Below are 144,179 nucleotides of genomic sequence, written 5' to 3' on the forward strand. Positions count from 1 at the left end.
ATGTTCAGCACATGCTCAGATCACAGGCCGATGAATTCGGCCTAGCCGCAAAAGTTCAAATATTTCAACACATCCAAACGCTCAAATTGGTTTCAATAATTCCTCATACGCATATTATCAGAACTCCATGTAGCTACTGTTCTTCACTGGAAATGAATGTCTGTCATTTGTCAGAGATAGTGAGAGAAATAATACATTTAAATGATCCAAACAGCCTTTTGATCTCTCATTTGAATCATAGATTACAGCAGATGTTATAAGGTCACATTACTCTATTCATTCTACCAGCTCGATAAAATACCAAAATTAACCAATAAATATCACTTTCAACACATCACATACTGCCAAACTGCAGTCTTCTTGCACTAAGAAAACGCTCTCACATGACTGCCGTGGTTAACAAGACAGGAAGTCAGCATTTTCATGTGGGAGAAGAATATGAAATGATAAAAAAAATGGAGGAGTGTACAACAGCGTCACACTGCTGAAGGAAACAAAAGGAGGAGAACTCAGAGAAGGGAAAGAGAGAATGAGTGAAGTTTGATAGAGAGATAAACAGATGTGAAAAACTTCCGAAGCTCCACGAATCAGCATGTATTACTTTATTCTTAAGACTTTGATAAAGTCAGTCTAAGTTTAGTGTAAAAAAAAAAAAAAAAGAGAGAGAATGCTTGGCATTTCAGTGCTTTTGAAAAAGGTACTTTGACTACAAGTATAGAAGTGCGCATAACCCGGGAGTACAGAGAAAAAAAGTACATTTAAAGGTGAGCGAAGAGTCTGAGCGGAGATTTGTGCTGTAGCGATGGCGAACAGTAAGACATTGATGGTAGTTGTCCTCCTAAGTATCCTTTTGGCAAGAAGTCACACAAGAGGTGAGTTTCAATTTAATTTAATTTTAATATGATACTCTTTAGATCTTTAGGCCTAGACGAGCTGGCCGCCTTAGTCTAGCATCCGTAGTTGGCAGATGCCACTTGACTTGATATTTTATTTCTAATTAAATTCATATTTTTATAAGTGACCCAAAATGCTTGGGTATTTGCTTAATGGTGAACATTTTAGAATTGTTTTAATCAGTCAGACAAAGTATATTGAAAGTATGAAGTGAATCAATATGGCTGAACTTGATCAACTGGAAAAAGTCGACTTTTATTTTCTTGAACTTAAAATGCAAAGACATTTACAGTGAACTTATGCTTCAGTGGAGCTCATAATGGATGTACAACAGAATGAGGAATCTGATCTCACACGTGCATGTGAAGGCTTTGTGTTTGTTTCTGTATGTGTTTGTTGCTATTTTGAGAGGACATGCCATGACGAAGCGCTCTTCCTCTCAGGGGGGATTCTTGGGGGCAGATGAGTTGCTGAGGTTTTTGAGGGTGACAGAAGCAGCTGAAAAGAAACTGTAAATGTAGAACAGTAAATGTAGCTATTTACTTGGAACCAAATGACATTTGTGGTCTGACTGTTTACAATAATGCCATTGAATGCGGTAGATGGGGTGGGATTGCAGTCGTTGCTTTAGGCCAGGTGTTCAAACTATGTATTCTTCAGAATTAGGGCTCGTTCCTCTTGTGCTACAGTAATAATGTTTGTCTAATCTTTGGAGAAAACTGTACACCTCTGACTAACAATAACAAGAAAAATGACAAATTAATGTACTAAGCCTTCAATATCCCCACACTTACTTATGTAATGTAACTAAAATTAACTGGAATACACACTTGAGTGAATGATTCTGTTTCCATGTGCTGAGCGCTCACATTAACCGGTTACTAACATGCTGTGCACTAACTGTCCTAGGACAACAAGAGAATCAAGATGCTGAAAAAAAACTGACAGGTCAGACAATATACACTTTTATCATTTACTTTTTTCATTTATAAACTGGGGCACTTTTCATGAATAGGGTACAACAGAATACTGACATAAAATCGATTTTAGGTGAAACAGGATCTTGACCTTGAATCTTGAATCACTATTTTGCGGGGGAATACATACTAGTTTTTAAACTAGCTGCTTTTTATGCTGAGATAATTACTCAAAAAAAAAAAAAAAAAAACCTCTGCTTCTCATGCTTTAAAAAAGTCTTGAGACGCTAAAGTTAACTCTATTGATGGAAAGTGCCAGCTGTGTTACATCTATTGTTAGATAGAGCTTCTGTATGTGTTGTAACTATTTTTAGGTTTAAAAAAAGGAAATGACACACCAAAGGATAAAACTAGTCTGGCATGGCAGGGAGAGATAAGTTTAGTTTGTAGAGGGAAATAAAAATTTTGTTAACACTTTACAATATGGTTCATTAGTTAACCTTAGAACTATCATGAACTAAGAATAAACAATACTTGTACAGCATTTATTAATCTTAGTTAATATCATTTTCAACATTTACTAATACATTAATAAAATCAAAGGTTGTATTTGTTAACATTAGTTAATGCTCTGTGATTAACAAACAATGAACAGCTGTATTTTTATTAACTAACACTAACAAAGATTAATAAATGCTGTAACAAATGTATTGCTCATTGTTAGTTCATGTTAATTTATAAATTAACTAATGTTAACTAATGAACCTTATTGTAAAGTGTTGCCTTTTTTTTTTTTTTTTTTTTTTTTTTAAATGCATCATACCCACATTTTACTCTCCCGGTCAAAAGTTTGAAATAATTCAGTTTTTTTTCCAATGTTTGTGAAATAAGTCTGTTATGCTCACCAAGGCTGCATTTATTTGATTAAAAATACAGTGAAAACGCTAATGTTAAAATAACAATATATTTTAAATTGTTATTTACTCCTGTAAAACCATACTAATTTGCTGATTCATCATTTATTGATGAATACAAAATTATTAATCATGGTCCTTATTATTATTATTAATAATAATAATAATGTTGAAAACATTATATTTTTTTCCAGGATTCTTTGGTGAACAGAAAATGTAAAAGCAGCATTTATTTGAAATATAAATCTTTTGTAACATTATAAATGTCTTTACTGTCCGTTTTGATTAATTGAATGCCTCCTTAAAATAACAAAAGTATTTATTATTATTATTATTATTTTTAATTCTTACTTTTGAATTGTAGTATATCACAGTTTACCCAAAAATACAGTATTAAGCAGCACTGTTTTAAACATTGATAATAATAAGAAATGTTTCTTATTAATATTGGCATATTAGAAGGATTTCTGAAGAATCGTGTGACATTGAATACTGGAGTAATGATGCAGAAAAATTATGCTTTGTCACAACAGGAATACATTTCACTTATATATGAAAACAGAAATTAAAATTATTATATTAAAATTAATACCAATAAAATACCAATTAATACCAATTTGTAATACCATTTCACAATATTACTATTGTTTATACTGTTCTCTTTTTAATTTTTTATTTTTTTTAATCAAAATAACAGACTTGGTGAACATAAGATACTTTTTTTAACAACATTAAATAATATTATTTCAAACTTTTGACCAGTCGTGTATGTTTATATATTTGAATTATATTTGAATTTTGAATATGTCAAATGTGCAGATCACAGTTTTATTGGTCTATTTAGTAAACAGATATTTTACTCTAATCCAATTTTTAATCTGATTTTTATACAATTAAAACAAATTTCTTTCAGATTTCAAAGAGCAGATCTTTGTGGAGGGCAGCGATGCGACTTTATGGTGCACCAATAATGTCACTGATGTCAAATGGAATGAATTAATTTATATTGTGTGGAACATCAGCATGCAGGGCAGAAAATGTTATCTTGGTTTGTCACCCAAACTGGACATTGTGGACAACACTTGTAATGATGGAAAGAGGCTGTACAACACTTCAAATGGAGTTTCATTATTCATTCCCAAGATTTCAATGGAAGATGAAGGATATTACTCTTGTGATTTATCAACAAAAGGAGGAAGCAGAGCTATAAATGTCTCTGTAAGCGGTGAGTTCAATTTCAAATTATTGTAACACTATTGTAAAAACGTTGAAGCTTTTAAAACACAGGTTAGGTGTAATTCCACAAACTGATCACTAACAACTGATGTTATTAACTATCATTCAGTGATAGACTACATCTCTCTGTTTCATTGTAGTCATCATGAACCAGTGAACAATTCAATTTGTTGTACAAAATTTTTTATTTAGAGTTAGCAATGAAGACAACAATATATAATGATGATATTGATATTCAAATGAAATTTAAGTTCTTTGTTTTAAAGTGACCCGCCTGGAGACTTATCTGGTCAGAGAAAATGGTCAGAGGATTGCTGTCTGTAAGGCCACATATAAAAAGACGGCACCCACTCTTCACTGGGAACCTGCCTTGAACTTTTCCCTAAAAAACGCTTCTGTCAAGAAGGCTGACACATTTATTGAGACTCGAGTAAATCTTCCTGATGATGTGACCATCAGTAACCTCAACTGTGTGGCCTCGTACCCCTCTGTGTCCGGCTCTCTGCAACAGAAGAGCACACTGCATATACTGAATATTACAACAACAGGTGAATTTTTTTTTTTTTTTTTGTGTTTTTTTTTTTTTTGTGGATCAGTAGTAAATTCTGTTTTGAATTCTCATTTAATGCATGTATATACATTGTTGGACATGTTATTGGACAAATAAACCAGTGAGAGTGTGAAAAGTGTTTAGGAAAGGTTGCTACTTTCTTTTTTTTTCTTTTTTGCTAAAAGTCAACTTTGCTAATATTTTGCAATGAAATATGAAGCAAATTTGACCACATTTAGTACAGTGGCTTGTATTAAAAAGGAATCGGTTTTGACAGTATTACAGATTTATGAAATCACTTTACAATAAAGTTTAATTTGTTAACATTGGTTTATGAATTATTTAACATGAACTAACAATGATCAATACTTCTACAGCATTTATTAAATTTAGTTCATGCTAATGTATAATACTTTTTTAAAGTTGTATTAGTTAATGCACTGTGACTTAACATGGACAATTATATTTCATAAACTAACATTAATAATATTTCACTCATAGTTTGTTACTCACTCATAACTAATGTTAACAAATTAGACCTTAGTGTAAAGTGTTACTGACTTTATTGATTATTTTAACAAATGTAACTTGCTTTTCTGCTATATTACGTAAAACGTTACCACTTTATTTTACAGTGTTCTTGTTACATGTTACATGTCTTGCTATAGTAATAATAGTAAATTATGCCTAATTACATGCAACTAACCCTAAATCTGTAGTAAATACATGTTGTTACTTAATATTACTTAGTAAATGTATAATTACACTGTAACAAGGACACCTTCAAATAAAATGTAACCTGTGTAACATTAATTATTATTACAATGGAAATAATCTCTCTTCTCTCTCTTCAGTAAATAACCCAAATGGGGAAAAAATTCCATGGGAAATTATTGCCATATCATCTGGTTCTGTTTTTTTTATTCTTGTGTCTCTGGCCGTGGTTTACATACTACGCAGAAAACTCAAGCACATAAGGTGGGTTATTTTACTGCCTTGATTCACTGCTGTTGAATCGCTTTGAATGGTATGATGACTAATTAATACAGAAATGTCTTATCAATATCTAATTGTCTTTGTGTTCTCTTTAGTTCATTGAAGATGCTTTGCTGCAAATCCAAAATCTCACCACCAGCTGAAGACAAACCACCCCAGGTGAGACGTCTCTGTCAAACCCGTTTGTATCGTACTCTAAACTCAGTTATTCACTATGTAAGGTCCATTGTAAAAGTGCTTTGTATTGCTCACTAAAGCATATGTCTGTGTGTTTAGCCTACTTATGTGGAAGAGGTGGAGCCTTATGCAAGTTATGTACAGCGAGTCAATTCCATCTACAACTCCTCAGCTGAACTCTTCAATGCCTGATCGACACAACACACACTCACTTTTCATGATGAAACAGGATACCAGAAGAGCACTGAGACTTAAGAGGGCAAAGACATGCCTGTGGTTAAAATTGCATATGAAAAACAATACTAGTGGAAAAACAGTCATCTCATGAGAGCATCCCCAAAGCAAACAGCGCCTGACTGAGGAACAAAAGTCACACTGAGTCAAATCATGAAACATAATGACAGAGGAACATTTGTCTTGGTATATGATGAAGAATGACTGGGACAACTTCAGAATCAGTGATATCACTAATATGTAGATTTGTTGACACAGTGCCTGGTTAGATATTAATCATTTGTACAAATCGTTCTTTTCACATTTGTACATATCTTTCCTTTCAGAGAGTAAAATGTAAAAATCTACCCATTGTCCGCTAATAATACTAAAGTTTTTACATATTGCACAGAATTCAAATTATATAAATACATTTTATCGCTTCACATTTCAGTATTGCTTATGTTCGTATTTGGTCTTCGAGTTTAATACATCAACCTTTAAAAAATAAGTGTTTTTTTTGTAGCAATGTCATAGAAGGACCATTTTTGTGCCATTAAAAGAATGTTCCAGCGAACAATTCTTAAAAGATCCAAGTGTGAAGAACTTTTTAATAATCTAAATAACAGTTCTCCACTGACTCACTCTTAAAAATAAAGGTTCTTTACTGGCATTGATGATTCCGTAAAGAACCTTTAACATCCATTGTGCCTTTTCATTGCGCAAAAGGTTCTTAACAGCAGAAAAACATCCTTTTTATTTTATAGTTTTATTGATTGATAAAATGTTCTTCACATTAAGAAAAACATGCTTAGTTTAAGAACTGAAAGGTTCTTTGAGGAACCAAAAATGGTTCTTATGGCATCCCTTTTTGTCCATGGATGTTTAAGGTTCTTCGTGGAACCATCTATGACAGTAAGAGGCATTATTTTTAAGAGTGTAGAGTTTTTTTGTTTGTTTTTGTTTTAAACCAATGATGTTGATTGTATTTGTAAAAATAGGCCTTTCTAATAGGCCACAAATTATCAATGTTAAATACTGAGTATGTGACTTGTTACCTGCTTTTAACATAACCCACTGAGGGGGTTACATATGAATGTAACACTGTGAGATTTGTGGTCATGTGATGGCGAGTCAGACACACTCAGTCGCACTGTCCCCTTGATTCAGGGTGATTCAGTGGAACGATGTGGAAACTTAGGGGTAATTGTATACCTACACTATCTGAATGCTTGTAACTGGAAACAGAAGATCAGGTACGCCCTCAGTTATCACACAGATACTCCTCCAGAAACTGAAACTGGTGGGATGCCGAACAAAATCTTCTTTGATGTTGTCGTGGGATTCCCCAAGAACTATGACAGAGTAAATTTTCATTAGATTCAAGTTTAGATTTTAAAGCTTTGTACCTTTGTCTCACAATCTCCTTCTACTATCACGGCACACAACACGAAAAGCAGATTGCTCCCTCAAGTGGTTGTTTATTGGTAGTATAATTTTATTTAAACCCCTATAGACCTTATTCACAGCATCTCCATCTTTGATTTTTAATGGGAATGAAAGCGAGGCTGTGAGGGATAGACATATATCTCTTCCGTGGGTTGTACTGTTATTTAATGTGTTTTTGGATTGTTCTGCTGACAAAACACTGCAAAAATACCTTTCCAAGAAATGTCAGTAGACAAAAAAACTCCAGACAACATAAGTGATCTTGGAGTTATACAGCTTTTTAGCGGATGCCATTGAAAACACTGTATAAGTCTTTCCCTCACAGCCTCGTGTTCATACCTGTCGACGGAACAGGGCTATATAAATAAAACTTCTTCTTCTTCTTCTTCTGTCATGGCGCTGCTCTGAATAATGTTTATTAAAGCTATACATTAACAGGGGTGTAAAACATAGCAAAAAGTAAATATTCGGTCATCATGATTAAATCTTAACTCTATATTTGTATATTGAGTAAATTTCTTGAGGCTACTTCTCACAATTTTAACTTCAGTGAATATTTCTCATGGTATATTTATTTTTGAGAATTGATTCATGTACAGGTACATTTCTTGGCTTTGATACAAAAAAAGCTATTTGGACATTTCTATCATTATTAACTAAAAAAAGATACAATTTACTGAATGCATGTCACATATGGGGAAAGTTGTCACAACATACTCTGCCAATAGACAGTCCATTTTAGGCCTTTTAAATTGTTGATGAAACTAAACTAAAATTACATTACTATTATAAAATTACAACATACGAAATGCATATGATGAATACTTGCCCTATTATTGCCCCTGACATCTATTAAAAGTATGTTCCTTTATTACATGTAATTAACTTTTATCTGATTATGTCAGTGTGGTTTTATTGTGTTCACTTGTTTACCCAACATATGATGATACTAGAATTTTAGTTTGGATGGCAGAATTCACAAAACAATAACTTAAGAGTTTTGAAATGCATGTTTGAAATCATCATACAAAACATAGAAAACACACATTTGTGTAATTGCACCTATAGCACACGAAACATGTGACAACTAGCCCTGCTGTTATTTCACTCAAGTTTTTAACTTTCTTACAACTTAAAATGTTGCGTTATAATGATTTTCCTGGATTTAACTTTTTGTGATAACCAAATATACAAGTTGACACTTAATACAGCTTTATTTCAATAATACAGCTTTTTATTTCGAGTTGACTAAACTAACATTTTAAACACTTATTATTCTAAGTCAAACAAAAGAAAATGTTTACAGTGTATGTAAATGAATCATTTATTCATCATACCAAACACATTTGATTCTTATTTGATGATTGAGAACTTCAGGAGTCATTAGAAAAGTATAAATCTCTCTTGAGTTTCATTATTCAAATTTATATAAAACATACACATACAGGAAGATAAACATAATATGCAATTTTATTCACTGTGCACATAGATAAAGGCAGTTATTACTTACAATGCATCAAAATATTAAAAAAATATTTAATATGTTATACTTCATGTTGTAAATATGCAGTGGGGGAATAAAAAAGAAAAAAACAGACCTGAAATGAAAACCTCCATAAATAATTTAAAAGAATAATAAAAATCCTGAATATCATTCCAACCTATAAAAAGTCAACAAGTGCTCAAAGTTGTGTTTGTGTATCTCAGGTGTCCATTCCGGCTGAATGTGCTGATTTCAGCCACATAAGCATTTCAGTGCTCAGCCCATGAGCACATAATCATCTGAACAGTCCTCACTGCTTTTTTGTTTGGCCATGTCTGTTGTCTTTTGAGGGAGCTTTACAACGGCATAATCACAGTCGGTGTCCTCCAAGTCTCGATTAGGCCTTTCTGGATTGATAGTAGTGTGGTCAATAGAGGCATAGAGGACATCTTCTGTCTGTGCAGAGAGAAAACACAAGCCTGCGAATTATGATGAGGAAGTTTTTAACTGGCATAAAAAAAAAGAAGAAGAAAAAAAAAAGCAGTATTCATTGTGTTAGTGTGAGACGAAGGTCACAGCCCTAATGTTTACTCTACGTATAACAATGGGGTATTGCCAGAGAAACTGTGAACTTTGAGCTAGAATCAAACTGTTCAACATTTTCTAATTAAAACTTTATTTATTTATTATTTATTGTTTGTTTACTACAGCTTCCCTGAAAAAAAAAGAAAGAAAGAGTTGTATATGGATTTTTTTTGTTTTTTGTTGTTGTTTTTTTTTGTTAAAGAAGCAGAATAAATCAGGGTGGTGTCACCCTGTGGTTAAATGTCTTTACAATAAGGTTTCATTAGTTAATAGTTAATGCCTTGACTAAAATGTTAACTAAAATACAATGAGTTACTCATTTGTTACAGTATTTATTAATCTTTGTTAAAGTTAGTTAATACAAATACAACTGTTCATTGTTAGTTCATGTAACCTCAGGTTGATTAAATAATGTTAAAATTAATGTATCAGTCCATTAACAAAGATTAATAAATGCATTAGAATAATTTTTCCTTGTTAGTTCCCCTAGTGAAAAGTAAATATACTAAAATGTATTTTATGCTAACTACTGTATACTACAAATACATTTACATATTTATGTACTTAATATAAATACCCTGCAATTGTAATTTTAGTATACTAAATAGGTATACTTAAAGAGTCTGCTAAATTGAAACAACTTTAACTTCCCTTTAAGAGCAGGCATGCTTGTTCCATGGCGGGTTGCTATTATAACGGCAGATTTGCCAGGCGCGCGCCAGGAGCGGTTCACAGCCGAGTAGACCGACGTTCTCGTCTCATTGTATGGGGATAGGAGAAACCCACCCAAATCAGCTTCGTATAAAAATTCGGGTAAATATGTAAGCTAGATTTATGCCTATTTTTTCACATCTTCATGGACACAACAATGATTTCTCTCGTGTAATATTTTTCCTTTTAATAATGTATGGTTTTCTAAAAATGAGAACTGCTGCATCTGTGTGAAGATGAGATAAGCAAAGTGCACACGCTACACTGATTATGGCCAAGCATGCGACCTTAAATAGCATATGAATAACATGCGCAACGCGCCACTGACTTTTGACTAGGTTTTTCCGGTTAGTGGCGAAATAGTTTTCTAAACCTGCAAAATAGCAACAGGGAACGTTTGCGCCGGAACACACCTCATCTTTGCGCTGAACCGCCCCCGGGAGCGCAAATGCATTTCTTAGTTTACCGACGTGCGTCTGTGGAGGGAAAAGTCCGCTGTGCGCGGATGCAAAATAGGAATGATACATGCGGTACAAACTCAATTGCGCTGGGTGCAAGATAGGGCCCCATATATCTTGCATTTAAATTATACAGTGATCATACTATAATAGCGATATTAAACACAGGCTTAATATTAAGAAATATGCATTGTGCAATAAAGAAGAACTCCAAATAATGTTTAATTATAATATTTATATCAGAAAGTCTCAAGCAATATGTCAGTAAATATATGAATGGGTTTGTATTATAGTTAGTATGAAATAAATGTAGGCCTATTTTAAATACATTTTGGCATAGGTTTTTTTCTACGGTGGCCGAGAGAGCTGAATGCGCTGCAACTGAAGAAAACACATGCAAATAGAAAAACACCTGCAAATTAAGAAAACATCTTCATTAGTTTCAGAACACATGTGTGCTCCAAAAACTCACAACACAACCAAATACAGTTATGCGCTGCAAATAGCACAGACCACAACGGAAATGTTTCCAGGGGACCCCCAATAAGTGACGAACCCGTCTGGGACATGCTTATTGCTCGTGAGCGTGCATATGACCTACTACTCCCTTAAGTGAACACTGGAGTGAGCAGGGCACTTGTGTGCCATTATGTAGCCGTTTGGAACTTACTTGGTGAAGGGAGCAACGAAAGACAACGTAATTTCCTCATTTATTTTCACTGATGTTCCCATGACAATGCAGCACGGTGTCAATCAGCCAAATAGCTGTTCTTACAACAGACATTTCTTATTATTGCTGTTAACATAACTGTTGCACATAAAAATTTATTTTAAGTTTTTAAAATACGCGTTATATATCTGTGTGTGAGTGTCTCAACTTTAAAACTTGCCGTCTCATCTTTGGAATTTGTTTGATTCATTTTGATTTATAGGTTAATATCTTACCCTCATGTTCTTTATTTTTAGTTTTCAGCTCATTGTTAACTCTTCTTTTCTCATTTGTATTCTGAACATAGAATACATTGAACATAGGCTACAGTTTGTATATTGTATACAAAGTTGTCATGAACATGTCATCTCTGTATGTTTTGCAAAAAATTCGCATGCACTGAAACACAAGCAGTTCTGCACGTTCACATTCATTCACCAATAAACGGAACTGTCTGTGTTTCAGTGCGTGCGCAAGAATAAAACAAATGTTATCTCGATTTATGCAATCACTTCCTGCTGCGTTAATGAAAGATCGTGTCAGGTGAAAGGGAAGCAAAACATTCTGCAGATGATATTTAATGTTTTGTTTGCTGGCTTTATTTCTTACACAGCTTCAAGTTTAACGCACTTTCGTGTTATACAGGCCGTTTCGTGTTTATTTTCATGCACTGTGCCTATATGGGGGGGGGGGGGGGGTAAAATGTCAGTAAAAGGTAAAAATTCTTAAACTGTGCCATTATTTATAAAGATTACTTTATTGTAGCCTATTTGAAGCACACGATAATGATGCCAGTAGCACACTTCAAGTTTACTTAAAATGCGATTGCAGTGTGTTTTAAAATCACTAAAAGTTTATTATAAGTATAATATTAATTTATGTTCAACACTCTTACAGTGTAATTGAATTGCAATTGTAATGTCATCAAAATACTTTCTAAGTTTATGCTGAGTGAATTCTGCATTTCAAAACTTAAATACAATAGTATATTTAAAGTGTACTTAAGTATACTTGGAATAGTCAAGTCAAGTCACCTTTATTTAAATAGCGCTTTTTACAATACAGATTGCATCAAAGCAGCTTCACAGTGATAACAAGTTTGTATAATAGTGGAATAGTTCAGCGTTGTGGCAGGAGGGACATTATGTCTCAATCTCTCCATTAGGGAATGGAGGTTAAAATAGTAACCAGTCACTTCAACGTGGTATCAATGACTGACACTAGGGGTCCCCCATGGAAAACGCCACAGCAGCTGAACTGTGTTATGAGGTCTTGGCTGTGCAAATGTCGGCAAGCCCCTATGTTAAAGGACAAGTTCGGTATTTTACACTTAAAGCCCTGTTTTCAGATAGTTTCTGATGAAATACAATGGTTAAGATTGAAATTTGGACAAATGCTGCTGTCCCGAGAATTTAAGGTTTTTGTGGTAGCACCCCCCACCTATACAACGGTTGCATAGGTGCACTGGAAAAATCGTTCGTTTACAAAGACGTGAAACTCACCGAGTGGTCAGGGGTGTTCACTGATATGCTCACACAAAAATCGCTGCAAAAGATGCTTTCAAACAGGTGTTTTACCATTCGTTGTAAAACTGTGGACCTATTTTTCCAAACGCCTCACACCCGTACATTCTTCCGTTGAGAGCTTGAATAATAGACACTCCAGCCCAGTTGGTGGTGATAATGCACCTTTGCCAATTGCAAGCAAACCACTGGCATTTCATTGAATACACAGAAGAAGCAGAAGAAGAAGCGGCAGAGTAATACCGTAAAGGTGCTGCGGTCTCACAGCACGTCCTATACAAGTCAATGGAGTTGGACAAAAACTACGATAAAACCTGTTGGAAAGCATCTTTTGCAGCGATTTTTGTGTGAGCATATCAGTGAACACCCCTGACCACTCTGTGAGTTTCACGTCTTTGTAAACGAAAGTTTAATGCGTTTTAGGAAGGATTATTCCAGTGCACCTATGCAGCCATTGTTAAGGTGGGGGGGTGCTAACACAAAAACCTAAAATTCTCGGGACAGCAGCATTTGTCCAAAGTTCAATCTTAACCATTGTATTTCATCAGAAACGATCTGAAAACAGGGCTTTAAGTGTAAAATACCGAACTTGTCCTTTAACAAACACTCTCAACATCGTAACCTACCCAATGCCCCATGTAAACCATGTAGTCCTTCGTTCCACATGGAGACAGAGAGGACAGTACTAATGGGAATAGGTCACTTCAGCCAGTCTTTTGACCTTGTTTTGAGTTGTGTATTTTGATCTTAACATCTTTAAACGTATTATTTTTTATTCTCAGGTTAGGTAAAGTAAGTCAAGTCTGACCTAAATTTTTATCATTTTAAATGATCTAATTCAAAACTAAAACAAATATTCTCAGTTTAAGTAATTTGTATGTAACCAACAAGATGCATGCTCTTGTTGGTCATCATTACGACAGCCAACATCTTCTATTACTACTTTAGTATTATAGGACAGTACACTTTTCAATTAATTTAATTAAACCGAGTAGGTTTATAATGCTGGTTCTCACCTTATTGATGAACAGGAATTTTAGTTTGCGATTAAAGCTACTAATTCCTCCATCAAAGTCAGCTGCCTCCGTAATACTCTTCTGATATGTGCAGCCCAATCAAGTGAAAATCGCTGCACGACATAAATGAAATAAATTTAGTGTGAGGAATTCGTTCCCCACACGGATTTCACCTCAGATTCAAGTTCATGAACTTGAACATTCGAATTTGTTTACGTCATCTGGGTAAGAGCAACATGCTTGTTGCTTAAAGGATAATTCCGGTATTTAACACCTTGAGTCTATGTTGTAGTTTGTTATGGATGAACTAGAGTGGTGGACACAGACATTTTGACGATGGGTCCTGTCTCGACTTTTTGGCTCTTTTAGAATCGCCTTTGACCGCTTCAGAGTGGCTGTCTATGGGCATGCACAAACATGTCCTTAAAACAACCCTTAACGTTCGTTTTCAAAACTGTGCAACTCACCGAGTGGTTAGTGGTGTTCGTTGATGATTAAAAACAAATATATCGGCGCAATGTATGATTTCAATCCGTGTTATTTGCTATAGTGGAACAATTTTTTCAGATACCTCACAACCACGTATAAACTTCTGCTCGATATTTGAGTCTGAAGCATTAGCACACTCCCGACCACTTGATGGCGACAACCACTTTGCCGTACAAGGACACTGTAAGGAACTTGGTGTCTAGCGCATAGAGCACAGTTGCTCTGCTCACGCTAGCCTTCTGAGTTTTGGGTCATCCATATTTTTATCTCAGAAATACAATGTGAGAGAAAAGAAACATCCACATTTTGACCAGGCTTAGAGTGAATATAAATCTTGTTGCCTTAAGCTCATTCAGGTAACTGCATTTAGGGGCATGGTGATCTTCTCAGCTTCTTGTAACAGAACTTCAGAAGAGCACCAATTTGATGATATTTTCTCCTGTAAGGGGCATGCTGCTCTTCTCCGATACTTGTAACAGAAAAGCACCCCTTCACTGCTGCCCCCAGTCTCTACTATTTCAGAGGAACATGCTGCTCCTTTCCGAAATGTCCTATTCTTGTCTGTCTTTTTTTTTCCAATGACAAATTACAGCTCAAAATGAATTAATCAACTCAACAATTACATGGCAGAAGCATTAAGGGAACAGTACATCCTGTATGTCTAGGTATTCCCTAAAGGCTTGAGGTCAGAAGTCTTCTTTAATGAGCCAATATCCCAAGTTAGTAAATGTGCAGTGTGCCTTTTTTTCTAAATTACTGTATTCATTATTTATGAATTTGACATTGACTGAATAACATTGCACTGAAGAATAAGATTTCTATTGGGGTAATCCAGACATCATTTATATGCTTTTATCAATGTTGTAAAATATATAAATTATGAACTTTACATTGATTGCATTCAAGGTTTCTATTTGTTTAATCTAGGCGTACTAGCATCATATACATTTATCATAAGTTACGTAAGTTTCACCTCAAGTCATTCGCTTTGACATACTTTCCCAGCTGGATTCTATTTCTGTCACATTGGTAGCATCATTTGGAGAAACAGGAAAAAAACACTGAGACTAAATGTTTAGCATTTGAATAGTACATTAAAAAGACTCATTCATAGGAGACTTCATGAATCCCCGAAATGCAAAACAAGCCAACACAACAACCGTTTTTTGAGAAGGAACTTTGATGAAACTGACAAAGATCTAAACTAACGCCCTTGTGTTTTAACATGATGTTATCAGATGTGTGAGTTTGAACATCAGTACTGCAGATGTAAAAGGGCTACATACTTTATTCATGTATATAAAATTAAAATATTATTTTAATTGTACAGTTTAAATGTATTATTTTAGTAGAACTCTGACATGAGTTCACGAGAGTGCCACGACGCATGCACGAGAATTGAGAAGATGACGCTCGATGTTGTGTTTAAAATGGTTCTAAAGTGTGCGAGCCAGTCACTTGGACTATTTTAAACATTGTCTTTACTAACTTTCTGGGCCGGCAAGTTTCGATCCCATAGAAGCCTATGAAGCAGTGAGACAGCTCTCAGATTTCATCAAAAATATCTTAATTTGTGTATACTCCGAAGATGAACGAAAGTCTTACGGGGTTGAAACAACATGAGGGAGAGTAATTACTGACAGAATTTTTATTTTTGGGTGAACTATCCCTTTATGAGTCAAATAAGCAGTCTATTAAACTCCTAATATTATGAATTATTGGCATTCTTACCCGTGTGTCTGCTGCTGTTGCTCTCTGTTTGTCATTATCTTCTAGACAAAACATACACATTACATGTCAATAAATAGTCACTTCACAATGTAGCCCTTCATTGTACACAATAAGTATCATAGCTTTCCTTTAATGTACATCCTCACAAATTTGACTGTCAGCGACAGAAGTGCTGAGTTTTGTGTGAACCACATGAACTTTGACATAAAACTGAATGCATGCTTGAATCTCTGCCAAAGGTTTGCCTTCTCAAGTAAAAATACACTTCCTTATTAATGCATTAGCTGCAACATGCTATTTCAGAGTATATTATTATCAGAGTAAATTCTCTTACCAGCGCTTTCAAGTTTCTTCTTCCTGAGGATAAAAACGTGTAAATTATATAAAGTCACATGCACAATGCAATTTTCCATTTCCGAAACATTTAGAAAAAGTAGCAATCAGCCAATTGACTTTACAACATAACTTAGATTACTTACTAATTCCCAATAATAATAATATTAATAATAAAACAGAACCTGAATAGACTTCTAGTACATAATCTCAGTAAATCATCAAACTCTACAGATGCCCTACCTTCGCTTGCAACTTAAATTGCCCATAGTTCCAACAAGCTCAATATGGTTTGTTTGCCGCAGTATAAATACTAAAGCTACAACCACAAAATGCAGACTGCTGAAACTGCCAGTGTGGTCTAAACCCAGAGTTTCCAACCTGCCAATCAGACAAAATAAAATATGAAAGGAAAGATATAGTAAAACAAGAGAGGGATAGAGAGAGTCATTCAGTGTAAAGCAGTCAAACAACAGACAGCTTGTATTTCCTGTGTTCTGTGGTTTTCATTTGCCTCCGAGTGCATGAAATGAAGAAACGTTCGTTTTCATGTGTCCGCTACTGCGTGTTTACACCTCTATTAGTGGTCATTATGCTATCTCATATCTGTCTAATTTGTGTGTGTTATTTGTTATTCCACGACAGCTTTTCTGAGACTGATCTGTTGTTTTTCACCGATCTTCCACATGTCAAATATGCAAATAACTGTCACCAGGAAAAACAGGCAATGCAGTGTCTGATATATTCTTTCATTTAGATGTGTTGGAAAACAAGTTCCTCAAAACTATCTATGAATTGTTGTTAATTCCTCTTTATATGTATGTATGTATGTTCACATACATGCATGTTTAAATGCTAATAACACAATTAATCATCATATTATCTAAGTGTGTTCAAAGTGTGACCTGGGATGTTTGGTTTCTGACAGTTGATGCTTGTTAGCTACAGGAAGTTAAGCATTTCCTTTAAGACCACACCATACATACAAATAATAGCTTACTCTCTTAACATGATCTGCTTTCTGTTGTTGACCATAAGTTGCTTTATAATATTTAAAAATATTATTGCCTTTTTTTGCAATCTGCTTATAAGTGTATGCCTTAAGCTCAATGAAGCACATTATTTTTTTACTTTTTTTTTTATTGCGATCAGATAAGCAGTATGAGACCACCAAGAATGCATCAAAGGCAGGTTATCCAGTAAAACCACCTCCACTTTGTAGCACTTTCTGCCATCAGGATGTTACAAAAGTAGAACACAGAGCAAGACAGCTTCAAGACAGCAAGTCTGCAATTTTAGCCTTGATATCAGACACGTTTCTTTATGGTGGATTTCAGAGGGGATGAAAAATTATCAGAGCATCATCTTGTTTACTCTCTTGCAGCTTACTTTGGGTGAGAGTTATAACCTTATGTATATTATTTTTAAGTTGGGTTATGGTTAAACATTAAATATTGTTTTATGACTGCCTGTCAATCTGTTTTATGAACCAATTGCTGAATTGAGTCAGCCACTAGAGTCAGTGGCGGTTAACTCATAGGGTTTTCTTAACATTAATCTTTATTCAGAACACAAAGTATTATTTTTACTATAATAGGATGCTGTTAAGTAGTACTAAATGTGATTTATTTTCCAAACAATTAAACAATAATCAATCTTTATAGGTGAAAGCAGGAAGGCAGACAAAGAATATATAATATCCAATACAAAGATTTTATTACAATTCAGAAGACAGGCAAACAGGTTGAGCAACACACACATACACATAACTGTGATCAGACAGAGACTGAATGTGAGGGACCAACTTATATAGCAAACACAAATGAGGATGATTAATGGAACACAGCTGACACATGTTAACTAATGATGATGAAGAGCGAGAAAATTGAACAAAGTAACACATGCTGAACATGAAAACAAACTAAAAGTCCATGATAAAGAAACTAGGCTGAACATAATGTGACAGAAACATTCTTATTGTATCATTTTGCAGACATTATAGGAACATTACTTTTTAATGTTCTCTGAACGTTCTGAAACAAGTATTTTTATTTATTTTTTAAATCTGAAAAAATATTCCATGAACTGTTAGCTGGGTTATGACTGCCTTTAAGATACCTTGAAAGGCATATATATATATAATAATAATAATATATTATATATATTTATATAATAATAAATATTTGGGTTTTAACTAGATGTACCGCATCGCGGTACAAAATATGACCGCCGCTCAGGCCTGCACTGGCTTTCCACAAAAATAAATGACGTGGAGTAATTTGGCTGTATTGCGTGTTTATGTATATACCTAAAAAAAGTAATAGTATGTGCATGTCTGTCTGTGTGTGTGTGTGTGTGTGTGTGTGTGTGTGTGTGTGTGTGTGTGTGTGTGTGTATGTGTGTGTATTTGTGTATGTGTGTGTCTGTGTGTGTGTGTGTGTGTGTCTGTGCGTGTATGTATGTGTGCGTACATGTGTGCGCGTGTGTGTTTGTGTGTGTGTGTGTCTGTGCATGTGGATTTGTATGTGTGTGTATGGGTGTGTGTCTGTGCGTGTGGATGTCAGTGTGTGTGCATGCTTGCGTTTGTTTGTATTCCTGCATGTGTGTGTGTGACAGTATCATCCTAAACCAGCAACCCTTCGCTCAACAGCACCATCTACAGGCCGATGAGTGTACAGTCACTAAATGTGCACATAAATGAATTTATTTTATACCCCCCCATGGATGAAATTCTACAAAACTTAGCAGAGGATACCCCCAGAGGTTGTCAAGTTAATCATACACATGAAATATGGTGCAGTTCTGAACATCTCCACTGAAGATAGGGGCGATTAAAGCAGAATAATATTGCATTTTCATTTTTTATGGGAGGGGCACAAATCACAAATGAGTGATTATGGGCTAGGTTGATGTGCCATAAAAATGTCTTCATCCTCGGTGCCACGGTTCAGGTAGTTATTCTGACCAATTTTTCCGTAGAATCGTTGACGAAAAATTTACGGGGGCCCCAGCGCGGGGGGGGGAAGTGGCCCCGGGGACCAAACGAAATTTTTCCGTAAAAGTCTAGGAGACCAACATACCATAAAAATGTCTTCATCCTCGGTGCCACGGTTCAGGTAGTTATTTAGGAAAAACGGCATTTTTTTGGGTTTGGGGGGGCCCAGCGCGGGGGTGGAGTGGCCCCCGGGGACCAAACGAAATTTTTCCGTAGAAGTGTAGTGGGGCTACATGCCCACCAAATTTCATGTTCCCCGGTGTTTCGGTGTCCCTGGTATCGTTGACGAAAAATTTACGGGGGCCCCAGCGCGGGGGGGGAAGTGGCCCCCGCGGACCAAACGAAATTTTTCCGTAAAAGTCTAGTAGACCAACATACCATAAAAATTTCTTCATCCTCGGTGCCACGGTTCAGGTAGTTATTTAGGAAAAACTGCATTTTTTTGGGTTTGGGGGGGCCCAGCGCGGGGGGGGAGTGGCCCCTGGGGACCAAACGAAATTTTTCCTTAGAAGTCTAGTGGGGCTACATGCCCACCAAATTTCATGTTCCCCGGTGTTTCGGTGTCCCTGGTATCGTTGACGAAAAATTTAAGGGGGCCCCAGCGCGGGGGGGGAAGTGGCCCCCGGGGACCAAACGAAATTTTTCCGTAAAAGTCTAGTAGACCAACATACGATAAAAATTTCTTCATCCTCGGTGCCACGGTTCAGGTAGTTATTTAGGAAAAACTGAATTTTTGGGGGTTTGGGGGGGCCCAGCACGGGGGGGGAGTGGCCCCCGGGGACCAAACGAAATTTTTCCTTAGAAGTCTAGTGGGGCTACATGCCCACCAAATTTCATGTTCCCCGGTGTTTCGGTGTCCCTGGTATCGTTGACGAAAAATTTAAGGGGGCCCCAGCGCGGGGGGGGGAAGTGGCCCCCAGGGACCAAATGAAATTTTTCCGTAAAAGTCTAGTAGACCAACATGCCATAAAAATGTCTTCATCCTCGGTGCCACGGTTCAGGTAGTTATTTAGGAAAAACTGCATTTTTGGGGGTTTGGGGGGGCCCAGCGCGGGGGGGGAGTGGCCCCCGGGGACCAAACGAAATTTTTCCTTAGAAGTCTAGTGGGGCTACATGCCCACCAAATTTCATGTTCCCCGGTGCTTCGGTGTCCCTGGTATCGTTGACGAAAAATTCAGTAAGGTGACGAAAAAAAAAAAATAATAATAATTTGACAATCCCTATATGACCGGCTAGCTACGCTAGCGGCGGTCATAATTACTGACTTATCGGAGTGTGACACAGATGTCAAAACCAGGAGCATAACTTTGACAACATAACCTAAACATGACACAAAACCCAAAACCAAACGGGACATATTCCCCCCTCAAAAAAGGCCACTCCAGAATCCTTAGCTAAACACCCACCCAAGGCACAAAACAGGGTGGTGGATTGGACCAGGGGGAGGGATGGAGGGCCAGGCCCATGAAGAGGACGAGAGCCTGGACCATGGAGCAGTGGTGGACCCGGGTCGTGGGGCAGTGGACGAGACTATGGAGGATCAGGTGGCCATGGTAGATCCAGCAGCGATGGGGGCCACCAGGGTGGAGGCTGGCGGAGGCAAAAACCACCACAGGAAAGTAGTAGGTTGCCATGGCGGATTTGGTTGGTCAGGAGGCCATGGCAGACCAGACACATGAACAACCTTCATTACCGTGAATTGGAGCATAGAACTCTCTTGGACGGCCTCCGTGTCCATGGCATGGAGCACAGAGAGTTCATGGACAGCCTCTATCGCCTAAATAGAGCCTTCTTGGCCGTGATGGCAAACAGAGAGTTTAGGAAAGAGGAGTCTTGGAGTAGCTGTAGTGGTCACCTGTGCTTCTGAGGAAGTGTGTGCAGCCCACAAACACAGCATAGCAGTGGCACTACAGGAAGTACTGTGGACAGAGGGATGATCTCAGGAACAACTGGATTTGGACTTGGAACTTGGAACTTTGGACTTTACTTGATTGCCTCTCAAACTGACCTTAACTCTGGATCTATTATACTTGTGATCGGTCTCATTCACCCCAAGACTGGGAGGTTCGTGGTGAACCAAGCTCTACTGCCGTTGTAGTTTGGTATGTATCAAACATTAAGTATGGGACCAAGCCTCAATCAAAAAGCTAGCGCAGACGAAAGCTGACTGTGTTGTTGCCTCTCGTTGGCCGTGTCTCTGCCAAAAGGCTGCGCTTAACCACACCAAAATGGCTAAAGGTGACTGTCATCTAGCATGTGTGTTCTGAGCCTGTGTGCAAGTAAATATCTGTCTATATCAGCAGATTTCAATAGTCTATTTTCGTCATTCAAAAAGGAAAACCGTTACTAGGCCTGCAGATATACAAACCTTAAACAAAGCAGCACTTGCTTAGCAATTTGAATATCAATCAAGCTGATCACTTCCTTCATTCCAGTCGGCTCATGTTATCATGAACATATTTGTGCATTGAATGCTCATGTAAGATGATGTAAAATTATGCCAGCCTTCTGTCTGTACCGTCTTGGCTTTGTTCGCTTTCATCATTTTTGCTTTTATTCTCGTGCACTGACTCATTCGCTAAGCTGAACAGCCAATCAGAGTACTCTCTCTGTCCCCATCGGCCCAACACCGATTCAATATGCTGAATCGCCCCAAAAACCCTGACTGCGTAAAAAAAAACTAAGCCGACCGACACTTAAGAATGATATTGCCCAACTGTTGGCTTGGTGTGTCCCGGCCTTTATGACTGTCTTTGGTTCACTGCAGTTCCCTTTCAAAAACTACTCTCAAAGCGGCGCTGATTTAAGCACAATGGGAAAACATCTTTGTTTGACCGGTTGTGAACATTGGCAAACACGCCAAGAATTTGCTTAAATAACCTCTGATGATGACGATATTCCATCCCCGGCCTGAGCTTTAAACCTTCAGGTTTGGCCCCTGAGGGGGACCAGTTTAGAGATGATGGACTTCCAGCGGATGTAATAGAGACTATTCTAAGTAGGACTCCCTCCACTAGACGAAAGTACACCCTTAAGTATAGCTCGTCTTTGAAAGGTAGTGTATTATACATCATGCAGACCCAGTTCACTGCTAGATTGTTTAAGTGCTGAAGTTTCTGCAGGAAAGGTTGTCAACATGCATATGTCCTGCTACTCTCAGAGTGTTTGTGGCTGCCATTTTGGCTTGCCATGCTTTGAATGATGGGGTTTCACTGGGGAAATACCCTCTGATCGCCTGCTTCATACGTGGAGCTAGGCGACTGAGACCACCCGTCAGAGTGAAAGTTCCCTCATGGGACTTAGCTGTGGTCCTTAAGGGGCTAGTCGACAACACCTTTGAACCACTAGAGTCAGTGGCGGTCAAGCTTCTGTACAACTTCTGACTCTAAAAATGGTTTTATTTATGGCTATCTAATCACTAAAGAGAATTGGGGATTGGCAGGCTCTGTCGGTTTCGCCATCCTGCTTAGACTTTACCTCTGGACTGGTCAAGTGCTGCATTGCCGTACTGGGGTCGTGTTCAGGATGTTCAGACAAAGTGACCTGAAAGCACACCTGACGTCTGATAATGTCATTATCGGAGGTTATTTAAGCCAAATTCTTGCCGTGTTTGCCACACATGTTAAAGTTTCGAGTTTCAAATTGAATTTATTTATAAAGCACATTTAAAACAACCTTGTTGACCAAAGTGCTGTACAAGAAATGTACTAGATCCATCCCCAAAATAAAAATAAACATTCACAAGACATTAAACGCACAACAGTACTAATAGGTTTTAAAAGACTTCTAAACTCAGACACTGTGGACGCTGTTTTGATAGATGACGGCAATCTGTTCCATAACCTGGGGCCAGCTCCTGCAAAGGCTCTGTCACCCCTGCATTGGGGTGTTCACAGCATCTCGTTACTGCTTTTTCAGGGAACAGGGTTACAGTCTAGTAACCTGAGACGTTTTAAGGAGAAAATACTTTTTTCACTGATTCATTTGCACATGGTTTGTCTTAAAGCATAACAACACCACATAGACATAAACTACATTAAAAACTTGATTTTCACCACAGGGGGTCTTTAACAATTTTTCAGTCTTGCAAGCATCCACTGGATTTGTCCCACAGTTTTAAGTTTCCACAGATGTTTCTATCCACGCTCATTAACTAACTGCTACATGTTGTCTCATTGACTCCTAACATGTACCGGTGCAAAAGCTTTTTAAACTCTATACTGAAGCAAACCATCTCCAATCATTGTTAAATGTTTTATTAAAGAAATATTTAGGAATGTTGTTCTAAAATGAATGGCTTGACTGCAATATGTGCCATTAACATGCCTGCTTTAATTGATTAATATCTTGATTATCTCTCTTGTAAAAGGTATACACACATCCATATGGAAGGGACAGACTGCAATATTTCCTCTCCATGAATTTTCATTGGGGACCATTCATTTGATCGAATGGAAATACCACACAATCAACCAAACCATCCTGCTGGCCAGGATCAATCTAAATAAAAAGTGTTCAAAAATGTTCAGCAAGAGGACTGGGATGCAAATAATGGAGAATGGTACACTTCACATTGAAGATATTAAAGATGAAGACTCTGGGAACTACTCTTGCACCATCATTTTCCATGATCAAAGGATGGAGACAGAGCAGATTTTTCTTCAAGTACTTAATGGTAATTTCTCAAGTTAATAAGACAATAGGATGATAGAGTAATAATCTTTGGCAGAAGCTATAGTCAATAACAATATCATCAATGCATTCTGTAAGCATTCTGTAAGTAAAATGTTAAAGTCTCCTCTTTCTGACACACCCATTTCAGGTCCTAGAGTTTCTTCTAATGAGCTGATGAGTTGAATCAGGTGTGTTTGATTAGGGAGACAAAGAAAACCATAGATATCATATAATAAAGGCTAGGTGTCTCGTCTGCGCTGCTGGCCAATGGAGGTTGACGTCCGCACATGGCGGCCATCTTGCCACAGGGAGCTCGCTCACTCGTAACATTGTGTTTTAATGGTACATGTACTTTTAAATAACCATAGGGTTAGGGTTAGGGTTAGGCTAAATTTTCTACCGATTTTCAAACGGTTTGGTTTGTTAAATGTCAGAGATCTAGTTATGACACTGCATACATATGAATAATTATAACATACATGTTCAAGCATTCGGAATTATAGCCACGTTAATAACGTTTGTAAGAAACCAAACCGTTTGTAAGAAACCAAACCGTTTGTAAATCCATCACGATTTCAGCGAGATAAGAGGATTTGTGTTCGTGCTGATCACTCACCTTACTTCAGATACCACAGAGCTCGCCAGAAAGCTTCCCTGTGACAAGATGGCCGCCGGTGATGCCGTTCGAGAATCCGCCTTAAGACATCTAGCCTTATATGGATATCTATGAAGAAAATGTGCAGTGTTGGGGGTCCTTCAGGAGCAGGGTTGGGAAACACTGCCTTACAGAATGTTCACATTAAATTGTAAACAGGGTTGAGAAATTTAGGAGCAGGGTTGGGAAACACTGTAAGGAATGTGTATTCTTTGGTAATGATCATTTGTTTTTTTCTGCTGAAGACTTAAAGACTGAACCACCAAACAGCACACTCTACACCACAACACTGAAACCATCAGGTACCTTTTCATTCACTTAATTTAATGTGAACATTAGATTAAAGTTACTTCTCATATAACAAAGAAAATGTTGATTCAGCCTTTTCACACTTTGCTTGGTCACCTACAAATTCACAAATTCATAAATACTTTTAAAATGATGCTGGGCATTGTGCAAGACACAAAATCCACTTGACTACAATGTACTGGAAAATGCTACATATATACACACATCATACAGATCTTGTTTTCTTTATTTTCCTTTCGCAGTAGAAACCCACGTTCCTGGCACAGCATTGATCGCAATAACTGTGTGCTCAGCACTTGCAATCCTCTTAATTGTAGCCGCTATTTTCATCTTTAAATGCAGAAAAAAGTGTTGCATTTCAGGTTAGTGTTATTGTATTTTATTATTTCTTTCTTATATATTAATCATATGACTACTTCAAATACAAATGTTTTCAATGCATCACTTACTCACCCTCATGTAATACGAACCCTACATATCTTTCTTTCCTCTTTTATAATTAATGTCAATGTGAACTAGTGCTCCAAAATGACAAAACTTCATAAAAGTAATATCCAGAAACTTGGTTAATATGACTCATTCAATAGCTATATTCATTTTATCTAATTAAATATAACACATTTTGTAAGAATTTTGTTATGATCGAAATTGGGTGTCTATAATCTGTCCAGTGACATATGTGACCCTGGACCACAAAACCAGTCACATGTTTTTTTGACAATATTTGACCGAGATACAACTATTTGAAAATCTGAGGGTGCAAACAATCGAAACATTGAGAAAATCGCCTTTAAAATTGTCCATTTATGTTCGCGATTGTGCTGCATTCACTAACAAAAATAAATGTTTTATATAGGCTACAGTATTTATGGTAGGAAATCTATCAAATATCTTCATGGAACATGATCTTTACTTGATATCCTAATGATTTTTGGCATAAAAGAAAAATTAATAATTTTGACCCATACAATGTATTGTTGGCTATTGCCACAAATATACCCGTGCGACTTATGACTGGTTTCATGATCCAGGGTCACATATGAGGTCAGCAAATATATGCAGGATGCTCAGATTCATTGAAAATTGAGTGGGACAACTCGATCAAAACCCACTCAACAACTCTATCAAAACTTCTAAAGAGTTTTTCTCTTCCAATGTTGGTGTAGTTACTGCGTTGCCTTTAGGTGTCACGTGTGGGTGTAATAAAGCACATGAAGAAGGAGTGGAGAAACAAAAACAGTCTTTAATAAATCTAAAACAGAACTCAGGAGATCGCAGGAGAACAACTTTACACAACCACATTGACGATACTGGACAAAGAACTGAACAAAGCACAGGGGTTAAATACATGTGATTAAGGATAAAACGGAACAGGTGTGGGAACTAATTTACAACCAGGGAAACAAAGAGAACTAAAGCAGGCAAAAAAGGAACAGAACACAGTGAAACAAATCCAAAACTGAACATGCAGTACATGTGACAAGACAGTATTTATTTAAAAATGCATAATCAAAGTACATATAAAATGAAAAAATAATTTGAAATGCTACTACCTAATCAGATTTTGCTTTTGCTCTGTTTTGCAGAAGAGCCCATCTACGCAAATAAAACAGCTTATAATTCAAGGAAATAAAAGGTCACAGGTGGGCAGAAGGATGTCAGATTATAAAACCAGATAAAGGCCCCCTAATTTGTAAAGAGGTAAAAACCCATGATGATGCCGCAGTGAATAAGCTAACTCTGTTTTTCCTTAGAAATAAATGTGAGCGCTGCAGTGATGATGCATTTCTGCTGGCCAAAACGGAAGTTAACATCACCCTGGTTCCCTCAACAAAAACCGAACTTTAGTGATTTTTTTTCTTTTTTTTCTGTTGCTGTTCATATGTGTTAAGTGTGTATATGTTGTACATTTTTGATAGTTCACCACTGAAATCTGTGCTTACTACTGACAGTGAAATTGTTGTGTAAAATGTCAGAACACATTTTGCATTTGTATTTGTGGTATCTATTAGCAACATAACAATTTGTATTATTATTTTACTGTTCTGTGGGTCCCACTTTATATTAAGTGCATTTAACTATTATGTACTTACAACTAAATAATAATAAAAAAAAAATCTACAATCCACTTATTGTGTACTTAATTGTTTTTTACATTGTACTTATTTTTGAAAAAAATCTGCATATAAATACATCTGTAATTAATTTCTGTAATTACATCTATAATTACCCTTCCCTTACCCACCCTTAAACATTTACCCATGCCACTAAACCTGTCCCTAACCTTATACCGTATCCCACATCAATAGCAGCACAAGTGTTTTGCAACAGAAAATTCTATCAAACAATTGTTCCTATTTGTCTAAATGTAAGTACATAGTTAAAGACATAATAATATAATGTGTGACTGTTCTGTGTGGTGCTGCAAGCAGTGTGTGTTTGTGTATTTGAATTTTTTTTATTTTTTTTATTCCAGTTGATTCAATGCAAATACTTCAAATGCTGAAAGCTTTCTTTGAAAACCTGCACACTTGATATTAAGGTTTTCTATAATTGTACAACTGTTTGCAAGAGCAAATGGCTTGTTTGTCAAACTGAAAAGTCTTTAAATCTCTAAACAGTGGTTCTGTGGTGATCTAGCAGTGGTTAACTGACCTCTTTATAACTATAGAGAAAATGCTGCAGTTGTGCGCTTTATTAAATGTGCAGATTATGTTGCACCTTTAACCAACAAACGAAACAATGAATACAACTAACAAAGTGACTAATGACTAGTTGAGGACTTTCAAAGAAATTTGAATAGCCTACTGTATGGTCAATGTGATAGATGAGGCCAACAAGTTTGTGACATCTGTGGTGTGTTGTGGTCAAGGCTGCTATGCAGAAATTGGTGCACATGCTTTTTTGTTGTCATCTCAGTTACTGTAAACATTGATTGTTTTTTTGTTTCGTTTTTTTACTGTGGTGTTTTATTATTAAAGAAATCACGCTTAAGTGTGTCAATACGGAAAGCATTTGATGGCTAACAAAAATACCACGACTGTATTTGTTCATTTGTACTTTTCTACTTCTGTTGTATTTTGGTGATTGAGCAGTTTTTATAATAAGAACCTTAACAGTGGTGTGGAATCCTACTTGAGATAGACCAAGGCAAACAGATCATGCAAAATAAAACAGAATTTGTAGATTATTTTCTTTTCAATTCAGGTTTGAGTAAAATTGTCAGTCCCATTTTGAACACTAGAGGTCAGACTGAGAACAGTCCTGTTAGGTCTCTTTACAGTTTCAATTTAAGTTTCAATTTGTATCAAATTATGATTATATCCCCTAGTTTCAAAGACAAGTCTTAAACAGTCCCAGATTAAATGCATTATTGTGCTGTTTTAACAGAAAACAACTTGCACTGTCATATCTTAAAATATGTCAGTGCCATTGTTTAGTCTCAAGATGCACACCCGTAGGCCTTAATGTGTTTTTCTAAGGCCTAATTAAACTAAGGCCTTATCCTGGTTTAATCTAAGCCCTGTCTGTGAAACCGAGCCCTTGTGTATTAAACTAAGGCATACATATTAAGTTAACACCAACCAATGCTAAAGAAACTACAGTTCAGCCAGAGGTTCCATTATGCCTGCCTGTCAGGGTTCAGGTTCACCTTGATTGGTTGCATTCTTGGTTTATTCGTGACAGCAGGTTCCTGACACTCATGTATTGTTTGTCTTATCCTTTGTGTGAATGTATGGCTTTGGGTTGTCCTCTGGGCTGTGTGCTCGGGTGTTCAGGGCATGGTGTCTGGGTTCTGACACTTCAGTTTCAGTGTCGGGTCCAGACATCCATGCACTACTGTCAGTCTTGTTTGTTGTTTTCTGTTTGAGCACTTGGCGGATGAAAGTTTGTTTGTTGCACTCTTATGTGCACTCTACTTGAATTGAATTGAATTGAACAACTGTATTAATCCCGGTAGGGAAACTGGTTTGCCACCAACCATACAGCCATCACAATACATAACTAACAAACAATAAATAATTCTGCATTAGAAGACTTATAAAACCTGATTAGGAGACACAATAAAAAAATAAATAATAATTCAATATCACAGTTCAAAAGTATAAAAATACTAACCCTATAAAAAATAAAAAATAAAAAAAACAAGGATAATATTTAGTAATTAACAATGTTCGTTGAAGTATCTGATCGCTGCGGGAACAAAAGACCTTCTCATGCGCTCACTAGAGCACCGAGGCATAACCAATCGCTTACTGAAAGAGCTTCTGAGTCCCTTAAACAAATTGTGTAATGGATGGCCTTCAAAAAGCAGGACAATTTTTTATTTTGAACTTATCCTCTTCTCCACAATAACCTCCAATACATCTGGGTTAAGACCAATAACTGAACCAGCTCTCTTTATCAGCTTATTTATTCTATTTTTGTCCTCAGCAGATATACTGCCCCCCCAGCAAAGTACAGCATAAAAAAGAACACTAGCTAAAATCCCTTGATAAAAAACATTTAAGAGCTTTGTGCTGATGTTGAATGATCTGAGTTTTCTCAAAAAGAACAGTCTCGACTGAGCTTTCTTCATTACAACATTGGTGTTCTCTTTCCAATTTAATTTTTCATCCAAATGGACACCTAAAAATGTATATGACTGCACAATTTCGATCAACTGACCATTAATTGTAACTGGAAGGACCTTCTCTTTTTTCTTTCTGAAATCAATCACAAGTCTTCCCTACATTCAGTTTCAAAAAGTTTGATTCACACCAGTTAGTAAAAAGACTGAACCTCTCTTCTATAAACAAGATCATCACCCTGATTAAGTAGACCCACTAAAGCAGTGTCGTCAGAGAATTTCTGTACCCAGCAAGATGGCTGACTATGCCTATAATCAGCAGTATAAAGTGAAAAAAAAGGGGATAAAACTGTACCCTGGGGTGCTCCAGTATTAGTTAAAATGGTATCAGAATATTTGTTACCAATCCTAACAAACTGTGGTCGTGCTAGAATGTAGTCTAAAATCCAGGCAATGGTTGTATTATGCAATTTAAACTCAATTAATTTATTAGCTAAAATATGTGGCTGTATAGTATTAAAAGCACTAGAAAAATTGAAAAACATGATCCTAACAGAACTGGCAGTAGTTTCAAGATGACTGTAAATATTGTGAAGCATAAATAGTAGTGCATCATCTACCCCCACACCCTTCCTGTACGCAAATTGCAAAGGATCCTGAAAGGCAGACACATGCCTAGTCAGATGATCCAATACAACCCTCTCGAAACACTTCATAATCTGCGATGTCAGAGCTATAGGCCTCAGGTTAGCAAGATTGTTACACCTTAGCTTTTTTGGGAATAGGGACAAGACAGGATGTTTTCCACATAACTGGGATTTTGGCAGAAGACAAAGATAAAGAAAACAATGAATGAAGGACAGAGCACAGCTACTTGTCTACTCTACTTGTCTTATGTGTTTCTGTGAGCCCATGGCGTCTGTCATGTTTGTTTTCTATGTGCCTTTTGCACATGGCTTGTTTGTTTCTGTGTATCATGTGCCATTCTGTCAGTCTCTAGTCTTGGCCCTGCCACCTTGTTACCCGGTCATTGGTTTATTTGCCCCTCCTGGACTCTGTGGATGTTTTCCCTGTACAGGTTTCTGTTGTGTCCTGCCATGCCCTGTTTTCCTTGCCTGTCCAGCCAGCCGTGGTTTGCTCCAGTCCTGTCACCGCCGACCCTGGACTGTGTTTTCCCCCCACAGGTTTATGTTTGTCTTTTGTTTTGTTTTGAACTTTAAATAGAGCCCATTCATTTCTCAGTCCTCGCTCTCTCCTTCCCCAAGACCTGACACCCATATTACAATGCATTAAATGAAAAAATGGGTCACACTTTATATTAGGTGTTTTTACCTACTATGTACTTACACTAAAAAATACTGTACTTTTTGTATTCATGTTGTATTTCAAAACACTTGTGCTGCTATTGAGGTGGGGTACGGGTAGGGATAGGGACAGCTTTGGGGATATGGGTTTAAGGGTGGGTTAAAAGCGAAGGGAAGGGTCAACAGGGTCCACTATAGACATCCGGCTAACTAATAGTAACTTTGCAACTACATGTCTCTCATTAGTAAATTAGTAGACTGGTGTAGACGGTTAAGTTAGGGTTAGGTGTCATGGTTTGGGTTAGTAGAATAAGTTGACATGCAGTTGCAAAGTTACTTACAGTCAGTGGAATGTCTGTTGGGGGAGCATCAAAATAAAGTGCTGGCAGATATTAAGCAGACCGTCTACTAATACTTTAATGAAATTTAGTTGACATGTAGTTGCAAAGTTACTTATAGTTAGAATGTCTAAGGCCTGGTTCACACCGGACGCAGAAGCGACGCGGAAGCGGCGCGGAACGGAGGCCTCTTCCTTTCGGCGCCCATGTTAACCTATGGTGTCGTTCACACCAGACGTGGAGCGCCGCGGCCGGCCCGCGCCGTGAAGCGCCAGTTTCGGCGTCTGGTCTATTTTTTGCGCGAGCCGCGAGTGATCCGCGTCAATTCCGGCAGGAAGTCACACCAAGAAACACGAGACAATCCGGTCAATTGTCAAAATATAAGCAATTTTCAAATTAAAATACCGCGAGTGACAACTGCGAAGCAATAGATATAGGGCAAGGGCTCTCCTCCTGTCTACTCGCACTGGGAAACAGGAAGAGGAAAATAGATTTAATAAATTTGAAGAGAGGATGTATATTTCAACGGTATATCTACACTACTACTGTCTACCATATTCTCTCTCTGGCTGCGTGTGTGTCTCGACAACGGATTAATAAAAGAAGTGTACAAACTTCTTGGTTACAGAAACATGGTGTATTCATTTTATGAGGTTATACTTACCCATGATGTAAAAAATAGCTCTGAATAAACAACAACTGAGCAGAAGCGCTTGTCGACCTCCGCGAAGAATACGCGTCTGGTGTGAACAGGCAGGCGCCGGACCGCGCGTGATTTTCCGTTCCGCGCCGCTTCCGCGTCCGGTGTGAACCAGGCGTTAAGTGGACTTTCAAAATAAAGTGTCACCACATAAATTAACTACAGATGTAATTACATGCAGGTATACAGTATACGTACAATGTAAAAACATGTAGCCTATACACAATACATGCATTATCAAATTATTAATTTAAATGTAGAAAGCCATCTAATATAAAGTGGAACCAGAAATGAAATGTAATAGCCAGTACATACTCTGTACATCAACAATGATTATTTTAAGACTTGTCTGAAAATGGTTTGTAAAGACATGCATTCTAGCTTTATAGGCTGGGCTAAAATACAGCATAAGCTAAAATATAGTTTTATACATTATGTGGCTGTTCAATTTGAATTTTTAGCTTCGTATTTGGGCACTGGTGCCATTTGAGTATGTGTGTGCGAGCTGAGATGCCTATTATGCCTGACAATGCTTTCTAAGTAGGCAGCTCAATGAGTATTGAGACAGAGCCATCACGTGCTTGACGTTGGTATACAGTTTGTTAGTATGGGTGGAGAAAAGACCGGTTGCAGTCCAGTTGATTCAGTGTGTTGAAGAGTGTGTTGTGCATGTACAGCTGAGAGCAGAAGGAATCTACACCACATAGAGGTATGTTACAGTCTGACCATCTTAGGTCACTTTCATATCAAACTTTAGCCTAATTTTATTATCTAAAAGGCTCTGTCAGATGATTTGATTTGATTTGAGCATTATTAAATGATCAGTTTATTAAAAATCAAGGTCTAATATTTACTATCCTTACATTTTATTTCAATGTTTAAACATTATTTTGATTCAGATATACAGAAAAATAAATAAAAATAAAAATAAAAATCAATCATCTGTTTAACTGGTCTCAGCAAATTCTGTCTACTAAACTAATTCATTTATATTTATATAACCCTTGTGGAATAATTTTGACCTCTTAAAGATGAAGAATTAATATCATGAATGTTGTTGTTATAGTGTAGTTATAGATGACACTGCTCAAACACACTTTAATGTTTTTTTTCTGAAATATTCATTGACATCAAGACTAAAGTCTTTGGTTTGGACACAAATATACATTCTTATTTATGTTTTTTAGAAATTATAAAGTCGGGGAAACTATGAAATAACACATAAACTCATCTTATATATTTGAGCTTGATACTTGACACTATGGTACGTTGTTTTTCCTTCTCTATACAGTCCAGATCATCAAGTTAAAAATAATAATAACAATTTTAGTTTGGTAAAGAAATATGTAAGCAAAGGAAATTGGTCCCTCTTTTATATTAAGTGCCTTTAACTACATGTACTGTAACATTTTAATGCACATATCAAATATATAAATCTATTTTAAATCTTTAAATCTTATTTATAAATTTTTTTTTACATGTAATTACATTGTTGATCCTTCCTTTTTACAAATGTATACTTTCACAAATGTTCTTTTTGTCTGTAATGTGAACACAGATGGCAGCCCTTCAGTAAGATGTTGGAAACGACTCTAATCGACAGAAATCACCACCTTCACTTTCATCCCACAAGACCAACCTGGACTGTTAAATGCTCTCTCAATACAAAAGGTACAAAAGACAAAAAAATCTTTTTCAGTTATAGCTTATAATTTGGTGCTATAGTTACTGAAATACTTCCTTTCCACTAGGCTAAAATGTTTGTGGTCTCCTTGGCAAGATGTCTACAGATCTGTATGTCTTTGGTAATGGTGTCCAGACTACAAGGTGTGTGATTTGCAGTAGTCTCATTGTTCTGTGTGTAAGTGGTTTATTTGGATTAGTCTCAGTATCGGTGTGTCTCAGGCAGGGTCTCAGCTCCAGCACGTCTGGAGGCCCTGGTTGAACAGCCCTTTACTCTGAGCTGTACGCTTGTCAAGGCTAAAGGAGAATCAGTTCATCAGATCCGCTGGCTGGATGTGCAGAACCAGACGTTAATCAATTACCAGCCTGGTCAACAAGACAGCGTGAGCGGTCAGAGACATGTGGAGCTAGCGGCCTCTCCACGGGATGCCAGTGCCATCACCATCAAACGTGTCAGCTATAGGGATGAGGGCTGTTACACTTGCATCTTTGATGTTTATCCAAAAGGCTCAAGGGAAGGACAGACCTGCCTTACTGTTACAGGTGAGTCTTGGTTGAGATATTTTTGGAAAATGCATCTATGCAACTTCTATTTGACGTGAACATCCTTACAGTGCAACAACACTGAGACTTTAATTGACGGTCAGATTTTTCATTGACTCATTTTGCAGATTACATTGTTACACCAGTAGGTGGCGACAAGTTTGAATGAGTAAATCACTGAATCATTCACACAGCTGATTAGTTAAAAATGTGATAAAGCTGATAAAAAATCATGTATTGAGTTAAGCAGACACAGCAAACATGTTACACTGAAAAAAGTATATGATCAATAAGTTATGACAACATGTTTTTACATTGCTTTAACTCATTAAAATAAGTAAGCAATTTTCAACTTTTTTTATACAAGATTTAGCCATTTTTTAAAAGTCAGTTTAATGCAATTAAAGTTGAAATGATTTAAACATCCAAGTTGATTGTACTTTTTATAGGCAGCAATTGCAACTTCTGCTCGTAATAAATACAATACAGGATATACAGGATAATATTACAATATAAGGATAATATTTGATAGTTTTATATGTTGATCCAAAGTTGGCATCATCTTAAGTCTTCGCAATTGGCTTCATGGATCTAAACTGAAGCTGGCACAAAGTTTGCAGAAACAGGAAGTAAAACGAAAACAATTAACATAGCTGCTTTTCACACTATTTCATCAGGTATAATTGTAGGACAAGTTTATGAGAAGCATTATGTGAATGCTTGGCTAAAGAGATGTGTCTTTAGTCTAGATTTAAACAGAGAGAGTGTGTCTGATCTCTGAACATGATCAGGAAGGCTATTCTAGAGTTTCGGAGACAAATAGGAAAAAAAGCTTTAGCTGCTTTAGTAGACTTTGATATCCCCTGTACCATCAAAAGCCAAGAGTTTTGTGACCTTTCAGAGCGCAATGGATTATAGTGTGATAGAACATCAGTTTAAGACAAAGGAGCTATGGCCACAGGGGGATATGCAGAGCAACTGCTTAATGAATGAAAGATATATATATTTGAAACACTGATAATCAACTCATTTATCTTATCAGTTTCTGTTCTTTGGCTCATATAAAATAACTTTGTGGGAACAATAAAACAGTACGGTTGTGTTTTTGGATGTGACGTTGTGGATTCTGGAGGAGAATGTGAATGTAGATGAGAAACATCTGCTGGTTCAGGCAGAGATCCAGCTGGTCTCATCATCTCATGGATGCTCAGCATCTGCCAATCATTTCTAGGAAGGATGTGTTGACTGCTGTCCTTCCCTCACTCCAATACATCATTGATCATGTGGGGGTTGTATTCTGGATGCTCCTTATAGCTATATCTATTGACCTGAATATTTGTCTCATCTGGGTCTCACTAGATCTCTCACTCCCAAAGTCTACCTCAATTGTTTAATGCAGTTTGTCTAGGGACACATTAGTATACATATCTAGAACAGATTACATGTATATTGTCATGCCATTGTTAGTATGCTATAATTTATTTTGATTGCTTCACAGCAACGGTGATCACAGAGGGCAATAAGACTGCAGTGGGTGGTAAACAAGCCTCTCTGGCCTGTCGGTATGCCCTGCCAGAGAAAGTCAAGCAGGTGTTGTGGAAGAAGATTGTGAATAAAGCAGAATCCCATGAAGTTGCATTTTTTGCAAAGCAGAGTGACCCTGTAATTGAAGAAGAGTTTGTGGACCGTGCTAGCTTGAACCCTTCCCTGTCTGACACAGAGCTCACTTTATGGCCGGTCCGAGCTGAAGATGAGGCCTGCTACACCTGTGAGTTCCACACATACCCGGATGGCACAAAGAGTGCCACAAGTTGCCTTACTATTTTTGGTAAGTCCATCAGGGTTTTAATCCACTGTTACAGTGAAATCTTCATTAGTTGGATAATGCCAATATTTGTCATTAAGATGACAATAAGTTTTGAAAGTTTAATTTTAGGTTGGTCTGTCTCAGCGAGCTAACAGTGCTCATCAGTGTCAAGATGGCCATTGCAATCATAGAAGGTAGTGTTTACTGTTCTCAACCAAACAGTTGATGGAACCCATTGACTTCCATAGTAGTTTATTATAGTATTTTTTCCTTATACTATGGAAGTCAATGGAGTCTATCAACTGTTTGGTTACCATATTCTTCAAAGTATCTTCTTTTCTGTTCAGCAGAAGAACGAAATTCATACAGGTTTGGAACAACTTGAGCGTAAATGAGTAAATGATGACAGAATTTTTTTAATTTTTGGGTGAACTATCCCTAACAGCTTTAACCAAATACACACACGCTTAACATAATTATTATATACATTTTATGTGTTATTAATTTTTTAACATTATATAATACAATTATTCTGTTGAGAGTGTATTTTTCAACAGTGATATTTGATTTTTAGACACAAATCCAGCTCAGTGTATAAAGCTGGTTGGGCTGTTGCACAGAGTGGTAGCGAGGGCAGGACAAGGCTAAACACGAAAGCACTGGAGAAAATGATGACAACAGACAGAGAGAGAGAGATATGAAAGAAACTCATTGTAGGAGGGTGAGACTGTGAGATCTATGATTTATTCAGACTGTGTCAGTGAATGACTGTGTCACTGTTCCACTAACACAGTGCTTTTCTCTATGTGCTGCTCTTGTTCTCCTTCCCTGTCTCTCTCTGATTGATGTTCACTTCTTGCTTTTGCTCTGTACTGTTGCATTTGTTCAAACTATAGTATGCAACCACCAATGATTACTTAAAGGGACTGTTTACCCCAAAATTAAAATGATGTCATTTTTAACTTATAACCTCATGTTGTTCCAAAACTCTATGACTTTATATCTTCAGTTCAGTGGAACAGATATTTTGATTAATGTTTTTGTTCATACAATGACAGTCAGTGGGACCAAAACAGCAAGACTTTCAATGTATGAAGAGAAAATATTTTGTGTTTTTCCAAACAATATTTGAAAGAAGGAAGAAAGAAAGAAAGTCATATGAGTTCAGAATTACATGAGGTTGAGTAAATGATGACAGTATATCAACTATTAATTTAATTACATTCACTCATCTCTTATTCATACCAATCTTGTATTGTTCTGGTGTCATGGTTTTGTAAGAATGTGAATTGCTTATCCTCTGTTGAATGACAAGCATATATCTCTTTTTGGGCTATGCTGTGGTTTGAATGGGCATCTTTGTTGCTTTGAAATACTGGTGAAACTATGTGGGCAGTAAACACTCAGAGAAGGCATGTAGATCTGTTTTTGTACAAAGCCAACTCTTGGTTTTCAAGCCAACACAAATTGTTATCATTCAGAGTCAATGTGTGTGTCCTGAGATACCTTCATCTGATAGATTTTTAAAGGCAGCATAGATGTATCCTTCGCTGCTTTTGATATCCCACAAATCCTGTGCTTTCCATTCTTTGACAGATGAGCTAGAAAAATAGAGATGGCATCTGAAAGTTACGGATGGTAGTCATTTTCTGTGTAAATTAAAAAATGTTATCAACGTTTTCCACTTACGATGTCATTTCTAGGGAGAAATTACTATTGTAGTACTATTGTACTATTGTAAATATTCATTTAGTTTTCACCAAAGCTCGCTCTATTTTGTTTTAGATCATTAAACTGTTACGCTGCCTCAGAAGTCTGTCCAAAATAAGTTTTGATACGAACCGCAAACGCTGCCTGCAAAGTCATTGCCTGATAGGGCAGCGAGGCAACAAGTCAGCTGCCTAAGTTTTCGGACGCAGCCTATGTGTCGGGATCAAGGGGTCAAGGTTTAGCTTTTTAGCATGGCTTTGTTGGCCCCTGCTGGTAGATGCTGTCAAGCTAGTAGTCATGTCTTTGACACTGAGGGGACTATTTGTAAAGGTCTTTTTATTTAAAGCAATTAAATAATTAAAGGATTTAAATTGATTTAAGTGAATAAAGAAAAAGTAAGAAGAACAGAAAAAGAACAAGAAGAAGTCAATTTGAACTCTTCGCAAATAATATATTTATTTCAAAATGTGCACAAATACTCTCTTATTCATATGTCTAATATGTTGAAAACACATTTAGTTATAAATTACATAAATCACTTAAATTATTTATCTTGTATTTTTAATTTAAAACAGTTACATTTGAAAAAAGGTTGAGTAGTTTGCACCAATGGATATCACTGTTGGTCATTCACCAGTTCTATTGTAAAACAGTTGTCAAATATTACATGTTTATCTATTTAAATTTTGCACTCTTTCAACATTCAAAACTGAAGCATCTGTAATTCATATTCTGTATCTGTGAACAGTAAATCCTGCCTTCTTTTATTTGATTGACCATCTCAAACATTTTTATATTTACGAGCACAGTTAAATCGCTGAGGCAAACAGCCTAAAATTTAGATTTTAAAACATTTGTCATCCTAACAACAAACAGAGTATCATCAAAATGTCTAATATTGGGTGCACAATTTGGTAATTTCTAATGTTAATGCTGTTTTAGGATGCTGTAACTGTTCATTCTGCAGGTCCAGGTCATCTATCTCCACTGATGGTCATTCACATGTAGCTGTGAATCCTGACTAAATAAAATGTTTGAAATGCTTTACACCCCCAGACTAAACTCTCTGGGAGTAAGACACAAAACCCAATATCTTGTATTATATACATTTACAGTACTACCAAAACCTCAAGTAAGCTACAAGACCGTATCTCCCGGTGTGATTGAGGCTAACTGCACTGCCGTCGCCAGGCCACAGGCTGAGATAGTATGGAACGTGGAGGGAAATGACCGGATCATTGGTCAACCTCTGACCACCGCTATCCAGCAGAGTGACGGGACGACTCTGGTCATCAGTACATTGACCATCCAGGCTGGACTCCTGAAGGATATCTCTGTCAAATGTCTTGTTCATCATAAAGGACTGGAGAATGCCATTGCTGTTTCCATGAACACTAAAAGTGAGTGAGAACTTTTTTATTATGCACTTTGCTTATGATGGTTTATATTGAATAAAATATCATTTTTTTCTTGATCGTTTGAGGTAAATGGGTTCATTGTACTATGAAAACCTACTGTAGCTTTCAGAACTGAAAACATCTCAGGTTACGTATGCAACCCAGTTCCCTGAGAGGGGAACGAGTCGCTGCATCGTAGCATGATACTATGGGAATACTAAATAGACTCGTCGACAGAAATGCACGTTGACAGATTTAATTTGTCTTAAGAAGACGCACAGGCATAACGCGACACAGTGTCCCATTCCCGTCTCGGTGAACTGGGTTACATACGTGTGTGGAGAGGACCAACCAGCCACAGCACATACATCATGAAGTGTATTTGTTAGTAAGACCCTTGGAAGAGGCCATTCTCCTAGTGGAGTGAACCCTGACCTCTAGAGGCAAAGCCATTTCATGTGCCTTATGGAGAGGGTGGCATCATCATCAGCGCTGCTTGGTGACCGCATTCCCTTTATTGCGACCACCGAAACAGACCAAAAGCTGAGAAGATCTACTCCACTGGCCTGAGCAGTGGACATAGATCCTCGAAGCACGGACCATACATACAGTAACAGATTCAGGCTTTCTTGCTCTCATGTCTCATAAGGGGAGGGAAGAAAGCTTTCAAGACATCTTGCTGACCAGCCAGAACTTTGGAATATAGTCTGGTCTTGGGTGTAATGTAGCTCTAATATCACCTGAAACAAAGTCTAAGCAAGAGGAGACTACTTTGAGAGTCAGCATCTTGTCTGGGACTGATTCCAAGGGCTCAAATGGGGCCTCTGTTAAGGCTCCCAGGACCAATATTAGATCCCAGGAGGGAACTTGCACTTTGCAGATTGGTCGCAATTGTATGGCACCTCACAAGAACTGAGGCACTAAGGGGTGCATCCAAACAGAAGAACCCTCTAGAGATTTGCGGCTAGGGGAAATGGCAGCCACGTACACATTTAAGGTAGCCAGAGCCAGCCCTGCTGTGAGATGCTCTTAAAGAAACTCCAGTACTGGACTGACAGGGCAGTTAACTGGATCCACATCAAGCTCAAACTTGCTCACACCAAGATACAAACAGCTGCCATTTCAGGGCATTTAACTTCCTAGTGGAAGGAGTTATAGAGTTTATGATTGTTTCAGTTACCTCAGCATTGTCTCTTGCACTTTAGATAGAAGATTTCTCTGGACTGGAATCCCCCAGGGGAGGATGTTCAGGAGAGACACTATATACGAAAACCAAACTCAGATTGGCCAGAACAGTGCTACTAGAAGGAGGTGAACTGAGTCCTGGCGAAACCTGCTAGAACTCACGGGAGCAGAGCTATCGGGGGGGAAGCGTGTAGGCGCAACCTCTGCCACGCCTGTACCATGCTGCCCAGCCCCAACAAAGCTGGAGGTGTGAGGGAGAATCAGAGGGAACAGTGAGTTGTCTCCTCGGAGGCAAACAGATCCACTTCTGCTCTGTTGTATATCTGCCATATGGACTGCACTACTTTTGGATGGAGTTGCCATTCCCCAGGCCTCGGCCCCTGCCTAGACAGGATGTCTTCTCCCACATTTATATGCCCCGGAATGTAAACTGCTCTCAGACAGGAACTTGTTTTCTGCCCAGAGCAGGATCTGCTGCACCTGCTTGAAAAGAGAGTGCAAATGCAGTCACTACCGAGTTGTTGTCCATGCGGACCAACACATGGTAGCCCCTCAACTGTGGGATGAAGTGTTCTAGAGCTAAAAACACTGCCCTCATCTCGAGGTACTTTATGTGCCACGAGGTATGAGGGCCCTCCCAAAGGCCACAGGCTGGTCATTGAGAACCGCACCGCAGCCTGTGAAAGAGGCGTCCGTTGTGAGAGACTTGTGGCGACAACACGCCCCTAGTGCCAGGCCTCTGTTGTGGAATCAAGCCAAATAACAAGAAGTCTGCGGCACTTGACTTTTTTACGACTCTAGAAGGATGATTTAGAGCAGGGAACGGCAACTGGCGGCCCGCGGGCCAAAACTGGCCCGCCAGCAATATTTTCTTCCACTACTTGAGAACAAGTAGTGGAAGGCACAAAACTCTTCCACTACTTGAGAAAAGCCGTAGTCGCGCGGCGATTTCACCGCCGCATACTGTGTGAAACGCCCATAGGGAATCATGCGGCGCGGGATTACATTTTAAAGTATAACTGTGCGTTCACACCGGACGCGAATAGCGCGTCAAATTCGCGCCTGCCGCGTCTAGTTATACGCTTGACCACTTTGTGTCCATTCGCGCGTCAAAAGACGTTAGCGGTCAGAACTCTGGTGTACTTTGGACGGAGTGGGCGGTCTGACTGACAGCTGTTTGGTACTGAAACCATTGTCAGTCAACAACATTCTTTTTTTGCAAGGATGTTTGAAATAGTTCGGCAGAAAATAGCCTACTTCATTTCGTCAGTAGGGCAATATGATTTTCGTTTATGTTGCTTAGAAATTTGAGTGATAGGCTTTGTCCTATTTAATTTGTTATTTATATATATATATTTTTTTTTTTCTGTGGCATTTTTTTTCTCTGCTGACAGTACAATGTTAAAATAGCCTACTATTTATATTGACACGAACACAATTTTTGTATAGCATTTATAATTATTATAGGCTACTTAATCTCCTTCTTTCCGTTAGAGACATTTGAATGTGAGATTATGGAAACGAGATCTAAATTTTGTGGACCCGTCAGGTCGGGAAATAAAGCGGGTGAACACCGAGTATATTTTAAGCGGTTGCTGAATAGAACCTTGTGGGAGCGAGACGGAAAAAAAAACAGTCCCGCGCAGACCTCCTTAAACCTTAGGTGTGTATGTGTGTGTCCCCGAATAAATAATAATAATAAAAAAGGAATAAAGTTCAAAAGTCGGACTGTACGGAATGAGGCATGATTGCTATTCACACCTTTATTAAAATGGCTGTAATCTGTTACCACAATAGTACTTGATCTGTTTAAAATGATTTCCTTGATATATGCATAAAGTGTTAAATTAAAAATTAAAAATCAAAATTTAAATTTGTCTAATCCAGTAATTAATTTTTTCTATTTTTGATCTGAGCACAATCAGAAAATCAGAAAACCCGTCCTTATTCGTTTTTTTCATTTCAGTTCAGGAAATAAATAATGGAAAAACAAGTAGTTTTTCATCTTTTTATTTTTGGTTTTAATAAAAAAAAAAAAAAAGATTGAATGAATGATCCAAGGACGGTGACGGACACATCATATTCCACAATTATAGGCCTATATAAGAGTATTTAATTTGTATCCATAGGCCTACTCCGTGTAGCTGGCCCGCCATCTACTGGCTAAAAAAAATATTGGCCCGCGGCCAAAGTTACTTGCCGATTCCTGATTTAGAGGATAAAATCCTCTGCTCTTGAGACAAAACTGAGGTCTCAAGTGCAATAGACTCAAAGGAATAATGTTGGCTGCTGCTGCCATGAGACCTAGCAGCCTTTGAATTCGCAGTACTGAAAGCTGCTGGCCTAGCTTGATGTCTCTCATAGTGGTTAGGATAACATCTACATGTGCAGGAGACAGATGTACCTGCATCTTGGTTAAATCCCACACTACCCCTAGAAAAGTGGTTCTCTGTTTTTGAGAAAGCACACTCTTCCTGAGGTTTAACATGAGCCCCAAATGCTTCATATGAGTGAGGATATGCCATTAGCTCTTCTGTGTAACGACTGGACAGATCAAACGCACCATTGTAACACTTAATCTTCACAACCCCTCACCCAGGCAGAGTCTGTGAACTCTGGTTTTCCCACTGAGAATTACCACCCTTTTTCCCAACTCATACACTTCAAAGACACTCCGCTGGGAGATAATGCCTGCACAGAAAAGGACAGGCTACAATAAACAGACATGCAGTCCCATAGAAATGGAATACTTTCCAATAATTAATTTACAGATCTGTCTAATGAATGAACATGCATTTCCCAAGTACACTTTGTGTATTATTACTGTTTGTATATTGTCTTTTAATATTGTATAGTGTTGTGCATGCCTGATGATAGAACTAGTAAATGTAGTCCCATCTAGGTGGTGTCTCCTATCAAAATATTCCTTGTTTAATGACTCATACTTTGGTAGAGTCACATCATAGAATGCAGTGTTTGTTATATTTATCAGAGTATAAATGGACACAAACTGCCAGCTTACTCCAATCATGCAAATGAGTCAGCTTTTCAAACAAAGGAACTTTCCCGCTTAAGAATGGCAACTTTCTCATTGGTCAAGCCAAAACTCAAAGGTGTGACCTCTGTGGAACTTAAAAGCCAACACAAAGTTCACTCAGCACTCGTTGACTTCTGCTCCTGATTGCTGTTCATGTGAGACCCCATCCGGCCTCGCTGCCGCAGTTGTGCTGGCAGGCTTCACACACATCGAGCCATGTGTACCTTCCTCGACCATAACAGAGTCAACTAACTCCACAAGTTCTCCATTGCTTCTTCAACATGGAAGAAATCGATTACAACTTCAGCACCATTGTACCGAACTATCAAGACTTTCTCCTCACGACTGTATATCCGGACGATCTTCAACAGCTAATGCAAATGCAAGTATCGTACAATATACTAAATTGATAACAAAGGAGTCAGTATTCAGTATTAAGGGACTGATTGTTCTTCCTGGAGCTTAAATTACTCTGTTCATAGCTTCATTCTGGTTTTTCAGTCACTTTCACATTGCTCATGTATACGTGATTATGTGTATAATGTGTAGATCTGCTTATAAATCAATGTCAATTTAACGATTATGATCACAGCTATATGCTAAGAAAGAGTTATTTTTCTGTGGCCATGGAAAATATCCTTTCTGAAGAGTTGATAGATGATCAATACTGAGTGTTCGCTGGATGAACAGATTAACTGATGGTAATATTAATTCAGCTACATTAAGTTAATTTGATGAACTCATCCAAATATTTATAAGTAGCAGCAGAGCCATAGCAGCATCCGTGGACTTAGTGAACGTGCGTGGGGACAGAGCTAGGCCAAAAGGAAGTACTCGATATTGGTAAGCTTCACCCCCGAAAGCAAACCTGAGAAACTTCCTGTGTCCTGGCAAAATCTCAAAATGAAAATATACATCCTTTAGATCTATTGTCACAAACCAATCCTAGAATTGAATTTGTGGCACTAAAAGTTTGATGATTTGCATCTTGACGCAACCCCCGCCCTCTTTTGGGTAATATAAAATATTGACGTAGAATCCTGCCTCTCTCTCTGTGAAGGGTACACATTCCGTGGACCCAAAGCAAACTGAATCCTTTTTCTTATAATGTTCAGAACCCACTGAAAGACATTGGGCAGAAGTTGCCATGCTGCCACAAAGTCTGACAGAGGATTTTTATTTTATTTTTTACATAGAATCTGTCTGTTTGGTGCCCTGAAGCTGCTTTCGCCTTCTTGAGCGAAGATGGGGCGAATGGCCCGTCGGACGCCTCCACCTCCCGAATCACCAGTGGTGGCGGGATAAGTAGAGATGCCTACTCCAGTGTTCTCAGCAGCTGGAAATTGTTCATTCAGTGCCCCCTAAACAACTCACCGGCAGGGAATCAACTGAACACAATGACCTGGGGAACTAGTACCGATACCCTCTGTAAGAGGGGGGCGGGCGCCACATTCCGACAGCATTGCTGAGCGGAAATAGGGTGAAAAAAACCTGCTGGAGATTGCTACTTCCCAAAAAACACTGAGGTGGCAGGGTTGGCTAGACAATCTGTTGAGGGCATCAGGAGGGTATGAACACACAACTTGGTGTGATATATTTTATTATATTTTTTTCATATTATTATTTTTTATTATACATTACGCCCTCAATTCCCTGAGCCACTGGCATCAAGGCTCTTCCAAATAACCCTTAGAGGTTTCCTTTGTTTTTGTTTTACACCACAGAAGCCTCTCCACAGCAACCATATCAGCGTTGAGCGATTAAAAACACAGGCCATCTGCTTAGTGGCACAGAAGGCCAGTTCTGTGGCCCAGTGGAAATATTCTAATATAAAATATTCTGAATTCCTCAGGTGAAATAGTAATTGAGAACAAATGCTCTAAAATAGTCTTTGGCTTTCTCTGCTTCTCTCACCAGTTGGCACGGCACTTACTATCCTGATCTCTGTGACTACAGTAGCGTTTCTTCTGGTCCTCTGCCTTTGTTTCTGTTTGTGGAAGTGTGTCCTGCGTAAAGATGGTGAGTATTCATATAGCTATCTTAAAGACCAATGAGAACAATCCAGAACATGCAGCTCAGCAAAATGTTTTTGCAAAGTAATATACCCCCCAAAAAATTCATCATCAGGCCAGCCTATTTAAGTTTAAGATCCCACCATGCAAATGTCAATATCCTGTTGTGCTCTGAGATGTCTGTCCAGTTATCTGACAAATTTACACCAGTTTTGCTCCTGCTCTAAGTTGTGTCATTGAAAATAGTTTATCACAATTAAAAGTGGATGTCCAGTTTTGAAAGTAGAGTAATTAACAACCTTGAGAATAGCTTCATGGAAACAGTATGTGTGCAGCTTCACTTTGTGGCCTTTTGCTCAGGGCAGTGAACATAACTCATTAAAATGATCCATAGCAGCTTGTTTATGTGTGGCCATGATGTTTACTTACCTAAGGCTTACTAGATTGTTTAAGCCAGTACACTCTGTAGTGGCACTATTTTTTTATGCAAATACACCCAACATAGTGATTCTGAAGTCAAACTACTGCTGCTGCTTCTGACAAGAGAGTTCATTACTGTCTGGTTCTTTAAACAAACACGGGTCAATGACAAATTAAGCTGTCCAAAGAGGATGAAAAGGACAAACCTTGTAAAGTAATCTTTGTACTGCTGTTAGTTTGATTTATTTTTGAAAATCCTTTATATTATACAAACAACAACTTAATTTTTTAATGGTTTAAAAAATTGGTGTATTAAAAGAAAAGGTGTATTAAAGTTATTGTATGATATGAGTGCATGTACTACAATATATGACTGTTGTCCTGTGCTATCTAAATTTATATATATATATATATATATATATATATATATATATATATATATATATATATATATATCCAATCATGAGTAGCCTATGGACTTGCTAATGCTAATTGATACACAGAACCAGACTATTTAAATTTTGAGCAAGCAATCTCATTGGCTGCAGAATCAGCAGAGGCCAATAATGTGAATGCTTGCAGATTGCATGTAAAGAATCTGCCTGCGCCCTCAAGAGTTTCATGACTATATAAATATATTTATATATACACTTGAAGTAGCCTAATAGATAACATTTAATTAATGTGAAACCATTGTCCAATTAAGTTATGATTTTTGTCTGTATGTTTGTGATGTTCACATGTTCTACATGAGCAGAGACTGAAGAGCATCAATTACAGAGAAGAGGCCGAGAAGACAGAGCAACAGACAGTTGAATGTAGGTGTCTTCAGGAAGTGCAAAGCCTCTTCCTGTGACCTAGTTCTGCTTCCCTGTGATGGCCTTGTATGCCCTTAACACAAATCTTTCAGACCTGATCTATTGAAATGAGAAAATAATCAAGTTTTTATTTATTGTGTGTGAGTAATTACCCTACCAATTGTTTTACATAGTAGTATTTATTATTTGAAATGTCATATTACAAAAATCATAGTCATATGTCATATTAAGTTCAGATCCACAAATCTTTAATTTTCAGAATTTTCCCATATTCTGGCATTCATTTCATTCTGGAATTTAAAACATAGTCAGGTTACAACTGTAAGAGTACTGGGTTTAACATGCATATTTGAACAACTTTATGATGTTACAGTCACTTCTGTGCTCGGTCATGTTTCCACAGAGTGGACCATTTTGACCGTTGCAGGCGGATATCCTGAGATACCTGTGAAGACGGAAATCTCATGTTATCATGTTCCGTGCTTTTCCAACCAGTGACACATCCCTATATGAGGAAAGATGATATATTCTGAACAATTTGTAAATCCATCACTATTATGAAGGTTGTCGTAGAAGGCGTTTTATCTCGACACAGAAGGAAATTTAATTAAGTTAGTATTTGTCTGTTTTAATACTGTTATTTTACCCACCCAGAATGCATCCCAGACCGCAACATAGTGTCCGGCCCATATCTGGTACACGTGGATTCCAAACGGCCCGGATGTGGGCCGGATCTGGGCCGACACTATGTTACTGTCTGGGATCTGAAGCCCTAAATTTAAAAGTACGATAAAAACTTCTTGTATTCTCTGAAAAAAAAATAGCTATCCACTCAAAAAAGTATAAGAAAACTAGGGTAGAGTAAGGTTAGGGTGTGGCTGGACGCCAAGCTCCACCCATTGGTTCTGCAGTAAGCTGCCTCTTAATTAAAAGCTACCGTGAATTACACTCTCTATTGAAAAAAAGCATAGTTATATCTTTTTTCAGTTTTCTAAACTTGTATCATGATCAAATATATAGTTTCTTATCATCTTGATTTTGCTCTGTCCCTTCATTTTTAAGGTGGACATTCGCACTGCCGATGAAAGGATGTAAAGTCCAGTGAGGTAGATTAAACACTACACAGTTGTTTTTCACTCTAGTCTTTGAATACTATTAAGAAATCGTTAAATATTTTGTATCTCATTCTTTTTTGTTGTTGTTGATGATTAAGTAGACTGAACTAGAGATTTAGAGACTAACTAGAACTTTAAGTTCTTTGGTCTCTGAGCCCAGAGCAATGGTGGGAAAACTAAACCATGCTGGAGATGCACTCAGATAACACTGAGAGGTCGTGACAGCTTCTCCAAGCGTTCACTATACCAGTGGAAATGCATTATCTGCAGTCTGCTGTGGAATTAAATGGCTGATGAATATTGCATTTTTGCTGGCTTCCTTTCTGGGAAATCATGTTGCTTTAAACATGTGCAAATGTGCAAGCCAGTGTAACAAATGATAAAAGGTGAAAGAGTTTTAATTCTGTCCCATGAATGTTAAATAATTTTGCCATATTCTTGAAAATGTGAGAATATAGGCCACACCTTTAATTATAATAAAAAAAATTCACTCAGAATTCTGTCTATTCAACAAATTATGGAATAAAGTACTTTATTTTCCTTTTGTGACATATGGATGTTGTTTATTGTGTAAATGGTATTGACTTGTTTATGTAATGCATTTCTGTAACTTCGCATCAATAAGCAAAGAAAGTCCGGCCTTTGATTTTATTGAATCTGTTATGATATTAAATTACTTTGTGGAGTTGTGGAGTTTCAGTCTATTAGCATTGCTGCTTTGGAAGGGCAACAGAAGATTTTTTATTTTTATTTTTATTTATTTTTATGATCTCTTGAAATGAATATCATCGCTGTATTAAGTTGACATAGTCAACATTTGAAGTGGATCAAAAAAGTTCATCAAAGTTGTCCTAAGACAAGAACGGGTATTGTTCAAAATTCATGTATAACTTTGATGAAAGGTTTTGATCCACTTCAAATGTTGACTACTGTTTTTCAAAGAGTGTCTATTTCATCACATCAGCGCCTATTTAATGGTGGTTTTGGTGGTCAACACATGAAAGAGAAAAATAATGTCCAGTAGATGCAGTTTTTTTATTTTTTATTTATGGAATATTCAGTTTTCCACATTCTTGGTACACGTGGGATGGGAAAACAGTTTTCTTTCCTGTTGTGTAAATCAAATGTTGATTAAAAAAAAATTACACAAAATATGCCTGGAGCTTTTTAAAAAACGTTATAGCTGGTAAAGCATTTAGCTAGCAATGCCAAAAATCATAAAAAGAAAAAAGTTTCTAGTAAATTCATATTAGTAAATGGGATGCCAGTTTAATGAATAGGCATAATTTTGGTTCCTCACAGTGCGTCATACATTTTGACAATATTCCAGGAAAAATGTGTTTCAGTACTTGTGATCTTTCCAAATTAAACTCTTTTCACACTGAAGAGTTCCAGATTAATAGATCTAAACCTGCCCCTTGTGTTCTCACGTCAGGCTGCTGATACCAGCTTTGTTCTGTTGTGAAAACAGACAGGAGTTTGTTTTTTGATATTACAGAGAGAGGATAAGAAGATTGTGGGTTGTTCTGTGTGACTAACAGCCCAGATTCTGCTTCATTTGACACTTATTTGTTTTGGCCTTGTGACTCCGCTGGCCTCCTCTAGTCTGAGACATGTGAGGTTTAAGGCCGGAAGACACTACACAACTTTTAAAATCTGAACAGGAGAAGAGTTAACACTAGTTGGCAAAAAGCAGAACAATGACTACCCAGAATCTGTAGACCTGCTCTGACTTTCGGCAACTATAGTGTTGACTCCTCTAGACTGTAAATAAAGGCAAAAATCTACATTAGGCTCAAGTCAAATCAATTCACCTTTATTTAGATACAATACAGCCTTTATACAAAACAGATTTTTTTCAAAGCTTTTCAAAGTTGTGTATTCCAACCTAGTGGATTCCAACCTTTATGATTATAATTTTGTATTTTGAATGAAGTCTTTGATGGAATGGCAAAGTCAGTGATGGAGTGCCCTCTGGTGGCTCTCAAGGGCACTCCAGCTGGTGATCGTGACAATCTGACTGTTGTTACTGCCATGATGTGACTTTTAGTATTTGTAATATTAATCTTATGAGGATTCTTTTTAACTTAATGTCATCTAATCCCTGAGTAATTTTTGAGCCATGGTATTAAACAACTACAGAAAATATTAGCTATGTATGTATAACCTTGAAATCAAAATGACAGGATGTGGCAATACATCTACACAATAGTACATTCACACAGAATAAGTCACTTCACTATGTTCCCTTATGCTTATTACTCAGAAACATAGGCAAAAACTAAACAAAATTGTATAGAGTACACTTATGTGAATTCCAGTCATGTGTACTGATTATTTTTGGTAGACTAGAGCAATATTTAGAGGTATGGCTCCATCTACTGGTTAATATAAATGGTTCATAATATTTACATTTATGCATTTGGCAGACGTTTTTATCCAAAGTGACTTACATTGCATTTCAAGGTACTCATTTTACATTCTTATCAGTTCTCAGTTCTTGCTTTCCCTGGGAATGGAACCCATGACCTTAGCGTTGCAAGTGCCAACGCTCTACTACTGTTTGAGCTACAGGAAGGCCGACGGTCATTGCCATCATCGAGCCCTTGTAGGTGTCTGTTTAAACCCTGTGGAACTTAAGCTTATAAAACAATAATATGAAATGCTTTTAAATGTGAATTTGTGTACTTATGATGTGTATTTTGACAGTCTCATCACATGTCCAAAGTTACATTTTCGTACTAAAAACTATAAAAAAAAAAATAAAAAAAGAAGAAGTACGTCGCTCTTCTGGCTCAAAACGGACCCTGATGCATTGGCAGGGTATTACATATGAGCCTCTAAAAGAACACAACACTTTTTGAAAAAATAAATGTTTCTAAATGATCACTGGATAATCAACTATACTAAACATATACATTGTACAAAGCTACATAAAGCTTTGTGTCAAGGGGAACATATTTTAAAAATGTTCTTATTGATAACTTTCCTGATGGTGTGCTGATGATTGTGCTGATGTGAAGTGAAGCAGAGATGAACATACAACCTGAACATGCTTCTCAGAGATGCATATAAGTGTAGACAGTTCAGGTGGTAAAGCAGGATGTGTTGTGGTCAGTGTTTCTTCTGTGTACTGCACACAGACAAATTCATCACACTTCAGAAGACCTGAATGCTGTAAACACAACAGAACAATAAGTTAAGAATTTAAAAATGGGCTCATTAACAGTTTATGAGTTAGAGAATTTTAGGAATTTTCGAAATTGTAATAAAAAATAAATAAATAAAAAGACAATAAAAACGGTGCTGGTTGAACGTTCGCATCTTGTAAGCCACTTTTGTTTAATACTATTTTAAAGACTCACACCCCATAGATATGAGATACATTGATAATGTTCATGTGTATGATAACATTTATGAGTAACACTCTTTGCACTAATATAATTATTTTATATATTTATTTTATAATTAGTTTGTGAGCGATATCCTAAGTTCAATTAGAGTGCATATAACTCTATGTTCTGGAAATCAATTGTATTTACATCTACGTAACTGTGGACATTTTAACATCACTGGGAAAAAAAACAAACAATAAGACATTTTTGTCTTTTGCAAGTTTTTGCATGCCAATTTTTAATCAAATTTCACAGATGGAATTAGATAAAATCTACTTAACTAGTAAATTTACAAAGAAAATAAGTTACTTTAACTTGGCCAGATAAAGTTCTTTGAGTACTTTCTACTTAAGTTCACTTTGCAATAATATGTTTCAAGTACATTTTATTCAAACAATATAACTGAATTAAGTCATTCATTTAAAGTGTATGCTTAATTGAATAATACAGTACATCTACAATTTAAAAGTAATGTGGTACTCGAACACAGAGATCTCAATACTTGGTACACAATACACAATAATGGTCACATTCGTTGGATTCTTTTTTAGTATGAATGTGTCATTTTGAGTAGAAAATGAACTCCGGATGTCACAAAAAAAGTTACTAAACCTAATAACAAAAGCAATGATAAAACAGTGTAAATACAGCTGGAAAACAGTGAAAAATGCAACCTAATTAATTATTCATAATCCCTAGTGCATGATGGGAATGGGATTATTCTTAATTTTATAACGATATACGCTTTAATTTCTACAATCTTAAAATGAGTACCAATATAGAATTTACTTTTATTTATTTCTTTTATTGCCCGAACTAATTTATGGAGGTAAAAATGACTTCTTTTTTTTTTCTGTAGTATTTACTACAACACAGAATTATTTTTTATCAGTGATGAATTTCATTCCATTTTAAAACTTTCTTCATTTCTTCATAATTTAGCCTGTTTACTGACTTGAATTTAAAAGGCTTTCAATTTAGTTCTGAGTGACATACCAGCTAGTAGTTTAAGAATTAAAAAGGTATTATGTTCACAACATTAATCAGAGTAATTTATAAAAACGTACTTGAACTTGCGCTTTCTGTGTTTTCTTTCTTCTCAAAGCTGACAGTGATCATAATGGGAGAAAGTCAGGATCATGCCAAAACTTAAATATCTCAAAATTATGAAAATGACAAAATGACTTACTTTTAAATCCAATAACACACAGGATAGAGGTGAGCATTACAATGAGAAGCAGAATCACTACACCACAGATAAAGAGATACGGCATCCACCATAGGTTTGCATTAAAGCTGGTATCAGTGTTGTCTGTGTCACTGTCTCCTTCTCTTGTTACTAAGAAAAGAAAAGGAGAAGTAATGTTTACTCTAAACTGACTGAGCATCCAAATCGCAATCGGTTTGAATCAGAGGTGGTATCTGTGTCTCTTTCTGTTGTCACTAAAAAAATCAAATAAAAAGCATCCACATTCTTTTCTAAAAGGAGAAGCAATGTCCAAGGTTGGAGCATCAACCAAATGTATATAATACAATTATATATAGTATTTTTTTTTTACTGAATCATAGAAAAGCATAGAAAAGTGGAACATTTCGCACATCACTCTGTGATTAGATTGAAACTGCTCTTACTTCCAGTGCAATACTTTTCATCTCCCAGGCTGTCATCTGAGGGAAAAACAAAACTAATTTGTTAGTTTAAAATTAAAATAAATGTGAAGTTTCATATAATTACCACAGCTGGTTTTTATTTGTTAACATAAAAAGGTTGATAGAAAATAGTTACCTGAGACAGAAATATTAATAAAATGGCTAACTGTTGTCGATTCTGGTAACTTTAGGTTACATCTGTAACGGCCGTCATGATTCTTAGTTATATTTGTGAAAGTTAAATATGAAGTCAACAGATCAGGTGCTGAATAGTTCTGTGATGATGATGACATTTGACCTCCAGACACTGGAATCCATCCTTTCGAGTTTTCTTTAGTCCAGGTAATATTGCTTGTCTGATGATCACAAAACTTCAGATTGCAGGAGATCTTGAAAGGCTTGTTTGTACAGACTTTATGAACAGCCCCTCTCTGAACTTTAAAGACAGGACATATGGGGGCATGACCTAAAACATAAAACATTGCAGCAAATGTAGAGAGACAATGACAAAAGAACACAGATATGATTCAGTTTCATCATAAACTTTACAGCCGTGATGCTAGTTGGCTCCACTTTTACTAAAAGTAAATTCAATAGAACGTTCATGAGCCCAAATTAGTCTGCGAAAATCACAGCATCAATAGTGGATTTTTTCTTGGACATATGAATATGAACTCACCTTGTGCATCAGTGTTCACATGGAGGATGAAAACTACAAACACGTCCAGGAACAAAGCTTTCTTCCTCAGGAATAGCCAATCCATCTTAAACACAAGCCAGGTATGACATAAATGGTCTCCAAAATATAAATGAATCCAGTCTAATCCTCACAGTCACACAACTAAACATTTATTTCTGTCACTGGTCTGTTTATTTTTATACTTGTGGTTTCCATTTCCTTTTCGTAACATGCACTCATCCTGTTGTGTGTGCTTTTGCACAGTGAGCTTCACATGACTTTGGACAGGAGAACATTTCTTGGTCTGTGGTGTCCTTTTTTTTTTCTTTTTTACTTCATGCAGTTATTGCACTTAAAGAATACATAAAGCAAATCCAACCATCTATACTTGTCATGTGTGACTCCAGCAGTCTCATATGTGAAAGTTTTTTTTTTTTTTTTTTTTTGAATTCTTTGTATGTAGAATCTAAATTCTTTTTATGTGTCAGTTACTCTGCTGATCCAATCTAAAGCAAAAAGCACGCTTCCCGTCCTGGCTTTTCTTTCTCTATAAATGCTTGGCAATGTGACTCAGGTATAGGCCTTTCCCCCACTGATGTATAAAGAATGGATGGTCTATACAGATTCCAAGGTTTAGCCTCTTTTATGTGTACATGCAATTTATTTGGAGGTTTGTAAAAAAAAAATGATTACCTTTGGCTAAGGAGGTAATCAAGTATAAACAACACTTCAAATTTCTCCCTTTATTTTCCATTTATATACACATATATATTCAGCAGACATGTTACCCCAATACAGAAAATATTGGTCATAGCCTTGTGAGCAATCCAACAGGATGTACAGTAAGTACATTAATGGTAAAGGTGAAGAAGAACGACAGTATAACGTATAAAAAATTTAGTTCAGAACACGACTATAACGATAAAAGCACAGAGAAACGATATCATTGAATCCCTTTAAAACAAATGTTTTCCAGCTGATGATTGATAAACACATTGACAGCCAATCAGAATCCATCCTGATTTAAAGAGCTGCATAATAAACAGAATGTTTAGGTTTGGATGGCACTAAAGTTATTGTTATAGTTATTTTTTATAGTTATTATTCTTGGTGCAAATGGGCCTTAAGTCACTTCAATATGTTTCCTTGTGACTTATCTTATAAAGTATTCAATCAACCAGTCAGCCATGTATGAACATAGTTTTGTTTCAACAATGGAAAAATACTGTAAGCCATCAGTATCAGGTCAATATGTTTCTTCAAACTGCTTAATTTTTGTGACTTTAGAGCAATGGCTCCATCTATGGGGCCAGTTGAATAAACACAGCAACTTTGTTAAGACTGTGTGTTAAGAACTAGTCTGACCAACTGTTTTACTTTTCTGATTTCTTTTAGACCAATCTATATAGTTTTATGTAACTGACTAAGACCAGTCCTAAAGAAGAAAAGTAGATGATTAACTTGTTGTCTAAGAAGTCTGCGCAACCTGATACTGGTTATTAATAATTGCCAAAAGGGTCTAAATCATTTTGTAAGTAGGGCAGTAGCAGACAGAAGGGGGAAAGAAAGGGGACAAAGGGGATTTTTTAGTGGAAAGGGGGACAAAAGTTTTTTTTTTTTTTTTTTTTTTTTTGAGTGCTGAAAGAAACACTATATTTAAATGTAATAAATTATTATTATTATTATTATTAGCATCAGGTAAAGTGGGTCCATTTTTAAAACTGTTCTGATAAATTATAATCATAAACTATCCTAGTATGAAATAAATGACTAATAAAAACAATGTTAATGACATTTAAAAAAAATAAAAAAATAATGTAAAACAACTATTAACTAAGTGTATTTTAAATCACGAGCTGACAGAACAACTGGAAATTACTAAAATACAACATATTTTCAACAACAGAGAATCAATTATGTAACAAACATAGCTGTTACATGTATTAACTTTTTCATTTTAGTGCTTAGAATGTAACAAGTCTTGAAGACAGGATATGGATGTGTTGCATTAGACACCTATGATAAGTGGTGTGAGTTTCACTCAGAAACCACACTGAACTCCAATTTTCCGTGATGTAACGAGGAAAGTAACGTCATGTGATGATTTGTACCGTGTGGTGTGAAAACATGCACACATCTCCTGCTTCCTGTTAGCCAGACAGTACTGTACAGCTTCACAAAACTTGAAAATGCTGCTTAACTTTGTCTGGTTGTATAACCCACAGAGGTGATATCAGGAGACCCGGATTGATGCATACTCTGAAAACTCCTCTCTTGTCTGACGGGGTGCAGTAGATGATGGTGTTGGTGTGAGGTGATTCAGAGATGCATATACAACCTGGCTTGATCTGTTATCTCTCCTGTTGGACAAACAATCATCACCCCCGCAATCTGACAGATGTGATGTAGACTGTACAGGTGGTGATGTTGAACTGCATGTGTTGCTGTCATGAGAGTGCTGATGTCTTTCTTCTGAGTACTGGACACAGACAAATTCATCATGCTTCAGAACTCTGGGGCTCGGCGACGACAAGACAGTTGTTGCTGTATACTGCAAACATAACAGGACAATCATTAACAAAGTGCATATGGTTGTGCAAAAATCATTATTTAAGAATTAAATAGTGGTAACACTTTACAATACGGGTGCACTAAATATGCATTAATTCATGCACAGATATAACTAAACCATTAATTTATGATTACTGAATCAGCACAGCAACTAATAAAGAGTCTATATGATTAATAGATTAAGTAATATGTGAATTGCTATTAATTGAATGACTCATCATGTATTAATTCCAATAAGGTAAGTCGTCACCTTCATTTAGCACTTTTAACAATATAGATTGTTTCAAAGCAGCTTTACAGTGATAATAGGAAATTAAAGTAACAGAGATTGTTTTGGCTTTACAGCAGCTCTAGAATAAAGATATTGTCCAGCTAAAGTTAGTTTTGATTGATTCACTTCCGTTGCAAAGATCATTAGTTATTAACTCAGGGGCCGCTAACACGACACCGTTCTAGCTGAAAACAGAAAACGTTTACTGTGAAATGCTTTTCCAATTTTTTTTTTAAAGGACGAGTTCGGTATTTTACACTTAAAGCCCTGTTTTCAGATCGTTTCTGATGAAATACAATGGTTAAGATTGAAATTTGGACAAATTGGACAGGTTTTATCGTAGTTTTTCATCCAATACAAGTCAATGGAGTTGGACAAAAACTACGATAAAACCTGTTGGAAAGCATCTTTTGCAGCGATTTTTGTGTGAGCATATCACATTGTGGAGGTGGGGGGGTGCTACCACAGAAACCGAAAATTCTCGGGCCAGCAGCATTTGTCCAAATTTCAATCTTAACCATTGTATTTCATCAGAAACGATCTGAAAACAGGGCTTTAAGTGTAAAATACCGAACTTGTCCTTTAAACTTGCACCTTGGAACCTATTTCAAAGTTTGCGTTCTTGAGCCACCAAACACTGTTGTCGTGCAAATGAATGGCCAGAACAATGGAAGTAAAATAATGCCAAATGTTTTTGAAACAAAAAAGCCTGTTGAATTGCACTACTTGAAAAACATATGCATTGCATTAACCATGGTTGCATTTTAATGCATTGTATTTTTAGGGCTTACATTTTTATGGGCTGAAATTCAGCATGGTTGAATATTTAAGCTGTGAATATTTCAATTCAAAACATTTCAAACACATTTTCATTATTAAAAATTCAATAATCCATATTCCCCTTTCATATTTCACTTCCAAAATAGTTAAACTGTTTAAAAAAACAACCTACAATATTCAACAGGCAATTTTTGGTCCATTTTATTTCGCTTTGCAAATTCGCTTCCACAAATTCAGTGGTTCAAATTTGACAGAAAATTCTATGTTGACATCCAGGAACTGCAGGAAAAGCAGTAGATTGTCGAGCATACTCTCCATCTGCTGTTAGTCCACCTCACCAGCAGGGGGTGCAAACGCGTGTGTTGTTGACGAAGACCAACAACAGTTAGAGCAAGCCATTCATTCATAAAACTAATTTACAGCAATGTAAGTGTATTTGTGATTATTTTGACGACTGTTTTATGTTAAATTCAGTGTCTTCACGGTTACTTTTCCTGTGTAGCCTACATGCATCTTTCTCTACCGTGAACAAGATTATAATGTTATTCCCCGATGCGGATGTACAGATCCAATGTTACATTTTGAGGTTGACATATATTTCTCTTGGTTGTTTAGTTGCCTTAACTTTATATTGTGGCAATGTGCTGCATGCAGTAGGATATAGGGTTTCCCTCAATACTTCAGGATTCCCCTTCTGGACATAAAACGCTTAACGTAGCTTAATGTACTAATACAGTGATATTAAAAACCAAACTCGCAGGCAAGCAGATGGACTCAGAATATGAACTTAACGCGCAAAGTTTAATGCTGAGCGTTTCCCTGTGATAGACTGGCATAAAGTTGGCTTGACTTTGGACATTCGCACATTTAGGGACCGTCTCTAAAGTGTATTCGACTTTGGTATTCACGTTTCTAACTTCAATAGCATTTGAATAGAACGACTTACAGTCACAAAACCAACTGTAAAGTGTTCATGTAGTGTCAGGCATTATGTGCACCCTTTAGATTTTTGATATTTATTCAAATAAATTGAAGTTTGCTATTGAAGTTAGATTATAAACGTGTATGCCAATGTTGTATGCAACTTTAGAGACGGTCCCTAAATGTGCGAATGTCCAATGTCAAGCCAATTTACATTTAGACTACATTTAGACATTTAGCAGATGCTTTTATCCAAAGCGACTTACAGTTAAACTAACGGAGGACAACAATATACAAGTGCTATGACTCTTCCCAGTTTAATCTAATGCAGTACACGTAGGCATACTTATATATAGCGTTTTGTCCCGACGGAAGGGGAATCCTTGAGTATGATGAGGTATATGCTGATTTCACGCAGCTGCCATTTTGAAATCGAAAGTGAGGCTCCGGTGGGAAGAACCCCGGAAGTAAAGATAAACAACTACCAACCTGAAGCTGCTGCCGCGATTAACACTATTGGATGTTAATATCCAATATAGGATATGTATATAGTTCTTTTTTTACTTTCTGAATTATATATAAAAAATAATTTTTATTTATAAATGAATTTCACTGTAGCCTATATGGTCTAAAGTATGAAAGAAATGTATGTACAGTTTTAGAATAACTCATTTTATACATTAAACACAACAATACGCCATCACATTCAAGACTCTCCTGTGATTAAAGGCGACACTTCCGGTTCCCTTTCGAAAGGGAACTCTACACTACGTCAGAATGACGCTATGGGGAACGCCTCAGGCGTGACAGGTGTCTGAAATAAATATCAACTCACGTCAATCATGTTGACCGGCGACAGCCCGTGAATCATCAGCTTGATTGATTAACGCGCGACCTGGATGTATAAAGGGGAGCCTTGCACACATGACAACATCTTTTCGTCTTCAGGGACTGTTTGTCTGTTTTGAGAATATCGCTGAAGCGCGCGGGAGGCTCTCTCGAGAGCCTCTTGTGCAAACTGTGAGCGTTTTTCATTTAAAGATGCTCCGCTCTCGTCGGACCCTTTTCTCGAGGGAGGAGGGTTCAGCATCTGAGCCCCTTGGTGCGCGCGATCTGTGAAACAATACTGTTTGGGTACGAGGCGTTCACAGTCAGTTCCTGAGGGTGCTGGCAGTGTTCATTAAGAAATATCTCGGCGCGCGTAAAAAAAAAAAAAAAAAATCCGTGCGCTGTCGGATGTTTCAACCTCGCACCTGTTGACTTTCTTCTCGAGGGATGAAAGCCAAATATATTTTAACGGCTCGTTTCTCGCGCTTGCCGAGGCAGTGTGTAGACTACGAGAACGTATACATGTTAAAACAGTATTGTCTGGTGATTATGGCTGCATTTAATTCTATGAATTAAAATGATGGAATATTATCTGACTTTTAAGAAGTTAGATATTTAGTAATTCAGCCTATCATCCAGATCGCGTTATCCAGTGTTTTTGGCTGCATTTTAATTGAGGAATTAAAATGATGAGCAGTGAACAAAAAGAGCAGGTGTAATTCTGGTCTTTTTGTAAAATATGAAATTAACATATTTCTGTTTCTTTTCAGACCACGTCTCCTTTTTTAGAGTCTGGGGCAAAATGTTGTGGGTAAGAGAGTAAATCTAAAGATTTCTTCGATGGTCAGGTAGTAGGTCTTATCAGGCCTCCTTGACCAGACAGTCCCCATTTTGCAACCGGACAGCGCTTGGGCCTCCCTGAGGTGAGCTCCCAGGAATTGACTGTCAAGGAGTAATGTGGTTATCAGGTTATAGGCCTCACTAGGCCTTCCTGAATATGAGCTTCCACATACTATGGTTGAATGAGCTCCCACATATTATGGTTATCAGGTTATAGGCCTCACTAGGCCTTCCTGAATATGAGCTCCCACATACTGTGGTTATCAAGTTATAGGCCTCTCCAGGCCTTCTTGAATATAGCTCCCATATAATGTGGTTATCAGGTCATAGGCCTCACTAGGCCTTCCTGAGTATGAGCTCCCACATACTGTGGTTGAATGAGCTCCCACATACTGTGGTTATCAAGTTATAGGCCTCACCAGGCCTTCTTGAATATGAGCTCCCACATACTGTGGTTATCAGGTCATAGGCCTCACTAGGCCTTCCTGAGTATGAGCTCCCACATACTGTGGTTGAATGAGCTCCCACATACTGTGGTTATCAAGTTATAGGCCTCACCAGGCCTTCTTGAATATGAGCTCCCACATACTGTGGTTATCAGGTCATAGGCCTCACTAGGCCTTCCTGAGTATGAGCTCCCACATACTGTGGTTATCAGGTCAGAGGCCTCACCAGGCCTTCCTGAATATGAGCTCCCACATACTGTGGTTGAATATGAGCTCCCACATTCTGTGGTTGAATATGAGCTCCCACATACTGTGGTTGAATATGAGCTCCCACATACTGTAGTCGCCAGGGTATAGGCCTCACCAGACCTTCCTGGTTATGAGCTTCCACATGTCAGGTTACAGGCCTCATCTGGCCTTCCTGAATGTGAGTTCCCGCATACTGTGGTCACCAGGTTACAGGCCTCACCGGCCTTCCTGAATATGAGCTCCCACACACAGTGGTCGCCAGGTTACAGGCCTCGCCAGGCCTTCCTGGTTATGAGCTCCCACATACTGTGGTCGCCAGGTTACAGGCCTCACCGGCCTTCCTGGTGATGGGCTTCTACATGTCTGGTTACAGGCCTCACCTGGCCTTCCTGAATGTGAGCTTCCACATACTGTGGCCGCCAGGTTACAGGCCTCACCCGGCCTTCCTGAGTATGAGCTCCCACACACCGTGGTCGCAGGTCTTCCTAGTTATGAGCTTCCTCATGTCAGGTTATAGGCCTCATCCGGCCTTCTTGAATGTGAGTTCCCACTTACTGTGGTCACCAGGTTTCAGGCCTCATAGGCCTTCCTGAGTATGAGCTCCCACATACTGTGGTCACCAGGTTACAGGCCTCACAGGCCTTCCTGAGTATGAGCTCCCACATACTGTGGTCGCCAGGTTTCAGGCCTCACAGGCCTTCCTGAGTGTTAAGCTCCCACATTCAGTGGTCACCAGGCTTCAGGCTTCCTAAAGGCCTTCCTGGTTATGAGTTTTCACATGTCAGGTTACAGGCCTCTCCAGGCCTTCCTGAATGTGAACTCCCACGCACTGTGGTCGCTAGGGTTTAGGCCTCACTGGTTGTGAGCTTCCACATGTCAGGTTGCAGGCCTCATCAGGCCTTCCTGAATGTGAGCTCCCACGCATTGTCCATCAGGTTATAGGCCTCATCTGGCCTTCCTGATCATGGGTTCCCACATGCTGTGGTTGCCAGGTTACAGGCCTCACCGGCCTTCCTGAGTACGAGCTCCCACATGCTGTTGTCGCCAGGTTAGAGGCCTCACCAGGCCTTCCTGGATTCGGACTGGCATAAGTACACGCACTTTCGTTTTGTTTACTTTCTAAAATCCATATTTATGGTAAGGGTAATGCGCTTCCGCTTCATTCCCTTTTTTACGTGGCTCAGACTCCGGTTCTTCACCTCGAGTCCCACTCTAAATGCGTCTTGTTGTCACTGTTTTACGACAGACGCCTCCCTTTTAAGCTATCTCCCACATTCTGTGGTTACAGGCCTTGTTAGGCCTTTCTGAAGGTAGCCCCACATTGTGTGGCTGTCAGGTTACAGGCCTCTCCGGCCTTCCTGTAAACAAGCTCCCACTTACTGTGGTCGCCAGGTTTTAGGCCTCACAGGCCTTCCTGAGTATGAGCTCCCACACACCGTGGTCGCAGGTCTTCCTAGTTATGAGCTTCCTCATGTCAGGTTATAGGCCTCATCCGGCCTTCTTGAATGTGAGTTCCCACTTACTGTGGTCACCAGGTTTCAGGCCTCATAGGCCTTCCTGAGTATGAGCTCCCACATACTGTGGTCGCCAGGCTTCAGGCTTCCTAAAGGCCTTCCTGGTTATGAGTTTTCACATGTCAGGTTACAGGCCTCTCCAGGCCTTCCTGAATGTGAACTCCCACTCATTGTGGTCGCTAGGGTTTAGGCCTCACTGGTTGTGAGCTTCCACATGTCAGGTTGCAGGCCTCGTCAGGCCTTCCTGAATGTGAGCTCCCACGCATTGTCCATCAGGTTATAGGCCTCATCTGGCCTTCCTGATCATGGGTTCCCACATGCTGTGGTTGCCAGGTTACAGGCCTCACCGGCCTTCCTGGATACGAGCTCCCACAGTCTGTGGTCGTCAGGTCACAGGCCTCAGGGGCCTTCCTGAGAATGAGCTCCCACTTACTGTGGTCGTCAGGTTATAGGCCTCACTAGGCCTTCCTGAATATGGAGTGATGAAGTACATGCACCGTTTACTTCATCTATTTTTCTTAGACCCATGCTTATGGTAAGTCACACGACTAACGTCCTGTGTACTTTCTAAAATCCATTTTATGGTAAGGGTCATGCGCTGTACGCTTTGGTCCCTTCCTATGTGGCTCAGACCCTGGTCTTTCACCTCGGGTCCCACTCTAGTTGCGTCCTGTCGTCACGTATATTACGACAGACGCCTTCCGCTAGCTAACTTCCACATTCTGATGAGCTCCCACACACTGTGGTCACCGTGTTACAGGCCTCACCGGCCTTCCCGAGTATGAGCTCCCACATGCTGTGGTCGCCAGGTTACAGGCCTCATCAGGCCTTCTTGGATTCAGAATGGCTAAGTACATGCACTTTCTTTCATGTACTTTCTACAATCCATATTATGGTAAGGGTTGTGCGCTGTACGCTTAATTCCCTTTCTTACGTGGCCCAGACTTCGGTTCTAGGGCCTTTCTGAAAATAAGCTCCCACAGGTTGTGGTCACCAGGTTTCAGGCCTCATCGGCCTTCCTGAGTAATGAGCTCCCACATGCTGTGGTCGCCAGGTTACAGGCCTCATCGGCCTTCCTGAGTATGAGCTCCCACATGCTGTGGTCGCCAGGTTACAGGCCTGACCGGCCTTCCTGATATGAGCTCCCACCTACTGTGGTAGCCAGGTTTTCAGGCCTCACCAGGCCTTCCTGGATTCGGAATGGCTAAGCACACACACTTTCGTGTCGTGTACTTTCTAAAATTCATATTTATGGTAAGGGTTATGCGCTGTCCGCTTCATTCCCTTTTTTACGTGGCTCAGACTCCGGTTCTTCACCTTGGGTCCCACTCTAGATGCGTCTTCTGTCGCAATGTCTTACGACAGGCGCCTCCCTTTCAAGCTATCTCCCACATTATGTGGTTACAGGTAGGCCTTTCTGAAGCAGTGACTGTCAGGTTACAGGCCTCTCCGGCTTTCCTGAATATGAGCTCCCACATGTTGTGGTCGCCAGGTTACAGGCCTCACCGGCCTTCCTGATATGAGCTCCCACATGCTGTGGTCGCCAGGTCAGAGGCCTCACCGGCCTTCCTGAAGGTAAGCTCCCACATATTGTGGTTGAATACAAGCTCCCCCATGTTGTGGTCGCCAGGTTAGAGGTCCTACCAGGCCTTCCTGGAGGTAAGCTCCCTTTAGGCCCTCACAGGCCTCCTCAGTGTTTTGAAACACAAACACTGGGTAGATCCATGGATCGAGTAGAGAAACTCCCCTCGCTGGCAAGGGTTGTAAAGCACTATGCTGAGTCATACTCTCCAGGATGTCCCGTCTCTGAGATCCGGGCTGAGTGGTTCACTGCCTGCTTCGCAGTCCCTTGGGTTGGATGCCTTTCTAAGGCAAGTGTCCAGAGGCTCTGTCTTCGGACAGACAGGAAGTGGCCAGACTGTAGTGTCTTATGTAGTGACACCAGGTCAGGCCTGCCTGGTGGCATTTCAGGTGGCACGTTCCCCTGAATAGTGACTGGCTGGGGTTCCCTCGGGTCCCCTAGCCACATTCCCTAGAAGGGACCCTTTCTAGTTTGAATTGTGGTCCTAGGCCTTTGAGCTGGCCCAGGTAAACCTTCCCTTAAAACTGTGAGATTTTCTGTGGTATCCCTTAGCTTGGGCGATGACCGTAGGGAATGCTGTCACTGACAGCCCAGACCTGAGGGCATGCACTCCCCTTAGCATGGTGGCGTTGGTATATCGTTCCCCATAGCGTCATTCTGACGTAGTGTAGAGTTCCCTTTCGAAAGGGAACGTCTCAGGTTACGACTGTAACCTATGTTCCCTGAGAACAGGGAACGAGACACTACGTCTTCCTGCCATGCCTCGGGGCCTGCCTGCAACAGTCCCTTCAGACGATAGGATGTTGTCATGTGTGCAAGGCTCCCCTTTATACATCCAGGTCGCGCGTTAATCAATCAAGCTGATGATTCACGGGCTGTCGCCGGTCAACATGATTGACGTGAGTTGATATTTATTTCAGACACCTGTCACGCCTGAGGCGTTCCCCATAGCGTCATTCTGACGTAGTGTCTCGTTCCCTGTTCTCAGGGAACATAGGTTACAGTCGTAACCTGAGACGTTTTCTTCCCACCGGAGTTTCGCTTTCGATTTCAAAATAACGGCTGCGTGAAATCAGCGTATTAAGGGGAAACCGATTTAATCCCGTTCAATGTAGAGAAAGCTGATAACATGTAGGCTACACAGGGAAAGTAACAATAAAGTTACTGAATGAAACATAAACACAGCTTTTCCTGCAGTTCCTGGATGTCAATGTTGAATTTACTGTTGAATTTGAACCACTGAATTTGTGGTAGCGAATTTGCAAAGCGAAATAAAATGGACCGAAAATTGCCTGTTGAATATTATAGGTTGTATTTTTAAACAGTTTTACTATTTTGGAAGTGAAATATGAAAGGTGAATATGGATTATTGAATTTTTAATAATGAAAATGTGTTTGAAATGTTTTGAATTGAAATATTCACAGCTTAAATATTGTTGAATTTCAGCCCATAAAAATGCAAGCCCTAAAAATACAATGCATTAAAATGCAAGCATGGTTAAGCAATGCCTATTTTTTTTCCCCAAGTAGTGTAATTCAACAGGCTTTTTTGTTTCAAAAACATTTGGCATTATTTTACTTCCATATAGAACACATTAAAAGTTTTCTGTTTTCAGTCATCTTCAAAACTTGAATCCGTGAAAATGGTGACGGCGTGCACATGCACATCATGTGTTTAGTCTAGGTATGCGCATTTGAATATACTGTATATGTGTGAAGGTGCAATATATATTTATAGTTATAGCGGCTAAGTTACTCAATCCAATAATCAAACCGCTGAGAGACTAAGACAGGGACTTTATGCACTTGTGACGCATAAAATAAACATCGTTGAAGAATAAACTTTTTATTGCACAGACCGATGTCTCTTGATGTTACAAAGTTTAGTGGTCAACAAAGAATACATTGTCCCTGCTCACCCCCTCCACCTATCTCAATCAGTGAACAGGTGACTAATATTCACATTCCTACAAAATCCCGTGACCCCCCCACCATGATCACGTGACAATCAAAAACGTTACCTCTTTCATGTCTACTACAGTAGTCTTTCTTGTAATTTGTAGTCTTTCTTTACAAATTGACCTCACCAAATTACTTGTCTGGCCTGCATAATACAGAATTTTTAGTCGCTTCTGCGTATCCATGCAAACTGGAATCATTTTGATGGTTTATCTGTACATAAGGGAAGGAGAAGGAGGCCTTCACAGGGGAGATTGAAACATTTTTGTTGTTTTTTTTCAGGACAAAAAAATGCTAAACTTTGACAAAAGTAATTTTTATTGTTATAATTGTGATTTCATAATATGTAGAAATGAATACAACTGGGAAAACTTGTGAAAAGATGTCTTTCAGTTAGCCATCTACTGGTTCAAGGGATGGTTCGGAGTAAAATCAACCTAGGGTCCTTTGCACCATGACCTCGAGCCCTCGAGCCCCCCCCCCCCCCCCCCCAGAAGCCTTTTTTCCCTTGGTTGAGCTAGAGCTTATTTAGAGATATCAACCGGATGCAGGCTTAGTGCAGGCGCTAATGGATCCTTGGATGTATCTCGTAAATTACCCCACTAATAATGCCCAGAATGGTACCAAACTTATACAGTAGTACAAATAGGTTCTGTACTCATAAAACAATAGCAATAGCATGAGCCATCAGGCAAGTGTTATTTAAATAAACTCCTGATGTACTTACAAACTTTCTAATGCCTTAGAAAGTTTGTAAGTACATCAGGAGTTTATTTAAATGAGGGGGGTGTTTGGCTCGAGGTCATGGTGCAAAGGACCCTAGGTTGATTTTACTCCGAACCATCCCTTTAAAGTGATAATTTATTACTTTTAAAACTGCATTTTCCATGGGCAAAAATCTTACACTAAACCATGTCAAATTATCCATGTTATCCCCATGAATGAAAGTTAGAAATGTGGGTCTTTATACAGTGAATTTTAGATAAAAAGCTGTTTTTGTTTAAAACCATTTTTTTAAAATGTATTTATATACATTAAAAAAATTATAGTAAATCTATTTCTAATACTACTATACTAAATACATTTGTTTATAAATAAAGATTGATCTGTTGAAAGTAGTTATTTTGAGTTAGATGGCAAATGTTCTCCTCCTATTCAAATTTGACATTGAGGGGGTGCATTCAACATTTGCCGCACATTCAAATATAATTTTCAAGAAAAAAAAAAAAGAAAAAAAAAACCTGGGGAAAATAAATACAAAACATGTTCACATAGGGCACTATTAACACAACTATATGCATGAACCCAATCAGAAAAATTTGGGCACAAATGGGTTAAAAGATATTAAACACAGTTAACATAATATTACAGAAAATTCCCATCTACCTAAATTCCTAAATTCCCATTTAAGGTTCCCATCTTTTAAGCTGCTTTTGTTTGACTTCATTTTGAAGGTTTAATTAGAATATTATTGGGAATTGTGTACTGTTGGACCAATAATAATGAAACGACAGAAAATAATAAGTTAATTTAGTAAATACAATTACATTTTGATTAATTACAAATGTCTAAATGCTGGCATTTCAAACATTGGTTGCTAATGTCATGTGTAAATTAATTTAGTGTGTGATAACATGTAATTTATACAAAACATTATGACTTAACTGTATTAAACTTGACTTAACTTCATATAGCAGTTTATGAATTTCCTTTCATTTAATTCTGTAATTCTACATTCATAAAATCAAAATCAAGGTACAATTCCACATCTTGTGCAATTCCAGTCAAAAACTGAATTGGAATTAAAAATACATGAAAAAAAAATTCTGAATGGCACACTGACTGGTTGTTTAATAATTAAAAAGGTACAGTATTTTCACAACATTAATCAGAGTAATTTATAAAAACGTACCTGAACCTGCGCTTTCTTTGTTTTCCTTCTTCTCAAAGCTGACAGTGATCAGTAAAGGGACAAAGTCAGGATCATGCTAAAACTTAAATATCTCAAAATAATCAAAAGCTCAAAATGACTTACTTTTACATCCATTAATACACAGGATAAAGATGAGCATTAATATGAAAACAGGAATCACTACAGCCATACAGATAAAGAGATAAGGCATCCACCATAGGTTTGCATTAAAGCTGGTATCAGTGTTGTCTGTGTCACTGTCTCCTTCTCTTGTTACTAAGAAAAGAAAAGGAGAAGTAATGTTTACTCTAAACTGACTGAGCATCCAAATCGCATCCATGGTTCATTCAGGATAACTGGGACTTTTCCTGTCATCTCAATAGCAAAAACTGTTGCATATTACACAAATTCATCCATGTACTAATACTTATTTTTTCTTGAATTGAATCATAATGTTTTTTTTGTTTTGTTTTATCAACATTTTTAAGAAGAACATGTACATCACTCTGTGATTAGATTGAAACTGCTCTTACTTCCAGTGCAATATTTTTCATCTCCCAGGCTGTCATCTGTGGAAAAAAACAAAACTAAGTTGTTAGTTTAAAATAAAAATGAATTTGAAGTTTCATATAATTACCACAGCTGGTTTTGACAGCCTTACATAATCTTATTTGTTAACATAAAAAAGTTGATAGAAAATAGTTACCTGAGACAGAAATATTAATAAAATGGCTAACTGTTGTCGATTCTGGTAACTTTAGTTCACATCTGTAGAGGCCGTCATGATTCTTAGTTATATTTGTGAAAGTTAAATATGAAGTCAACAGATCAGGTGCTGAATAGTTCTGTGATGATGATGACATTTGACCTCCAGACACTGGAATCCATCCATTCAAGTTGTCTTTAGTCCAGGTAATATTGCTTGTCTGATGATCACAAAACTTCAGATTGCAGGAGATCTTGAAAGGCTTGTTTGTACAGACTTTATGAACAGCCCCTCTCTGAACTTTAAAGACAGGACATATGGGGGCATGACCTAAAACATAAAACATTGCAGCATTATCCTCATTGTATGAAGACAATAACAACAGTATAAAGTTACAATATAAAACAATTACATGTTTTTAAAAAAAAAAGAGACAATGCTATGGAAATGAACATAAACTTTCCACTTTACTGCTTTGCTGTATGCAGCAGTTCAGCAAACAGACTATAAATGTCCAACAGTAAAACATTTGCTTTTAAGCATTTGTTACACTGAAAAATTACACTGATTTATGTTATCAAGAATTTGATAACATAAATCTTTTTTTGCAATAATGTCTACAAATGAAAAGTGTCTGGAAATCTAAACTAAAACGTGGTTTTAAACATACCATTTTTGCTTGTTATGTCACCTAAAATACTCATTAGGACTGTGAAATATATTTGAATTTATTGAACTTATGTTTTCAACTCCACTTGCAACTTTTATTTGAAAAATTCCTTCTGCACCTCCACATTTGGTTAAACTTTTACTAAAATTCTGATTCAATAGAGTATTCTCACCTTGAACTCACCTTGTGCATCAGTGTTCACATGGAGGATGAAAACAACAAACACGTCCAGGAACAAAGCTTTCTTCCTCAGGTATAGCCAATCCATCTTAAACACAAGCCAGGTATGATAAAAAATGGTTTCAAAATATAACTTAATCCAGTCTAATCCTCACAGTCACCATGTAAATCACACAACTAAACACTTATTTCTGTCACTTGTGCTGTTCATTCTTATACTTGTGGTTTCCATTTCCTTTACCTACGCACTATGCACTCATCCTGCTCCGTGTGCTTTTGCAGATGTAAAGAGTGAGCTACACATGATTTTGGACAGGAGAGCACTTTTGCTCTGTGGTTTTGTTGTTTTGCATACTTGATGTACAGTTATTACACCTTACTGGAGCACAAACACCCATTGCTGTTTATACAATGTACGTGAAAAACAACCTCACACATACAAATGTTGTTAAAATATCAAGTTATATTGAATATTATAAATAGTTATAAAGGTTCTTGTCTGGTTAAACTTAAACTTCGTGTCTGAACTTATTATACAAAGCTCATTCAACCATAAGCATGCAACCCTGAGCATGTGACTGGAAAAACAAACACAACGTGTGTGTGTGTGCACCCAGGTAAACCCTATGTTATGAGCGTTGGCACGCAAAGATGGCAATATGCAAAATCTTTGTCCGTGTGGGGACATTTTTTGGTCCCCATGAATAAAACAGCTTATAAATCAGACTAAAAGATGTTTTTTGAAAATATAAAAATGCAGAAAGTTTTCTGTGATGGGTAGGTTAAGGTTTAGGGGATAGAATATACACTTTGTCCAGTATAAAAATCATTATATGGAAAGTCCCCATAAAACAGGAAAACACAACGTGTGCGCTCGTGTGTGTGTGTGTGTGTGTGTGTGTGTGTGTGTGTGTGTGTTTTGTTACCATGATCTAGACAATGTGTTAAGCATGGTACCCATTTCAAAGCCATACCGAAAAGAGACAAACTTGTTTCGGTAAAACAAAACAGTGAAATATAAACTCAAATGTTTTAAATACTATAGCAGTTGTGACATATAATGTCTTTTTTATGAAAAGGTATGGCACAAATATGATAAATAAACTCATAAGAGTAAGAAACAAAGCAATAATTACAAGAATGTTTCTTGTACACACCTGTGTAGTTGCACAATCAACATGCCAAACATATTTCAACGGTGCAACATGTTCTTGACAGACTTCATTCAATGAAGCTTTAAAACTGTATTAGACAGAAATGCTTCAGACAGAACACTATTCTTTTAACTTTTTTGCTCATCAGCCAAGTTGCTAGTGGTTTTCCAAAGTTACTAGCCACTCAGCATTTTCACTGACCACAATGTTGACATCGATACCATGGCGAAAAACTGCCATATAGATATTTTTAATATCATCTCATAATTTGGCAGCAGGTATATTAGGCTCCCGTCACTTTAAGACCTGCCTCACGGATCCATTATACTGTTACACGCGTTTTCTCGTTTACATTCTCTTTAAACATAACTGACTTAATTCCTAATTGAAGAACTGAATGAAAATAGCATAGCCTGAAAGGACAACTTGTGGATTGATATATGCCATTCTCATAAAATACATATTTTACAGTCACTATTATGCAAAATGAAATCCACTGTATCGTAGTATAGCCCCACTTGGCAACCCTGGATGGTTAAGTGCATTCAAAACTTTAAGTTGTACTGTAGCTTTGAAATTTGTGTTCTTTGAATTCAGCCAAGAAATCAATCTGTGACATTTATCCTCTGTCTATCGGTTACACATCAAAAAAAAAATCAAAAAAAAATAATAATAATCCTGGCAATTGTGCGCAGCAGTGGTGTATCTGAGGATTTTACAATAATAATAACAACACATTGCATGTATATAGCAGTTTTCTCAACACTCAAAAAGTTTACATTATAAGAGGAAAATCTCCTCAACCACCACCAGTGGGAAGCATCCACCGTCCTAGATGATACAACAAAATCCGTAGAGCCAGAACACGCACCACACACCAGCTTATTGGTGGAGTGATGGAGACAATTAGAAGATTCGGGGAGGATTAGGGGACCATGTAATAGGGGACCATGTAAAGTAAAGTTTGAGGAGCTACAACATAAGTGCAGCTAAAAAAAATTAAAATAAAATTAAAAGCATTGCAGTATAGGCTACTGTACTGGGTGCTTCTAATAGGACACAATATTTTTTTACAATAATTATGAAGATGGGGGGCAGGTCGAATGACAGGCGCATATAGCGGTGGCAGGTTGAGTGACAGGAGCCGGTGAACAGCTGCCCCTGCCAAGGAAAGATTTTACCCATACTGTAATTCTAAGAGAGTTTCGATTTCATGCTGAACAGTTGTCTCGGTCTGTGTGTGTGTGTGTGTGTGTGTGTGTGTGTGTGTGTGTGTGTGTGTGTGTTATTTATTTATTATTAGAGTGGCTCGAGAATTTTGACTGCACAATGGTTAAGGTTCACTTCTCAGAATCTCAGTGAGGCTTACCGGAGGTGACAAGATAGGATCATGTAAAGTGAGGCTTTCTTTACTCAGTTAACACGGATGAGGTGCCATACAAGACATGTTTTCCTGTCACCTTTTTACCACTGTTATTGTTTCGTATTTTCTTCTCACCAGTAAGACAGAAGGTAGGCTATTAACCTGTTTAATATGTTTCTAATTTGAAATAATATCGTGGTTAAACTGTTAGAAATGCAGAAACAATTTTTCATGACACGGTCTGGGTAAATATTGGCAAAGTGCACAAAAGTAATCGGATGACAGTTTAGATCGACACAAAATATAATGTAAACTGATGAGGAAGCAAGTGCATACCTTAACAGTATATGGAGACTTTCATATCTGTATATCTGTATAATGTGTATGCATTTGATAATGCTTTGCTCATTATGCGTTTTATTTGCACTGATGTCGTTTAGTTTTCTTTTTGAAAGGTGAAGTTAGCTATACACAACACCATTTATAAAGAGCTTATTCAGGTGCGGTGAACTACTGTCCGCGTTCGAAACTTTCGATCATACTGTCAGACCGCTCTTCTTGTTTCAGAATTAATGTAATGAGAAAGTATAACATTTGAAATAAAATATTTAATGTTACTTAAAAAAATATTGATATAGCCTATATGAAAAGTATTTGTATGATGACAATGTTTGTCTTCTTATCACGATTCAGTATCACTGCAGTAAACCAATATGAATCTATAACGTATAGCCTATAGTGTAAAAATGTTCAGTCATTATAATTGGGACCAGTTAAAGGCTTATTTTCATTGCGAAAACATTATATCTATGTTTATTCTGTCCCAGCTGTGTTTAGTTATGGCATGTCACAAATGGAATATTTATGCTTCTAAAGCAGAGCTAGTAATATTGTGTCATCATCACATCTAGACAAACAGACCATGCGGTTTTTAGTGATTTAATTACATGAATGCTTAACCTCACAATTATATAATGGGGCATAATTTAAGTATAGCCTACACAGCAAACCACAATAACAGCCGCAATAAGTGGTTATTCTTTAGCCTCCTGCATGACAGGGAAATGAAAGTGTTGCTGCATTGCATTTCCCATATATCAATCTAAAAATAGTACTCAAATCAGGACCAGTGCCATATACTATGGTACACAACCATAATGCGTATTACCGCTGCGCCGCGGTAAAAATAAACCAGCCGCATTTCAAAGTCGTTCGCGAAATGACCGCCAGGTGGCGCAAAGGGACATTGTGCAAAACAGCAGCAATTGCCGTATTTTAAAATGTAAGTGGGTTAAATATAAAACCCTAAGCCTAATAGGCATTTTTTTAAATATATAAATACAACAGAATAGAACCAAAGATAGAATAAATTTTAGAACTGAAAAAATAGAATCAAAAGTAAAAAAATAGAGACGATATATTAGGCGCAATGACGCTGAATATTTTTACTATTCTATTGAGGAATTAGATGAATGAAGAGAGCTTCTCTCTCGTGAGCGATATAATTGCATAGTAATTTATAGTGATTTCAAAAGCAGTCCTGTAAAAAATAATAATAATAAAAAAAAAAAACTAAAAAAAAACTAGGCTACATGACCTATCCAGCCCTACCATAGCCTACAGAATTTTTTTTTTGAGAGATTACGTGGAGCACGTTTTAGTTAAGATCCTGGTTTCAATGCTCTTAATGTATATAGGCTATTTTTTTTATTTTTTTTTTGTGTAAATGTCACAACACGTTTAAAATTTAGTGTTTTGGCACACCAGGCCGAGTGGCGTTACGCATTGTTCAAAAATCAGGTTTTATTCTGGCATGTTGAATTGGCGTTAGAAATATTTTAGATTTATTAGATTTAGATTTTATATTTCGTTAATTTATTTTTCTCATAACAGCTCAAATAACTTAATATAGGCCTTGTCTTAATATGACCTACTTAGGCATATAATAGGCTATAGGCTACTATTAATAAATGAGCAAAACTTGGCCACTAAATACTTAATATTCAATTATTTTAATTATCACAATTAAAGTTTTAATTTTATTAAATTGAACAAGCGCAACATTCAGCATTCAATCAAATATTCTAAAATATTAATTATTAATAATGTTATTTCAACATAATATCTCGTTATTTAGACATAATGGCCCTCATTTATCAAAAGTGCGTACACCAAATTTCCAGTGTACACCTGGCGTACACCCAAAACCACGGTGACTTTGAGATTTATCAATATGGACGTTGGCGTACGGCACGCTCAAATCCTACGCCAGCTCAGGAGGTGGTGTACGCACGTTTTGACTGAGTGTGGAAATGCGCAGAAAAACAATTCCTAACACCACAAAACGCACTGACAAACTAAAATATATGATATATTATGACCCACTGTAAAAAAACAAAAAACAAAACAATATAGTAATTATAAACTTCAGTGTTTATTTTTGTGCAACATGGACTTCAATGTTTAATTTGTGTGACTTTACCAAAGCATTTGATTTGTAGGCATATGTATTCCTTCAGTTGCGAGCCTGTGCGGTCGATCTCACGGGAAAACGTACAAATTCTACAAAGTGGCTTATTCGTACGAATTCATACGACCTGACTCGTACGAATTAGTACGATTTTTGCAAAATCGTACATATTTGACGAATTGGCCAATTCGTATGAATTCATACGAATGACCTACCCCTGACCCCGCCCCTAAACCTACCCATCACGTGGGTTTAGACAAATCGTACAAATTCGTACGAGTGAGGTCGTACAAATTAGCCAACTTTTTATCATTCGTACGAATTCGTACGAATTGGTCGTGAGATAGCGTTGGTTTACCTGACGTTTCAAGCCTTGTTTATACTTTGGCCTGGCTCCGCAGCGCGAGTCTCCGCAGACTGCGCGCGCACCTCCCCAAATATGACGCCCTAGGATGAGAATGCGTTGGTAATACTCTATACTCGACGCGCTCGCCGTCGTACTATTCTTTGAAACGATGGTTAGGCCCGGCAGGTGCGCACGGACTGGGTTCTGTAATGAAAGGCTTTCAATGACCAAAAAATAATTCAGACTGACAAAATAATAAAAATGACATTCTTCTTCTTTTAAATAATACTGTAATAATAATAATACAAATAATAATAATAATAATAATAATAATAATAACGACATTCTTCTTCTAAATAACAATAAGCGTCATTAATAATAAAAAACATAATAATAAGAAGAAGAATATTACAAATTGTCATGCAATTATTAATGTGAATGAATGGTACTCCACATCACATCATCATCACTATTGTACACCCCAATACATGTGAGGTGATACGAAATTAAATGCTAATTGTTTCAAAACACGTGCTGTAAAATAATGCATTGTGATAGGTCATTTGCTCATCCAAGTTTCTCTTCTTTGCCGTCTTCCGCGTGTCCATGGCGTAAAATGAGGGCGTGGGGGAAGCGGAGACTTGAATATATAGGGTCGTGTTATTCTAATGACGATCGTTTTCAGCCGCGGCATTTATCAAAGGCAGGTATTGCGTACACCTGGATTTCAAAGGTACGCACAGCTTCATAAATCAGGCGGTGAGAGGAGTGTAAGCATAATCTTACGCCAACATATACGCCCGTTTCTACGCAAGATTGATAAATGAGGGCCACTATGAGTGCGTGCAACAAGCAAGATCTGCATTTGTAAATCCGGTGACGCATACATTGATTTTTATTAATAAACTAGTGTTTTCTGACAGTGTCGGCTGCAAAGATGAAGTTGACGATCGCCCATAGGCGGAGTTTCACTTTTGTGCGTGGGGGGGCAGACCACGAGCTCAGATTTTTTTATATGGGGTACCATATTTCATATATCATACCATCTACATTTAAAATACATTTACAATGAACAAGGACTGCTATACAAAGAATAGCATAAAAACATATCTTACCTAATGCAGAAGAAGCCGCCTCTTTTTCCGAGTTGCATAGATGTCCACTATCTTCTCTTCTGACAAATTTGCAGTCAAGTCGTTCTCTATAGGGAAAGATTTGAGAATCTGTCCTGAGCCATTGCAGATCGGAGACAGTTTCTGATTCTTCTCATAACTGAGAAACTTCTTTCTGACGTAGCAGAGCCAACTGGCAGTGTGAGTGCAAGCTGCAGAAGACGGTAAAAGTTTGGATATCTATCCTTACGTACTTCATCTTTAAGTTTTTTAAGGGTGATCGGCGATGCGATTGCACATTTCACAAGATCCATTTCAGCTGTCACAAGCTGAGGGTGAATCTTAAAGCTCGCATACATGCTTAGAAAAGGACCAATGCCGTTCTTGTCACAATTGAATACAGCATCACATGCCACACTCAGGGCCATTGCTTCAGTTGAAAATCGCCTGTCCAATTGAGCCAGCATAGTGTCTAAAACAGGGAGATACAAATGACATTTAAATGTCTGTGATTCTGATCCCCGTTGCGTCTCATTTTCATCACGCTGTCCAAGTGTAGTTGGTACTATGTACTGCGAAAGTCCGGGAGGTTGTCGCGAACTTCTTTTTCGTTTTCCTGCAGTTTGGGGGGCACTCTCTGCACAAAAACCAGCGACATCCTCACAAAACGTTCTCTTACGAGAGGTACTCTCGTACTGCGTAATATCTTACGCTAGGGGAAATCTCTTTTCCGCGAGATACTGAAGCCAAAAAATTATCCTTAATTTTGAAATAATGTAAAACGCGTTGCGGCAGCATGCAGACATAGGCGAGACAGCTCGCGCGCCTATTGGCTGCCCTGCGGCAACTGCAGCAGCCTATCGATAAGGCCCTATCGTGACGTCATCACCAATGGGGGCGCTTCGCGCCCCATACGTCACGTCCCGCCGAAACGGGCGTGGCCTGGGGCTATAAATATAGCATCGAAAGGCTAGCTTACCGATTTTTCATCTCTTCAGCGGAGCTCACGCATCGCTGGATCCAGAGAGAAGAAGCCGCGCCGTGGAAACAGCATTTCAGCGGGACGAGTTCGGTACCTGGAGTCGCTGGCCGCGCCGCCTTCAACCACCGTTCCTGCTACGCTATCCGGCGTTATATCCTTTTATTGCATTGTGTGTGTTCGCCGCCGCGACTCACACTCCTTCTCTAAAAGAGCAGAGCGTCTTTTTCAAGATGTCTCGTCCATCCTGTGGCTCGTGCCGAGCCCCACTCAGCGAAGGGACCGCCATGTCATCTGCGTTTCCTGCCTGGGTGAAGGACATGCGGCTCTAGCGCTCGCTGACGGCGGATGCCCTCACTGCGAGCTTATGCCTATGGCGACTCTGAGGACTCGCATGGCAACTTTCCACGAGCCTGCACCTCCCGCTTCGACGCCGCGCCGTAAAAAGCGCCGTGCTCAGCGGATCCCTGAGCCTCCCACCGAGAAAAGCTCGCCGGTGCGCCTGCCAGCTTCGCCGTCTGCTTCTCTCGAGTCTCTCACTCCCGGACAGTGGCCGCCGCTGGCCGCCGCTTCCGCCGGAGATGACAAGGAAGAAGCGGCAGTTTTCGAGGAGGACAACTGCTCTATCCTGGCTTCGGACAGCGAGGATTGGGCGAGCTCTGTGGACCTCGCCCCTTCTTCTGCCCGCGAGTCGTCAGGAAAACGGGCCAGCATTGAAGCTGAGCTGATGCGTCTGCTCACACAGGCCACAGAGAGCCTCGGCCTCGAGTGGTCCGCGCCCGCCGAGCCTACACGCAACCGTCTGGACGGCTGTTTTCTGCAAGGGGACCGCGTTTCCACGCCCTCAAGACCCGCCCCGTTTCTTCCTGAGCTTCATGAAGAACTGGCAAAGTCTTGGAGCGCCCCTTTTTCAGCCAGGCTACGTTCCTCTGCTTCGGCGGCATTCTCCGTGGTGGACGGTGCCAAAGACAGAGGATACCTCGCTCTCCCTCTAGTGGAGGAGGCAGTAGCAGCCCATCTTTGCCCGCCCTCTGCTGGACGGCAGACTAAGACGGCGCTACCTTCAAAAGCCTGCCGCGCTACTTCCACCCTGCACAGTCGCGCTTACACCGCCGCTGGGCAGGCTGCATCAGCGCTACACACTATGGCCACTCTCCAGATCTTCCAAGCTAACCTTCTCCGAAAGCTGGACGAGGAAGGCACGGAAGCAGTCAACGTGGCGGATTTAAGGAGCGCTACGGACCTCGCTCTCCGCGCTACGAAATCCGCTGCACAGGCCATAGGGCGGAACATGGCCTCTCTCACCGTTGCTGAGAGACACCTCTGGCTGACGCTTTCAGAAATGCCAGACTCGGAGCGCTCTGTGTTCCTCGACGCCCCCGTTTCTGCTACTGGCCTCTTTGGATCGTCCGTCAAAGATTTCGCGGACAGATTCGCTGAGGTACAAAAGACGTCGCAGGCCATGAAGCACTTTTTGCCAAAGCGCTCTAGCTCCGCATCAGGCCGCTCTAAACAGCCGTCTGCTCGCAGCCACCGCCCCCCGCCGCCGCTTCACAGCGTCGACAGACCCGGGACCAGAGACCACGCTCTCGCTCTGCCGGCCGCCGCCCCCCACAGCGTGGGACTCGGCCGAAGGTTGAGATGAAGCCCGAGGCCTCAAAGTCTTCCTAGCCAGCTTAGGAAAACGACGGTGTTCAAGCCCCGCTGCGGCCGGGTTTCCACCAAAACTTCCCGCTCGTCCAGTTCCATTACATGCGACTGTTCCAGTGTACTCTGCAGTAAACAAGTCGGTTACATTACCCGCTTGCCTGTACACAAACGCCGTTTTCACGGCGACCCAGATAAATCCTGTAAAGAGCGTATTTTCTGGTATTCCGGCCACGGCTGACGGTGTTATGAGTGTAGTAAAAATGCCCACTGCCCATTCCTACACACAGACACAGCCCGCCCCACAGGGCTCGCGCACATAAAATCGACTCATGTCGATTGCGCACAGAATGTAGTGAACGTGCCCACGTCCCAGTGCCCACAAACACTACACGCTGCATGTCTCTCGGTTTCTGTAAAAACGAAACCAACACACATACAACCGACTCAGGTCGATGGTGTTTTCAGTGCAAATGTGCCCGCTGTCCTGCGCCCACATTCACTCACAGACATGACGAATCCCTCGGTTTCCCCCACGCTCGCCGTCTCTCAGCTACCTGCCGTGAGAGAGCCGAGCGCGGGCGAACCGCCCGCTGTGATCAAAACACTCCCCGCCTCGAGCGCTGCAAATGCGGTGTCTATAATACAGCATACCGAAGCTCCCCGGTCGCCACTATGTCACGACCAGAGCTCCGATCTCATTCAACCCTTAGCTATGCACGCACATGCGTGGGCAAAGCTTCCCGGTGTATCAGAATGGGTGCTGAACATTATAGAAAGAGGCTATTCGCTACAGTTCGCTCGACGTCCCCGCCGTTGTGCGGTGCGAGTCGAAACCACGGTAGAAAAGGAAGTAGCAAGTGTACTTCGTACCGAAATTGCGAAACTGTTGAGCAAAGGGGCAATAGAGCCTTTATCTCAAGCTCAGAGCGAAGGGGGGCTATACAGCAGATATTTTCTGGTTCCGAAAAAAGACGGGGGTCTCAGACCCATTCTAGATCTAAGACAACTGAACGTAGCGCTTTCAAAACGCCGGTTCAGAATGCTCACAACCAAGAAAATCCTCGCGCAAATTCGCCATGGGGACTGGTTTGTGTCAATAGATCTGAAAGACGCGTATTTCCAAATACAAATAGCGTCACGTCACAGGCGATTTTTGAGATTCGCCTTCGAGGGCCAGGCTTATCAATACACAGTCCTACCGTTTGGCCTGTCCCTAGCACCCCGTACATTCACGAAGTGCATGGACGCAGCCCTCGCTCCCCTGAAACTTCGGGGAATGCGAGTTTTGAACTACTTGGACGATTGGCTGGTTCTAGCTCAGTCACATACGGAGCTCATAGAACACAGAACCATTTTACTCGAACATCTCGAGAATCTGGGTCTCAAAGTCAACTGGGCGAAAAGTTCACTGTCTCCCAGTCAGAGAATATCTTTTCTGGGCACAGAACTGGACTCGCTGTCAATGACAGCTCAAATATCGCTACAGCGCAGATTGACTATTCAGCGCATGACAGAAACCTTCCGCCGCGGCACTATAGTCCCGCTAAAGAAGTTTCAAAGGATGCTCGGTCTCATGGCAGCAGCATCCACAGTTCTCCAGCTGGGTCTGCTTCGCATGCGCCCACTGCAGTTCTGGCTACAAGCGCGAGTACCGCGTCGAGCATGGACTTCAGGTCTCTTTCGTCTCAAGGTCGATCAGGAATGCGTCTCAGCACTGATACCCTGGAGAGCGACCGACTGGTACCAGTCAGGTGTAAGCCTGGGGACTTCCTCGAGTGTGAAGGTGGTGTCCACGGACGCCTCCACCTCGGGATGGGGAGCACTGCTCGAGGGCAGACCGTTTTTCGGCCAGTGGTCAGAACGGGAAAAGCTTCTGCACATAAACTGCCTGGAAATGATGGCAGTCGACAACGCGCTGAGGCGCTTTCGTCCCCAAATAGCAGGACACCACGTCTTGGTCCGCTCGGACAACATGTCAGTGGTAGCCTACATAAATCGCCAGGGAGGCATCACATCCCGAAACCTATACAGGTTAGCGAAACGCCTCCTGGTATGGGCTCAGCACAATTTGCGCTCGCTCAGAGCAGCGCATGTGCCTGGCCACCTGAATGTGGGACCAGACAGACTGTCCAGGAACAATGTTCCAGCAGGAGAATGGTCACTGCATCCGCAGACAGTCCAACTGCTGTGGCAGACATTCGGCAGAGCAAAGATAGACCTGTTTGCGTCTCAAGAAAACGCTCACTGCCCGGAATTTTTCTCAAAGAGCAGGGATGCGCTGGCCCACGTCTGGCCCCGCTGCCCGCTCTATGCCTTTCCCCCCATCACGCTCCTACCTCAGGTATTAGAGCGGATCAGGGAAAGCAGATGCTCAGTGTTACTGGTTGCTCCGTTCTGGAAGAACCAGGCTTGGTTCCCAGTTCTTATGCAGCTGACGAGCACTGCCCCATGGCCAATACCAGTGAGGAGGGACCTCCTCTCTCAAGCCAGGGGCTCGATCTGGCATCCTCGCCCGGAGCTTTGGTCCCTACATGCGTGGGCCATCAACGGGTACCCTCTGATATCCCAGAGGGAGTGTTAAACACGATCATGCAGGCTAGAGCTCCCTCTACGAGACGGCTCTATTCCTCAAAATGGTCAGTGTTCTCCAGCTGGTGCACAGCACGCGGCTTTTCACCCCTGGACTGTGGAGTGACGGAGGTTCTCTCCTTCCTACAAGAGCTACTGGATGAAGGCAGAGCCCCATCCACGCTCAAAGTCTATATGGCGGCTATAGCAGCGTTTTCCAAACCAACGCTTGGTCAGTCACTAGGAAGGAACGATCTGGTCATTCGGTTCCTTAGAGGAGCTAAGAGGTTAAATCCTCCCAGACCTCCCTCAGTCCCCATATGGGACCTTTCTACGGTCTTGGAGGCCATGAAGGGTGCCCCATTTGAGCCTATCCAGTCAGTAGATATCAAACACTTGTCTTTCAAAACGGTGTTTCTTCTGGCTCTCGCTTCAGTGAAGCGCATAGGGGACTTACAAGCGCTCTCAGTGAGCGCGACGTGTATGGAGTTTGGGCCAAATGACTCGAAAGTCATACTCAAACCAAGGCACGGGTACGTCCCTAAATCCCTCAATACACCGTTCAGGGCCCAGGTAATTTCCCTGTCTGCCCTGCCGGTCTCTAACGAGGAGAAGGACGCCAGCTTCCTTTGCCCAGTCAGGGCGCTAAGGGCTTATGTGTCCCGCACGTCTGTTTTCAGACAGACGGAGCAGCTCTTTGTTTCACTCTACGGACGTTCTAAGGGACTCGCCGTTTCGAAACAGAGCCTATCCAGATGGATAGTCGATGCTATAGCGCTGGCTTACACCTCTAAGGGCTTGCAGTGCCCATTAGGTGTCAGAGCGCACTCCACGAGAGGCGTGGCCTCGTCGTGGGCCTGGTCTAGTGGGATTGCCTTGCAAGATATCTGTACCGAAATAGCGCGAGCAACGCTCGTTTAGATCGCGCAGCTCTATGGGCAATGTGTAAGACCCACTATATTCATCAGTCCAGGCCGGGGTCGCCCTGACTGAGTAAATACCATCACTATAACTGTTCTTATAGGATGCTGCATTACAGGAATGATGCTATTCTAGCCACTCTTCCTGGGCTCTCTGTGAGTCACTTATGATCATGTACTACATGAGCCCGGGCACCTGCCCTTGGGACTTTGGTGCTGGATCATAGCATGCACGGCGTTTTACACTGTTTCCCCTAGCGTAAGATATTACGCAGTACGAGAGTACCTCTCGTAAGAGAACGTACTCGGTTACTAACGTAACCTCGGTTCTCTCTAGAGAGGAAAGCTAGAAAAACCGGTAAGCTAGCCTTTCGATGCTATATTTATAGCCCCAGGCCACGCCCGTTTCGGCGGGACGTGACGTATGGGGCGCGAAGCGCCCCCATTGGTGATGACGTCACGATAGGGCCTTATCGATAGGCTGCTGCAGTTGCCGCAGGGCAGCCAATAGGCGCGCGAGCTGTCTCGCCTATGTCTGCATGCTGCCGCAACGCGTTTTACATTATTTCAAAATTAAGGATAATTTTTTGGCTTCAGTATCTCGCGGAAAAGAGATTTCCCCTAGCGTAAGATATTACGCAGTACTCGTTTCCTCTCTAGAGAGAACCGAGGTTACGTTAGTAACCGAGTACGTTTTCACCTGCATCCACATTGCCTCCCATGAACTCTCCTCTCTGCAGCGCTGGAGATGTGTTATCAGACTATTGACTGCTGAGGCCGCATCAGCCATGGTTGTACTTGCACCTTGCAGACGTTTGTGTGTTACATGTACAACTCTGAGAACTTCCTCGAGAACAATTAAGGACGTAATGAAGCGGAGACAGTGGCGGTTCTAGGATTTTTCTGTAACTGGGGCCATTAAGGGGCCACATGTTACATTCAGGGGCCAAATACAGGGTACATTCAAGCACACAAAATAATTTATTCAGTACGGTGCAAATACATTTCGGCAGTCATTCCTTTTTCAAATGCTCTAATAAAAAATTATGAGCCAGTAAAGTTCTTAATGATTTTTTTCATTTATTTATACTGTGCATAAAGGACACAATGCACCTCTTTCTGAATTCCACCTTTTAAGTTTCATAATCATGTCGTCGCTTATAAACAGTAAATTATTGTTAATTGTTTGGGGGTGGAATTGCATCTGTGATCGTTGTGAAGAATTCTCCGGTTGCTCTTCTCGTCGACGATTGATGGGTGGGAATCTCTAGGCACCTCACAATTCGATTCGATTACGATTCAGAGCCGATTATTAAAGTTTTTTTTTTTTACTACTTGGTACTTTTAAAGCAAAGTATTTATGATTACCCATAACGAACTTACTTCCAATACTTCCAATACTTCCTATATTCATTTTATTAATAAAACAAATGGAAGTGATTTGGCAAGTCAACTGTAATTTGCCAGCATTTGTCCCAACATTGCAAAGAACCAACAGGAAAATAAATGTGTGCCTGTACTAGCAGCAAACTTGTAGTAAATTAATACAAACTTCAGCATATTCTGAATCTCTAGCATTTAATAATAGACTTCTAACCAACATCCAGGCACGTGCACACATAGACATCAAAGGGGGCTTGAGCACCTGCCCTTTTTATTCCTGGAGAGAAAGTGCCCTTTTTTCTGGGGTGCTTTTTTTATTTTTGAAAAATAATATATATTCCTGTTAATAATATATATCCCTGTTAATAAAATATATCCCAAATAAATCTATCAAATAAATAATTAATTTGACACAAAAAAATCATTTAAAAGGGTTAATTGATTTAAACCCGATTGCATTGCTTCCGCTAAAGAAAATAGTACGCTCCGTCTCTACGGTTAGAATCCTGTGAGTCCATAGCAACGCTCTGTTTTTCATGGCAACGGTCTGTTATACTCCGCACAGCGGTCTGTTATCAAGAAATAACCTTTACAGTCTATGGAAATAACAGACCGCATTCTACATTGGAATTTAACCAAGCCAAGTAATAAAATAAGCATATATCACCACCAGGTGACATGCTTTAGTTATTTTGTTTATCCTATTTACCTGCATCCCTGTCAATTAGATGCAAATGTGCGCATTTTAACTAGTTGACGCCTAATTTGCATACAGAACGTCCCCAGTAATGACTTACATCAAAAGTCTTTCCCCCTGAAATGTAGAAATCTAAATTGGTGAATTTAGAAGAAATCTACTATGCAAACAGATGGAGGATACACTCTAAAAAATGTAGTAAATCTAAGTAACTGCATCTGGTACATTAATAAATAAAACTGAGTAGAAATAAGTTAACATTAAACATTAAAAATAACAATATTTATAAATGAACTTTTTATTTATGAGTAGGCTAATTAATAAATTAGCAGATTTTGCTATCTGTAACAAAATAGCAGCAACAGCCCTCTTCAGTTTAGAGTGAATATTTGTGTTGATTTTAAAGTGTTATGTATTCTGATAACACCAAAATAACTAAAATGATGTAGTGCCTTGTGCAAAAATAAACAAATTATTAGTAAAACACCCCCCTCTGCTTGATGCAGTTATTTAGGTTATTCTAAATATATACTTGAAACTAGTAGCATAGAAAATGTTTTCAAAACATGCACATTGCGGAATGGTTTCCTTTGCTCTATAAACCTAGTGAATACTAAGTAGACCATGGTTTCTGTGTGAACTGATTAACTTTTTTAATTATTTTTTTTTAAAGGAAGTCAGAGTTGCGTTAATATATATACTTTTTTGTTTAACAAAAAACGTAATTATGAGAAGTGCCCTTTATTTCACTTGAGCCCCTGCCCCTCACAATTTCTGTGCACGTCCCTGCCAACATCCTCTTGTTATTTCCAATGAGCAATATAATCCTTCAGACAAAAAAAACAAAAACATTTTGCTGTAGCAAATTCACAAACAGTTTTCGTTCAAAAATATAGAATTATGTACCAGCAGCTCTCATACAAACATAATCCTTGTGGTGGACTTACACATATTCTGAAGAATTAGTAACATACAAAGCCGCTCTTATTCACAACTAAATAATAAAGAGTTATGACTTGAAATGTTTGCTGTATACCACAATCAAAAACAGCTTATACAAAAAAAGTGAATGAACATCCGCAGAGAGCACAGTCAAAATGTAACTTTTTGTGACTGGCATTGCACATATTGCAGGGCAGTATAACGTACGTATAACAGATCGGTTTGCAGCATATTGATGTGAAAACTAAACAATACAGACAGCAGCTCTCATACAAAAAATACTAAATAGGTAACAATGAAAGTGCCAATTTTCCATACGTTAGCTTTTAACGAAGAGGGTGCCGTTCGAGTTTGGCGCTCAGCCATCATGCGTTTGTTATGTGCACGCCACAGACTGTCCGCGCACTGCACGTCCGCTTTAGAGTTCCGCCTTTTGCGTTCCGTCAATATTACGTTATTAGGAAAAAAAAAATATATATATTTTTAGAAAATCGATTTTTGACATTTGTGAATCGATTCAGAATCGTCCACGTCCGCATCGCGATGCCTCTAAGAATCGATTTTTTCCCCCACCCCTAGGAACGGGGGCCAATCAGGGGCCAATCAGATTTCAGCAGGGGCCAGGGCCCCTGTGGCCCCGCCTCTAGAACCGCCCCTGAGCGGAGACTTGTCATGTGGTTATACAACCCACTCCACAGACCACTTTTCTCCCTCTTCTTCCATCTCTTTCAAACAGCGAGTGATGGCAGCATATTGTGATTTGACAGCAGAAACACACCTATATTTGGAAGCCCATCGTGTTTCACTTTGCTGAACTAGCTCTTTTGGTCTAAGAGCCAGTGTTTTCTGCATCATGAGAAATCCGCAATGGTTGCTTGGCTCTGCAAACAAGGAGTATAATTTGTCAATGACATTTTGACACGTTTTAATGTCTCTGTTCACTGTACACGATTCAACGAGTACGAGATTTAGTTTATGTGCCATGCAATGCACATACACAGCAAAGGGGAATTCCTCTCTGATCCGTTGCTGAACTCCACTCAAATGCCCCGACATTACAGAGGCTCCGTCGTATGCCTGAGCAATTATGGGAATGTCCTTCAGCCCACACGACTGCAATCCTTCTTTAATGCCAGAAACAATCCCTGCAGCATCGCGAGAATTGGAACAGTCAACAAAGCAAATAAATCGCTCCTTGATCTGAAGTCCCTCTGTGTATCTAATGCAAACAGAAAGTTGCTCAGTCTTTGAGGACTTTGCTTCATCAGCAATAACAGCAAGAAAACCAGTCTTGTGTACTTTCTTAGAAATTTCTTCACGAACGAGCTCTGCACACAATGCAATTGTTTCATTCTGAAAGTCTCGGCTTGTGCAGTTAAAATATTTGGAATGCATGGATTCGAAATCAGGGTCGTATTTTGAAAACAAATTGCATATGCTTAAATAATTCCCCCATGCTTCTGCATCAGTATCTTCACGATGTCCGCGGAAAGGGAGGCCTAATTTAGCAAGCAATTTTATAATATTAACGGATTTGTACAGGTACTGTCTGTTTTTTTCTACCGTGCTTTGATGGCTGTGTGACAGCTGTGCTGCCACAGATCCCGATGCACCAGCCTGTTTGTAACTCTCCCACATCTTCATGCTATTTAAATGTACCTGTGACGAAGCGTGTTTTGTCAGCTTCTCTGACAGTTTTTTCCAGTTCCGGGATCCCACCTTTGTAAATAGTTCGTCTGCGTCTGATCTTGCAATATTTGAAGAAAAGTGGCGACAGCAAAAACAAAAAACTGAATCCAGTGAAATTGAGTAGCCTACTCCATCCATGGGAACTTGTGATAGTAAAATGTAGAGAAGGCACGATTAACATTTCCAATTAGGTGCTTAGGGAAAGAAGAGAGTATGGGCTGTTTCGGCCCAATAGCTTTCTCCCCGAGGTCAATGTATCCAGATCCAGATGCGGCTAGTTGAACGGGTAACTCCGCTGACACGGTGGCGGTGCTGCTGGATCCAAGGCCGGCGTTGTTGTTCTCAGATGCGGCCTCGATTGCTGTGTCAGTAGCAGCAGTGGAATTGATGGTTGAAGTGTCAGAGTTAGAAAACTCCACACTTTTACTAGTGGGTTTATTAAAAAAACGACGAATGTCCATTTTGTTTATTTAGCATGTAGACTAAAGCGGGAACAGAACGAGAAGAGAGTCCACTCACTACCGCGATACTTTGAGATCCGCCAGTCGCGAGAAAATTAGCTTATTTTTAAATACAGTAATTAAAAATAATTTATTCTTAACTTACTCATTATACCCACAAAAAATATAAGATAAGACAAATAAAATGAGAAAATATGAATTCTGTAATATTTTTGTATTTTTCAAAGCACAAGACATTAATTGGCTCTAGCCGCCCCCCCATTAGAGAAATGCACATAATGGATTACATAATCAGAGAGTAGCCTTTTTCTTTTTGAATTATTTCGTTTAAAGACATTTCAAGCTTTGTGTATTTGATGTATTTCTCATGTCTGTGTGAGGCATACGCTGAGTTTCAGTTAAGTTAGGATGAGATGCGCTCCAGTTAACGTGCAATGCAAGTGACCGCGCGGGCGCCTCCATGATTATAGGCTATTGTTTGTTATATTTGCTTCTTATTTATTAAATCCAGGCAAATGGTTGATGAAAAATGTATTAAAATTACGATACAATTTTTAGAAAACGAAATTCACTTTAAAGAAAAGCTTTCTACAAAACAAAACTTAACGAAGTGGTCAAAATCATGTCTGACCAACTCCATGTCTCTCGATATAATGCACATCCTGTCTTACTGGTGCTGTTCACTTTTCATATTCAACATAGATGGAAAAAAATAACATTATAATATTTTAACAAATATGAAACTAAATGAGCTTATTTAATGGCTACAACAGTATAGTAGGCCTCTTAAGATAAAGGTCTGAGGCACTCAGGAGGATGAAGATTAAAAAGCCTTTATTAATCCATGGCTAGTCTCATAAAAATAAAAACATGCCTACGCGTTTCAGCCAACAAGGCTTTCATCAGGGCTTGAAGTGTTTTGACAAACAGCTCACTTCCTTATTAAGACCAATAATCAATAACAGCTGCTTAGATTGAGCAGGTAGGAAGTCACATGATTGAATGACTAGTGTCACAAAAATTACTTACAATCATTAGTCCTTTTAAATTTAAATTTAACAGAGAAAAAGCATATATTTCTACTAAGAAAAAATTACACTTTTTTTTTTTGACTAATTTGAACACAAATTTGACTACAGAGAAAAAAATAAATTATATATATATATATATATACACATACATACAAAGCCACTAAACTTACAAAAAGTGTTAAATTACAAAAAAGGAACAAAATCTAGTTCTCCATTTAGACCAGGGAAACATGTAGCTTTCAAAGTGTAAATCCAAAATGATTCTCTTTGCAAAAGTTTCTTTAGCCTATCACCTCCTCTGATTGAGTTTTCAATATGCTCTATGCCTATAATTTTAAGGGAGTTACAACTTCCATGGTTTGCATCTTTATAATGTACTGCCATAGGATATTGAGGATTTCCAGATCTTATTGCGTATTTATGCTCAGCAAGTCTTACCTTTAATTTACGCTTAGTTCTCCCGATGTAAAAGCAACCACATGGGCATTCCAGTCTGTAAACTACATATGAAGTATTGCAATTAATGAACGGATTTATGTCAAACTTACGTCCAGAGGAAATGTCAATGAAAAAATTTGCATTAGCCATATTATTGCAATAATTACAGTGTCCACATTTATAGTTACCTTTTCTGGTAGAGAGCCATGTTTTTTGTTGTATGGGGGGAAGATGACTTTGAACCAGTTTAGTTTATCATTTAAGGTTGGTGCTCGTCTAAAGCTGATGGTTGGAGCGTCTGGAAGGGCTTCCCTAAGAACACTATCACTTTTCAATAAATCCCAATTTCTTTCAATAATTCGTTTAATTTTGTTCGCATGATTACTGTATTGTGTCACAAAGTATACATTGTCTGATCTTTGTTGATTTTTCTCTTTCGAAACTAGCAGTTGTTCTCTTGGGAGGCATTTTGCCTTGTTGTACGCTCTGAGTATAGTACTTTTTTGATATCCTCTTGTTTCAAATCTCTGACACATATCTTGAGCATTTATTTCAAATTCTTCTTCTGTATCACAGATACGTTTAAGTCTTTGAAATTGGCCAAGAGGGATATTATTTTTTTAGCCATGATGGATGGAAGCTATCTGCTCTAAGAATTGTATTGCGATCGGTTGTTTTTCGAAAAATAGAAGTATGTAAATCTCCATTAGCTTCTTTAGTGATTTTAAGATCTAAGAAGTTAATTTCAGATGAAGAAAAGTCAAGGCTCAACTTCAAACTTCTGTTAGTATTGTTCAGATATGAATGGAATTGAAGCAGTTCGGTTTCTGAACCAGACCAGAACAGAATGATATCATCGATATATCTTCCCCACCATATCATCTTATCAGCAAAAGTATTACGATCAGAATATACAAATTTTTCTTCCCAAGTTCCCATAAAGAGATTTGAATAGTTAGGTGCAAAACACGCTCCCATTGCTGTACCCTTTTTTTGTTTAAAGAATTGATTTTGAAACAAAAAGACATTATTATATAAAGTCCATTTTGCCAACTTAAGGATGAAGGAAGAAGGGGGCATTTGTTCTGAATGTCTCTTTTCCAAGTGATGGGATAGCGCATCTAGTCCTTCTGTGTGGTCAGTGTTCGTATACAGTGCTTCCACGTCCATGGTAACCAGAAGTGCGGATCCAATGTTCTGTATATCCTTAATTTTGTTCAGTACATGCGTGGTGTCTTGAATGAAGGAAGGCAGTTCTGATACAAATGGTTTAATAAAGAAGTCTACAAATTGAGAGGCTGGTTCGGTGATTGATTCATTTCCACTAATTATTGGTCTACCTGGTGGATTCTCCAAATTCTTATGTATTTTTGGGAGCATGTAGAATGAAGGAATTCTTGGATGGTCATTCAACAGAAAATCATGTTCTTTTTGTGAAATCCATTGTTCATTTTTAGCATGTAGGAGTATTTCCATAAGTTCGATCTTCATTTGCTCTATTGGATTAAACTGGAGGTGTTCATAATACTCTCTATTATCCAACTGTTTATTGGCTTCTGTGACATATTGATCTCGGCCCCACACTACTACAGCTCCTCCTTTATCAGCTCTTTTTATTATAATATTTTCATTAGCTGACAAGCACTTTATTGCATCATTTTCCTCTTTTGTCAGATTGTATCTCATTATACTGTTAGATGCAAAAAGTTTATCAACTTCATATGTAACCTTTTTGTAAAAGATATTAAGAGTCTGATTACATATATTTGGTGTAAAGGTAGACTTGGGTCTAAATGAAGTTCTCGTATCATCTTGTTGCATATGACTTCGAAAGGCTGCTTGACTGGGGATAATGTGATGCCAAACTTTCAATTGGAGATTGCGATGAAACTTGAACAGATCCATTTTTGTTTGGAACTCTCTTGCTGTATTTTTAGGAGCAAATGTTAGACCTTTTGATAAAACTGAGATTTGACAGGTAGAAAGAGGGACGTCTGAAATATTAATTACTTGTTCATCTTCATCTTGCCTTTGCTTCTGGTGTGCCTGCTGTTACTTATGGGTCCTTGAAGACTTGCTTCTACCTCTTCTTGTCTTCCGCTTCGTTGTCTCTGTGATATGTTGTTTCTTTGAGGTCTGGTGCCTAAAAAAGTAGATGAGGAGGACTCTTCTCTCTCAGAGTGGTCTTCATCACTACTAGGTAGTTGAAAGGAGACAGTTCTTCTCCGTTGTAACTGGGTTTTAAAACTTCGTTTTTGTTTCCACCAATAAACTTTGTTATCCTTATAATCTGATAAATCTCTGTTAAATTTCCTCAGTTTTTCTTGTTTGAGCTCTCTTTGTAATTTCTCTAAATCCTCTTCTAGTTCTTTTTCAAAAGAGATTTGTTGATTTTTAAAGTTGGTGGATATTTCTTCTTTCAAGTTGGCAATTTCATTCAGAATTTGAGTTTTTTGTTTCTTAGCTTCTTGTATAAGGAGAAGCATGAGATCTAGAGAACATTTGTTTAATATTGCTTCCCATTTCTCTTTAAACTCTGAATCTTCAGCACCAAATGATGGGAATTTTTTAATTCTCAGTCCTCTTGGTATCATTTTCTCTCTCCAATAGTCTGACAATGTTGTCATATGTAGCTGTGATTTCAAGTCTTTTTCAGAAAGTTTTTTGACTTCAACAAACAGTTTTTTAGCATCTATGGTTTGTACAGAGCTCTGATCAAACAGAGTGTCTGAGATAATAATGCTCTCACCTTCTTCTTTGGAATAGGAGAAGTATCCAGTAGCCATTTTTGGGTGAGAGGCAAATAATCCCCTACGTTGAATCAACGGAGCTACTCCAGCTTAGAACAATCCCTTGATGTCCTCAAATCTTGATACAAATGACAGGATAATGCTGAGAGTGCTTCTTGGGTATAAAGATGTATAGATACCTCCGGTGCTCTTCAGTCAAGGGATCCATATCTTAAGATAAAGGTCTGAGGAACTCAGGAGGATGAAGATTAAAAAGCCTTTATTGATCCATGGCTAGTCTCATAAAAATAAAAACATGCCTACGCGTTTCAGCCAACAAGGCTTTCATCAGGGCTTGAAGTGTTTTGACAAACAGCTCACTTCCTTATTAAGACCAATAATCAATAACAGCTGCTTAGATTGAGCAGGTAGGAAGTCACATAATTGAATGACTAGTGTCACAAAAATTACTTACAATCATTAGTCCTTTTAAATTTAAATTTAACAGAGAGAAGCGGAAGACAAGAAGAGGTAGAAGCAAGTCTTCAAGGACCCATAAGTAACAGCAGGCACACCAGAAGCAAAGGCAAGATGAAGATGAACAAGTAATTAATATTCCAGACGTCCCTCTTTCTACCTGTCAAATCTCAGTTTTATCAAAAGGTCTAACATTTGCTCCTAAAAATACAGCAAGAGAGTTCCAAACAAAAATTGATCTGTTCAAGTTTCATCGCAATCTCCAATTGAAAGTTTGGCATCACATTATCCCCAGTCAAGCAGCCTTTCGAAGTCATATGCAACAAGATGATACGAGAACTTCATTTAGACCCAAGTCTACCTTTACACCAAATATATGTATCAGACTCTTAATACCTTTTACAAAAAGGTTACATATGAAGTTGATAAACTTTTTGCATCTAACAGTATAATGAGATACAATCTGACAAAAGAAGAAAATGATGCAATAAAGTGCTTGTCAGCTAATGAAAATATTATAATAAAAAGAGCTGATAAAGGAGGAGCTGTAGTAGTGTGGGGCCGAGATCAATATGTCACAGAAGCCAATAAACAGTTGGAAAATAGAGAGTATTATGAACACCTCCAGTTTAATCCAATAGAGCAAATGAAGATCGAACTTATGGAAATACTCCTACATGCTAAAAATGAACAATGGATTTCACAAAAAGAACATGATTTTCTGTTGAATGACCATCCAAGAATTCCTTCATTCTACATGCTCCCAAAAATACATAAGAATTTGGAGAATCCACCAGGTAGACCAATAATTAGTGGAAATGAATCAATCACCGAACCAGCCTCTCAATTTGTAGACTTCTTTATTAAACCATTTGTATCAGAACTGCCTTCCTTCATTCAAGACACCACGCATGTACTGAACAAAATTAAGGATATACAGAACATTGGATCCGCACTTCTGGTTACCATGGACGTGGAAGCACTGTATACGAACATTGACCACACAGAAGGACTAGATGCGCTATCCCATCACTTGGAAAAGAGACATTCAGAACAAATGCCCCCTTCTTCCTTCATCCTTAAGTTGGCAAAATGGACTTTATATAATAATGTCTTTTTGTTTCAAAATCAATTCTTTAAACAAAAAAAGGGTACAGCAATGGGAGCGGAGCGTGTTTTGCACCTAACTATTCAAATCTCTTTATGGGAACTTGGGAAGAAAAATTTGTATATTCTGATCGTAATACTTTTGCTGATAAGATGATATGGTGGGGAAGATATATCGATGATATCATTCTGTTCTGGTCTGGTTCAGAAACCGAACTGCTTCAATTCCATTCATATCTGAACAATACTAACAGAAGTTTGAAGTTGAGCCTTGACTTTTCTTCATCTGAAATTAACTTCTTAGATCTTAAAATCACTAAAGAAGCTAATGGAGATTTACATACTTCTATTTTTCGAAAAACAACCGATCGCAATACAATTCTTAGAGCAGATAGCTTCCATCCATCATGGCTAAAAAAATAATATCCCTCTTGGCCAATTTCAAAGACTTAAACGTATCTGTGATACAGAAGAAGAATTTGAAAGAAATGCTCAAGATATGTGTCAGAGATTTGAAACAAGAGGATATCAAAAAAGTACTATACTCAGAGCGTACAACAAGGCAAAATGCCTCCCAAGAGAACAACTGCTAGTTTCGAAAGAGAAAAATCAACAAAGATCAGACAATGTATACTTTGTGACACAATACAGTAATCATGCGAACAAAATTAAACGAATTATTGAAAGAAATTGGGATTTATTGAAAAGTGATAGTGTTCTTAGGGAAGCCCTTCCAGACGCTCCAACCATCAGCTTTAGACGAGCACCAACCTTAAATGATAAACTGGTTCAAAGTCATCTTCCCCCCATACAACAAAAAACATGGCTCTCTACCAGAAAAGGTAACTATAAATGTGGACACTGTAATTATTGCAATAATATGGCTAATGCTAATTTTTTCATTGACATCTCCTCTGGACGTAAGTTTGACATAAATCCGTTCATTAATTGCAATACTTCATATGTAGTTTACAGACTGGAATGCCCATGTGGTTGCTTTTACATCGGGAGAACTAAGCGTAAATTAAAGGTAAGACTTGCTGAGCATAAATACGCAATAAGATCTGGAAATCCTCAATATCCTATGGCAGTACATTATAAAGATGCAAACCATGGAAGTTGTAACTCCCTTAAAATTATAGGCATAGAGCATATTGAAAACTCAATCAGAGGAGGTGATAGGCTAAAGAAACTTTTGCAAAGAGAATCATTTTGGATTTACACTTTGAAAGCTACATGTTTCCCTGGTCTAAATGGAGAACTAGATTTTGTTCCTTTTTTGTAATTTAACACTTTTTGTAAGTTTAGTGGCTTTGTATGTATGTGTGTATGTATGTATATATATATTTTTATTTGTATTTTTTTTTTTCTCTGTAGTCAAATTTATTAGTTTAATTATTTAAGGGTTTTTCTCTTTTTTTTTTTAAGTGTAATTTTTTCTTAGTAGAAATATATGGTTTTTCTCTGTTAAATTTAAATTTAAAAGGACTAATGATTGTAAGTAATTTTTGTGACACTAGTCATTCAGTCATGTGACTTCCTACCTGCTCAATCTAAGCAGCTGTTATTGATTATTGGTCTTAATAAGGAAGTGAGCTGTTTGTCAAAACACTTCAAGCCCTGATGAAAGCCTTGTTGGCTGAAACGCGTAGGCATGTTTTTATTTTTATGAGACTAGCCATGGATCAATAAAGGCTTTTTAATCTTCATCCTCCTGAGTGCCTCAGACCTTTATCTTAAGATATATGTGGATCCCTTGACTGAAGAGCACCGGAGGTATCTATACATCTTTATACCCAAGAAGCACTCTCAGCATTCTCCTGTCATTAGTATAGTAGGCCTCTTGTACATACAACAGTATAGTAGGCCTCTTGTACAAATTGCTGCACATTAATTTAATTTCATGAAACCTTGTAGTTAAACGAATTCACACTGTAGACTGATGTGTACAGTTGAGACACCTTAAATAACCTGCGTTCGCAGCAAGCACAAGTTGTGATTTTTGCTGTGCACTTGCATATTAGTGTCCGCTGGGAAGGAAATATAGAGACCAGGGGTGCGTTTCCCGAACAACGACGTAACTCGCTGCTTAACTACCATAGAGACAGAGCGCAACCCGTCATAATCTGAAGACCACGCCCACCAAGGGGGAAAACAAACCAACTGTCTCCATTGACTTTGCATTGCGAGAGGCTGCCTCCTTGTCATTTCTTGCTTCTAAGAAAAGACAGAATAATGCCTAAAAGCTGCTATGTGACAAGGTGTACAGCAAACAAGCTAAGAAACCCAGAAATAAGTTTTCATAAGCTGTCGACCCCAAAAAACGAGCGTTTGAGGACATAAAAGTGGATACAGGCTGGAACGAATGGGTAAATTGTGGGATCCTGACACTCAGTATGCACTAAAAATACACTACGTGTGCAGTAAGTTAAACATTTGGTCACTGGTGAGCCAAATATCCAAATGTCAGTTTTATATATTATATTTCTGTAAGATAAACTATCCTGTGTTGCCGATTACGGTCTCCTCCAGCGGGTGTACGTTAGTTCTCATAGTAATGAGACACGTGACGCTCTGTCTCAACTGCCTGTATCCACTTTTATGTCCTTAAACACTTGTTTTTTTGGGGTCGAGAGCTAATAAAAACGTATTTCTGGGTTTTTTAGCTTCTTTGCTGTACACCTTGTCACACAGCAGCTTTTAGGCATTTTTCTGTCTTTTGTTAGAAGCAAGGAATGACAAGGAGGCAGCCTCTCGCAATGCAAAGTCAATGGGGACAGTTGGTTTGTTTTCCCCCTGGGTGTGGGCGTGGCCTAAATACGCTCTGTCTCTATAGTACGATGCATCGTTGAAGAAATCAACTAGCTAGTCACGACTGTTTCCGGAAACTGGGGTGCGTTTCCCGTACAACTATATAGCTCGCTGCTTAACTACCATAGTAGGCCTACGATGCATCGTTGGAGAAATCAACTAGCTAGTCACGACTGTTTCCCGAAACTGGGGTGCGTTTCCCATACAACTATATGGCTCGCTGCTTAAAGGGATAGTTCACTTTGAAATTAAATTTTGGTATGTTTTAGCTTACCTCAAGGGCATCCAAGATGTAGGTGTCTTTTTTTCCGCAGTAGTTTCAATGTTGATATTTTTAGGTCAAACCGTTTTTGTCTGTCAGTCATATAATGCAGGTCGATGGTCACGGTCTCAAAGAGCATGCACAGAGTCCAAATTAAAACAATTCCCCGTGTCCCCGTCGATACCGCCCCCTGAGGTCGGCGGTATCGCCGGCGATACCAGCTCGCTTTTTTTTTTATCAGTGTAAAAGAAACTCATAAATACTCTGTTGACTTTGATTTTCCATAGGAGTTTCATACATCAATCGATTCTGTTAAATGTGTATTATTTTTGTGTATACTCACAATAAAAACAAAGTGTTGTGCTTTTTGCCAAATAAAGAAAAATAAACACAAAGCGAGTTCTGCCTTCTCTCTGCCAGTGAAGTCCATTCTGAAACGCGTCCGAAAATGAACAATAACTCAGCGAATACTCAGTCAAACAGGCATACAGACACACAGGCATGAAGCTTGAATTCTCTTCTTTTAAATGAAGTAATTTATATAAAAAACAAATATTCTCATCTTGTGAAATCTGTATTAAAAGAGAGCGATTCCAGTCGAGCTCATCTCAGCTCATTACGTTTTAATCGGCCCCGCCCACGGAGAGCGCGCGCTATTCAAACGCAAATGACTGAGACGATCCCATACAAACTGTGAACGCCCACATATCAGATATCAGAGAAAACACATCAAGTTTATTCAGATGATCAGTGTACTTGTCTGCACTGTCTCGCAGTGCTGTGAGGAATAATAATAATGGAAAACGTACCTCAGAAGTGCTGGTATTTCGAGGAGCAACGGATGGAATACTGTAGTAAGTTTTTTTTCATTCTCAAGTAAATCGCGTTTCTGTGTGAATGAATGAACGAACGAACGAACGAAAGAGATGCGCTGTTTACCACAACTCGCAAAAACTGCGTTTCTGTGTGTGAATGAATGATCTGCTTTTAGCAAACTATTTTGCTATACTGAGTAAAAATGAGTGAAATATGTTGAAATAAAATGTATTTGTATAAGCAACGTAATAAACTGCAAATTAACATTTATATTCCTTATAATAAAAACAAAAGACCTATGTTACAGACAAATGAAAGACAACATTTCGTTGATTAGTTTTGGATAGATTACACATTTTTACTGTAAAATATCTGCCACCTCAAATAAGCTTTTGTTTGCCAATTTTTGCTAATATGTTAAATATAGCATGTTTTGTCAATGTAGGCTATATTCGAAGTAATGAATCCTTAACTTTGAAATATATATGATAAAATGTATACTTTAGTTTTTACAAAGAAATATTACACTTCAATTGTTGTTGTAATTGTAACCTTTTTAATAAAAAAATATATATTTACAAGGTAGATGTAAACAAATTTTAAAAGATAAATATAAGCCTTTCCTTTAAATAATTTTTATTGTGTTTAATTATTGACAAATTTGGGGAGAGGATACATATTCCAAAACCGAAAATACAGTATGAGAATTAACTGCACAATTACTAGACATGTTTTCCTTGGATATTATACAATTTGCAAGCAACATTTGTGAAAAAAAATATAAAAAAATAAATTGACATGCTTCCAACTGTGAACCAATTTGGTAGAATATATATATATATATATATATATATATTGCTCTTGCATTCTTTCTTGTGGCTATAGGTGACACACCTGAATGAATGGCTCATTAAGTATGTGGGCCCCATTGTCTCCTCAGGTGTGATCCACTACATATGCATGATGCTGTTGAATGGTTGACGCCCCTTGCGCATATTGCCTTTACAAACAAAAAGTGTTTTACAAGATTTAAATCAATGTATTGTGTTATGTGAATGATAAAGGCAGGATGATTTTCACATCATTTTGAAGAAAAAACTCTAGGCAACGACATCAATTAGTCAAAAGTCTTATTGTCACATATTTAGTATGTGTTTTGTGGCCTTATTTCAGAAACTTTAGTTTTTAGTTTTTTCAATAACCATGCATAAACATTTTCTCAAAAATACAAACATGTACATGCATGTTGCTCACATATTATGGTAGCCCTGTTTGTGCTAAATAGAGTGTAATTATACCTTTGCCATTAATATGTTTATAAGCAACTGAAAAAAGCACAAATGTCAGGGCATGTCAGAACATCTCAAGGACCCCAAAAACCCCTCAGACCTCAGAGGGTTAAAGGGATAGTTCACTTTGAAATTAAATGTTGGTATGTTTTAGCTTACCTCAAGGGCATCCAAGATGTAGGTGTCTTTTTTTCAGCAGTAGTTTCAATTTTGATATTTTTAGGTCAAACCGTTTTTGTCTGTCAGTCATATAATGCAGGTCGATGGTCACGGTCTCAAAGAGCATGCACAGAGTCCAAATTAAAACAATTCCCCGTCGTCCAAATTAAATAATTCCCCATCGTAAGTACACATTGATGGCCTAAGACACGAAACGAGCGGTTTGTGTGAGAAAACGAACAGTATTTATATCGTTTTTAGCTCTTATACACAGCCACGTCCAAGTGATCTGAGGGCGCGCGCGCATCCTGGTGTGTGACGTGTACGCAGACTGGTGCATAGATATATACACTAGATGTCGCCTTAAAGACATTCGTTCCAATGAACTGCCGTAGACAAAGCGACATCTATATATATCTATGCACCAGTCTGCGTACACGTCACACACCAGGATGCGCGCGCGCCCTCAGATCACTTGGACGTGGCTGTGTATAAGAGCTAAAAACGATATAAATACTGTTCGTTTTCTCACACAAACCGCTCGTTTCGTGTCTTAGGCCATCAATGTGTACTTACGATGGGGAATTGTTTAATTTGGACGACGGGGAATTGTTTTAATTTGGACTCTGTGCATGCTCTTTGAGACCGTGACCATAGACCTGCTTTATATGACTGACAGACAAGAACGGTTTGACCTAAAAATATCAAAATTTAAACTACTGCGGAAAAAAAGACACCTACATCTTGGATGCCCTTGAGGTAAGCTAAAACATACCAAAATTTAATTTCAAAGTGAACTATCCCTTTAACTACCATATACGATGCATCGTTGGAGAAATCAACTAGCTAGTCACGACTGTTTCCCGAAACTGGGGTGCGTTTCCCGTACAACTATATAGCTCGCTGCTTAACTACCATAGTACGATGCATCGTTGAAGAAATCAACTAGCTAGTCACGACTGTTTCCCGAAACTGGGGTGCGTTTCCCGTACAACTATATAGCTCGCTGCTTAACTACCGACTGTTTCCCGAAACCGTATCGTTCAACCACGTTGGTTTATGACGTCTCGCATGTGGTGGACTAATAACTTATTTTAATTAATCTGGGGTACGTTTCCCGAAAGCATCGTTGGCCAACTATGGTCGCAAGTTCATCGCAATGTCCATTGAACTCTATTGGCAACGAGGGAACTTGCGACCATAGTTGGCTAACGATGCTTTCGGGAAACGCACCCCTGTTTGAGATCGAATTAACGCTAGATTGTGTCATATAAGTTACAGATATGGCATCTGAAGACCATTTCTAATTTTTCTCAGTTATTTTGCTTTATTACCAGACTCAATATTTGGCTCGTTCTTACATAGTAGCCTAGAGCACGTTGGCACATGCGCAGTCTTCAAAAACGGTGCTTTAAATCTCTTGACAAACTAAAAGACGTAAATTACATTTGTATGTATTCTAAATAAATACACGGGTTGTACTGAATGTCAGCTTGCTTATTTTGCTAAAGATAAGGATTTATTCAGTCTACATCTCATATAAACTAGAAACTATGCTTCTAACCACAGCTCGAGAGCTGTTGTTCCAACCACACAAGTTTGCGATGCTGTTTGCGAACGTTCGTTGGAACGATGGTTTCGGGAAACACCAAATCGTTGAACTATGCTGATAACGACGGAACTTGCGACCATAGTTGGCTAACGATGCTTTCGGGAAACGCACCCCTGGTTGTGTACCATCTGTACATAAGTACACCAAATGCTTCTGTGATGAGAACCAGAAGATGCTTTTCACCATAATCATTTTATATCTGTCCACCTGTAGTCCCTAATTGCCTAACATGACATTGCCGAAAAGCTACCATGCAAATAATCTTTTGACTAAAATGTTTTAGTAGTTTCAGTGACATTTATTTATTCATTCTAATTCAGTTGTTATTTAATTTTACTCAAACTCTCTCTGTTTTTGGGAAGATTACAACTTTTTTGTTCAACACATTGCTTCAGAAATGCAAACAATTAAAGACATTTGGTTGGTTTTATGTTTATGTTTAAGTTAGCTTTAAGAAAAGAAATATGTCTATTTGTTAAAGGAAATTGTATTATTAAATGAGTTTTTAATTATCCTTTAAAATTTCACATGGGTTTGAATCAGATTATTGAGATTGTCAGTTTATAAATCCTTTGTCATAGATTAGGAAATATCTTGAAATTACTTTAGATACTTTCATTGTACTTCTGCCTCATTTTCCCTTACCTTACCACATAAGTAGGCTACATAAGTAAAAAATGGGTAATTTTACCCCTCTCTCCCCCTACTTGTTTTATGCTTCCAGTTACCTTCCTGTTCATTTTATAAAATTGTCACAAATTCAATGATGCATTTTTCTTTAATGCTTTGAAAGTAATCTCATGTGTCTTTTATGAATAATTTAAAAAATAACCTTTTTGCATGTAATAAAAGTGGAACAAAATGTAGTTCCCTTTCGTTGTCACTCCGAGTTACGTCGGATGACGACGAATGGGGTTTCGCTTAGAAAGCCTATCATCTTCGAGTATATAAAACGAGCCAATGGCAAAGAAATGCCATGGGTCTGCGGAATTTGCATAGCGTATCTCCGCCCTACCCTAGGGGTATATAAGGAAGTACGCCGCAACATGCAGATATGTTTTCGCTTCGGAGCCAAGTTCATTCACTTCACTCCACAGCCAATTCTGAGTTCATCTCTATTTTCTCTTCGAGACGAGCCTCTCTCCAGGTGTTGGTGTGACAGCGAGTTCCAGCGAGTGCACATTCCCTGCTTATCTGTGCAGTGATTGCAGAGTTTGTGTGTTCATCTCCCTGGTGGCTTCAACACTTGTGGAGAAAAACTCCTTTCTAAAAGAGCTTGCACGCGGCACGTCTTTTTAAAGATGCCTCGCCCGTGCACTTCTGGTTGCGGTCTTCTCATTTCTTACTCTGATGGGCACAATCGCTGTCTTGTGTGTCTGGGTATTGAGCACGCTAAGGCAGCGTTTGTGGATGAGTCATGTTCCCATTGCGGGAACATGCCCATCGCACGGTTGCGGTCGAGGCTCAATGACCTTCATGGGAGAGTCCCCTCACCCGCACCCCGATCTACGAGCTCCGCGAGAGCTGGTACTTCGGCTGGCGGCCAGGGTGACCTGAGGGTTACGGTGTGGAACAAAGCGCCGACTATTCCACGCTCCACACCGTCCTCTAGCGCCGTGCAACCCGCGAGTCATCCGAATGAGCCCGCGGTACAGTCCTCTGACTTGCCGCGGGTCTCATTCGGCGCTCCAGAGGAAGATTCGATGTCGATCGCTGCATCACAAGGTGGGCAGGAGTCCTCGGGAGAGGAAGATTCGGCTGTGCTGCCACCTTCAGGTGTCCCAGCATTGCCCGAGTCTGATCCCGAGCTGACAGCCATGCTTTCCCGGGCATGTCCGCATGACCCCGCTGGTACAGTTTTTGGGAGCCTGGTTAGAGCTTCCCAGACTGTCCCGCTGGGTCGCGAGGACCATCAGGCTCGGCTACGCGATTCAGTTCGCGCGATCTCCTCCCCGTTTCAGGGGAGTCCGCTTCACATTGGTCGGTGGCAATGCCCCTGTCATGAGAGCGGAGGTCGCCACCCTACTGGCGAAGGGTGCGATCAAGATTGTCCCTCCAGCCGAAATGAGGTCCGGCTTCTACAGCCCCTACTTCATTGTACCGAAGAAAACCGGTGGGTTACGACCAATCCTGGACCTCCGCTCCCTTCACAGGATGCCGTTCAAGATGCTCACGGCCAAACGCATTTTCGAATGCGTGCGGCCGCAGGATTGGTTTGCAGCGATCGACCTGAAGGACGCCTACTTCCATGTCTCCATTCTTCCTCGACACAGACCGTTCTTACGGTTTGCTTTCGAGGGGCAGGCATACCAGTACACGGTTCTCCCTTTCGGGCTAGCCCTGTCTCCTCGCGTCTTTACGAAGGTCGTCGAGGCAGCCCTTGTTCCCCTACGGGAACACGGGGTTCGCATCCTGAACTATCTCGACGACTGGCTGATCCTAGCTCACTCTCGAGACCAGGTTTGCGAACACAGGGACCTAGTGCTTCGGCACCTAGCTCGTCTGGGCCTTCGGGTCAACTGGGAGAAGAGCAAACTCTGCCCCGTGCAGAGGATCTCTTTTCTCGGTATGGATATCGACTCGGTCGCCATGTGCGCGCAGCTTACGAGCGAGCGCGCGCAGTCACTGCTGACTTGCCTTCGTCAATTCGAGGGCAAGAGTGCGGTCCCACTGAAACTTTTTCAGAGGCTCCTGGGGCATATGGCATCCGCAGCCGCAGTAACGCCGCTCGGATTGCTTCATATGAGACCGCTTCAGCTTTGGCTTCGCGATCGAGTCCCGAGGTGGGCATGGCAACACGGTACACTCCGAGTCTCAGTGACTCCGACCTGCCGTCTGACCTTCACCCCGTGGTTGAACCTCAGTTTTCTTCGGGCTGGTGTGCCCTTAGAACGAGCTTCCAGGCATGTTGTTGTATCAACAGATGCCTCCACCACGGGCTGGGGCGCCATGTGCAATGGACATGCTGCCGCGGGCTCCTGGACAGGTCCCCAACGCCTTTGGCATGTCAATTGCCTCGAGTTGCTGGCTGTACGCCTTGCCCTGCACCGCTTCCGGGCGTTGCTCAGGGGTCAACACGTACTAGTCCGTTCAGACAATACCGCCACAGTAGCGTACATCAACCGTTAAGGTGGTCTACGCTCCCGCCGTATGTCGCAACTCGCCCGCCACCTCCTCATATGGAGTCAGAAGCATCTGAGGTCGCTTCGAGCCATTTATATCCCAGGAGAGCTGAACCGTGCGGCCGACGAGCTGTCTTGGCTTCGGCCTCTCGCTGGAGAATGGAGACTCCATCCCCAGTCGGTCCAGCTGATTTGGGATCAGTTTGGGGACGCTCAGATAGATCTGTTTGCCTCCCACGACTCGTCCCATTGCGACCTGTTTTATTCCCTGTCCGAGGGCACGCTCGGCACGGATGCACTGGCACACAGCTGGCCGCGGGGCCTACGCAAGTATGCGTTTCCCCCAGTGAGCCTTCTTGCGTAGACTTTGCGCAAGATCAGGGAGGACGAGGAGCAGGTGATATTGGTTGCCCCGTATTGGCCCAACCGCACCTGGTTCCCAGAACTAGTACTCCTTGCGACAGCACCTCCCTGGCCTATTCCTCTAAGGAAGGACCTGCTTTCTCAGGGACGGGGCACTCTGTGGCACCCTCATCCCGATCTTTGGAACCTCCACGTGTGGCTCCTGGACGGGACGAGGTAGGTTTGAGTACCCTACCACCAGCGGTGGTGGCTACCATCACTTCCGCTAGAGCATCGTCCACGAGACATGTCTATGCGTTGAAGTGGAACCTCTTCGTCAACTGGTGTTCTTCTAAACGTCAAGAACCCACGAAATGCCCGATCAGTGTCGTGCTTTCCTTCCTGCAAGAATGGTTGGAGCGAAGGCTGTCTCCCTCCACCCTGAAAGTGTATGTTGCCGCCATTGCCGCACATCACGACGCAGTTGAAGGTAAGTCTCTAGGAAAGCACGACCTGATCATCAGGTTCCTGAGGGGAGCGAGGAGACTGAATCCTCCTCGTCCTCCCCTCGTGCCCTCTTGGGACCTCTCAGTGGTTTTAACTGCCCTGCAGAGTGCTCCCTTTGAGCCTCTGCAATCAGTGGAGCTTAAGTTCCTGTCTATGAAGACAGTGCTCCTGGTTGCATTGACCTCCATCAAGAGGGTAGGGGACCTGCAGGCATTTTCGGTTGACGAAGCGTGCCTGGAGTTCGGGCCGGCTAACTATCACGTGATCCTGAGACCCCGGCCTGGATATGTGCCCAAGGTTCCCACCACACCCTTTCGAGACCAGGTGGTGAACCTGCAAGCGCTGCCTTTGGAGGAGGCAGACCCAGCCTTGGCACTGCTCTGTCCAGTACGCGCCCTCCGTGCTTACGTAGACAGAACGCAGTGTTTCAGGACCTCTGACCAGCTCTTTGTCTGTCATGGTGGGAAGCTGAAGGGAAAGGCTCTCTCCAAGCAAAGGTTGTCTCACTGGATAGTGGACGCCATTGCTTTGGCTTACCAGCAGCAAGGTCGACCATGCCCCCTTGGTGTGACGGCCCACTCCACCCGGAGTGTGGCATCCTCTTGGGCTCTAGCGCATGGCGCCTCGCTAACAGACATCTGCAGAGCTGCAGGCTGGGCGACACCTAACACATTCGCGAGATTCTATAATCTCCGAGTGGAGCCAGTTTCTTCTCATGTACTCGCTTCAACTAGCCGGTATTAGATCCTGCTCAGGTGTCTTCGCTTGCTCGCCATTCCTCTCCACGGACGGGATACGTGCAATATTTCCTCAGGTGAGCCTCATAAGCCCTGAGTCTCCTCCAGCACTGACGATGTCAACGCCAGAGTTTGCCACCGGCAGCTTTCGTGCTTGGCTAGGTGCCTCCATGTGCATGGTTCCCCCTCTGGGCGACCCCCACATGTGTATTTCCACTGTAAGCCTCCTTGAGCATGTGTCTTTCCCTCGGTAAGCCACCTTGCCACCCCTGGGGTTGAAATATTCCACCTGCGGCTGGATACCCCAGTGTTCTCCATATGCAGCCCTCCGGGGTCATATGTGTATTCCAAGTCCCTCCCTTCGGGTTGGGCATGATTGCATATTTCCACTGAGATATGCTTCCCAGTGTACCTTGGTATAATCCTGTGTTAAGTAGGAGTCCTTCGTCCGTGCCAGTCTCACGACAGGGAGCTCACACTTACGCAGGGCACTGGAAGACAGTCGGGAGGTGGCGTGATTACACTGGGAACCCCATTCGTCGTCATCCGACGTAACTCGGAGTCAGGGCCGGCTCTGTAAATCTGGGGGCCCTAAGCAGGATAATTTTGGGGCCCTGCCTTGCAGTGAATAATGGAGTATTGCCACCGCAAACCAGCAACTGTATACAATCTAACCCTTACACATTTCATCTGTACCTCTTTTAACATGATTGGCCACAATTATTTTACTGCTTATTAAAGTACACTCACTGAAACAGTAAAAGTAAAGATTACAGATTTGCCAAATTTCTACATCTACTTTATTACTGTCTGAATGCTTTGTACATTTTAAAACAGCACTAACTGTTTTTTGTCCACTAGACAGCTTAAAACCTTTAGTATTAAAAATCTTCAATAAAGTTGTTGCATAGGCCTACTACAGGTGATGCTGGAGTCTCTATCTTTGAACTTCTTTTCCCTGTTCCATACTTTAAAAAGAGGGAGAAGTTGGACCAGTAATTTCTTTGCTTCCTTCTAAAGTGATTTAAACATATTCTTCTATATTGATCTATCAAAGAGATAAAAAATTCTGCAAAAGATTTTAGTTTGAGTTGGTATTTATTTTTTATATATTCCAACTACAAAAACACTACTTCAGCGAACAATCATTAGCCAAATGTGTATATAAAATGTTTAGTAATAAAATATATACATAAATCTAATAAAAGCTCTAGGTAACACTTTTTTACATTTTACAGTCATTGTTGCACGTTACATGTAGTTCATACAAAAATAATTCTACAGTAAAAACTGCTTAAAATGTGGATTTCGTTTGAGTAGGCTACCTCTACTTTTAAGCCCTCATTATGCTTCTGCGTCAACTCCACGGCGTAGCTACGCCGTCACTCCAACGGCGTCGTGACCGTTTTATGGTTCTGCGTCGGGTTGCGTTGCATCGCGGTGCATTTCACCGCCAGAACGCTAGGGGGGTGGTGTGGTTCGCGAATCTCTTTCCTAGTTTGTTTTGGTTCCATGCGCCGGTTCCGCTTTTTCATTTCCGACAATGGCGAGCGAAAGAGAGAGAGTGTTGTCGCAGCTGGAGCTAATCAACGTTGAACAACAAATTATTTTATTGCAAATGTTTAATCGTAGAAGAAAAAGAAGACGTCAGCGAAGGTGGTCTGTACGACCAGTGCACGAAGACAGGGGAAGGATTGGCGAATTTGTTACGGTTGTTCGACCGCTGAGGGACTTGGACGAAGAAATGCACTTTAAGTATTTTCGGATGTCGAAAGGTCGATTTGACGATCTTGTTCATCGTTTAAAGCCGTTAATACAGCATCAGACTACACACAGTATGCCTATTGACCTCGCTCAGAGACTGGCAGTGACTTTAAAGATTTTATCTTCGGGTGCAAACCAACAGATCACCGGGTTGGGCTACAAAATGGGTTCGACCACGGTGCCATGGCAGGATAATGTAGTGTCCCGTGGCAGACTTGGTTAATTACTTGATATCCATGATGTACCCGTGAATATTGTATTGTAAATAAACAACAAACTTTTTTTCAAAACAAACATTGATTTGATTGATTGAAGTTTATTTCTAGCAACAACAAAAAAAGAAAAGAATATATATAAATATATACATATACACTACCGGTCAAAAGTTTTAGATCGGTAAGATTTTTAATGTTTTTAAAAGAAGTCTCTTCTGCTCACCAAGACTGTGTTTAGTATATAAAAAACAATAAAACAAAACATATTTTATGACAATTTAAAATGACTGTTTTCTATTTTAATATATTTTACTCCGGAAATGATGTATAATCTGACCAATCACAGCCCCTGCGGTCTGCGTCACCGCGACGCGTAGTTACAATTTTTTGGAGGTGCACGTCAAGCTACGGCGGAGGGGTCGCGTCGAGGTTCGCGTCGACGCAGAGGGGTCCGCGGGGGTACGCCGTCGATTCGACGCAGAAGCATAAAACAGGCTTAATGGGATAATGTCCACTTTAACGCACCCTCTGGTTGCCAAGAAACAGCGCCGCGAATTGTACAGAAAACGCAATAGGCCGCTCTTTGTGCATTGTGTAATGTGCCAAGTTCAAAAATTAATACAAAAAGAATTCTACAGTAAAAACTGCTTAAAATTTGGATTTCGTTAGAGTAGTAGCTCTACTATAATGTGATTTTTTTTCTCCTTTTTTCTGCACCCGTTGGATAGACTCGTTTAATTTTTGCTGTCAAATTTCCAAGTCCAGGGAAGACAACGATTTTACACGGTTGGTTGACTGTTAAAATGCGGCGACACCGGCGAGTACCATCTGTAGTTAGGGGGCCCCCTAGTGGCGGCGGGGCCCTAAGCAGCCGCTTAGTTCGCTTATAGGGAGAGCCGGCTCTGCTCGGAGTGACAACGAAAGGGAACGTCTCGGTTACGTATGTACTAATTTGGATCATACAGTATAACAATTTGCATTTCTAAATTGCCTTTCATCTCTAAGATTCTAGAGAAAGTGGTCTATTCACAGCTCTATTCTCATTTGATTACTTTTGATATTTTATACACATTCCAGTCGGGCTTTAGGGCCTGTCATAGCACAGAATCTGCATTGCTCAAGGTCACTAATGAATAATGATATATTATTATCGTTGGACTCAGGATCACATGTTGTTCTAGCCTAGTTTTATTAGTTCTAAGCACTGCTTTCGATACGATTGACCATGAGATTCTTCTCAACCGTCTGGAGTTTTGGATTGGTGTCCAGGGTACAGCCCTCATATTTGAAAGACAGGACAGTTGAATCTGGGAGACTTTTCTTCCACATTGGCCCGTTTAGTTTGTGGTGTACCTCAGGGGTCCATTTTGGGACCGTTGCTTTTCTCTCTTGTTGTGAGATCTGATATTATCTCATCTCCTGATTAGCCTCATAGTAACCCAAGTTATCTAGAATAGCCTTGTGCTGTCAGGTCAGATTTATAAAGTTAGTCTCCCTTGGCTTGTCTAACATATATCAGCAAATCTAGGAATATAATAACCTTACTGTGAAACAATACATTTCTACAAGTTCAAGCCTATGGATCAAATGTTATGCTTACCTTCCAGCAGTATCTTGTCCAAGGGTTTCTTGAAGAACAACAGTAGTATAAACTACAATTATAATGCTCTATTGCTATATTTATAGAACTGTCTGGTGATGAGCTGAAATATGAATAAACGGTACTTGTCTTTATAAAATAAAATTTACTTATACAAAGGATCAAAATACTGGTTATACAATAAAAAAGGTGTGTAGCAAATCAACAAAAGATTACAGGTTATAATACTTTCAGCTCTATCCAGTTCCAGGGCAGTCCTGTGAATGGATTCACAAAGGCTAAATACCTTATATGCAGTTCAAGCAATATATGATTAACTTGTTCTCGTCCGAGTATGTCAAGTTAAGAATTTCAGCAGAGCAATATCATCAAAAGTCTAAATAAATCTGAAGATATACTATATTCTCTTCAGGGCTGCATCGACATCAAAATCAAAAAGCACTCACTCATACAGAAGCACTCATATATATAGGAACATTTGGTTACATCAGTTCCTGTGCCTACGATAGGGTTTTTCCCATAGTAAAACCATGTGACTTAGTAAATCATATGACAATGTGAAACATGTGACATATATAACTGATGAAACAATGTGACATTTTTAGTACTACATTGTATTAACTCCTGGGAGCTGTGTTTAAATTGTGTTCACCATAAGTGTGCATTCATTTCAGCATTCTTTCTACCTTTCCTTCCTTTCCTTCCTTTCCCTCCTGGGAATCTATGTGTGTGTGTTCTAGAGTATAAGTCCGGAAATGGAGATGTATTTGATAGTGCATTAGACATTCCAGCATCGATCCTTGCACTCTGTTTATGCTTCCTCTAAGCTCTATTTTTCGGAAGTATGATATTGAATACCACTGTTATGCTGACAATCTCCAGTTTTATCTTCCTGTGAGCTTAGATAAAACCTGCTCGCTAGACAGAGTACAGGAATGTTACAGCGACATTAAACTTTGGCTTTCTAGCAACTTTCCCCAATTAAATGAGAGTAAAACTGAGGTTTTGATTGTAGGTTCTCCCATCTCACCTACCTTTCCTGATCATTTAGGTTCCTTGTCCATAAAGATTGAAGATCATGTAAAGAGTTTAGGGGTAATTATGGACTCATCACTAAATTTTAAGAAACAGATTGGTGCCGTTGTTAAAAGTAGCTTTTTTAACCTGAGATCAATTGCTAAAGCATTTTCTATCCAGGAAGGATTTGGAAATCGTGGTTCACTCTTTTATCTCATCAAAGATTGATTATTGTAATTATCTATATATTGGTCTCCCCCAGATTATGCTAGTCCGTTTACAGTTAGTGCAAAATGCAGTAGCAAGGCTTTTAATGGGGGTGAGATTACCCCTGTACTTCAATCCTTACATTGACTTCCTTTAAAGTTCTCTTGTTTGTTTACAAGGCCATATCAGGCCTTGCCCCCCAGTACATCAGTGATCTTATTATTCCCTACTCTCCTTCTAGAGTTCTCAGGTCCTCTGACCAATGGCTTTTAAAGTTCCCTCGTTGTCATTTAAAATCTAAAGGAGATTGTGCTTTTTCTGTGGTAGGTCCCAAACTCTGGAATAGTGAGGTCAGCTCCATCAATTAGCAACTTTTAAGTCTTATTTAAAAACGTATTTATTTTCATTAGCTTTCGAATAAGTTATGTTTGCTTTGTTATAGGATTTTAATGTTTTCGCTTCTGTAAAGCACTTTGGGGCAACGTCTGTTGTTTGAAAATGTGCTATAAAAATAAAGTTGCTTGCTTGCTTGTTTTCATTAGCAATTGATTAGTTTAAAACCGGGATGGGCAAACACAGTCCTGGATGGGCATTGTCGTGCAGAGTTTAGCTCCAACCCTAATCAAATACACCAGAACCAGCTAATCAAGTCTTTTAGGATTACTATAGTAGGGTCAGTTGAGTTTTATCAGGGTTAGAGCTAAACTCTGCAAGACAGTGGCCCTCCAGGACTGAGTTTGACCATCCCATTAAAACTATCAAATACCAAATACAAGGGTCTAAATATATATATATATATATGAGTTATATATAAAATCTATGTTTTAATCTCTTTTTTCCACTTAAAATGCGCTAAAAGATTTGATTGACTGATCTAGTTTTTCATGGTCCCCACCAGCTCCGAGCTCCGTGAATGTGAGCTTGACTGTGGATTCGGTCCCTGTGGCGGGACGCTCAGAGGTTACTTTGGTGACCTGCATAGTTTCCACAGCGCAGTCTGCTGCTGAGGTGTCATGGCATTTGGGCACTTTATCTGATTCTGTGAAGCTATCGACCAGCACTGTGAAACACCTGGATGGGACGTTGACTGTCAAAAGCAGTCTGATTGCTACTCCAACTGTACAGATGAATCAACAGCTTGTCAAGTGTGTGATCAGACATGCTATGTTGAGCGAAGAACTGAGAATTGATCACAAGATCGTTGTGCACTGTAAGTGACATGATCCTTTATACTTTATGACATAGATACAGTACATTTCTGCCTCAGCTGGTTCACAGTAATTGGTAATTAAAAGGGAAGTGACACATTTTCCACTGATTCATAACCATAAACAGAAGAACTTTGAATTCAATTGTGTGCTAAATTTAAGTAAAAATGGTTATCAAGTTTTAATGTGACTTAAAATTATCATGTATTATGTACATTCAGTATTTCCTTGTGAAAAAGTACACTTTACCATACTTTTAAAAAGAGTAGCCTACTTATTGCAGAAATAAAATACATAGGTGCAAACTGAATTAAATATTTTGGGCACTTAATTGCATGCTATTTAATATTAAATAAACATTTATTCTCATTTTAAATTATATTAAATGCAATTAGTGGAACTTGAGTGTTTTTGACCCACTAAAGTGCAACTTATATACACACTCTCCTCCAAAAGTATTGGAACAGTGAGGCCAATTCCTTTATTTATTCTGTAGACTGAAAACATTTGGGTTTCACATCAACAAATGACTATGAGACAAGAGATCAACATTTCAGCTTTTATTTCAAGGTATTTACATCTGGATCTGATACACTACTTAGAAAATAGCACATTTTGTTTAAACCCACCCGTTGCTCATGTGACCAAAAAATATTGGAACATAAGCCAACTCCCTTGCTAACATACACAGGAGAAAAAGTCAAGTTCAAAATAAATGGCATCCACCTCCCTACCAACCCCACAAATAAAGAAATAAATGAATAATTATCAAACTTCAAGTAAACCAAGAGAAAAACAAACAAACAGATGAATTAAACCATACAATGCATATTCATTGAAGTTAACACTCACTTCTTAGCCTGGGAAAACCCAGACAACTTCCGGCAAATTTAGATTTGCTCTGCAAGTAGTCTGGCAAAGAGCCCATTCAAACCCATTTCTAATCTGTCGAAATCGCGGCACCAATCAGAAACGTTGAGGCGGGCTTTAGACGATGACGATCGCTCTGATTGGTTTTTAGGTCTATCCAATTGTGCCCAGAGGCATTTGAGCGACGTCCGTTGGTAAAGCGCAGCAACAAACTTTTAAATGCATTATTATATTCAAATTGCAAACACATGAGGACAGTCTCCATGAAAGACCCACTGGCAGATGAACGTGCTACTACATTTCTCTCCGAAACGGTAGGAAATTAAATTAGATTTAATAGAGGATTTTAACTGTGACAAGATGATTGACAGGGCAGTTTACGTGACAGGATGCACGCGACAGATCCGTCCGATAAAGATGACGAAGTAGTATGTCCCAAAGCTTGCCTACTTTTTTGCTAAACATTCAAAAGTAAATACCTTTTCTTCACAAAAAGAGTACATACTTTTATGGCGTAGTGTAACTTAGGCGAATTGGGACGCAGCATATGGCTTTACACGATGACGAACGCTCTGTTTGGTTTTAGGTCTATCCAATTGTGCCCAGAGGCATTTGAGCGACGTCCGTTGGTGACGCCCCTTTGGAAATGAGTTATTAATGAAGCTTTGCCAGACCATAACTCAGTTACTACTCACAAATGGAATGTTTTTAACCAGGCTACTCACTTCTGCCTTTTAAGTCTAAATCATAGAGTGTGATCAAAAGAGACTAAGGAGAGAAAACTCTACTTCAATAAGTAGAACGCAAATGAGGTAAAGATACACCCCAACAACACCACCAACTACTTGCTTCAACACAACATCAAGTCTGGGGTTGAAGATGAGACCTAAAGCTGTTGCACAGTCAAGCCATCACCAACAGTTCTTCTTCTTCTTCTTCTTCTTCTTCTTCTTCTTCTTCTTCTTCTTCTTCTTGTCAGGTTTAATGGCAGTTTACAGTCAAAGTGTATTACCGCCATCTACTGGACTGAGGTGCAATCAAATGGATATCATTCACAAAAAATAAAATAAAATAAAAAATAATCCTATTTGCTAATTTTGTTTCTTTGATAAATGTTATCATAGCATTAGTGATGTTTTCTGATCTAGTCTCACATAATAATGTTTCTAAAGAAAAGGCTTTTTTGACTGCATTCACTTCCCTCTTCACTCAGTTTTTCTCTTTGTCTGGAGATTCTTATGCACCTTAAAAGAACATGATCTACATCCTCTCTCACTCCAAAAATCTCACATTTTCCAGATGGATGTTTGTGTACAATGTGTAAGCTGTTATTTAAACCAGTATGGCCTATTCTCAGTCTTGTAAACCAAACCTCTTCCTGTCTGTTTGGATAACTATGTTTGCTACTTGAGATATATTTTTGTATATTGTATAAGTGTCTACCTTTCTTCTCCTTATCCCATTTTTATCTTAGTTTTACCTACCCAAATCTCAACCAGGACTGCTTCAATCTCTTTATCTATATTTAAAGTTCTGTAATTAATCCCCTGCTGAATAAATGTGGCCACTCCACCTCCTGCAGTATCCCTGTCTTTATGTATTGCTGTGTATCCATATATAATGAAATCAAGTGATGGTTTTAACCAGGTTTCCTGTATACAGATAATGTTTGGTTTAACATCTTGTTCCTCAATAAAGTGTTTTAATTCCTGACCATTAGCAATTCAACTCCTGGCATTCCACTGTAGAATAGATAAAGTCATTATTAACTGCCACATGGTGCTTGACTATCAGATACCCATAGTACCATGTTATGAATGGAATCCACCGACAAATCATGAATCTCTAAATACTTTTCCACTGCTTTTTAAATTATTTTAATTCTATCAATTATTCTTGTCACTTGGGCTGAGCAATTAACCACTTATAAAAGCAAATTGAAATTGAAAATGAAATTTTTCTTATCCACAATTAAAGTATCTTTTCAGTTACTTTGCAACATTTCTGAGTCGTTTGAGCTTGACTAGAGGGTAAACCTACAGGGGCCATACCTACTTAAACCCTTGATTTTGCTTGGTTTTCTTTGTCAACCTTTTTAATGGCTTCAGCATAAGTAATACTCTCTTTCACCTTAAAGGGATGGTTCGGAGTAAAATCAACCCATAGGGTCCTTTGCACCATGACATCGAGCCAAACACCCCCTGGAAAGCCTGGAAAAGCATTACAAAAGAAGAATGCAAAAGTTTGGTTATGTCAATGGGTCACAGGCTTGATGCAGTTATTGCAAGCAAAGGATTTGCAACTAAATATTAAGTCTTATTCACTTTAATCTATTTTAAGTTAATCTGTTCCAATACTTTTGGTCACATGAGCAATTGGGTGGGTTCAAACAAAAGGTTATATCTTCTTAGTTGTATATCAGATCCAGATATAAATAAAAGCTGAAATGTTGAAATCTTGTCTCATATACATTTTTTTATGTCAAACCCAAAGTCAGTCTACAGAAAAAAATTAAGGAATTGGCCTCACTGTTCCAATACTTTTGGAGGGGAGTGTACATATTTATGTACATATTTATATACATAATTATTTCATAATTACTTATATTAAAATATGGTTAAATATACTGACAAGTAGGCCGATTTATGGTGAACCAAAATATAATTTCATTTCTTTTGTATGTCATGTATATTTGTTGTGAAGTTGCAATTTAGTCCATTTAAAATACATATACTTTAAGGAATTCAGTTTGTGCTTTAGTATGTTAGACAACATGTCAAAATTAGTGTAATTCTTTAAAATTATTTAAAGTGTACTTTAAAGTAAAACTTTTCATTTGAAATTACAGTTCCCAATGTGCTAAGTTGCTTTTTATTTCATTAATATATTATCTATGAGTAGTTTTTATAAACCAAAAAAATTAAGATTTGAAGTACAGTAGGCCTACAAGTGCACATTCAATACAATTAAAGGGATAGTTCAATTTGAAATACAATTTTGGTATGTTTTAGCTTACCTCAAGGGCATCCAAGATGTAGGTGTCTTTTTTTCCGCAGTAGTTTCAATTTTGATATTTTTAGGTCAAACCGTTCTTGTCTGTCAGTCATATAATGCAGGTCTATGGTCACCACCTCAAAGAGCATGCACAGAGTCCAAATTAAAACAATTCCACATCGTAAGTACACATTGATGGCCTAAGACACGAAACGAGCGGGCGGGTATAGATATATACACTAGATGTCGCCTTGGCTACGGTTTCGTTCCAATGAACTGCAGTAGCCAAGGCGACATCTAGTGTATATATCTATACCCGCCCGCGCCCTCAGATCATTTGGACGCGGCTGTGTTCAAGAGGTAACAACGATATAAATACTGTTCGTTTTCTCACACAAACCGCTCGTTTCGTGTCTTAGGCCATCAATGTGTACTTACGATGGAGAATTGTTTAATTTGGACTCTGTGCATGCTCTTTGAGATAGTGACCATAGACCTGCATTATTTGACTGACAGACAAGAACGGTTTGACCTAAAAATATCAAAATTGAAACTACTGCGGAAAAAAAGACACCTACATCTTGGATGCCCTGGAGGTAAGCTAAAACATACCAAAATTGTATTTCAAAGTGAACTATCCCTTTAAGCATACTCCTTTTTTTTCCACAAGCATTGTATTCTCAATTTACATAGGCCTATTTGTTTTTCATTAGGCCTACTGTGTTGATTTATCTTTTTATCCACCAGTTTACACATTTATTATTTGATTTATTAATTGGTTGTTGATTGCACAAATGTATACAGGAATTTGTTTAGCTGGATTGTTTGCGAGAACTTTGCAGTCATATGTGTGTGTTTGTGTGTTTTAAAGATCCCCCTCAGCTGGTCTTTGTGACACCTTTCCAAAATCTCTCTAATACTGAAGTGTATCAGTGTGAGGCAGATGCCAATCCTCCAGCTACACACTTCAGATGGCGCAGGTAATATAATATGCAAGTAAACATGATGTGACTCATATTATTAATATCGTTAATTATCAACAACAACAACAAAAAAGTTCTGTCATGTTGACCATTCATGTATTGTCATATTAAGGTAAAAAAAATGTAAAAGGAGAGCTAAAAGATCATAACTAGATCTCATTCTAATGGGATTAAATAACAAAATTTTATCCAATATTAGGGTAAATTAATTTTAATTGGTGAAAAATAGAGGAAAAAATCCTGTATTGTTTTTCTTCTACGTTTTTTTCTGAAACGGATCTAAATTGTTGTTGACCTGAAAAATCAAGTTTAAAAAACGTTTTTTTTTTTTTGTTGTTTTTTAAAGCTTGCACTTTAAACCCTGTTTTCAAAAGTGTGCATTTTAAGACCCCCAAAATGTCGTTTAAATAAATATCCAAAATACATAAAAAGATTTTCAGTTTTTATTTGAAATGGTGTTGTGTATATGCAGGTATATGCACCCTTAAAGAATGAAACTTAACATACAATATGTGAGAACCTCTTACATTTTTTGGATTATATAGCCTTTTATATGCAAATCTGTGGTCATAAATTAACATACACCTGGGAGAATCTGCAAAATAGTAATTAAAAAAATAAAGATAATGACTGAATTTACTTAAATGATCAAGTTCAAAGGTTTACATATACTTGACTCTACTGTGTGTCAGTTCCTCGATGATCCACAATCCCCCTTTTTTTGTGATAGTTGTTCATGAATCACATTTTATCAGTTTGAGCAGTTAAACTGTCAGGTGTTCTTCAAAAAAAAAAATATATATACAAATTCAGTTATAAATAAAAATCAAAAACAAAATGCTATGTAATGATTGCTCTATAAATTCAACATTTAGCAGATGCTGCTATGTGTAACAACTGTATGTCACAGTTATGTTCTGTGTCGTTTTCACTGTCACTTTTTGCCCGAGTTCTAGTTCATTATTAGTTGCTATAATTACCAATTAGTTCTCACCTGTTACCTGTTCTGTTAATGATCTTCCTCTGTGTATTTAAGCCCTCTGTTCCTTTTATTCATTATTTCGCATTAAAGTTATTTTCTCTTATGTGTTTATAAAGTTGATTCATTCTGCATCACACATCGTCTCTGTGACTCTATACATCCTTGAGCATCTCTAACATGTACAGTAACGCGTGGTAATAAATATAGTAACAGAAACTTGGTTAAATGGGGAAAGGAATTGCATCCAATCATTTGGATATTAGTGGATATCTAGGCACAATTACTAAGCATTCAGATGGCAGCATGCATTTTCATCCTACAGTCTAAACCAGCAGGCTGAACTAAACTGATTTCATATTCTTTTTAATTGAGCAGCACACACCAGATTATCCCCAATGATGCCATTAAAACAGAAGGAAATAAACTCTTCTTCTTGAAACTGACATCTGACCTCAATGGCCTGTATACCTGTGAAGCTTCAAACGAATATGGTGCAGGAATCGGCTCACTCTACTGGCAAAAAGGTGAATTCCTTTTGCTTACTTTACAAAAACAAAATTTATCAAGTGATTGAGATGATGGTAATGTGGAATGTCTGACATAACACACACATTTTATTTTATTTTGAGAGTGCATGTTTTGAAAGAAGATACAACCGTTTGTTTAGACTACAGTATTTATCATGGATTATCTCTTTTCTAGGAGAAAAGACAGAAGCCAACCGTTCTGAGCTTTGAGTCCTTCGTCCTGGATGTAATTTGGATTAAACATGGATATAATAAAACATTTACCGTAATTATAATATGAGGTTAGAAAAACAATATATGAATTTATTTATTTGTTTAGTGACCAAGAAATTGTGCTTAATTTAAGATTCTTAAAATAAACTTTCTTCAAGTTATGACTTTTCCTTGTTTTATTTTTTCCAAAATGATATACTTTGGACCCCATTGTTGTTAGCAAGGTTGCAGACAGACAGATGAAGATCAGGATATAGTTCAAATACAGGGTTTAATAATAATCTAACAGGCAAAATAACAGAAGATGGTTGCTTCACATTCACAAACACTAGTGAGTGAAGTGAAGGTGAGGAACTTAAATACACATGGTGATAAACTAAATTATGAACAGCTGTGATGAAGATCAGTGTAGATGGAAACCGATGAGTGGTGGGAAACACAAAGGAACACATGTGGCTAATGAATACAAACTAAAAAGTCCATGAAAATGAAACTAAGAACAAACAACTGAATATGTGTAACAACTGTATACAGTAGATATAGAATTCATTATATTGCTCCAGCATCAACGTGACCCTATAAAAGACAAGCTGTTTGGAAAATAGATGGTGTGATGGATTTAAAAAAAAATTAAATAGTAAACTGTATTTTAAACTGATCATAATTCTTACATCTAACATCACTTCTACTACAGGCCTACACTGTAAAAAATGTCTAACCTCTCCAAGTCAAAATTTTCTAGTGACTGGTCACATACATTTTTTTTAATTGGCCCAAGTGCAATTCTTGTTGCAATAGTCTGTTAACATTGGCTCAATGAGAAATAATACGTCAGACTAATTGAAAAATTTAGATGTTATCAGTCACTAGAAATTTTTGACTTGGGGATGTAATTTTTTTTTTACAGTTTTTAAGAACAAAATGTGCTCTGAGGTTGATGTGTTGAAACCAGTGGAAACTGAGATGTATGGAATGATATTCCGGACATTATTCAAAAGGAATTGCAAATTGTATTTGCAATTGCGTTTTCAATTTGTGGACGCATAAAATGTGACATAATCCAAACGCAAATGCAAATTACCGTTTGCATTTTCGTTTAAGCGAACGCACAGTGACTGCCAAATTTAAAATGGAAATGCAAAGTCTGTTTGCAACTGTGTTTCCCATATCTTGTCTTGACCCTGTCATATTTAAATAGCAATTTCAAATACCACGTCTGCTTTTTCACTTTCTCAGCGTCGCGTATGTAACCAGCCAAAACTCAAATGGAATCGCAATTCCCTTAGTATTTCCATTTCCGATGCCTTACACGGAAACCTGTCAATCAGTGTCAAGGGTGGGATTATGCTATGGGGCGTGTTCGTGTTGGGACGTGACGTCACTCACAGTCGACCGTCAAGAGGTGATGCCCTGAACAGACGCCGATTTCGAATGACCACAGACTGAGGTCATTCTGCAAGACTGCTTTGCACTGACAGACTGGGATGTGTTTAAAGTTGCAGCCACCCAGGAGGATCTTTCTGTCAACATCCAAGATTATACCGAGTATGTGACTGGGTATATTAGCACTTGTGCTGATAACATCATACCCACCATAAAAGTCAGGAAGTTCCCAAATCAGAAGCCTTGGATAAATGGCCAGGTACGAAATATGTTGCATGCACGGTCTTCTGCATTTGCATCTGGCAATGATACAGAGTATAAAGCTGCAAAGTATGGACTGAGAAGAGCCATAACAGCAGCCAAAAGAAATTACAGAGAGAAGCTGGACAGTTTCTACTCTACTGCTGATTCTGGACGGATGTGGCAGGGACTGCAGCATATCACAGACTATAAGACCATCACGGGTACTATCAGCTCTACGGACAGCTTGCCGGATGAACTAAACCTTTTTTTTACTCGTTTTGAGACTTCTAGTGTCCACACAGAGTGGAGTCATCCACACATCCAGACAACTCAACACTCCTCTCCCCCTCTTACGGTTTCATCAACTGTGGTACTCAAAGCACTGAGGAGGATTAATCCTCGCAAGGCAGCAGGACCGGACAACATCACTGGGCGGACCCTCAGAGCTTGTGCCACAGAGTTGACGGATGTATTTACATCAATTTTTAACCTTTCCCTCTGTCAGAGAATTGTTCCTACTTGCTTTAAAACCACAACTATTGTCCCCGTTCCTAAGAAGAGCTCGCCAACCTGCCCGAATGACTATAGACCAGTAGCACTCACATCAATCATTATGAAGTGCTTCGAGAGAGTGGTGCTGGCCCACATTCAGAGCAGTATGCCGGAGACATTGGACCCCATGCAGTATGCATATCGCTCAAACAGATCCACCTCAGATATAATTTCCGATGCTCTTCATATTTCACTTTCTCATCTGGAAGATAAGGATACATATATTCGGATGCTGTTTATTGATTATAGCTCCGCCTTCAATACGGTCATCCCGCAGAAACTCACACATAAACTGTTTACACTTGGATTACATCCTGACCTGTGTGACTGGCTCCTGAACTTCCTGACGGGCAGATCACAGTCTGTCAGGATTGGGAATAGGACCTCAGCTCCTATCATTACAAACATGGGCACCCCCCAGGGGTGTGTTCTTAGTCCTATCCTCTACTCACTGTTTACACATGACTGTGTTGCCTCCCACAAAGACAACGTTATTTTAAAGTTCGCTGACGACACTGTAGTAATAGGACGCATCACTGGCGGGGACGAAACAGCCTACAGGAGGGAGGTGGCCAGTCTCGTTACATGGTGTAAGGATAACAATCTTACTCTAAACACAGATAAGACAAAGGAGATGATAGTGGATATGAGGAAGAAGAGGAGAACTCATCAGTCACTATTCATCAAAGACCTGGAAGTAGAGAGGGTGAGCAGTTTTAAATATCTCGGGGTCCATATTAGTGAAGACCTTACTTGGACACTGAATACAACACAACTTGTCAAGAAAGGACAACAACGACTGTACTTTCTGAGGAGACTTAGGAAGTTTGGTATGTCAACTAAGATTCTTAAGAACTTTTACAGCTGTGTTGTGGAGAGCGTTTTTACAAGTTGCATCACTGTGTGGTATGGAAACACTACTACTAAGGATCGTAAACGTCTGCAGAGAGTAGTGAAGACGGCTGAGAAGATCGTCGGGACTTCGCTGCCTACTTTGCAGGCCATTTACCATCGCAGAGTCCAAAGGAGGGCTGTTTCAGTCATTAAAGACCATACCCACCCCCAGCATAGACTGTTTAAACTTCTACCGTCCGGTCGGAGGTACAGCAGTGTGAGATGCAGAACCTCCAGACTCATGAACTCATTTTATCCATCAGCCATCAGACTTTTAAACAGATAAGCCAGAGTTTAATAACTATAACAACCGCACATCTGTTGCAGTTATTTCTGGTATTATCAAGGAGCTGCACTTAAAGGGATACTTTACCGTTTTTTCATATTAAACTATGTTATTCCCTTAAATAAGACGAGTTGATACATACCTCTCTCGTCTCAGTGCGTGCACTTAATCCCTCTGTCTTGCGGCGAAACTTTGTTAGCCCAGTTCATTTAATATGGGCCAAGCAGAGAAGCTACCAAACACCTCCACGTTTTCCCTATTTAAATACAGTTACTCGCGAAGTGTAACTCGACCTAGAACGGTGACACAAAACAAAACGTTGCGCTTTTCTAAGCGTGTAAAATGGATAACTATTTTGTATGGCGGAATACCATAGCAAGTGCTTGTAAGCACTTCGACTTGGCGCAGTAATATCTTCACTCGTGGAAAAATCCTCTCACCGGCCCCCGCTCCCTCTAGTGAAGATATTACTGCGCCAAGTCGAAGTGCTTACAAGCACTTGCTATGGTATTCCGCCATACAAAATAGTTATCCATTTTACACGCTTAGAAAAGCGCAACGTTTTGTTTTGTGTCACCGTCCTAGGTCGAGTTACACTTCGCGAGTAACTGTATTTAAATAGGGAAAACGTGGAGGTGTTTGGTAGCTTCTCTGCTTGGCCCATATTAAATGAACTGGGCTAACAAAGTTTCGCCGCAAGACAGAGGGATTTAGTGCACGCACTGAGACGAGAGAGGTATGTATCAACTCGTCTTAGTTAAGGGAATAACATAGTTTAATATGAAAAAACGGTAAAGTATCCCTTTAAATTGCACTTTAAAAATTGCACTTTAATATAAATTTGCACATTACATGCACTTTTTTAATACTTTTATAGCCTTTTATAGCCTCATTTTTATCTTTATGACTTTTTTTTTTTTTTTTTTTTTGCTGTGTGTATGTCTGTGTCTTTATTAACGTATTTTGCTGGGCATTCAATGTGGACAGCAAAGAAAGAATTTCATTGTACATGGAAATTCTATTTCCTGATTGTGCATATGACAATAAAAGCTTTGAATTGAATTGAATTTATTGTAAACAATGGAGGTAGTTTGTTGGTGAAATTGTGGAGGACCTTATGATGCTCGCGCAGCAAGTTGATGACAGTACATCCTCTACAGATGTCCTCTTACTCAGAAGCATTTTAGTTTTAGATAAGTTAAATGAGTTCGTGGCCTTGACCAACAGCAACATCAGTAACGCTGTCTTCGCCAACCTCAGTGAAGTAGCTAACAGGCTTTTTGTGAAGGACAGGACAACTAAAGGACCTGGACGTCCTTTACTGGACATACCACAAGAGATGAGTGTCGGTGCTAGGTCTCACCCCTTCAAATAAGTGTTCTCAATTTGCGAAATTCAATAAAAAATTATTTCTGTTGCAGTTGAACCTGTGGATGTGTGTGTGTGAGAATGTTTGTTCCACTTTACATTTGTGGTGTAGTATCAGGCTTTCATTTGTCAATTTGTTTAGATTTATGTGGGATTTAATCATTTTATTGAAAAATGAATCTGAGCTGTGAAATGGAAAAAACTAAATTATACATAGGCTACTTTCAGAACAATTAAATCAAACCCAGGTTTTTTTGTGTGTTTAGACAAATAATGTAACAAAAGTCACAAAATTCCATGATACTGAGATAAAGGGAGCAATGTTTTTTTAATGGGGGGAAAATATCAAATGAGGTCCAAACAGAACCCAAAGACAATGATTGTAATGCAGTGGGATTTTAAGTGCATATAAGTGCATTACAGTCATTATGAATAATTCAGCGCTGATCTAAATGCAGCTGTGTCCAGCAACAGCTTTGGTTTTGGTTTAGTTTAAAATGAATATTTCTTAAACCCTCATGTTGTCTTTGGGTTCTGTTTGGACCTCATTTGATATTTTCCCCCGATTAAAAATGGGTTCTGAGTAAGAGGACATCTGTAGATGATGTACTGTCGTCAACTTGCTGCACGAGCATCATAAGGTCCTCCACAATTTCACCAACTAACTACCTCCATTATTTACAATAAATCGGCGTCTGTTCAGGGCATCACCTCTTGACGGTCGACTGTGAGTGACGTCACGTCCCAACACGAACACGCCCCATAGCATAATCCCACCCTTGACACTGATTGACAGGTTTCCGTGTAAGGCATCGGAAATGGAAATACTAAGGGAATTGCGATTCCATTTGAGTTTTGGCTGGTTCCATACGCGACGCTGAGAAAGTGAAAAAGCAGACGTGGTAATTGAAATTGCTATTTAAATATGACAGGGTCAAGACTCGTAAGATATGGGAAACACAGTTGCAAACAGACTTTGCATTTCCATTTTAAATTTGGCAGTCACTGTGCGTTCGCTTAAACGAAAATGCAAACGGTAATGCGCGATTTGCATTTGCGTTTGGATTATGTCACATTTTATGCGTCCACAAATTGAAAACGCAATTGCAAATACAATTTGCAATTCCTTTTGAATAATGTCCGGAATATCATTCCATAGAGATGCTGGCTAGATAATATCAAAAATATAAAAGTCTATAACAGTCTCATGACATTGAGGAATGGAATGGAATAGAATAGAATAGAGCTTTATTGTCATTGTAAACAACAAGATTACAAAAAGTCCCCATGCTCAGCAAACAACAAATATTATAAAACAATAACTACACATGGGGTTAACATAAAATGAAAATAAATAACATAAGATAGGATTAAATAACAAGAAATTAGATAAGTAAACATGGGATGAAAAAGAGCATCAATATACAATGATTTGATTAACATGTTACTCTCTGTAACCTAGGTTATTGCACACTGAGGTGTGAGGGATTACGAGTTGCAGAAGTGGTGTTCAGTATTGTCACAGCCCTGGGAAAGAAACTATTTTTCTTCCTTGAAGTCCAAGCAGTGATATTCCTGTATCTCTTACCAGATGGCAGAAGGTTAAACAGATGATGGCTTGGATGAGATGGGTCTTTTATGATGTTTCGAGCTCTCGGCAAGCAAAGTGAGGTGTACATTAAGTCCAGGTCTCGTAATTGGGTCCCAATGGTATCCTGTGCTGTACTTACAATACTTTGCAGCATTTTCCTGTCAGCCTGATTGCAGTTACTACACCATGATGTCATACGGTATGTTATTATACTTTCGATGGCACTGTGGTAGAAGTTCACCAGCAGGCCATCACACCATGTGTGTGTGCAATCTCTGTACCTCTTGTCTGTATGCTGTTTCACTGTTGTTTGTTATCAGTCTAATGAAAGTAGTGTCATCCGCAAACTTGACAATATGTTTTTTGGGGTTAGTAGCAACACAGTCACGTGTGAAAAGACTGTGGGCTAAGAACACAACCCTGCGGTGCTCTGGTACACAGGGACAGGGTGGATGAGGTGTGTTTTCCCAGCCTTACTGTCTGTGTTCGGTCCGTTTAAAAGTCCAAAATCCAGTTGCATGTGTGTGCATTTAGCCTCAGATGGTGTAGTTTCATGATTAGTTTGTATGAAACTATAGTGTTAAAGGCTGAACTGTAATCAACAAAGAGAATCCTGGCATTGGTGTTGGTCTGTCCTAGATGTTCTAGAACAGTTGAAATTGCATCATCTGTCGATCTGTTTGCCTTGTAAGCAAACTGCAGCTGGTCCATGTTTGCAGGAGTGTGTGAGGTTCAGTCTCTCCAGCCACTAAAGGAGTAGTTCACCTCAAAATGAAAATATCCTGATAATTTACTCACCCCAATGCCATCCAAGATGTCCATGTCTTTCTTTCTTCAGTGGAAAATAAAAAAAAGATTTTTGAGGAAAATATTTCAGGATTTTTCTACACACAATGGACTTCAATGGCAACCAGAATGTTGAAGTTCAAATCAATGCAGTTTCAAAGGGCTCTGAAGTGCTTCAAAGGGCTCTGCACGATCCCAGCTGAGGAATGGGGTCTTATCTAGCGAAACGATCGGTCATTTAAAAAAAAAAAAAAAAAAAATGTATATACTTTTTAACCACAATTGTTCGTCTTGTGCTGGTCTGCGACGCATTGCGTCATCACGTTGGAAAGGTCACGAGTCACGTCATCTTTCTGTCATGTTTACAAAAGACGGAAGCAATAAAACTCTGTTTATTGATATGAAGAAGTATTGTCCGGTGATGAGGTAGGCAGACTGGTGACACAGGGACTAGATGATCAGCAAAGGTGTCCGTGAAGTGAAGTGATGCAGACGTGACGATCCAAGTGAAGACGAAATCCAGGTGAACAAGAAACAGGAACGGGAACAAGAACAGAAACGCCGACAGGAACAGGATCACACACGGGAGACATCAAACAACGATCTGACAATGAAAGGAGAGTGCGGTGAGGCTTTAAAGGTGCGTGAATGAGCTGCAGCTGGAGTGATGAATGAGATCAGCTGGATCGCTGATCAGTCCGGATGAGCGGTAACGCCCACTCACACACACCTACACACACATAACAACAGTAACACGAGACGAGAAGGAAACAATGAATTTACGAACCGTGACACTTTCCAAGTTATTTGTCTGTGTACTTTAGGGGCTGCATCCTCCGAAGGCCACATTTGAAGGCCGTTTGCGTCACAGCGGCGCGACGAAGGCTGTCCCAATTCGAAGGATCCTTCTAATGCGGGAGACCGTCAGTGTTGCCTGTGGTATTATAGAATAATAGTGTAAGGAATGCTTTTATTTGGAGTAAGGGGAGGTGGTAACCCTTCCTTTTACAGTCCCCTAATAGGTATTTACCTGGTAAATATATGGTAAGTTATAGTTGGTTATTGGTAATTACCACAGGTAACAAGTATGTAAATGCAGAGAAACTACAAACTAATTACTAGGTATTTACCGGGTAAATATATGGTAAGTTATAGTTGGTTATTATTGGTAATTACCACAGGTAACAAGTATGTAAATGCAGAGAAACTACAAACTAATTACTAGGTATTTACCAGGTAAATATATGGTAAGTTATAGTTGGTTATTGGTAATTACCACAGGTAACAAGTATGTAAATGCAGAGAAACTACAAACTAATTACTAAGTATTTACCTGATAAGCATATGGTAAATTATAGTATTTTTTTGTGCGTAATTACTTAAGGTGATTAGTATGCAATTACAGAGAAACTACCAGGGAAAAAAAACACCACTGTTAAATATCAACTGGTCAGACTCACTGGGGGACTCCTCTTCCAGAACGAGGGTCAGCGCTGTCCACTTGTCCTCAGGCTCTGGCTGACACTTTGCGGCGGGTGGTAGCTCTCCGTCTGCAGGGGGCTCACACGATTCCTCCGTGGTCGCAGGTGGCGAAACAGGCTCTATGTCTGTCTGTGTTCTGGAATGGGGGTAGACACTCTCCAGACACCGGATGATGGCGTCCCCACTGTTAAGTCCAGGGGTGTCTGGGAGGTCTATGGTAATTCGCCCCGATCCAGAACAATGACTTCAGGATCTCGTCGTCAAAGGGGCTGGTGATGGCAAGAAAGTAGAATTGTCCAGTGAAGGTTTAAAAATTATAGGAATAGAACTAGAACTAGAAGTGAGGAGATGGGTTGGTGGAGGGATGCTGATAAACTGTTAACGAACCAGGGTAAGTCTGCTTTATGTATACCTCTTCATTAGTTGAGTTGATTAACTGAATGCACTCCACTCCTGTTAATTAGGTTAATTATCGGAACGTGCTCCTCCCAAACTTTGTGAACTTTGCAGCAGATTCCAGTTGATAAACATATATACAACATATATCCAGTTGATAAACGAGATGCGTGCTCCAAAAAATTTAATAAAATAAATGTAAAAAGATCAATGACCAAAAAAAGTCTTCTGTAATCCATATGTCACGGTTCATGAGTTCACTGCCTTTTTCTTGTCTTGTGTGATTGTTGTGTTGTGTGCATCATTAGTGTGTCCTCCGATCACCACTGATCATCAGTGCCAGCTGATGCCAATTTACTCACCTATATATTCTCTGTGACTGGTGTCATCTGTTGTCAGAGCGTTGTGGTGTTACCGGTGTTTGTTCTTGTCCCATTTTGGCTGTCTCCTGTGATCTTCGTTCCTGTTGGATTGTTCATCGTGTCTTCACCTCCAATGATCTTCATCACTCTTCTGGATTCGGACTTTATCTTCATCTATCACCCATCACCAGCCCGGTTTGCCCGTCGAAGCCCCTGCGTCATTCTCCCGCCCCAGTGTGTTGTGTTTGTGTGGATCTGACATCTCTGTTTATCTTAATAAACATACTTTTACCTGCAATTGCCTTATTGAATGGTTGAACTACCCCATATTGAATGGTAGTCAATGTTCCAAACAGTCAGTCAACTACAATATGGCTAGCACCATAAAACACATTTAGCCATGATAAATCTATGTTTATGCTATAGAAATTGTAAATGTCCTCTCAATATAACCTGCCTGAATACAATCCAATAGATGCACTCAATATACAAAAACAAACACAAACAAATATTTTAAAAATATACATTTCCGCTACTCTATGAGCCAAACGGTCAGCCACACGAGCAGCGACCTGGAAGTTATTTGCATATTATTTATAGATGTATTATAAACCCTAATCCATTACACATGAGCTATTTTAGTATGACTTTTTGCTAAAATGTTTGCTGCATGGTTACAAAAATATAATATTGCGTTTTTGAGAGGAACATTTTTAAGTCGCAAGTAGAAAGCCTAGTTTGCAAAATAAATAATAGTTTAGCATCCAAATATGTCACAAATATGGTTCTCTCATTCGGCACGAATTCAAATGGTTCCATATTTGTCACGTATTTGGATGCTAAACTATCATTTATTATGCAAACTAGGCTTTCTACTTCATTATCGACGTAAAACATAATCTTTCACATATAACAGCACAGTGAGGTGGTGGTCACGCTGAACCGATTGTTCAACGGACTTATCACATTGAGCAGTATAACTTTCTATATATTGTGATAATGAACAGGCTGCGATGTCAAGTTAGCAATAGAACATGTTGAGTATGCGCGTGAGGCGCCGGCGCAATCACATTTTTTTTCCCTCTGAGGAAAGTGTTACTCTGTAATTTATGGTCATATGGATAGAAGCAATGATTCAAAACTGTAAAGCTTTTGTAAAATAAAGAAAACAAGCAGGATGCCGCTTTCTATCTCGGTTTCTTTTCCGTGAACTTTGGAGTGCATCACAATTACCGAAACTCAGCACAATTTTTCCTTTCCTTTTGTTAATCTGTATTTAAGTGAAATATATTTTGCATATAGTCCTATACATTTTTATATATTTAGTTTTATTCTGTTTTGTCCGTTCACAGAAGCGCTGCAGATGCGTGATGTGCGAATCCATATTCTACACTATCCTGCCATTCCCGCTAGTTTCAAAACACACAAGAAGCTGCATATTACCTGCTATGTATTTTCACATAAATGTAGGCCTAATGCTTGATGGTTGGTGACATATCGAAAAAACTAAACTAAACCCAGTGCATTGTCATTGCGACTTATCTATATGATGACTTGACATTTCACTCACGTTGGATGTGTCAACATCATATTTGCATAGTACGTACTATTTGAATTCGTGATTGGTTGACTGCCAAATTAAAACATTAAACAGAATGATAAAATAACGTTATTAACCGGTGATGGCCATTACAAATAAGCTTTTCTGTTTAGAACTGTTTACATTTGAGTTCTTCTTCTTCTTTAGGCATTTTATTGCGGTTGGCAAACCAGCTAAAAGGTGCATTTACCGCCACCAACTGGACAGGAGAGTGAAGCGTTGACAGAGAGTAAAGCAAATAAATTCTAAATAAATAAATACAATTTATACTACACTATATTCTGTTAAACAATCCTGTTTCCCTTAGATACCTCAGTAGAGCACTATAAAACCTTGTCTCTTTCTGTGCATTATAAAATATGCTTATTACTGATAACTTAATTATTTTGTAACTAAATTATTCTGTAAAATGGATTTCTCTTTTATATTTTGTGCAATGTATCCACTCATGCTCAACTGTTTCTGGCAAGCCACACAATTTTTAGATTCTCTTTTCCCTATGAGAAACAGTAATTAAGGGATGTGTGCCCTAATCGAATCCTAGAAATTATGGAATCTTCCTTTCTGTTTCCGGATTTATTTCTCTCAACCCCAACTTTATTTTGAATATTATATATAGTTCTCCTTGTCCCATCTCTCTTGCCACATCCTGTTTAAAGCAGATTTTATTATTGCTTTAACTTCAATTTTACTCAGTAAGACATTAATATCTATTTCAGTGTGTTTCAGAGATCTTTGCTATAATTGATCTACCTCCTCTTTGCCATCTATCCCCACATATGCTGGAACCCAAAAGGAAATGTTTACTCATATTCTGTATAGTCTGAACAGATATTGTAGTATTTCATACAAGATATCCTGCCTGGACCTTGACTTTATTTTTAAAGCTGAATATGAATCTGAGCAAATCACTACATCCATAGGATGTTCATCTTGAAGTGCCATTCAAATTCCAATAATTTGAAAGTATATATACTGAAACATGATCTGAAATTCTCTTTTCAATACTGTATTTAAAATAGGGAATGTAAACTGCAGCTGCTATATGTCCAGAGTCTGGATTCTTTGATCCGTCTGTGAATATTTGAATACTATTGTAATATTTCTGACTCAGATGCTGCTTTACAACTAGCTATATCCTTTTATATGATTATTTCCTTTGTTTGCATCTTGCCTTGCAACTCAGGTTTAGGGAAAAGCCAAGGAGGTATTGATGGTATTACCAATGTGGGACCAAAATGTATAGTATTTATTTCTGTTCTAGGCTTCTTTTTCTACATTCCATCCAAAATAAATTTGATTTCAGTTCACTTTCTGGTTATGTTCCACTCAAAATTTTGTCCGTTTCCGTTTCTGTTTTTTTCTTTTCTTCTTTTTTTCTTTCTTTTTTTTTTTTTTTCTTTTTTCTTAAACCGTTTCAGAGCCCTGGTATCCACATAAGGCAGTATGGAAAGGTGTGTAAGATTTGTCAAAAAAGGAATACAATATAGTGTTCTGGAGAGAGGAAACAAGTTGAAATATATTATAAGAGAAGTTTTGATAAAATTGAAATATTAAAATTTAAATTTTTTTACAATTATAAGGGAAAAGTACATGTTGTGGAGATTTTAATGCTCATAGCACATTATGGTATAATTGCAAAGATGGCAATGGAATGGTGATCAAATAATAAATGGACATAAACATCTTTAAAGTCACCATTAAATTAAAACAATCCTTATTTTTATGGAATATTGCAGTATTATAAATGATGCTATTTAAAATAAACAGCCACAGAGACAGCTCTTTCATAGTCTCCTTCTCATATCTCCCCAAAGGTTTCTTCCCATGGTGATCTTGTTGAAGATTTTATTATTTAGAAAATAAGTAATTTAACTGTTTTTTGTACACTATTATTTCCTTTCTGTCTGTGTATGTCTTTGGGTGACTTTGGAACCTGAGAGCTGTGTGGTTACAGCAGAGAATTCTATTTCAGTAATGTCACATGGTACAAACTATTTCTCAAAATACCTATAGAATGTATTACCATATTTGGGAGAAGGAGAAGGTATATACGTTTGCTGGACAATCTTTCTGCGGGGGCTCTTTCTGCAGAGGGTCTCTCGGCTTTGTTTGTTAATAAAGTCTAATATTTCTGGTATCAAAAATCTCTGAAGTCATTTCCCTGAAAAGAAATAATTAAACCACAACAAATGGCGACCCCAGATGGGACGTGGCTCAGGAGCTGAAGAAGCCACGAAGGGATCGCTGGTGACTGACACAGACAACAGTGGCCGCTGTACTTTGAGGTGAGCAGTTTTGCTTTTGAATAAGGTATGTGTTAGTCACCAGTGGCCCGGATGTGGTAAGAAAAAGCTTCTCCAAATTTAAAGAACTTAAAAAGTGATTTTTGATATCAGAAATAATTGCATGCATTGTCTTTGTAAATGTCAAGTAGTGGGGGAGCTCCCGATAGTGTTTGCTAGTACTTGTTTAATCCTGAGTGGATTCTATAACTACTGGGGATGCTGATTTAGCGCTAAGAGTTTTGACGTACGTACGTAAAAGTTTTGTGTTTGTTCATCAAGTGGGCCTTGAAGGATGATGAGCAAAAAGCATGCACACAAAGGGTTTGAGTTTATTGATAAGGATATCAATTATTGATTTGTGGGTTCTTGTAAGTGGGCCTTGATGGATACAAGAATAGCATGAACACAGAAGAAGTTTTGTCTTACTTGTCAAGTGGGCCTTGATGGATGACAAGCGTACTGATATAAGGATATCAGTTATTGATGTTTTATACCTGTAAGTGGGCATTGATTGATACAGGTGTAGTTTAGCTTATATAGATGGTTGATCTGCAGACATTTGTAAGAGGGCCTTGAAGGATACAAATGAGCATGATTGCAGATTAAGTCAATTTCCGGGTACCTTATTACTCTAATAAGAGTTTACTCAGGGGAATTAAGATCATATATGACTCTTTTCTGTTGAGGGAGTGAAGAGGTATATGAATAAGGTAGTGTAAATAGAGGTTTTAAAAGTGTATTGTTTTTCACTGTTTTAAGGCTGACAGGGAGTGGAGTAAATATTTGTGTGTGAGTGGGCTCTAGATGCTTGTGGTTAAAAATAAGCTCTGTTTCTTGTGGATTTTGACCCCTTGCTGACCTCACAGACTATGATCTGGTGGTGAGGAGCTGTTCACTTGAGGAGAGATAAAGGTATGAAAGTATGAGTTCTGGGGATAAACATCAATAAGCCCCAGGAACAAGTATAAAGAATATTGTATAAAACAAGTTAACATAATAAGATTTATGTTTAATCAATAAATGTAATGATATATTAATAGATGAATACAAATAAGATTGCACGTGCTTAATATATTATATATTATATCTGAAGACGTCTAAAATTTGTATCTCATTATCCCTGAAGACAGAGTGGAAAAAAGTATTCCATTGCAGATTAATAAATTTGTGTTAAGAGAAAAATAACTGGTGCAGTGCTGAAGGTTAACAAGATTGAGTGACCAAGTTTCAAAAGTCATGAATACTTCAGAAGTTGATGAGAGTAAATAATAAGAGGAATTCATTGATGTTCATTGAGAAACTAGATTATTGTGAACACTGCATGCAAATATAGAAGAAAGATTGAAGTCTAATTTTATGATGGGGAAATTATTCAATTGTATTATTCTCAGATCATCAGAGTTATTGCTGATATAGAAAAACAGAACTAGCTTGCTTTTTCCTGCAATGAAGAACTGCTTTACTAATAGAATTGGGGAAATGCTATTGTCAACCAGTGAGATTTTTTATATAAAAAGGAATAGTGAAAAGATGCAGGTTAAAAAGTGGAATGTGATAAAGAACTAATAGCTTATATGTGAAAGTTCAATTTGATTCATGCAGATCTCTGAGTGTTCAAATTCCAGATACCTTCAGTGTCCTGTGGAAGCAACAAGAGGGCAAAGGGCAAAGACACAAATGCAGAGAGAAGAAGAGAGAGTGGGTGAGGGGTTCTCAGCTCCCCTCCTGAAGTTGACCAATCAAAAAGACTCAGAAAGACTGAATTAATATGGGAAAAGGTGAAACTTTCACTTGAGACTTTTCCTGAGGACAAAGAGAAATACTGAGATGCAAAACTGGCAGGATCGATAAAAAGCCCAAACTAAGAAGAGGCAGAGAAACAACAGAGCCTATTCTCCACTCTGCAATAGCCTGAGTGACAGCTAGACTGGCAAAACATGCAGAGCGACAGCCAAGCTAAAAACAGCAGAACAGACCCTTACGACACGACAGGTGTGACAAAACTTATGAACACTCTAGAGACTGCTTCAAATTTGGTTAATTATTATATTAACGTTATTCATTCTGATTATTCACTGGTCTCATAGCAATTCTTTATATTCTCTGCTAAACTAACCCTCTCTGCTTTTTCAGTAGGTACAAGTCCAGCTCTATAAGAAAAGAAAATACAGAGAAGTGGGTGCTCAACTCACCAAATAGTTAAAACTGAGGCTGGATTTGAAATAGCGAGGGCTATTAAAGAACCATATAGGGCTAAAAAGCCTGATAGAATTATTCTAGGGCAAAGAAAAAGATAGACACAAAATGTCAAAGAATGATTATTATTTTTGTTTACAAAACCATGATACTGGTCACTCCATCTTGTTTTAATAATTTTCTAGAGATAGATTGGAGAAGGAAAAATAACTCCAAAAGTCCAAAAAAATTATGAAATCAAAAATGCTGTCGAAACTGGGATAATGAGATGGAAATGTTGTTGGCCATGGATCCAAGATTAGGTAGAGATTTCCAATTTTCTTCTTAAAGCAGCTCATGAGCAGAAATAAAAAGAATATGAAAAAGTAGACCAAACAAATGAAAGAAAAAATGCATTTGAGAAATTACAATTGGCTGTCTTACTCTCAACTGCACCATACTAAGGCCTAATATTCTGAAATGTTTAATCTATTAGAGTTTGAAAAAAGAAAAAGAAAAAAGGGTTTATAACAACGGTGTTAAACTAAACATTAAGATCACTGACACTTCTGAATAGTGTTTGCGTAGCTGTGTGTGACATTGTCCGTCAGACCTTTGGAATTCCACAGCTAAATTTACAAGTTCCGCATATAGAGCACAACCTGCGGAAGAAGAATGTGTGATGGCCAATGAGTGACTGAGTATGAATGAGTGAGAGATGGTGTACACCAAGGCAAATCCATTATTTTGCCTACAGCTGTATCTAAATTTGATATGTGGGCCCACAGGGCATATTTTGCCCAATAATGACCATGGGTGGATTTGGTTAATTTCCTGGTCGAAACTGTAGTGACAATAGAAAAGAAAAAAGAAAACAGTACTGCATTTTGCGCAGCGCCTAACACATCTGACTTTCCTTTCAGAATATGAAGGAGCATAACACATCTGATTTTCTTTTCAGCATATCATGAAGGAGCTGACGTTTTGTCAAAAGTATGAAATATTGTTGAGTAACTTTTGTCTTTTAGTAAAGTGGGTTGAGTGTTGTCTAAGATGCCTGATAAATAGTGTGCTAACAGTGGGACTCAAAACAATGAGATAACTGAGCTGAATTGACTAATTGTAAAAAGTAATATAGGGGTTAAAGACCCCCGAAAGGGGACAGAACACCACTCAGCCCACATGATCATTTTACAGGTGACAGCAAGAAGGACAATGGGCCAGATGAGCAGATGATTTAATATGTTGTTGTCACTAACTGAACTAACAGAAATAATGAAGGTTTCATTCACAGATGAGAACAGTTCAGTTCCAGGAAGGTTACTAAGACGATTCAAACAAAAGGAACCAGTGACTGCTTTGTCATCTCAGAAGAGCATTGATCAGCAAACTGACATTTGAGTCCATACCTCTCAACTTAAAATACACCAACAAGCCTCTACTCTCCACAACAGGAAGTGAGGGATCAAGGTCTTGTGCTAGGAACAGCCTCCCTCGCCGTCGAGGGAAAGCCCATTGCAACGGCTCGTAAAGAGTCACCCTGGTGAAACTGAATGATCAACATGAATGCAAAAAGAAGACAAACGACAAGAAGAACTTTAAATGAAAATTTGCAGAATGTGGAAAGCTCACGAAAAATTGTGCAAAGAAAAGAGAATCAACAGAGATGAGTACAAGTTCAAAGTCAACATCAACCAAACTTTATTTAAAGGTAATGTTAAAGCCCTTGAATATAATAGTAGCAACTTAATAATAACCCCACCAGAAGGAAAAATATTGAATTAAAGAATATTATCAAAAACAATGTAGAAAAGAAATTATAAATGATTTAAAAAGAAACAAAATAATGAATAAGCGACTAATTCAAGTAATTGTCATAGCAAAGTGAGAATTAAGACAAGTCATGAAGGAAAATACAACTAGAACTAAATGACATTAAAAAAATATATATATATATAGATCATAAATGGTAGGCCTACTCGAATGTAATTTGTCAATACAGGAGTATAAGTAATTAATTTAAGGCTACAGTTGAAAATTAAAGAAAAGATTAACACTGGCTATTAACAAACATTTGATTTCAATTTAAGTTATAAGATTATGATTTGATTCAATATGCTATTGACTAATTTAATGTATTTTAAATGGTGCTAATAGAACGACCACCTCAGTTGTAAGTTGTTCAAATTCAATAACAAACAGGCATTATGAACAATTGATATGGTACCAGAGGGGGGTAAGAATGACAGGTTATTGCACAAAAACATACTTTTGAATATTCTCAATCCAGATGCGCATGGTTTTCACCAAGTGCGCAAGGAGGGAGTAAAGAGGGATTAAGAATAAGGAAAGAATTAAAAGGCTAAATTAAGAATTAAAGGAAAATTAAATAAAAGGCATTTCTGGCAATTTTTGACTGTACACATATGAAATTTGTGCCAAAAATAAAGGTAAAAAAGGAACAGTGACACAAATAGGCCATATATCAGTACCAGAAGGACTAATAAACACCTAATGGATTATATGAGCAAGATAGAGAAAGGTAAAGGCAATGAAATCAGCAGAGGAGGGTCAGAAGTCATTAAATATTCCCAGAGAAGTATTCCTTAGATTTGAAACTCTATCAGAAATAAGTTTAGATAATGGGACAGCAGTCATTCCAGAGAAATTGAAGATTAAAATGATTTGTGTGCAGAAACTTAAATTATAGAAAGGAAGTTTTAAGTTATAATGCTTTATGTTTGAAATGATTAAGATTAAAATTAGATATACAGAAAAAGAAATGTACGTACAATGAATATGTAAGATAGTATAAAAAGTTATTTTTGAGAGTTATTTTTTCTAATTGTCTAATGAGTTTATTGAATGACTTTTATGAAGTAAATGTAACATTGCTCTTAAAGCTTTCTTAGTTTGAGTGATTATGTGACATAATTAAGTTTATTCATGATAGTTCATTTAGAAATTAGTAGAAAGGAAGAAAAGGTATTCAGTTAAAGTATGCTTGAACTGAGGAGCTATAATGAGAAGAAGCTGCAACACGTGAGATTAAACATTTTATTTATTGTTTAAATTTGGTAATAAAGTAGACAGAATTTGAAATGTAAAACGTTATAACGAAGCATATTGCGATTTAATGGATAGAAGGTGCACTACAATGTTATGTTTGTTTAATCAACTAAAAATGACTGACTAAAAGATTGATTCTTCAAATTTAAGAATTGATATTCCTTCATAAAAATAAGAAGCGAATAAAAATGAGAGGAAGTAATTTTTCCCCAGCCCTATTTTAAATCAAAGTTGATATGGATTATGCAAAATAAAAAAGCAAACTAAACCAATGATTCTACTATAATCAGCAGAGATTTATTATAATGATTTGTCTTTATTATAATGAAAACAATTACATGAAAAAAGTAGAATGACTTATGTTTGGAGAAAAATTAGTAAATACGATTGAGTCAAAAAGTTAAGGAAAACTTGATTTAAAGAATTAGGAATGTTTTTTTGAAGTTGCAATATTGAAAGGGGGTTATTATTCTGTTGTGTACTTCCCATATCAAGAAGATAAATAAACTAATATTATTAAGATTGGGTTTATAAACCAAATTGAGATTTACAATCATTGGACGTTGATGGTATGTGTCGAAGAGGATATCTACATTGCAAGAAGAACTTTATAGTATAAGGGATTTTTATGTTTGACATATTATACATAACTGTGACAATAACAGACAATGCTGAACCAATTTCATCAACACACTTGTAACAATGTTTGATGTTTGATTAGGGAGGACTCGAGTCTTTTACTTTCTCCATTGAAAGAAAAACAACTGAAAGAAAGAAAAATGTATGGAGAAAGATGTTTGGCTCGATTGCTCCTCCAGGAGTGTGGTGGCATAATTTCAGTCATTGAAAATAAGAATGAGTGATTTAATTTAGTCACTAAGGTAGTATAACGGAGGGGACTGGATTTTGAAACTACACTCTGGAAAACGATAGTGAATGTGGGGCTTAGATAAGCCCCAGAGGAGGGAATGTTGAAGATTTTATTATTTAGAAAATAAGTAATTTAACTGTTTTTTGTACACTATTATTTCCTTTCTGTCTGTGTATGTCTTTGGGTGACTTTGGAACCTGAGAGCTGTGTGGTTACAGCAGAGAATTCTATTTCAGTAATGTCACATGGTACAAACTATTTCTCAAAATACCTATAGAATGTATTACCATATTTGGGAGAAGGAGAAGGTATATACGTTTGCTGGACAATCTTTCTGCGGGGGCTCTTTCTGCAGAGGGTCTCTCGGCTTTGTTTGTTAATAAAGTCTAATATTTCTGGTATCAAAAATCTCTGAAGTCATTTCCCTGAAAAGAAATAATTAAACCACAACAATCTCTGTTGTTGTTTTGTAAGGATAGTGTGCAACAAAAGAAAGCTCTTGCTAAAATCTCTAATGGGTCATAAAGTCACTTGTTTAACACTGGGAGATAAGAACTGGATGAGAGGAGTACATCCTCACATTTATCTCTGTCAATGTAATCAAGAAAAGTATAACAGGAGAAAAAGTGATTGATGCTAAGTAATTGAAGTAGATTGAAAAGCCAAGTGATGTTGCATTTCGATTAGAAATAAAAATAAAAATGCCAGAACGTGCGTATGTTCTGAAATGTTATAAATGTCAAAAATATGGTCTGCTATTTTGTGGAAGGGACTTTTAATTAAATTGGACAAAATTAGAGTATTGGAGGAATTAAAAGCAGGTTTTATAATTGGATCATGGATTTCTTGTTTATTCATTCAATACGTATCAGGGTTGGGTCATGCTATTAAAAGATATATGTATAACAAACAGCCAGATTTTCTTTAATATAATGCCTAATGCCCTGTGATGGACTGGCCATCCATTCAGGGTGTCTGTCCCCCACCTGTGGCCTGAAGCACTGGGACAGGCTCCAGCATCCTTGAAGGATGGATGGATGGATGGATGGATGGATAGATAATGATTAACGTCTATTATCTTTTCTAAGCTAGGACAAGGGATAGGTAAATCCTTATATGCAGATGACGGGGCACGGTGGAAAAGAGGGTGGAATGTAATCTTTTTTGGAAAGAAGCATGCAGAAAGCAAAGTCATTTTTTTTTTCAAAAAAGAAGAGAAATCCACAAATAAGACTAAATCTGTTACGGTGACAAGCAGGGTTGGGGAGTAACGGAATACATGTAACGGCGTTATGTAATCAGGATACAAAAATCCAGTAACTGTAATCCGTTACAGTTATGTCAAAAAACGTAGTAATCAGATTATAGTTACATTTTGAAAAAAGGGGGAATACTTTCAGGATTACAATGGTTTCATTTAAAACTAAATAAATAAGTATTTTGGCATAATAACACTATATTAAGCGCTGCTTGATTATACAGTAGTTCCTGGTTCTGTTGCCAGTAAAGACTCACGTGTGCCACGCGCTGGTGCATGTGCAAATAACAGCTTTCTACAATCTCCTCAGACGCAGATTGAATCACTGCTGCTAGTAGAAACGATGCTGCCTGCGGGTAAAATCGCTTTTAATTCATGGAAGTTCCTCTGCTATTTTGTAGAAATTAGTTGAGTAGCTTTTTTTAGTACCCAAAATGTCCTCTCTTATCTTTTCTCGCGTAATGGGATGTTCGCTGTCTAGGTAACGTAGGGGAACTCCCACTGCCAACGCCCCACGTCCAGTCAGGCAAATTAAGAAAGATCACGGCTTTAGTCAACATGTAGGCCTATTTTAAAATAAACTAATATGTAGATTGTGTAAAAATGTTAAGAGGTTGTTTTCAGCATCCTTGAGTCTACTGCATATTGAGAGTGACATAACCACAAAACTAAACAACGAGGACATCATCAACGCATATGATGCCAGGTCTAAATGCAGGATTTAACTGCATTAGGTAAGGCAATGTTTATATATTATTTGTATTGGCTGCCAGGCCAAATCACGCGTACAGTATGCTAGGTTTATTTTATTTATTTATTTTTTTAACTAAAATGAACAGTGATTTGTGAACATATAGAAGCGTTAATAACAAATAAGTCAACAGGAGCGTTTATACTGGGAAGTGTAGGTTGTTGCTAGGAGACAAGTTGGTTGAAACTACATGGTTATAGGCGTAAGGAAATCTATTTAAATGGATCAAGGGGAAGCCCTATCTTAGCCTTACCCTGGAGTTGGTTTACCCTCCGCCTATGACCTTAAGGGCACCGGTGATGAGCTCATGTCGACTAAGCGTGCGCACTGCGCAGTCCTCTCACCCAGCCCTTCAGAACACAAGCCTGGCTTCTCATGACCTCCCCCCTCCCCCTCCCCCTCCCCCCTCCCCCCCTCCCCCTCTCCCCCCCTCCCCCTCTCCCCCTCCCCCTCTCCCCCCCTCCCCCCTCTCCCCCTCCCCCTCTCCCCCCCCTCCCCCTCTCCCCCTCCCCCTCTGTGGTGGAGCTGCGAGTCGAGCACAGAGACTACAGCTAAGGGTTCTCATGTCGACATGTCCCACATGGCCCTCACTCTCTAAATGTGCAGAGCAGCAGATTGCTGCCCCCCGCCTCAGAGCAGCAATCTGCTGTGTGCAAACTACAAATCACTCATCTGAAGATATAAGCAGCCCCCTACCCCAGAGCAGCAGTCTGCAGTGTACAGAAGACACCATTCTCTCATTCACACGATATAAGCAACCAATGTGGGACCAACATTTATAGTATTTATTTCTATGTTCTGGGCTTCTTTTACTACATTCCATTCAAAATAAATTTGATTTCGGTTCACTTTCTGGTTATGTTCCTCTCAAAATTTCGTTCGTGTCCGGGGTTTTAAAAAAAAAAATTTCATTACTTGAACCGGTTCGGTGCCCTGGTATCCACATAAGGCAGTATGGAAAGGTGTGTATGATTTTTCAAAAAAGGAATACAGTATAGTGTTCTGGAGAAAGGAAACAAGTCTTGTTGTGGAGATTTTAATGCTCATTATGGTATAATTGCAAAGATGACAATGGAATGGTGATCAAAGAATAAATGGACATAAACATCTTTAAAGTCACCATTAAATTAAAACAATTCTTATTTTTATAGAATCTTGCAGTATTATAAATGATGCTATTTAAAATAAACAGCACAGAGACAGCTCTTTCATAGTCTCCTTCTCATAGCTTCATCTCCCCCAAGGTTTCTTCCTACGCCGGCTCTTCAAGCTCCATGGTGATCATTCATTGGCAAATGCTTTTATCTTGCACTGAATACACTGAATTTCAAGGTGCACATTTACAGTCTTATCAGTTCTTGCTTTCCCTGGGAACCAAACGAATGAACTTGGCCTTGCAAGTGCCAACGATCTACTAACTGTCCTGCTTTAGAGATCCTGCTTTAATTGCAAAATGGAGTACGTGACTGGAAGAATATATTAGCAAAGTTACTGAAACATGCAGACGGAGTACCGCATCGTCAGAATACTGAGCAGTGGCACTGCTTTGAGCAAACCATAACTACTGGTTCCATCGCTGCACAGTTAAGTGAATCTCACAAGACCACAGTGCAGAGCATTGTTGAAATATTGCTCTATATGGGAAAACAAAGACTTGCAATGAGAGGACACGACGAGAGAGAAACTTCTGCAAATCGTGGGAACTTTTTGGAGCTGGTTGCAAGTGGTTGCATTTCGATTAGAAATATTTTTTTTTATTTAAAAATGCCAGAACGTGTGTTTATTCCTCCCCACTGAAATGTTATAAATGTCAAAAATATGGTCTGCTATTTTGTGGAAGGGACTTTTAATTAAATTGGACAAAATTAGAGTATTGGAGGAATTAAAAGCAGGTTTTATAATTGGATCATGGATTTCTTGTTTATTCATACAATACGGATCAGGGTTAGATCATGCTATTAAAAGATAAAAAATTAAAAAAATCCTCTTTTGGAAATTGATCTTAATGCCTTAAGGCCCTTCACCATACGTAGAGATTGGCATGGGGTACTTTCCATAAGATCATCTCTCAATGTAAATCAAACCAGCTATTAGGCTAACTGAAATAAAACCATGCCAATCTCTAGGTATGGTGAAGGGTATGTGATGATGTGGGGCTATTTTAATTCCAAAGGCCAAGGGAAATTTATCAGGATGCATCAGTATCCTGGATCCATGAAATAATTTCCCTTTAAAAATAACATTCTACCTGCCTCTATGGGAATTTAACAGGGGTGTCCTGACTTATGCACCCTTTATTTTAAGGAAGAACACTTATTTATTTACGATACATTATTCATTAACAATGAAAATTGGAGCCCTTAAAGGTTGGAGTTTTCCTCTTTTTTTTAATTAAGGCATTAAGACCAATATTAGATAGATAGATAGATAGATAGATAGATAGATAGATAGATAGATAGATAGATAGATAGATAGATAGATAGATAGATAGATAGATAGATAGATAGATAGATAGATAGATAGATAGATAGATAGATAGATAGATAGATAGATAGATAGATAGATAGATAACAAGACAGTGTCTGTAGCCAGATTTTCTTTAATATAATGCCTAATGCCCTGTGATGGACTGGTCATCCATTCAGTGTGTCTGTCCCCCACCTGTGGCCTGAAGCACTGGGACAGGCTCCGGCATCCTTGAAGGATGGATGGATGGATGGATGCAGCAGTCTGCAGTGTACAGAGGACATACCTCGCGCAAGCTGGCCGGAGAATGCATCACTAGTGTTACTGAGGTTGCTTCATGAATACCAAAACTTTACTGACCTTCAAATGAGCAAACTCTGAATTCATGAAATGTTTAACGCGGCTCTCTCCCCTCTAAATGAGTGGAGTTTGCGTGATGAATGATTTGGATGATTGACTGATCAAGGTTCATTCAGAGTGTGTTTTAAACCATCACAGGCACATCCTTCTGCTTAAACTCGGTCCTGGAGGGGCACTGTCCTGCACAGTTTAGCTCCAACCCTGATCAAACACACCTGAGCAAGCTAATCAGTGTCTTCAGGATCACTAGAAACTCACAGGTGTGTTTGATCAGGGTTGGAGCTAAACTGTGCAGGACAGTTAAGTAACAAAGGCTTAAAAAGTGTGCATGCATTATTAGCCCCACAACCCATTTCTTTAGTTTTGTTAATATTAAGCTGCACAAAATTATCCTTCGTCCAGGCTATAAGAAATAGTGATATCCAGTGATATCCTGTACACATCCCACCAGTCCCATGTCATCTGCATATTTTATAAGCATCAAATCATCAGCATCACAAGTCATCTCTATTGTATAAGTAGAGAAGAGAATTGGGGATAAAATACATCCCTGTGAAAGACCATTGGTTAAGGTTAAGGTTATCCACAGCAACTGTCACTCAACTCCACCCTCAAACACACAGCAAGACACACACACAAAACAGAACAGAACAATCTCGCCACCTGGCGGCAGACAAATCCAATTGAAGGAGCAGGAGACACAGGGTTGTAAAGATTAATAAATACTGTAACAAATGTAGGCTATTGCTCATTGTTAGTTCATGTTAGTTAATACATTAACCAATGTTAACAAATGAGACCTTATTGTAAAGTGTTACCACATAAGAATTTAAGAAGGCTGATCACCCCTTGCTCCTCTACATGATAAACTCGTCCTGAGCACTCTGGTCAGTTCTGTGATTTGAATGTTTCCCCAATCACATTGCGAGTTTGCCTTTGCATGAGGATTCTATCTACCTGCTTCATAACTTGATGTAGCCTACGGAATTTGTTTGTAGCCTACTATGGAAGCCCATTCCCGCCACATAATATGACATCAGGCCTACTTAAGTCATTATTATGAGATAAAAAGGTGAATTGGTATGTCAAAATTTAAAACAAAATTATTTCGCGGCGTGGGCTTCAATAGAAAACACAGTAGGAGTATGAACAATATCAAGTAATGGAAACAGTTGATCATGTTGTTTTTCTGTCCTCGATATGAACAGGAAAGGAATCAACTAAAAGAGAATAGAGAACACTTATACCACAGTGACTGCCACCCGGATCAGAAAGGAGGCCCCAAGTCGGAGTATTTTGAGTACTGGGCCAATGGCTGAAGCTTCGGCTCTGGATGTCGGCGTAGTGGAAGGAGCGCCGCATGTGAAGCCGAAAAGTGATCTAGCTATGTCACCTGCATGGAGTCGTGTGGTGAAGGAGGGTCGCCAGTAAAAATATGTGAGTGGGAACGTAAATGCACAGCCCAATTCCCGTCTAAATCAATCAAGAGGGAAGAAGCTAAGGGCATTGTTGGAACTTGTGCTGAGGGGAATATAGTTGGGAAGACTAAGCTGGTGAGTGTTTTTGCCACACAATTTTCATCTGACTTAGACTTTGAGACATTGGCTAACTATTTGAAGGATAAACTCTATCGTGATGTTACTTTTCAAAAGGTGGATACTAATCAGAACCGATATAGTTCCTTTAAAGTAACTGTCAAGTGTAATAAGGTGGACGATGTATATGGGGCACAGATCTGGCCACATGAATATTTGTACACCGATTCTTTGAGGCGCGCAAACCCAGGGCAAATGCAGGACCAGTGGACGTAGTAACACCTAGTAGTTTAAGAAGTGTGTCGGCATCTGAGGCGAATGCGTCTGCTGTAATGAAGCTATGAACATGATTTATGAATCTTAGAGTTCATATACTTGTTACAGTTTTGTCAGGATAGTAAACTGGTTCTTTCCAGTATGAATTTCCTACCTGCTGGTAGTTATACTTACGTCAGTGAAGCAGCATGGAACACGACATCTTGGCTGGATCATGTAATCTGTACAGCCGATGCTCATGAAAGTCTGGAAAAAGTTGAAATTCTGTTTGAGTTGACTACAACTGATCACTTACCTGTCTCTATGATTATAAATGTTGATAACTTACCTGACTGCAGTAGTTTGACAGAAGATGGCGCCAACATGGTCAAAGTAGATTGGGATAAACTAAATAGAGAGGATGTATTGTACTATTGTGGGAGGTCGGATGCTCTTCTAAGGGAAGTACAGTTACCCATGGGTGCTATTTTATGTTCAAATATTAATTGTGATGATGTCACTCACTGTAATGACCTATATGAAATGTACAATGGTATAGTCAGGGCTATAGATGATGCCAGTCGTCTTCTACACACACACCCCAGAAAGGTTAAGAATATCAAACCTGGCTGGAATAAGTATGTAGTTGACCACCATGAAGCTGCTAAGACGGCTCATAGGTCCTGGGTTATAGCTGGTAAACCCAGACAGAAGCCAGAGTAAGAACACAAAAAGCTTACCGGGGCTAGATATAAATATGCATGCGCTTTGTTGGAAAGCATGAGGAAACCTTAAGAGCTCACTCTATGGCTGGAAACTTGATTGGCAACAATGTCACTGAGTTCTGGAAGGAGGTGAAAGTTACAAATAGGGCCAAGACAATATTGCCTTGCCATATCGAAGAGGTATCTGGTGCAGAAAATATAGCAGAGCTGTGGAGGCAGCATTATGCAACTCTGTTTAATTGCATTAAAAGTGAGCCCTATTGTGTGGGGGAGTTAAATGAGGATGTAATCCACTTTACTCTCAATGAGGTTTATAATGCTATAGAGCAACTAGCTGATAACAAAGCTAGTGGCAAAGATAACATCACTGCGGAGCATCTCAAGTTAGCCAGCCCCAGAGTGTCAGCCCTTCTATCCATTTGCCTGACAGGGCTGATGACTCATGGTGTACTGCCAGACACCATGTTGACCATCACATTAGTGCCCGTCATTAAGGACAAGGCGGGGAAAATAGGGAGTTTGGACAACTATAGACCCATCGCTCTAGCTAGCATTCTTTCGAAGGTGTTAGAAAAGATGCTACTAGATAGACTGAGTGGGCTCATTTACACCACGGAAAATCAATTTGGCTTTAAGTCTCAACACAGTACTGATCTATGCATCTATGCATTGAAAGAAGCTGTTGAATCCTATAGAAGGCAGGGCTCTACAATGTTTATTGGGTTTATTGATGCGTCCAAGGCATTTGATAGAGTAAATCATCATAAGCTTTTTACTAAACTTATGCTTAGGGGTGTGCCGGGATGCATCATACGTATACTGGCTTACTGGTATGCAAAACAAAGCATGCAGGTTAAATGGGGAAATAGCTTATCGTCACCATTCAGTGTAAGTAATGGAGTACGGCAGGGGGGGCTTTTG

At 38.9% G+C, this 144,179-nt stretch overlaps 5 protein-coding genes and 2 long non-coding RNA genes across 11 annotated transcripts; 4 read left to right on the forward strand and 3 right to left on the reverse strand.

Moving 5' to 3' along the window:
* Positions 1 to 523: 523 nt before the first annotated feature.
* LOC309503149 (uncharacterized protein) lies at positions 524 to 8,227 on the forward strand. Of its 2 annotated transcripts, XM_082175866.1 has the most exons (7): positions 525 to 872; positions 1,804 to 1,842; positions 3,639 to 3,950; positions 4,228 to 4,509; positions 5,366 to 5,489; positions 5,603 to 5,666; positions 5,784 to 8,227. In XM_082175866.1, the coding sequence occupies exons 1-7, from the start codon at positions 803 to 805 to the stop codon at positions 5,874 to 5,876; spliced, it is 984 nt and encodes a 327-aa protein (XP_082031992.1). In that variant the 5' UTR covers positions 525 to 802; the 3' UTR covers positions 5,877 to 8,227. The 2 variants fall into 2 exon arrangements, with proteins under 2 accessions (XP_082031993.1, XP_082031992.1); XM_082175867.1 differs by lacking the exon at positions 1,804 to 1,842 and having other exon boundaries at positions 524 to 872.
* Positions 7,599 to 16,872, reverse strand: LOC309503172 (uncharacterized protein). 2 transcript variants are annotated; one of them, XM_082175897.1, is made up of 4 exons: positions 16,628 to 16,872; positions 16,386 to 16,408; positions 16,052 to 16,089; positions 7,599 to 9,285 (listed from the first exon to the last, which is right to left on the reverse strand). In XM_082175897.1, the coding sequence occupies exons 1-4, from the start codon at positions 16,651 to 16,653 to the stop codon at positions 9,106 to 9,108; spliced, it is 267 nt and encodes an 88-aa protein (XP_082032023.1). In that variant the 5' UTR covers positions 16,654 to 16,872; the 3' UTR covers positions 7,599 to 9,105. The 2 variants fall into 2 exon arrangements, with proteins under 2 accessions (XP_082032023.1, XP_082032022.1); XM_082175896.1 differs by having other exon boundaries at positions 16,052 to 16,092; positions 16,628 to 16,863.
* LOC309503195 lies at positions 9,938 to 16,045 on the reverse strand. Its single transcript, XR_014207553.1, has 2 exons — positions 14,292 to 16,045; positions 9,938 to 14,226 (listed from the first exon to the last, which is right to left on the reverse strand). It is a non-coding gene; the product is annotated as an uncharacterized lncRNA (long non-coding RNA).
* Positions 16,873 to 17,432: 560 nt separating the features above from the next.
* LOC309503177 lies at positions 17,433 to 27,125 on the forward strand. The gene is made up of 6 exons (XR_014207533.1): positions 17,433 to 17,778; positions 23,749 to 24,054; positions 24,954 to 25,010; positions 25,260 to 25,379; positions 26,604 to 26,660; positions 26,772 to 27,125. It is a non-coding gene; the product is annotated as an uncharacterized lncRNA (long non-coding RNA).
* Positions 27,126 to 32,505: 5,380 nt separating this feature from the next.
* Positions 32,506 to 48,205, forward strand: LOC309503140 (OX-2 membrane glycoprotein). Its single transcript, XM_082175854.1, has 9 exons — positions 32,506 to 32,638; positions 33,488 to 33,600; positions 33,681 to 33,756; positions 33,835 to 34,155; positions 35,654 to 35,983; positions 38,788 to 39,072; positions 45,209 to 45,310; positions 46,481 to 46,541; positions 46,945 to 48,205. The coding sequence occupies exons 3-8, from the start codon at positions 33,687 to 33,689 to the stop codon at positions 46,537 to 46,539; spliced, it is 1,167 nt and encodes a 388-aa protein (XP_082031980.1). The 5' UTR covers positions 32,506 to 32,638; positions 33,488 to 33,600; positions 33,681 to 33,686; the 3' UTR covers positions 46,540 to 46,541; positions 46,945 to 48,205.
* A 1,246-nt stretch (positions 48,206 to 49,451) lies between these two features.
* Positions 49,452 to 69,099, reverse strand: LOC309503151 (uncharacterized protein). Of its 3 annotated transcripts, none has more exons than XM_082175870.1 (11): positions 68,802 to 69,099; positions 67,960 to 68,289; positions 67,787 to 67,822; positions 67,377 to 67,529; positions 67,254 to 67,291; positions 53,381 to 55,931; positions 52,838 to 53,167; positions 52,684 to 52,719; positions 52,241 to 52,390; positions 52,119 to 52,156; positions 49,452 to 50,831 (listed from the first exon to the last, which is right to left on the reverse strand). In XM_082175870.1, exons 6-11 carry the CDS (start codon positions 53,463 to 53,465, stop codon positions 50,631 to 50,633), a joined length of 840 nt encoding a protein of 279 aa, XP_082031996.1. In that variant the 5' UTR covers positions 53,466 to 55,931; positions 67,254 to 67,291; positions 67,377 to 67,529; positions 67,787 to 67,822; positions 67,960 to 68,289; positions 68,802 to 69,099; the 3' UTR covers positions 49,452 to 50,630. The 3 variants fall into 3 exon arrangements, with proteins under 3 accessions (XP_082031996.1, XP_082031995.1, XP_082031994.1); XM_082175869.1 differs by having other exon boundaries at positions 68,813 to 69,098; XM_082175868.1 differs by lacking the exons at positions 49,452 to 50,831; positions 52,119 to 52,156; positions 52,241 to 52,390; positions 52,684 to 52,719; positions 52,838 to 53,167 and having other exon boundaries at positions 53,693 to 55,931; positions 68,813 to 69,093.
* Positions 69,100 to 71,208: 2,109 nt separating this feature from the next.
* On the forward strand, positions 71,209 to 116,723 carry LOC309503162 (nectin 1a). Its single transcript, XM_082175886.1, has 5 exons — positions 71,209 to 71,475; positions 109,684 to 109,995; positions 114,729 to 114,837; positions 116,198 to 116,346; positions 116,525 to 116,723. Exons 1-5 carry the CDS (start codon positions 71,409 to 71,411, stop codon positions 116,557 to 116,559), a joined length of 672 nt encoding a protein of 223 aa, XP_082032012.1. The 5' UTR covers positions 71,209 to 71,408; the 3' UTR covers positions 116,560 to 116,723.
* The last annotated feature ends 27,456 nt before the right edge of the window (positions 116,724 to 144,179 follow it).

The sequence above is a fragment of the Leuciscus leuciscus genome, assembly GCF_965113295.1.
Source record: "Leuciscus leuciscus genome assembly, chromosome: 7".
In the NCBI taxonomy this organism is placed as follows: domain Eukaryota; kingdom Metazoa; phylum Chordata; class Actinopteri; order Cypriniformes; family Leuciscidae; genus Leuciscus; species Leuciscus leuciscus.

Bases quoted from the DNA above. Each gene is read 5' to 3' on its own strand.
- LOC309503151 (XM_082175868.1), bottom strand. From the start codon at position 68,897: ATGGATTGGCTATACCTGAGGAAGAAAGCTTTGTTCCTGGACGTGTTT. The intron at 67,530-67,786 runs GTAAGAGCAGTT...TTCTTTTCTTAG, and splicing joins TGAAAAATATTGCACTGGAA to TAACAAGAGAAGGAGACAGT. The intron at 67,292-67,376 runs GTAAGTCATTTT...GATCACTGTCAG, and splicing joins GTGTATTAATGGATGTAAAA to CTTTGAGAAGAAGGAAAACA.
- LOC309503172 (XM_082175896.1), bottom strand. From the start codon at position 16,653: ATGGGCAATTTAAGTTGCAAGCGAAG. The intron at 16,093-16,385 runs GTAAGAGAATTT...TGTTTTGTCTAG, and splicing joins GAAGAAACTTGAAAGCGCTG to AAGATAATGACAAACAGAGA. The intron at 9,286-16,051 runs GTAAGAATGCCA...CTCTCTGCACAG, and splicing joins CAACAGCAGCAGACACACGG to ACAGAAGATGTCCTCTATGC.
- LOC309503162 (XM_082175886.1), top strand. From the start codon at position 71,409: ATGTTTTCCTGTCACCTTTTTACCACTGTTATTGTTTCGTATTTTCTT. The intron at 71,476-109,683 runs GTAGGCTATTAA...GGTCCCCACCAG, and splicing joins TCTCACCAGTAAGACAGAAG to CTCCGAGCTCCGTGAATGTG. The intron at 114,838-116,197 runs GTAATATAATAT...TTAATTGAGCAG, and splicing joins ACACACTTCAGATGGCGCAG to CACACACCAGATTATCCCCA.
- LOC309503140 (XM_082175854.1), top strand. From the start codon at position 33,687: ATGTTTGTGGTCTCCTTGGCAAGATGTCTACAGATCTGTATGTCTTTG. The intron at 33,757-33,834 runs GTGTGTGATTTG...GGTGTGTCTCAG, and splicing joins AATGGTGTCCAGACTACAAG to GCAGGGTCTCAGCTCCAGCA. The intron at 45,311-46,480 runs GTGAGTATTCAT...CTACATGAGCAG, and splicing joins GTGTGTCCTGCGTAAAGATG to AGACTGAAGAGCATCAATTA.
- LOC309503149 (XM_082175866.1), top strand. From the start codon at position 803: ATGGCGAACAGTAAGACATTGATGGTAGTTGTCCTCCTAAGTATCCTT. The intron at 1,843-3,638 runs GTCAGACAATAT...AATTTCTTTCAG, and splicing joins TGCTGAAAAAAAACTGACAG to ATTTCAAAGAGCAGATCTTT. The intron at 3,951-4,227 runs GTGAGTTCAATT...TTTGTTTTAAAG, and splicing joins TATAAATGTCTCTGTAAGCG to TGACCCGCCTGGAGACTTAT.